General features: G+C 39.4%; 4 protein-coding genes and 1 long non-coding RNA gene across 8 annotated transcripts in view; 3 read left to right on the forward strand and 2 right to left on the reverse strand.

Annotated features, from left to right (window-relative positions):
* The window catches only part of C2CD6 (C2 calcium dependent domain containing 6), a 133,595-nt gene extending 132,780 nt beyond the window's left edge, over nt 1-815 (forward strand). The window contains exon 16 of the mRNA XM_040227921.1: nt 525-815. Coding sequence (XP_040083855.1) covers nt 525-815 — 291 coding nt within the window. The remainder of the gene's footprint in view (nt 1-524) is intronic.
* A 5,050-nt stretch (nt 816-5,865) lies between these two features.
* Nucleotides 5,866-39,469, reverse strand: STRADB (STE20 related adaptor beta). Its single transcript, XM_040228799.1, has 12 exons — nt 39,215-39,469; nt 35,288-35,382; nt 31,872-31,952; nt 15,652-15,751; nt 12,254-12,375; nt 11,212-11,320; nt 10,244-10,367; nt 9,019-9,190; nt 8,615-8,719; nt 8,208-8,452; nt 7,176-7,218; nt 5,866-6,714 (listed from the first exon to the last, which is right to left on the reverse strand). Exons 2-12 carry the CDS (start codon nt 35,297-35,299, stop codon nt 6,571-6,573), a joined length of 1,257 nt encoding a protein of 418 aa, XP_040084733.1. The 5' UTR covers nt 35,300-35,382; nt 39,215-39,469; the 3' UTR covers nt 5,866-6,570.
* A 96-nt stretch (nt 39,470-39,565) lies between these two features.
* TRAK2 (trafficking kinesin protein 2) lies at nt 39,566-117,451 on the forward strand. Its single transcript, XM_040228800.1, has 16 exons — nt 39,566-39,810; nt 68,764-69,051; nt 76,726-76,920; nt 87,362-87,438; nt 88,918-89,034; nt 97,194-97,403; nt 98,035-98,113; nt 99,026-99,156; nt 99,581-99,655; nt 100,922-101,059; nt 102,865-102,944; nt 103,244-103,438; nt 104,791-105,089; nt 106,638-106,904; nt 111,912-112,017; nt 113,578-117,451. The coding sequence occupies exons 2-16, from the start codon at nt 68,961-68,963 to the stop codon at nt 114,254-114,256; spliced, it is 2,739 nt and encodes a 912-aa protein (XP_040084734.1). The 5' UTR covers nt 39,566-39,810; nt 68,764-68,960; the 3' UTR covers nt 114,257-117,451.
* Nucleotides 117,452-118,220: 769 nt separating this feature from the next.
* On the reverse strand, nt 118,221-119,433 carry LOC120854620. Its single transcript, XR_005719027.1, has 2 exons — nt 119,063-119,433; nt 118,221-118,659 (listed from the first exon to the last, which is right to left on the reverse strand). It is a non-coding gene; the product is annotated as an uncharacterized LOC120854620 (long non-coding RNA).
* A 7,961-nt stretch (nt 119,434-127,394) lies between these two features.
* The window catches only part of FLACC1 (flagellum associated containing coiled-coil domains 1), a 39,499-nt gene continuing 22,714 nt past the window's right edge, over nt 127,395-144,179 (forward strand). For 3 of the 4 annotated variants that reach the window (XM_040228806.1, XM_040228808.1, XM_040228809.1), the window contains exons 1-7: nt 127,395-127,756; nt 134,501-134,687; nt 135,140-135,214; nt 137,664-137,712; nt 139,457-139,590; nt 141,074-141,167; nt 143,183-143,244. In XM_040228806.1, coding sequence (XP_040084740.1) covers nt 134,575-134,687; nt 135,140-135,214; nt 137,664-137,712; nt 139,457-139,590; nt 141,074-141,167; nt 143,183-143,244 — 527 coding nt within the window. In that variant the 5' untranslated portion in view covers nt 127,395-127,756; nt 134,501-134,574. Of the gene's footprint in view, nt 127,757-134,127; nt 134,371-134,500; nt 134,688-135,139; nt 135,215-137,663; nt 137,713-139,456; nt 139,591-141,073; nt 141,168-143,182; nt 143,245-144,179 lie in introns of those variants that run through there. The other variant, XM_040228807.1, reaches the window with a different exon arrangement.

Raw genomic sequence — 144,179 nt, forward strand, 5'->3', positions numbered from 1 at the left:
TCATGAGGTTGCAAAGAACCAGACATGACTTAGCCACTGAATAACAACAAAAATCACAATAAACATAACCATATTGATGCTGAGCTCTGCATGTGTGTGTATGGATATATCAAAGAAGGTGTTAATTTTTAAAGAATGTTTAGATGATTTAAAAAGTGAAATGAGTTCATAATTTATATTTGGGGTTGGGGAAGAGCTAATTTAGAGGAGAATTAAAAGAGGGCTGCCTTTGCCTAGGAGTCTGACCCCTGAAGACAGCTCCTTTAAGATTTCTGATTTCCAGCTTCATATCTTGCATCTCTTTTGAAACAACAGATTCTTTGAAACAATAAGATTATTTAAAGTATGGTTTCTATGGTATCTGATGGCAGGTGTTGAATGTAGGGTCTGAATTTAGGGACCATCTATAAAACATTTGAATGCTCTCATTCTCTGTTGATATTATAAACTTTAGTCCTTGTAAATCTAAAATGTACTCTTAAGAAATCTAACTCACCAACTTGATCTTTTATTTTAATGTTTAGGATTGTTCGGATAGATTTGAGGAATTACATGTGACTTCATTTAAGCATCTTGAAAATGCAAAATCAAGAGCAAGGCTTTTAGAAAAGAGCCCAGATGATAGCCATAATCAGTTCAAACGCTTTGCAAGACCATATACTGCTCCAGAGGTTAACAAAAGAGGAGAAAACTACACTGGAAAATTTACAAGTCCTCGAATGGTTTCAGCAGGCTTAGTTCATATAAATGATTCAATCCCAGAGTATGAAATCCATAAAATGCGGCCAAAAAAAAAAATTAAAAGAGAATATTGAAAAATGTTCGCTCATTTGTGATATTATCCAAATGTTAAACAGTTCAGAATGATATGTGAGGCCAAAAGAATAGCATTTCTCCAATTAGCAAAATGGTTTGGAGATCAGTCCTTTTTGTGTGATAGGAATCAGTAACCAAATTTCATCTTGTTAGAACCATTTTGTTTTAATTAAAATGAAAAAGAAACACTTTTGATGTAAATGTGTTTTTGTTTATGAACCTTAGGGAACAAACTCAGAAATATGTATTCATTAGTAAAGTTTTATTTCCCAGCTTTCTCTCTTTCCACTATTCTCTTATTTCCCAAATCTTTGATATGCTCTAAATTATCCCTGATCACCCAGTTTCAGGGTCTCTATTTGCAGTTATGTATGTTTAGCCTTTGGTATGAATATACTTTAACTCTTGAGCTCTAGATTCAATAGTATGCAAATCCCTGGGCCTGTAGAACATCTATTAATTTCAATATCATCTGATACTACAGCTTTTTATACTATAAAGATAATAAAAAACAGAGCATCTAATACACTGGAGTGACTTTCTAACTTTGACTATGAAACAGCCTCTTTGATAACACAGAACTCAGGAAGAAACTGTATAAAACAGAAACTGCATTAAAGTATCTAATCACCATAGGATTTAAACCAAGAGACTGGTTCTATTCTTACCAAATAAAATGTCTGAATATTGTTAAACTTTGGTTTACTCTTGAAAAGTAAGAATTTCAATTTATAGAATTGTCAGTTTCCATTTTCTACCATAAATCATAAAGTCTATGGAGTTCAAATAGAATTAGCTGATAGAAAACATTAATTCCTGATCACTCATTTAATAGCATAATCAAAGTAGTAATTTTGGGAGGGAGACCAAGAATTTCTAACAATTCTCAAAGTTGCCAGCGCATGTATCAATCAGAGTATGACTGGGAAAGCACAAATACCCTTGGATCTTCCAAGTAGAAGGAACATAGGGAATTGGTTTCATGGGTAATGGACAACAAGGCTAAGAAACTAAAAGGGATGATGTGGCAATCCAGAGACTGGCAAGAGGAGAAAATACCACCCCTCAGGACATCAGGAAGAAGTGTTGTGACCCAAGTCCTAAAGCCAGAAGTCAAAGAAGATACAACCAGTGAGAGACACCACAAGAAACAGGGGAGTGGGGCAAGGAGTGAGAACTGTTCTCTCTCTTTCTGCCCTCTGAAAGTGTTAGCTGCTCAGTCATGTTCAACTCTTTGCAACGCCATGGGCTGTAGCCTCATCCATGGAGTTCTCCAGACAAGAATACTGGAGTGGGTTGCCATTCTCTTCTCCAGGGAATCTTTCCAACACAGGGATCGAACCTGGATCTCCTGCGTTGCAGGCAGAGATTCTTTACCATCTGAGCCATCAGGGAAGTCCTGGAAACTGGGAGAGTGAGGGAGCATGGGACGTGTAGTTTCCAGTGAGGCAGAGCAGGGGAAGCATGGAGAAATGTATCTGACAGCTAAGAGGCAACTAACACTTATGGAGAAAACCATTGATCTAGCTTGCAGTAAGGCCTTCCCTGGTAGCTCAGCCAGTAAAGAGTCTGCCTACAGTACAGGAGACCCTGGTTTGACTCTTGGGTTGGGAAGATGCCCTGAAGAAGGGATAGATTACCCACTCCAATATTCTTGGGCTTCCCTGATAGCTCAGACGGTAAAGAATCCATGTGCAATGCAGGAGACCTGGGTTGGGAAGATCCCCTGGAAAAGGGAACGGCTATGCACTCCAGGATTCTTGGCTGCAGAATTCCATGGACGAGGAGCCTGGCAGGTTACAGTCCCTACAGTCATAGAGTTGGGCATGACTGAGTGACTTTCTCTACTATTAGCTTGCAGTAAAGGAGGAAATAACTTACTAGATGGAAATCTCAAATCACTTTGCCTCATTAAAATTTTTATGGCAATACTGTGACATAAATAAAAAAATCTCCTACCATGGAAATAAATTTTTTTCAAGTCTTTTTAAAAAAAAGCAAAAGCAGAAGACCTATGCCCTTTATTCAAAGAATCCCTTAAACATTTATTAAATGTCTAATGCCAAACATTTTGCTAAACACTATATACTCATGAATAAGACAATGTTCTCAAGACATACTCAGTATACTGGGGACATAAACACAGAATTAGAGTCACAAGTGGGGAAAGTACTGTAGAAACTCATGGGGGGACATTTTGGCCAAAGTGGCTGGGCTAGTTTGGATCCTTCAGAAAGCAGATACCAAGATGAGATAAGTCACATATGGTAAACAGAATAATAACTGTCCCCCCTTACCCCCAGTCAACAACAGATCTACAACCTAATCCCAGGAACCTGTGACCATATTACCTTACATGGCAAAAGGTACTCTGCAGCTGTGATTAATGATATGGAGATAGGCTATCCTAGAAGCTGGAAAAGGCAGCAAATTCTTGAGAGCTCGCAGAAGGAATGTAGCCCTGCCAAATCATTTTACAATTCTGACCTCCAGAACTGTAAGATAATAAACTTGTGGTTGTTTGAAGTCACTAAATTTGTGTTAATTTGTTATAACAGTGATGAAAAAAAACTGATACAGCATTCCAGGATCCTCAGGAACAAAATTTAAGGCATTCACTCTCAGGGTTAGGCTGTTAATTACCATATCTACTTCTTTTGTTGTTGTTCAGCTGTGTCTGAGTCTTCGCGACCACATGGACTGCAGCATGCCAGGTTTCCCTGTCCTTCACTATCTCCCAGAGTTTGCTCAGACTCACGTCCATTGAGTCAGCGGTGCCATCCAACCATCTCATCTTCTGTCACCTCCTTCTCCTCCGGCCCTTAATCTTGCCCAGCATCAGGGTCTCTTCTAATGAGTCAGCTCTTCACATCAGGTCAGCAAAGTATTGGAGTTTCAGCTTCAGCATTAGCCCTTCCAATGAATATTCAGGGTTGATTCCCTTTAGGATTGACTGGTTTAATCTCCTTGCAGTCCAAGGAACTCTCCAGAGTCTTCCCCAGCACCACAGTTTGAAAGCATCAGTTTTTTGGTGCTCAGCCTTCTTTGTGGTCCAACTATCACATCCGTATATGACTACTAAAAAACCATAGCTTTAACTGGTTATGGGATGTTTTTTTGTTTTTTAAAAAAGTTAACCTTTTTTTTTTTGTTTTTAAAAATTCTTTTCTTTTTAATGGGTCTACATGTGTTCCCCATCCTGAACCCCCCTCCCACCTCTCTCCCCATCCCATCCCTCAGGGTCATCCCAGTGCACAAGCCCCAAGCAACCTGTCCCATGCATCGAACCTGGACTGGCGATCTGTTCCACATATGATAATATACATGTTTCAATGCTATTCTCCCAAATCATTAACTAAAAAAGTTAACAATTTCTAAAAAATTTATTTTAATTGGGATATAATGGCTTTACAATATTGTGTTAGTTTCTGCTGCACAACAAGGTGAATCAGCTGTAAGTATCCGTATGTCCCCTCCCTCCTGATCCTTCCTCCCACCCCCATGCCCCACCCCACCCTTCTAGGTCATCACAGAGCACTGAGCTGAGCTCCCTGTGTTACATAGCAACTTCCCACTAGCTATCTGTTTTACACGTGGTAGTGTATGTATGTCAGTGATAACTCTTTCAATTTGTCCTACCCTCTCCTTTCCTACCATGTGTCCACAAGTCCATTTTCTATGCCTGCATCTCTTTTTCTGCCCTGCAAATAGGTTCATCGGTACCATTTTTCTAGATTCCATATATATATATATATATATATATATATGCATTAATATACAATATTTTCCTTTTTCTGACTTACTTCACTCAGTATGACAGATTCTAGGGTCATACACATCACTGTAACTGACCCAATCTCATTCAATTTCATTCCTTTTTTGTTCATTTTAAGCTCTGTGATGACCTAGAGGAGTAGGATGGGGAGTTGGGGTGGGAGGGAGGAGATTATATACACACACATATATAGCTGATTCACACTATTGTACAGCAGAAACTAACACTGTAAAGCAATTATCCTCCAATGAAAAAAAATACCTTATAAATACACAGAAAACCTACAGTTACCAAAGGGATAAGTAGGTGGAGGGATAAATCCGAAGTTTGGGATTAATAGATACACACTACTATATATAAGTAAACAATAAGGATCTACTGTATAGCACAGGGAACTATATTCAATATCTTTTAGTCTATACTAGAATCTGAAAAAGAACATGAGAGAGAGAGAGATACATATATCACTTTGCTATACACCTGAAACTAACACATTGTAAGTCAACTATATTTAATACTTAAAAAAAAAATCCACTGGCTTTGTTTCTCTGGAGAACCCTAATACAGTGAAACTGAGAGGCACTGTACCTTGGCCTCCAGTCACCTTTTGCAGTACACATATTGACTCTCCACAGATTTTGGAGAATTTCTTCTATGGTTCCTGTGTCTCTTGCTGAGGGGAATTTAGGTGGTTAGTGGAATGAAATATAGCTCCCCACCCCAACTACAGCCCCACCTCAAGGCCTCAGTTGGTACTTGTCTCCTCTCTCTCCTCCACGTTGGCAAGTCTTGGAGCCTTCTTGATGGAGTAACAACCCAAACATTCTTGAGGGAGACTGGCCAAAAAACATAAAAAGGTTTGTGTTTTTAACTATTAATTTGTATATTATTTATCTCATTAGTGTCAAGTCTTAAAGCAATCATTTAAAAATAATTTTTAATGTAATGTCAAGTGTGTGCAAGTAAAATCTGCTAATTGAGGTAAACCCAACTTATCACAGTCCAAAATACATACTTCCTTTAAGACAGCATATCCCCTTTGGGTAATAAGGTAAAACCTCAAGTTCTCTATGTCCTTATATGTTGTACCCCCTACAGGAGCAAGAATAATCATATAAAGCGCTGGAAGTTCTGCTTCCACTGAATCAAATACCAAGTTGTCCCCAGTTCAAGAGTTATATATCTATTTCTCTGAGTAAGAGCTTTCCTTGGCAAAACAAATTAGAATCTATGTTTTAGCTCTGTCAAACCACACAAAATTATTAAGTATAAACTCAATTCAATAAATCTTTATTGAGCTCCTATGGGGTGCATGAATTTAGGATCTATAATTTACATAAGTAGAAAAATGTTACTTTAGCCCCTTTTAAAAAAAGCAAATTACAACTTCTGTGTGTATTTCAAGTGAATCATTTAATGTGAGTGAGGCTCAGTTTGATATTAACAGAAATATTAACAGAAGAAAGTGGGAAAGTACAAGCATTTTCCCTTCTATCAGAAAAGGGTTTGATGCCAGGATAAAACCCTGTTGTTTTAACAATGGCTGATCAAAAAGGCTAGGGTCTGGAAGTGAAAAATGTACTTAGAAGCACTGTCCTCTGCGGGCTCATTCCCCTGAGGGCAGCAAAATGCTGAAAAATTTAACTGGCTCAAAAATCATACTGAGAGATCAAAAAAGAAGAGTTAGTCACAGCTTGGGGAAGAATATTTTTTTTCATGTCATCTGTCATCCACAGGTGATACTAAATGTAGTTAGAGTAATAATTCCAAAGTTTCCCTGGAGTTGTCAGAGCACTCTGAGCTAACCAAACGGGCTATAAACTCCTGCTCCTTTGAACAGAGTGGTTTCAAATGATAGATTCTCCAGTGCACCAACTGTATTTTCAAGTATAATTCTAGTATTTGTACCTAGCAATACAGAAGAAAAAGCAGCAGGGAGAAAGTGTCAAGTATATAGGACATAAAAGGATCCGGCAGCCCTAGAATTCCCAGTTTGAGTCTTTTTCATCAGGAAAATCACATTCTGGCTCAGTCCAAGGTGATGCTGGAGACAGTGATATTGATGGCTTGTGACAAGGAGGAGGCAACAGTGAAAGTATTGAACTCTGGTTTTCTTCTTTCATCTGTTAAATAAACTCAAAATAAGGTTCAAGGCACATAAATTCAATACTAATTTCTTAAAAAATAATAAATAACTTTTAAAGAACTCATGTTAGAAGTGTTTAAATTGTTTTAGGTATTTTCACTTAAACATGCCTTTGATTCTGATCATCTGAAAACAAGAAGTAGTACTAACCAAATAAACTGATTTTTATCAGAATTATTTTGCCCCTCTATCATTTCTAGCCAATATAGAAAAATACCTCTAAATTAATCAAAATATAAACTTAGAATAAAGTACCACATGATGATATTCCATTTGTTTTATTTTAGAAAGTCTACAAAAATGTTTTGTTTTAATTTTACCTTGTAAGAAAGTTATTATTAAGAATCTCAGTAACCAAACTGTCCTATTAAGCTAACAAAATGATGTGACTTTAATAGTATTAAGAAACATCTAGAAAACAAAGATAAATCAGCTCACCTGTTTGAAGAAAACATGGGACAGCAAGCTGCTTGCTGATGGCCTGAAATTTTTTGAAAAAATTATAAAAAAGAACCTATTAGAATGTAGATATTTTGCTTTAAACTGTTAGAATATAAGTTTAAAGCTATAAAACTCAATATACAAAAATTGAAAGGAAAAAGAATATATATAAGGAGGCCCAATTCTTAGCTTCAACCTTGACTAATTAATTCTAGAGATCGTCTTCAACTACTCCATGATTTCCCTCATAGCTCAGTTGGTAAAGAATCCGCCTGCAATGCAGGAAACCCCAGTTCAATTCCTGGGTTGGGAAGATCCACTAGAGAAGGGATAGGCTGCCCACTCCAGTATTCCTGGGCTTCCCTTGTGGCTCAGCTGGTAAAGAATCCGCCTGCAATGTGGGAGACCTGGGTTCGATCCCTGCGTTGGGAAGATCCCCTGGAGAAGGGAAAGGCTATCCTCTCCAGTATTCTGGTCTGGAGAATTCCATGGACTATACAGCCCATGGTGTCAAAGAGTTGGACACGACTGAGTGACCTTCACTTTCATTCCATGACTTAACATTTATTAGGCACTAAGTAATTATAACAAACTATCCTAGGCATTAAGGAGCTAAAAAAAAAAAAATGACACACACCTTATTTCTAAAATATTAATGCTAATAGTTATCTATGATAATAATTACTTTAATACCAGCAACTAACACTCTTGTACTGCTTGGAAGTTTCTAAAATGGCTTAACATAAGCAAAGTAACTAATGTCCAAAAACATTAACTGATTTTTGTAAGGGGATTCGGTTAGGAAATGGTACAGTGGAGACTGAAGCCCAAGTATTCTGACTTCAAACCTAGTATTCTTCCCATTTCTTCACTGTCTCTACTTGCTTTAGGCACTGTTATTTTCTGGATTAGTCTACAGTTTCTTGAAAAAAAGACTGATAGAAGATTTGAATTTGGCATGAAGCAAATATCACAAAAACTTTTATAAAACACGGATGTTTTATGCTATTTAGAGCTGACCAGTATTACCTTTTCTCAGGATCCTGTTGCAAACAGAGCTGTATCAAACTGAGGAAGGCAGGAGAGAATGTTTTTGAGGAAGGTGTTTGCAATCTGTCACTATTTACTGTGCGAGTTCCACTGGAGACATGTACACTTTCTCCAATCCCAGAGTCTACACCTGACCGCGAATTTTTCATTCTGGATTCTGACTGAGGAAAAATACTGGCATCCAATGGACTGTAGGGAGGACCTTTCAGTTTCTGTAATAACATCTAAAGGAAGAAAATTTTCCTTCAACCTTTTTCAGGCAAAATATTAAAACAATAACAATGACAGTAAGGATCCTAAGAGTTTAAAAGACGTTTAAAAGAAACTATCTAGAATGTAAGGGTCTCATGAAGGGAAAGTAATTCAGGAATTTTGGCAGCACTTACCTGTGTCCTGTGCATGTCTTGGAAAGGAACCTGCCCACTGGCCAATTCACAGGCTGTAATCCCAACGCTGTAAATATCTGACTTTACATTATATCCATGTAAATCCTATAGAACAATTAATTTGAAGTCCTTTAGTGTAAATACCCTTTAAAAAGTTACATACATATGCTCTTTTTTGATAAAGGATGGTGAATAATAATGGAAAAAACTCGTGAGAAATCAAGATACACCTAATATTTGGTATACATTTAAAATTCCTAACAGAATAATTTTGACAAGAAAGAATAAAAAAGTCTTGCAGTAGGCCTTTCATCAGTCTGAATATAAGGGCACAACTGTCCTTTTGTCAAACTCAGAAGACACTCAAGACGCATAGACAACCCAATGCAATGGCCACACCTGACCTGTCTCAGTAGTTCTGGACTCAGCCACGGCTGCACTGATGTGCTGAACTGTGGGAAATCATACACAGCCCTATGCCTCTGTCCGTGCTTAACCAAACTATGCAGGTGGAACAGGCCAGAGAGGGTCACTAGGCCATCACCAGAAATGAGGATATGGCTGGCTTTAATACTCCTAGAACAAAAAGAAACAATCCTAAATACTAAGAAATTGGCCAAGAAAGAAAGAATAGAAATATGGTCAGAATAAATTCATGTATCTCCTTGGAAATTAAATACTATTTATAAAATAATATTTAAGCATGAAGTTATAATTTAAAGTTAAATGCAATATTATCCAATGAAAGATAGCCTCTGATGGTATTAACAAAATTTATAAAGACATGTCTAATATAAAAATTTCCTTTGTCAAATAAATTATAGAAGAGGCTTGTTTTTCATTTGAAACATGGAAAATTGGAAACTAATAGAGCAGGGTGGCCAACAGTCTGGTAAAGTATAATAAAAGCTTGATTAATTAGAATACTGTCTGTTAGAAATTTTCAGTTAACCAGAATGCTGCTAAGAAACAATAAACAGTAAGAAAAAAAGCTTTAAGGAGGTAAAATAAACAATAAGAAAACAAGCTTATTTAAAAGTGACTTAATTAAAAAGGAAAAAAAATTTCCCAAGTATCTCAGAGCAGCACTGTTTTCAACATTCAGCCGATTACTTCAGTACCTACAATTTGGCAACTAGAGAACTGATATTTAGTATGATAATCTCAATGTGCTACATACAAAAACACTTAAGAAATCAAAGGTTTAGTTACAACCTGTATACGATATAAACATGACATAAAGCTGAAAAGCAGGTAAAGAAGCTCTTTATTTGCTTAAGAAAAAAACAAACACAAGAGCTAATTAGGATCCCACTCCCCACAGCTTATAGTTGAAACAGGCAGGTTCTTGTATCTCTCATCACTGAGACCTGAGCTCAACAGAGGGCAGGCATTCCACCCCAGTGCTGAGCAAAGCACTTGGCACAGAGGAGGTGGGCTGAACGTTTCTGGTGAATGAACCATAAAATGTAAGCATCTACTTTAACTACTGGTCCCTTCCTCCCCCAATATTCATTTGCAAATTTCCTATCCTCCATTTTAACACTCAACTGTTTCTTCCTAAAAGCTCCCTTAAATATTTCTTCCTCTCAAATTCTTTCATTTTGTAAAATACAAATAAGTAAATACCTGTGAATACAGCCATTTTGATGCAGATAGTTCAACCCTCTCACTGCTCCAAAGAGAATGTTCCTTATTAAAGTTTCACTCATTCCTTCAGGAAAGTAAGTCCTCAAGAGTTGACTTGCTGAACCTGAAAAAGACCCCTGAAATCCTCAGATGAACACTAAAAGTGACTTTGTTTCTATGTTTTAAATGTTCTTATCAACAATCAACACATACACACATGCTACATTTTAGAGTCTAACCATTTTCCTATGCAAAGGTAATTTCCCTTCAATAATCTTTAAACAGACTTTTCTAATGACATGCTAGAGATTAGGACAGTGAATTAATAATACTCAATATGAGTGAAAAATACATACTGTGTAAGAATATATATATTTTTAAACCCACAGGCAATCCACAAAAGCATTCTAAAAAAAATCAAACCTCTAAAATCCATTTATTTATTCAACACACCTACTGAACACTACTTTATGCTAGGTATTTTATGAGCACCTGGGGACACCAAAATGAAAAATACATACATGATCCTGTCCTTGAGAAGCTCAAATCCAGAGAAGGGAGACAGATACACAGATGTTAACAATGCAGTTAAATAAGTTTACAAATGCTGAGAAACAAAGACAAGGGATGGTGTACACAAGTAGGAAAACTACCTCTGCTTGAAGAAAAATAGCAGCTCTCCATTGAGAGAGAGAAAGGAAACAAGGGAAAAAAGACAGCTTGTTCAAAGGCATGGATTTCTTGGAGAAATCAGTGGTGGTTTCACTGATCATGAGAGCCATTCTATCTTTTTTTCTGAAGACTAAAATTCAACGTGAACCAGATATAGAAATATATCATGAAATCTAGAATTGGCCAGGTTTATAAGTTAAAAGTAGTAAACCATAAATCTAAGATCACATTCATCCTTATAATTACATCATCCAGGCTAACCCATGAGTTATTTTACCTAAAATGAGTTTTCTTACCATAGGCCATAAAAGGAGAAATAACCCAAAGCCAGCTGCCAACAGTGAAAACAGTCCAGTAAGTTGTAATATTGGGATGCCGGAAAAAGTGGGATAGAATCACTGCTTTCTAGTATAGACACACAAGAGACAAGACATTTAAAAACAGTGGTTTTTTCTTCATGATGAAGATAACAGCAGTGGCAGCTTATTAGTACTAATAATGGAGTTTTTTAGTACTAAGCACTGTTCTTGTACTGTCATGTCTTTCAATCTCACAACCACTACACAGAGTATGTGGCATTATAATTCCCATTTTATAGAAGAGAATATATAAAAACAAGATGGAAAATTTGTTCAAGAGCACATAATTAATGAAAGTAGGACAGTCTGACTACAGAGGTCATATTCAATAACTGTTCTGTGTTATGATAGAAACATTTAAAAAATACATTAAAACATGAAGATAAAAGTCCCTTCTAACACTAAATGATAGAACCACTGTTAATATTTCAGTATAATTTCTTCCAATCTTTTACTGTTCAATGTACATGTGCACAAATATGTTAAATACGTTAAAAATTGAGATAATATCAAAATGAAATCCTTTCTCTCTTTATATAAAAAATGATTAGTGACAATGGAAATAGTATTATAATATTCCTGAAATGCAATCTGTTAAAATTTATCAATTCAGAAGCTAATTTAACTTAGCTGTATGAAAAAGAAACTGTTTGCTTTTTTTTATTTTTTTTATTTTCCTATTATTTGTGACTGGACTGATGAGGGATATTTAAATTAATTTCAGACCAGAGTTTCAAATATGACATTCATTTGAAGGAACTTACAGTAGACACCAAAGTTTGAATTTATTTGTTCTTTCATTGATCTGGCTTCCTTTCTTTCCAATTCTGTAATTTTACGTTTATTAAAAGAAAGAAATCTGCCTTTTTCTAACAGAACTACTAATTTGTGAAAAAGAAAAGTTCTTACAAATGTATCCCCTCAAATAGACATTAAATTAGATGTTTTTTTGTTTTTGTTTTTGTTTTTGTATTGTTACCTGTAAAGCTTTTAGGCGTTCTTCAGTGCAGTTTTCCAGATTTGTAATTTTTATAGTGACCAGTGTTCCTGTAGGGGTATGCCGTGCAAGATGGACAGAAGTCAAGTTGTCAAATCCCCTTCCTAAAATCAGAAGTAAAACTCATGTTAAAAACCAAAGAAAGAAACTGATAACCTGGACTTTATCAAAATTAACTTTCGCTCTTCAAGAAAACACTAATAAGAAAATGAGAAGGCAAGCCACTGACTCAAAGTATTAACAATATTTGTATCTGATAGGACTCACATCCAGGGTACCACATAAAGAACTCCTACAGCTGTATAATAAATGACAAACATCCCAATTAAAAATTAGGCAGAAGATTAAACAGGCAAGCCAAAAAAGTAGAAAAGAAATGGCCAATAAGCACATGAAAAAATGCTCAAGATAGAGGAGCACAAATTAAACACAGTATACCATTATATATACCTATTGTAATGGCTAATACTGTGACTTGATAAGTCATGACATACTCCAACAACAGAATGTTACTCAGCAATCTCCTACTCCCAGTCCCCGGCAACCACTGATATAATTTGTTTGTCATGTAAATAGTATCATAAGGAGTACAGTTTCTTAGGGTCTGGATTCTTTCACTTAGCATAATGCTTTTAGGATTCATCCATGTTTCAGTAGTTAATTTCTTTCTATTGCAGAATAATAACAGGACTTCCCTGTAGCTCAAACAGTAAATAATCTGCTTGCAATGCAGGAGACCAGGGTTCAATCCCTGGGTTGGGAAGTTCCTCTGGAGAAAGGAATGGCAATCTACTCCAATATTCAGATGGTAAAAGAATCTGCCTGCAGTGTGGAGACCCAGATTCGATCCCTGGGTCTGGAAGATCCCCTTGAGAAGGAAATGGCAACCCACTCCAGTATTCTTGCCTGGAAAATCCCAGGGACAGAGGAGCCTGGCAGAGTAATAATCCATCAAATGTACATACCACAATTTATTTATCTGTTCATAAGTTGATAAGGTACTTGGGTTTTCACTCTTTGGTGACTATAGAAATAAAATTGCCAAAAACATTCTTTAAGTAGACACATGTTTTCATTTTTCTTTGGCAAATACCTTCAAGCAGGATTGCTAGATCACATATGTTTAGCCTTATAAGAAGTTCCAAAAGTGTTTTTGAAAGTGGCTGAACTACTTTGCATTCCCACAAGCGATGTGTACGAACTGCAGTTGCTTGACATACTTATCACATTTGTTGCTATTAATTTTTAAACTAAAAACATCTAGAATGGTAATCTATTAACAGACATCTAATAAATATTAGTTTTCTCCCTCTCTCCACAGTCACCAAATTCTGCCACTTTTATTGTTGAAGTGAAGTTAATCTGAGGTTCATCCCTTTCTCCCCAGTATCAGCACCACTTGCCCAAGTCCTGTCCTTATTCTCCGGATAGACTGACTTCCTCACCTGCCCTACATTCTGAACCAGCACTGCACCAAAACCACTGATGGAGCTACTTCAAAAGCCTGTGCCAAGGTCCTATTCACCAGAAATGTTGATTCATTAGGTCTGATGGGATTCATACACTGGTGATGGGATTCATACACTGGATTCATATTCAGGTGATGAGGATGATACTTCTGCACTGATCTTCTCTTTCAGGTTATTGCCTGGAACTGCTGCCAGTTGTCCTAAATTTAACATTTTATCAAAAGAAAGGTACTACAGTGCAGCAGCTGAGAGCTTAGACCTTACAAGGACAAAAGTCTGCTTTCAAATTACTTAAATTCTCAGAGTCTCAGTATCTTCATCTATTAAATGGGTGGAGTAAACAAGTGAGATGAAAAAAATTCATACAAAATGTTCAGCCTAATGCCTACTGGATGCTATTATTATCATCATCACCACTATTCCACAATGTCTGTCTAGCACAGAGTGTGAACCTCTATACACCCTATATAAGGTCTTCCACAATATGTTCCAAACCTCCTTTTTCAGATGTATCCATTTATTTTTCAGATTTCTCTCCTACTGCCTACGTTCTCTTTGTTCCTGAATCTAGGCACAGAGCAACCACCTTGATAGTCCTTCCTCAGTCACCTACTGGAGTATTTTTTAAATCTTTTTTTATTGACATCATCTGAAAGTCCTTTCTAATTTGGGAAGCATTTTCTACCAGTGCTATTTTATTGTAGAAAAAGTCAAATCCTTATTCTTTGTCACCTTGACCCTAGCAGGTGAGGGTCAATGATCTAAGCTTAGTCAACTGGAGGATGAAGTGAACGACAAAGGAAGCAGGAGCAGTCAGAATTCACTTAAAACTTACCTAAAATCCCATTTTTAGTAGAAATTTTTTTCAGTTAAGTGTGGAACTCCCCAGTGGGGTCCAGTGTCTGGTGGTAAAAGCACCTACTCATATACATTAGCAAGACTGCTCTTATGCTGTGACCCTTCTTGTGGTTTTAGTCACAGAGCTTCTCTTGGCTTTTTCCAAATATATTTTTCTAGCCAATGATTCTGTGAGTTAGCAAAATTGCTCAAAAAATTCCTTCTTTGATTAAGTAGTCAAGACTTCTTTCTGTTGTTTGAACAAAAACCGTGACTAGAATATTTAGTAAACTTTCCCTCATGCTTCAGGATCCAGCCCTTTTTGCTGTCTTCCCTGACTCCTAGAAGAGTCAAGGTGAACAGCTGGATGCTCCATCTTCTCTGTTCCCATAATGCTTAGCATAGCTCTACTACAGTACTTTCCAGTGCATAAGACAAAGCTGTCTTTCATGTTTATCTTCCCAGAGAGGATGTGAACTCAAGTATTTTATATGGCTTTATATCCCTGGCACCTAACACAGTACCTCTTTGCAGTGCTTAACAGATGTTTCTGAATAGTCAAAAAATTTTTCACATGTATAAGACTATAAACGATAACTCAGCCTGTTCCAAGCCTAACTGAAAAAAGTTTCTACTACAAATGGAATTTTAGGTAAGGTTTTAAGTTAAAAGAAAGTAATTTGGTTAAAGGACTGTGACTGAAAAGATTTACATGATTTGATTTAATTCAGACAAATGATTAGAGGTTTCCTACAATAAAGTAGGAAACCTTTAATAAGTACAAATAAACCTCTAATAATACAAATAAGTATTTGTCCTACAAACAAATACTTATTCAGTGTCCTCCTCCTCTACAAGTACTTCAGTGAAAAGTAAAAATTCTAGAAGGTAATCTTGAAAAAAATCTGGCTACTGTTTTAGGACAAATAAAATTAATAGACCCATTTGACTGACACAATTAATATTTAGTTTTATGCTGTGGGTAACAACAGAAAAAGACTGCTTACAAAATAATCATTTGTCATCAATTTCATTTCTAACGATGAGTCAAATAACGCACTGTAGAATTATTACCTATTTCCACTTGGAGTTCATAGTGAGAAACATTGGTAGAACAGATCACTTCACTGGCTCTAGTGGATGAAGGCAGCAAGGAAAGGGTTGGCTCATCAACCTGCATTGTTTTGAAAATATGAAAACAAAATAGGTATAAACTTTTTTGGTGCCGCAACTGAGTCCCTTACTCCAATATAAAATAGTGATATTGTCTTTTCAAACATACAAGTGCTCATTAGGAAGATACTGCAAGGTGGCTTAAAAGACTATTTTAAGATCCAAAAAGTATTCACAATAGCTAACAAGTTATGCCTATCAGCCTGTGAAGCAGGGTAGGGCTAGAGAAGCAGATTTATAGGTAGTGAAGAACACTTTTCAGCTCAATTTTCAGGAAGCACTGTCAGGAGCTGCTAAGAATGGCTGTTGAGCCCTTGGGGTATCTAACAAATATATCAAGGGAAGAGATGTAAGACCTATGAAAAATATTCTATTCTGCTGTTCTTGCTTCAAGTGGTTGCCAGTTACAATCATTACACATACAGCTATTCTGTTCAACTAGTGGAGATGTTAACAGTCAAGGAACAATTTCTGTACTGTGGCTTATTAAAAGAAGCTGAAGAAGTTTTTCCCAAGATGAGATGAATCAGAAGGGAGGTCAGAAATAAAAATAAACCTCAAGAGATGGGAGAAAAGAATAGAGTATAGAAGTCCTGAGTTAATGACCAAGTACTACTGTGGCCTTTCACAGGGTACTATGGAGTCAAGAGTCCTAAGTCTGCACCAGATCCCAGGGGCAGTAAAATAACATGCATGCAGGAGAAAGAAGCGACCAGCACCACTGGTGTCATATGATAGCCAAGAGGATTTCCAAAAGACACTTAGCCTTTATAGGCACCAGCAGGTGGCAGGAATCTTGTTACTACCTCCAAGGTAAAGAGAATGAAGAAAGCAGTTAGAAATAACATTACTATGTACTAGGAATTCTGCTAACCACTTTTTACATTTGATTCTACATGTTCCCTAAACTTTCAAGAGAGCAGAATATAATTATAAGAGCCTGGCAAAAGATGAATAAAGGTGAATAGTCTTCAAGAGGGATAAAAGGCTGTAAAAAAGAAATTCTACCATATGACTGGAAATAATCCCAACGAAGAAAGAAATCTAAAAAACCAATTCAATTTCTTTCGAATAGTAGTCTTATTAAACTCAGATTTAAAGAACACTATAAGAGAGAGAATGAAGAGCATATAGCAATTAAAAAAAAATTCAAAGTGATAAGTTGTAAGTCTGTCAGGAAGGCTAGAGTACAGAACAAATTGAGACTTACAGTTCACTGCTAGAAAAAATTTGGCATCAGATTATCAGATGATGGGTTGAAATCAGGCTAATAAACCTCTACTTTGCATCCATCAATTCCATTAGGGAACAGTCTTCTTTAAACTAGAAGATGTACTTAATTTGTTATTAAGTAGCTGAAGACCAAAACCGATTGTTTTAAATAGGTTCAAACCTCCAGATCAAATATCCTATTACATCTAGGATATTAAGTCTACAAATACAGTAGAACTCAGGTGAGAAACCAGAATGGAAAGAGTTAAACATTAACTCAATTTTGAAAAAGGGAAAAATTATAAAAGGGAAAGCTTGATGCTGTTGCCCAGTAAGGTCTGGTATCAAATTACTACATACACAGTTATGGACACTTAAGAAAACAACATTAGCAGTCTCAAGAAGACAAAATAGGTTTACTAAGAGTAAATCATTTTTAACCTCACTCTTTTTGATTTGATAACTATTAGAGAATTAAAAGCAAAATTCATAGCAGTGTCCTTGTCCTTCTCAAACTTTTTAAAATAATTTCCTAAAAATTCAAAGACTTGGCTAATGAATAGTCTAGAAAAAAGTGGTGAAAACAATACCATTTATAATAGCATCAACAAGAATAAAGTACTTAGAAATTAACTTAGCCAAGGCAGTGAAAGGCCTGTACAATGGAAACTACAAAATGTTGCCAAAAGAAATTAAAGAAGACATTACTGAATGGAAACATACCTCATGTTCAAAGACTGTAAGATTTAATATTATGAAAATGCAAAGCACCTCAAACAGCAAAAACACCTTGAAAAAGAATTGAAAGACTCACTCTTCCTGATTTCAAAATCTACTACAAAGCTACAGTACTTAAAACAATGCGGTAATGACAGAAAAGACAGACATATAGGGCAACAGAACAGAGACCTCAGAAATCAAACCTCATATACATAGTCAAATGACTTTGAAAACTGTGCCAACACAATTAATAGGGCTAGGTCAGTATTTTCAACAAACAGTACTAAGAACACTGGACATCCAGATGCAAAAGAATGGAGCTGGACCGTACTTACCAAAAACTAACTCAAGATGGATCAAGAATATATGTGCAGGTCATATTTCTGATAAGAGGTTAATCAGAATACAAATTGAACTAAAACTCAAAACAAAATAAAACTCACCAACAACACAATTAAAAAATGGGCAAAGAACCTGAACAGACATTTCTCTAAGAACACATGTATATGGTCAATAAACACATGAAAAGGTGTTCAACAGCACTAATCATTCAGCTCAGTTGCTCAGTCATGTCTGACTCTTTGCAACCCCATGAACCTCAGCACGCCAGGCCTCCCTGTCCCTCGCCAACTCCTGGAGTTCACCAAAACCCATGTCCTTTGAGTTGGTGATGCCATCCAACCATCTCATCCTCAGTTGTCCCCTTCTCCTCCTGTCCTCAATTTTTCCCAGCATCAGGGTCTTTTCAAATGAGTCAGTTCTTTGCATCAAGTGGCCAAAGTATTGGAGTTTCAGCTTCAGCATCAGTCCTTCCAATGAACACCAAGGACTGATCTCCTTTAGGATGGACTGGTTGGATCTTCTTGCAGTGCAAGGGACTCTCAAGAGTCTTCTCCAACACCACAGTTCAAAAGCATCAATTCCGCACTCAGCTTTCTTTATAGTCCAACTCTCACATCCATACATGACCACTAGAAAAACCATAGCCTTGCTAGATGGACCTTTGTTGGCAAAGTAATGTCTCTGCTTTTTAATATGCTGTCTAGGTTGGTCCAGTACTTTGGCCATCTCATGCAAAGAGTTGACTCATTAGAAAAGACTCTGATGCTGGGAGGTATTGGAGGCAGGAGGAAAAGGGGACGACAGAGGATGAGATGGCTGGATGGCATCACTGACTTGATGGATGTGAGTTTGAGTGAACTCCGAGAGTTGGTGATGGACAGGGAGGCCTGGTGTGCTGAGATTCATGGGGTTGCAAAGAGTTGGACACGACTGAAAGACTGAACTGAACTGAACTGAGGTTGGTCATAACTTTCCTTCCAAGGAGTAAGCGTCTTTTAATTTCATGGCTGCAGTCACCATCTGCAGTGATTTTGGAGCCCAGAAAAATAAAGTCTGACACTGTTTCCACTGTTTCCCCATCTATTTCCCATGAAGTGATGGGACCGGATGCCATGATCTTTGTTTTCTGAATGTTGAGCTTTAAGCCAACTTTTTCACTCTCCACTTTCACTTTCATCAAGAGGCTAATTCTTCACTTTCTGCCATAAGGGTGGTGTCATCTGCATATCTGAGGTGATTGATATTTCTCCTGGAAATCTTGATTCCAGCTTGTGCTTCCTCCTGCCCAGCGTTTCTCATGATGTACTCTGCATATAAGTTAAATAAGGAGGGTGACAATATACAGCCTTGACATACTCCTTTTCCTATTTGGAACCAGTCTGTTGTTCCAATCCAGTTATTTTTTTTTTTTTTCCAGAAAAACATCTATTTCTTTGTTGACTATGCCAAAGCCTTTTTTTTTTTTAACTTTACAATATTGTGTTGGTTTTGCCATACACTGACATGAATCTGCCACAGGGGTACATTTGTTCCCCATCCTGAACCCCTCTCCCACCTCCCTCCTGATACCATCCCTCTGGGTCATCCCAGTGCACTAGCCCCGAGCACCCTGTATCATGCATCGAACCTGGACTGGCGATTCGTTTCACATATGATAGTATACATGGTTCAATGCCATTCTCCCAAATCATTCTACCCTCACCCTCTCTCACAGAGTCCAAAAGACTGTTCTGTATCTCTTTTGCTGTCTCACATATAGGGTTATCATTACCATCTTTCTAAATTCCATATATATGCATTAGTACACTGTATTGGTGTTTTTCTTTCTGGCTTACTTCACTCTGTATAACAGGCTCCAGTTTCATCCACCTCATTAAAACTGATTCAAATGTATTCTTTTTAATGGCTAATACTCCATTGTGTAAAGGACAGAAATGGTATGGACCTAACAGAAGCAGAAGATATTAAGAAGAGGTGGCAAAAATACACAGAAGAACTGTACAAAAAAGATCTCCACGACCCAGATAATCATGATGGTGTGATCACTAATCTAGAGCTAGACATCCTGGAATGTGAAGTCAAATGGGCCTTAGAAAGCATCACCACAAACAAAGCTAGTGGAGGTGATGGAATTCCAGTTGAACTGTTTCAAATCCAGAAAGATGATGCTGTGAACGTGCCTGCACTCAATATGCCAACAAATTTGGAAAACTCAGCAGTGGCCACAGGACTGGAAAAGGTCAGTTTTTATTCCAATCCCAAAGAAAGGCAATGCCAAAGAATGCTCAAACTACCACACAATTGCACTCATCTCACATGCTAGTAAAGTAATCCTCAAAACTCTCCAAGCCAGGCTTGAGCAATACATGAACCATGAACTTCCTGATGTTCAAGCTGGTTTTAGAAAAGACAGAGGAACCGGAGATCAAATTGCACTGGATCATGGAAAAAGCAAGAGAGTTCCAGAAAAACATCTATTTCTGCTTTATTGACTATGCCAAAGCCTTTGACTGTGTGGATCACAATAAACTGTGGAAAATTCTGAAAGAGATGGGAATACCAGACCACCTGACCTGCCTCTTGAGAAATCTGTATGCAGGTCAGGAAGCAACAGTTAGAATTGGACATGGAACAACAGACTGGTTCCAATAGGAAAAGGAGTATGTCAAGGCTGTATATTGTCACCCTGCTTATTTAACTTATACACAGAGTACATCATGAGAAACGCTGGACTGGAAGAAACACAAGCTGGAATCAAGATTGCCGGGAGAAATATCAGTAACCTCAGATATGCAGATGACACCACCCTTATGGCAGAAAGTGAAGAGGAACTAAAAAGCCTCTTGATGAAAGTGAAAGAGGAAAGTGAAAAAGTTGGCTTAAAGCTCAACATTGAGAAAACGAAGATCATGGCATCTGGCCCCATCACTTCATGGGAAATAGATGGGGAAACAGTAGAAACAGTGGCTGACTTTATTTTTCTGGGCTCCAAAATCACTGCAGATGGTGACTGCAGCCATGAAATTAAAAGACGCTTACTCCTTGGAAGAAAAGTTATGACCAACCTAGATAGCATATTCAAAAGCAGAGACATTACTTTGCCGAATAAGGTCCATCTAGTCAAGGCTATGGTTTTTCCTGTGGTCATGTATGGATGTGAGAGTTGGACTGTGAAGAAAGCTGAGCGCCGAAGAATTGATGCTTTTGAACTGTGGTGTTGGAGAAGACTCTTGAGGGTCCCTTGGACTACAAGGAGATCCAACCAGTCCATTCTAAAGGAGATCAGCCCTGGGATTTCTTTGGAAGGAATGATGCTAAAGCTGAAACTCCAGTACTTTGGCCACCTCATGCGAAGAGTTGACTCATTGGAAAAGACTGTGATGCTGGGAGGGATTGGGGGCAGGAGGAGAAGGGGACGACAGAGGATGAGATGGCTGGATGTCATCAATGACTCAATGGATGTGCGTCTGAGTGAACTCCAGGAGTTGGTGATGGAGGGAGGCCTCCGGGAGGCCTGCTGTGCTGCGATTCATGGGGTCACAAAGAGTCGGACACGACTGAGCGACTGAACTGAACTGAAGCACAGTTTTCTTATCCATTCGTCTGTTGATGGACATCTAGGTTGCTTCCATGTCCTGGCTATTATAAACAGTGCTGCAATGAACACTGGGGTTTACGTGTCTCTTTCAATTCTGGTTTCCTCGGTGTATACGCCCAGCAGTGGGACTGCTGGGTCATTTGTTGTATTTCCAGGTTTTTAAGGAATCTCCACACTGTTCTCCATAGTGGCTATACTAGTTTGCATTCCCACCAACAGTGTAAGAGGGTTCCCTTTTCACCACACCCTCTCCAGCATCTATTGTTTGTAGACTTTTGCATAGTAGCCATTTTGACTGGCATGAAATGATACTTCATTGTGGTTTTAATTTGGATTTCTCTGATAATGATTGATGTTGAGCATCTTTTCAAGTGTTTGTTAGCCATCTGTATGTCTCCTTTGGAGAAATGTCTGTTTAGTTCTTTGGCCCATTTTTTGATTGGGTCATTTTTCTGGAATTCAGCTGCAGGAGTTGCTTGTATATTTTTGAGATTAATTCTTTGTCAGTTGCTTCATTTGCTATTATTTTCTCCCATTCTGAAGGCTGTCTTTTCACCTTGCTTCCTTTGTCGTGCAGAAGCTTTTGATTTTAATTAAGTCCCATTTGTTTATTTTTCCTTTTATTTCCAATATTCTGGAAGGAGGATCATAGAGGATCCTGCTGTGATTTATGTCAGAGAGTGTTTTGCCTATGTTCTTCTCTAGGAGTCTTATAGTTTCTGGTCTTACGTTTAGATTTTTAATCCATTTGAGTTTATTTTTGTGTATGGTGTTAGACAGTGTTCTAGCTTTATTCTTTTACAAGTGGTTGACCAATTTTCCCAGCACCACTTGTTAAAGAGATTGTCTTTTCTCCATTGTATATTCTTGCCTTCTTTGTCAAAGATAAGGTGGCCATAGGTGCATGGATTTATCTCTGGGCTTTCTATTTTGTTCCATGGATCTATATTTCTGTCTTTGTGCCAGTACCATACTGTCTTGATGATTGTGGCTTTGTAGTAGAGCCTGAAGTCAGGCACGTTGATTCCTCCAGTTCCATTCTTCTTTCTCAAGATTGCTTTGGCTTCGATGTTTTTTGTATTTCCATACAAATTGTGAAATTATTTGTTCTAGCTCTGAAAAATACCGTTGGTAGCTTGATAGGGATTGTATTGAATCTATATATTGCTTTGGGTAGTATACTCATTTTCACTATATTGATTCTTCCGATTCATCAACACAGTATATTTCTCCATCTATTAGTGTCCTCTTTGATTTCTTTCAGCAGTGTTTTATAGTTTTCTATATATAGGTCTTTTGTTTCTTTAGGTAGATATATTCCAAAGTATTTTATTCTTTTCGTCGCAATGGTGAATGGAATTTTTTCCTTAATTTCTCTATTTTCTCATTATTAGTGTATAGGAATGCAAGGTATTTCTGTGTGTTGATATTATATCCTGCTACTTTACTGTATCCATTGATTAGCTCTAGTAATTTTCTGGTGGAGTCTTTAGGGTTTTCTATGTAGAGGATCATGTCATCTGCAAACAGTGAGAGTTTTACTTCTTCTTTTCCAATTTGGATTCATTTGTTTTTCTGCTCTGATTGCTGTGGCCAAAACTTCCAAAACTATGTTGAATAGCAGTGGTGAGAGTGGGCACCCTTGTCCTGTTCCTGACTTTAGGGGAAATGTTTTCAAATTTTCACTGTTGAGGATAATGTTTGCTGTGGGTTTGTCATATGTAGCTTTTATTATGTTGAGGTATGTTCCTTCTATTCCTGTCTTCTGGAGAGTTTTTATCACAAATGGTAGTTGAATTTTGTCAAAGGCTTTCTCTGCATCTACTGAGATAATCATATGGCTTTTATTTTTCAGTTTGTTACTGTGGTGTATTACATTGATTTGTGGATATTGAAGAATCCTTGCATCCCTGGGATAAAGCCCACTTGGTCATGAGGATGAGGATGATCTTTTTAATGTGTTGTTGGATTCTGATTGCTAGAATTTGTTAAGGATTTTTGCATCTATGCTCATCAGTGATATTGGCCTGTAGTTTTCTTTTTTTGTGGCATCTTTGTCAGGTTTTGGTATTAGGGTGATGGTGGCCTCATGAATGACTGTGGAAGTTTACCTTCCTCTGCAATTTTCTGGAAGAGTTTGAGTAGGACAGGTGTTAGCTCTTCTCTAAAGTTTTGGTAGAATTCAGCTGTTAAGCTATCTGGACCTGGGCTTTTGTTTGCTGGAAGATTTTTTATTACAGTTTCAATTTCTGTGCTTGTGATGGGTCTGTTAAGATTTTGTATTTCTTCCTGGTTCAGTTTTGGAAAGTTGTACTTTTCCAAGAATTTGTCCATTTCTTCCACGTTGTTCATTTTATTGGCATATAATTGCTGATAGTAGTCTCTTATGATCCTTTGTATTTCTGTGTTGTCTATTGTGATCTCTCCATTTTCATTTCTAATTTTATTGATTTGATTTTTCTCCCTTTGTTTCTTGATGAGTCTGGCTAATGGTTTAATTTATCCTCTCAAATAACCAGCTTTTGGCTTTGTTGATTTTTGCTATGGTCTCTTTTCTTTCTTTTGCATTTATTTCTGCCCTAATTTTAAAGATTTCTTTCCTTCTACTAACCCTGGAGTTCTTCATTTCTTCCTTTTCTAGTTGCTTTACGTGTAGAGTTAGGTTATTTGACTTTTTTCTTGTTTCTTGAGGTATGCCTGTATTGCTATGAACCTTCCCCTTAGCACTGCTTTTACTGAATCCCATAGGTTTGGGGTTGTTGTGTTTTCATTTTCATTCGTTTCTATGCATGTCTTGATTTCTTCTGTGTGCTGGTTATTCAGCCTCCATATGTTGGAATTTTTAATAGTTTTTCTCCTGTAATTGAGATCTAATCTTACTGCATTGTGGTTAGAAAACATGCTTGGAATGAGTTCAATTTTTTTGAATTTACCAAGGCTAGATTTATGGCCCAGGATGTGATCTATCCTGGAGAAGGTTCCGTGTGCACATGAGAAAAAGGTGAAATTCATTATTTGGGGGTGAAATGTCCTATAGATATCAATTAGGTCTCACTGGTCTATTGTATCCTTTAAAGTTTGTGTTTCCTTGTTAATATTCTGTTTAGTTGATCTATCCATATGTGTGAGTGGGGTATTAAAGTCTCCCACCATTATTGTGTTAATTTCCCCTTTCATACTTGTTAGCATTTGTCTTACATATTGCAGTGCTCCTATGTTGGGTGGATATATAATTGTTATATCTTCTTCTTGAATTGATCCTTTGATCATTATGTAGTGTCCTTCTTTATCTCTTTTCAAGCCTTTGTTTTAAAGTCTATTTTATCAGATATGGTATTGCTACTCCTGCTTTCTATTTGCACGGAATATCATTTTCCAGCCCTTCACTTTCAGTCTGTATGTGTCCCTTGTTTCCAGGTGGGTCTCTCAAAAGACCCCTATATATGGACAACATATATATGGACCCCTATATATGTCCCCTATATATGGACAACATATATAGGGGTCTTGTTTTTGTATCCATTCAGCCAGTCTTTGTCTTTTGGTTGGGGCATTGAACTCATTTACATTTAAGGTAATTATTGACAAGTATGATCCCGTTTCCATTTACTTTGTTGTTTGGGGTTCGAGTTTATACACCCTTTCTGTGTTTCCTGTCGAGAGAAGATCCTTTAGCATTTGTTGGAGAGCTGGTTTGGTGGTGCTGAATTCTCTCAGCTTTTGCTTATCTGTAAAGCTTTTGATTTCTCCTTCATATTTGAATGAGATCCTTGCTGGGTACAGTAATCTGGGCTGTAGGTTATTTTCTTTCATCATTTTAAGTATGTCCTGCCATTCTCTCCTGGCCTGAAGAGTTTTTATTGAAAGATCAGCTGTTATGGGAATCCCCTTCTGTGTTATTTGTTGTTTTCCCCTTGCTGCTCTTAATATTTGTTCTTTGTGTTTGATCTTTGTTAATTTGATTAATATGTGTCTTGGGGTATTTTGCCTTGGGTTTATCCTGTTTGGGACTCTCTGGGTTTCTTGGACTTGGGCGATTATGTCCTTCGCCATTTTAGGAAGTTTTCAACTATTATCTCCTCAAGTATTTTCTCATGATCTTTCTTTTTGTCTTCTTCTTCTGGGACTCCTATGATTCGAATGTTGGGGCATTTAACATTGTCCCAGAGGTCTCTGAGATTGTCCTCATTTCTTTTAATTCATTTTTCTTTTTTCCTCTTTGTTTCATTTATTTCTACCATTCTATCTTCTACCTCCCTTATTCTACTGTTGGTTCCCTCCAGAGTGTTTTTGAACTCATTTATTGCATTATTCATTATATATTCACTCTTTTTTATTTCTTCTTCTGCTGCTGCTAAGTCGCTTCAGTCATGTCCAACTCTGTGCAATCCCATAGACAGCGGCCCACCAGGCTCCCCTGTCCCTGGGATTCTCCAGGCAAGAACACTGGAGTGGGTTGCCATTTTCTTCTCCTAGGTCCTTGTGAAACCTTTCTTGCATCTTCTTAATCCTTGTCTCCAGGCTATTTATCTGTAATTCCATTTTGTTTTCAAGATTTTGGATCATTTTCACTATCATTATTCAGAATTCTTTATCAGGTAGATTCCCTATCTCTTCCCCTTTTCTTTGGTTTGGTGGGCATTTTTTCTGTTCCTTTACCTGCTGGGTATTTCTCTGCCTCTTCATCTTGTTTATATTGCTGTGTTTGGGGTGGCCTTTCCATATTCTGGCAGTTTGTGGAGTTCTCTTTATTGTGGAGTTTCCTCCCTGTGGGTGGGGTTGGACAGGTGGCTTGTCAAGATTTCCTGGTTAGGGAAGCTTGTGTTGGTGTCTGATGGGTGGAGCTGGATTTCTTCTCTCTGGAGTACAATGAAGTGTCCAGTAATCAGTTATGAGATGTTAATGGGTTTACGTCAAGGCTGTATATTGTCACCCTGCTTATTTAACTTATATGCAGAGTACATCATGAGAAACGCTGGACTGGAAGAAACACAAGCTGGAATCAAGATTGCCGGGAGAAATATCAATCACCTCAGATATGCAGATGACACCACCCTTATGGCAGAAAGTGAAGAGGAACTAAAAAGCCTCTTGATGAAAGTGAAAGAGGAGAGTGAAAAAGTTGGCTTAAAGCTCAACATTCAGAAAACGAAGATCATGGCATCTGGCCCCTTCACTTCATGGGAAATAGATGGGGAAACAGTGGAAACAGTGGCTGACTTTATTTTTCTGGGCTCCAAAATCACTGCAGATGGTGATTGCAGCTATGAAATTAAAAGACGCTTATTCCTTGGAAGGAAAGTTATGACCAACCTAGATAGCATATTGAAAAGCAGAGACATTACTTTGCCAACTAAGGTCCGTCTAGTCAAGGCTATGGTTTTTCCTGTGGTCATGTATGGATGTGAGAATTGCACTGTGAAGAAGGCTGAGCGCTGAAGAATTGATGCTTTTGAACTGTGGTGTTGGAGAAGACTCTTGAGGGTCCCTTGGACTGCAAGGAGATCCAACCAGTCCATTCTGAAGGAGATCAGCCCTGGGATTTCTTTGGAAGGAATGATGCTAAAGCTGAAACTCCAGTACTTTGGCCATCTCATGTGAAGAGTTGACTCATTGGAAAAGACTGTGATGCTGGGAGGGATTGGGGGCAGGAGGAGAAGGGGACAACAGAGGATGAAATGGCCGGATAGCATCACTGACTTGATGGATGTGAGTCTGAGTGAACTCCCGGAGTTGGTGATGGACAGCGAGGCCTGGTGTGCTGCGATTCATGGGGTCGCCAAGAGTCGGACACGACTGAGTGACTGAACTGAATGGGTTTGGAGTGACTTTGGGCAGCCTGTATATTGAAGCTCAGAGCTATGTTCCTGTGTTGCTGGGGAATTTATGTGGTATGTCTTGCTCTGGAACTTGTTGGCCCTTTGGTGGTGCCTGGTTTCAGTGTAGGTATGGAGGCGTTTGATGAGCTCCTATCGATTAATGTTCCCTGGAGTCAGGAGTTTTCTGGTGTTCTCAGGATTTGGACTTAAGCCTCTTGTCTCTGGTTTTCAGTCTTATTCTTATAGTAGGCTCAAGACTTATCCATCTGTCACTTCCAAGGCGGTTCCCTCTCTGTTTTGGCTTCTTCTGTTTGCTGGTCTCTTCAATGTCTAATTTCTGCCCTGACACAAGGGGGCAGTGGTGGACACTTTTTAAGGCTCCCTTGTTCAGTCGTGCTGTGGGGAGGGAGGAACACTGCAAACAAATAACACTGGCATGTGCTCGCAGTGTCTCAATCACACTGGGTTTGCCCCTGCTCACGGCGTGTGTGCTTTCCCTGTCTACATTGCTTAGGCTCTAGGTTGCTCTGCTGGGAACTGTCTGAGGCCAGCCCTAGGTTGTATGCATTTCCCAGGTCTAAGCCACTCAGGTTCAGGTATGCAGGTACTCTTCAAAGGTGCAGACTCGGTTGGGCCTGAGTTTTGTGCCCTTCCCAGGTCTGAGCAGCTCAGGTGACCAGGTGTTTGGCGAGCATGGTTGCTGCAACTTATCGCCTCCCCTGTCCCTGCCGCTCGGTTTTCTGGGTGTACAACCGACGCACCTTCTCAGGCGGATGTCGAGGGTCCAGAATCCAAAGAAGTCTTGGTTAGCAACGAAGCCTGCTTGCAGTTTGGTAGATGATGCCTCCTCGGGGCTGCAATTGCCCACTTCCGGCTCTGGCTGCCCTCACCTGCCTGTCTCTCGCGGGGGATGGGCCGGTTCGCAGCCAGCTAGCTCTGCTCAGCCCTTTGTTGTGTGAGAGGGCCTGGCAGCGTCTTAGGTTAGGGCTTTTCGTAGGGTAGCTATCCCACAGTCTGGTTTGCTATCTCAAGTTACTTCCCTCAGATTGCCCTCGGGGCATTCAGGCCCAGTCCTTACTCTAAGCAACGCAGCCCGCACCTCCCTGTCCAGCCCCCCTTGCTAGTGGCAGATACGGGCGTCTGCGCTGCTTCTCTGTTGGGAGTTACTGTTGGGCACAGAATCTATGGGTTTTAATTATTTGTTTATTTTTCCTCCAGGTTATGTTGTCCTCTGAGGTCCCAAGGCTCGCCACAGACTTGCCAGTGAGAGTGTTTCCTGGTGTTTGGAAACTTCTCTCTTTTTTTAAGACTCCCTTCCCGGGACGCATCTCCGTCCCTACCTCTTCTGTCTCTCTCTTTATCTTTTATATTTTTTCCTACCTCTTTTGGCTGCCTTTCTGGGTGCCTGATGTCCTCTGCCAGCATTCAGAAGTTGTTTTGTGGAATTTACTCAGTGTTCAAATGTTCTTTTGATGAATTTGTGGGGGAGAAAGTGGTCTCCCCATCCTATTCCTCCACCATCTTAGGACTGCCCCCTCCCACCCTGCCCCTCGCCATGTCCAGTTCTAACTGTTGCTTCCTGACTTGCATCAGGTTTCTCAAGAGGCAGGTCAGGTGGTCTGGTATTCCCATCTCTTTCAGTATTGTCCACAGTTTCTTGTGATCCACAGTCAAAGGCTTTGGCATAGTCAAAAAAGCAGAAAGAGATGTTTTTCTGGAACTCTCTTGCTTTCCATGATCCAGTGGATGTTGGCAATTTGTTGTCTGGTTCCTCACCTTTTCTAAAACCAGCTTGAACATCTGGAAGTTCACAGTTCACATATTGCTGAAGCCTGGCTTGGAGAATTTTAAACATCACTTTACTAGCATGTGAGATGAGTGCAACGGTATGGTAGTTTGAGCATTCTTTGGCATTGCCTTTCTTATCTAATCACTGAAAACTGAAAGTGAAGTCACTCAGTCGTGTCCGACTCTTTGCGACCCTGTGGACTGCAGCCCACCAGGCTCCTCTGTCCATGGGATTCTCCAGGGCAAGAATACTGGAGTGGGTTGCCATTTCCTTCTCCAGGGGATCTTCCCCACCCAGGGATCGAACCCATGTCTCCTGCATTGCAGGCAGATGCTTTAACCTCTGAGCCACCAGGGAAGCCCTATCTAATCATTAGGGAAATGCAAATCAAAACTACCATGAGATACCAACTCCCATCCTTTACAATGGCTGTTATCAAAAGGCAGAAAATAATGAGTTTTGGAGAGAATGTAGAGAAACTGGAACTCTTATGCACTGCTGGTGGGAAGGTAAAACGGTATAGCTACTATGGAAAACAGTATGGTGGCTCCTCAAAAAATTTAAATAGAATTACCATATGATCCAGCAATTCCACTTCTGGGTATGTACCTAAAAGAACTGAAGTCACAATCTCAAAGAGATTTGTATACCCATCTTCATAGAAGCAGTATTCTTCACAAGAGCGGCAATGTGGAAGCAACCCAAGTTTTCAACAGCAAATAAATGAAGAAGCAAAATGTAGTGTACACATATAATGAAGAATTATTCAACCTTAAAGATTAAGGAAATTCTGCAATATGCTGCAATACAAATGAACCTTGAGGATATTATGCTAACTGAAAATTCTCAGTCAGAAAATAATAAATACAGTACTTATATTGGTACTTAGAGTCAAATATCAGAGACAGAAAGTAGAATTGTGGTTTCCAAGAGGTGGGGAGTTATGGAGATGAAGAGCAGTGATGGTTGTACAATATTATGAATTATTTGATGCCACTGAACTATATACTTAAAAATGGTTAAGATGGTAAATTTTATCCTACCACAATATTTCCCCTACTTCTTGCCCCTGCTGGGGAAAAAAAAAAAAAAAAAGCAGCACTTCTGGAAGTTCCCTGAGTTCTAGGCATCTCTCTTGGTAACAGCAAAGAACCAACAACAGACACTTTACTTTCTAAACTACCTCAGTCTGAAGGGTAATACTTGAATGAAAACTAGGACGGGATACTGTATTCTGTTGTACAAAAGGGTATGGAACTAGAAGACTTAAAAGTATTAGTGAGTAAAAAGTGAAATGACAAAAATGACAACTGAAGATAAGATCAGGATAAATTTATAAACAAAACTAAGTAAGATCACTCTATTTTGTAGGACTAAGGTATTTGCAAGGCAGGTTCTATTTTATAGAAATAATTATATAATAAAGATTTAGAGATTAAAGGTGGAAGATCCCAGAGAAACATTTATTTATTAGCATGTTTCTTTAAATATTATTTAATGTATCAGTTATTACCCAGGGATGATAAAGAAGACAGGATGCCTATTTTGGGGGGTTCATGTGGAGAGACATATATATAAATCATTGTGAGATTAATATAGTAAATGCCTTTTTATGAGGATGTCTAAGATCTGCAGGAGCATAACAATTAAAGATGCAAGAGCAAAGGCTTCAGATGTGATATTTGAGCCAACTCTTTAAGCAAGAGGAAGAATTTTAGAGGCAGAAAATCGAGAAGGGTATTTCAAGCAGAAATAAAAGTATGTGCTAAGACTCAGTAACAATAAATGAAACTCAAAAATCAGACATATTCCATACCATTAAAAGTCCTTATAACACATTAAGAAATTTAGGCTTTATCCCATAGGATTTAGGAAATCAATGGCAATTTTAAAGCTGGAAAGTGGCACAAACAGGCCTGTTCAGGTAACTAAGAAAACTGACCTAAGTGGGAGATCATGAGATTATATGTATGACTAGGAAACTACAAGCAATGAGTTTACCTACAATAGTCCAGGTGAGAGATGACGAGATCTGAGTATTAACAGTGATCAGGTGAAGGAGGGGATGACTCATGGGCATTTCAAAGACTTGGTATATAACTAGGTATGAGGGCAAAGGAAGAGGCAGTGTGAGGATAACTACAAAGTTCCCAGTGAGGGTGATTTAGCAGATGAATTTTCATTTGCCAAAGCTGGAAATTCAATAGGTCAGTGAGGTCTAAGAGAAGATTAAGGTTTTACTCAAATTGCTATAGATAGCTTTCAAAACTCTAGCCAGAGGTATTCTATAGACACATCTGATACCCAGGAAAGAGTCAAAGCTGCAGGTAAAAATTTGAGAATCATCAGTCCTGCCTGATGACCGGGTCCCCTATCAACCTGAAGGATAACCTTAGGTACCTGTAGACAATCTGAAATCTGAGCAACTGAAACCACAGGAGCCTGTGAGACTGCTTAGGGAGAGTCTGTTTAGGCAGAAGAGCAGAGATCAATTATAGACTTCTGGAGAACAGCTTAAGTAGAGGTAGGAAAAAGAGTAGGAAGAAAAGAAAAAGAGGTAAAGGAGAACTAAAAATTATATTCTATAAAATAGGATTACAGGAAGCAGAAGAAGAACATTTGTACTCAACCATTTTCTTACCAAATTTTGATGGGTACTGGTTTCAGACTGTTTTTCAGGTCTGAGTGATTCAACTTGTGTTCGTGAAGTGCAGAAACAATCCTGTAAAGTCAGAAATATATTAAATAAATGAAAAATCAAAAACACTGTATGGGTGGCACATGGATACAAAGTGAGGAACAGAAAGAAGGGGCAACATGCAGGAGCCTGAACTGGAGCCAAGATTCATACTGGGGGAGAAGGGAGAAGCAGCTGGGTATGCAGAAGACAAACTTCATATCTGCTGTAGTGTTACTTGGTGCTACCTCTGACTCTTGCTCTCTACCCTGGAGGAAATATCTATTCATTCTTACTGCAGTTGCTAGTATTTAACTTTTTCATCATCTTTGCAGTTTTCTTCTGAGTGTTTAGCTAGGGATTATTTTGTTGTACTCATATCATTTTATCTTGATCCTCAGATTTTTTTCCCTCAGGTGTAGTAACCATGTTTATCTATATTTAAACCACATATTGAGTATACTTGGAACCAATGCTGTTTTCTAAAGTGATAAAGATCTCTAACCAACTCAAATCAAATTAAGAAACTTAGTTCCATTATCACAATTTACATTTTCCTGCATTTTAACTCGAGATTCTATTATCACATACTGTCAATAAAGAAATGTAACACCTAAACATGTTAGCAATGTGAAGCTGATGTTACATTATTTAGGAAGAAAATGTGCCCCCCAAAAAAGTATAAACAAGCTATATGAAAGAGATTTTTAATTAATGTCAAGCATCTCATTAACATTCATTTTTATATGAACATTAATGTATAACTGGGTCCCAGGTGGCTCAGACAGTAAAGAATATGCCTGTAATACAGGAGACCTGGGTTTGATTCCTGAGTCCTGAAGATCCCTTGGAGTGGGGAAAGGCTACCCACTCCAGGATTCTTCCTTGGAGAATTCCATGGACAGAGGAGCCTGGTGGGCTACAGTCCATGTGGTCACAAAGAGTCAGACACGACTGAGTGACTAACACTTTCACTTTTCACTACTAAAGTATAATATCAACTGAGTCTTTAAGATAAATCCATCCGTGTCTACTTAATGGTTTCAGTCACTTACTTAATCAAACCAAAATCCTTTCTCTAAAAATATGCCATAATTTCTCACTAATCAAACTAATAATTTTCTCAATTAGCCTAAATTACTGATTAAATTGAATTCCTATGTATGTATATTATCGCTCTTACTACAATAATCTTAAATAGATCCCCACCATTTTATGTAAAATGTGCCCTCGAAGAACAGGAGCTAAGAGTGCCTAGATAGCTGTAGAATCATTTCCTTTGCAAAGTTTTATTGGTTTGTGTAGGGTGAATAAAATTTATAATAAAACAGTTTTTGAAGATACTATTGTTGTTCATATAAAAAATAATCACCAGTTAGGTCATTTATATGTTATTTGGTACTTAAATATATTTTCCAACATTTACCCTGAATCTTTCACGATAATCATTAATATTTTGTGTGAAAAAGGGTTAACAAAGCAAGCCTAAAACTGCTATCCTTGGAAAGGCCTACTTGCAAGGCTGACACTTGGCTGGTATCTAGGAACTCGGATTTGGGAGGGTTCCCACCGTTCCTTGATAAGAATGGATCGTGGTGCCTAAACTATTTGTGCAAACAACATGGTTTATGCTGAACGCCTGCTTTTTTTCTAAGAGTGTGGAATTTTGTTACTTGCTGCTCCTTTGAAAACACCATTTCCTACCTGTTAAACAGACAGTAAACTTTGAACAGGGAAGAATCCTTCCTTAACTTTATCTGAGTTGCACAAATATCTCATTGAGGAGAAACATGAAGGTTTTGATTCAAAAGAGTCTAAATATTTCATCATTGCAAGAAGAATATAAACTAAAATTATTAACAAACTGAACAAATATAAATGACCCACTATCAAATTCTATTTTTCCAAAAAAATCCATAATTATGAAATAATAGATTAAGTAAGATGTCTTTCCCCCCAAATTTGGAAACCTAGGCAACCACATAGCCCTTTGAATCTCAGGATCTTCATCTATCAAATGCCCCTTTACATCTCATCCAACCTACAAATTGACATAAAATTGTTAAATCTTAGATAATCCTTTAGAGCAGAAACTATGGTCCATGAATCAAATCTGACCCACCACCTGTTTTAGTGTGTAAAGTTTTACAGAAACACAGATATTTGCATTTAACTCATACTGCCTACGGAGAAGGCAATGGCACCCCACTCCAGCACTCTTGCCTGGAAAATCTCATGGACGGAGGAGTCGGACACAACTGAAGCGACTTAGCAGCAGCATATTGCCTATGGCTGCTTTGGTAACAAAAGAGTAATTTAATGGAGATCATATAGCACACAAATCCTACCTGACCCTCTAAAAAAAAGTCTGCAGATCTTGCTTTAGAAAAATGAGGTAATATTTCACTTCAATGTATTTTCCAGATATATAAAGCTCCCCTTTTAGGTAGATAAACTTTACTTTAAACACAAAGTGAATGCATTCTATATTTTTCAAATAACCAACAATATAGTCTCCTAACTTCATAGTTCTGCCTCTCAGATTTGGCAACTGATGGAGTGAATTGGCAGATATGAGTTTGATCCTTGCCTCTAATTCTTTGCAATCTTAGACCAAACTCTAAATGAGGATTATACAACCTGCCCTGCCAATCACTAACAATTTTGAAGACTAACAGAGATATATTAAAGTATCTGAAAATTACATATGCACCCACCACTTTTTAAAAGATCACTGCTTTAATAATTTAAATATTTAAATAAAATATTATATTCTATATTAAGACACAATGGAAGTCCTAAAACTACTTAATCTAGACTAGATACCATGAACTTCATACAAAACAAAAACCAAGTTAGTATCTATATATCATATTATACATTGATCCAAATGTATCTTGTCTTGCTAAGTCAAGGGGCTTATTTTTCATACTGTTTTGCTTGCTGCTGCTAAGTCACTTCAGTCATGTTCGACTCTGCGACCCCATAGACGGCAGCCCACCAGGCTCCGCCGTCCCTGGGATTCTCCAGGCAAGAACACCTTTAGTCAAATGGTAATTTGTAAAAAGGGATTTCTGAAAGATTTAAAGAATAAGGCTGGATGGAAGAGGAATATCTAAGGATAGTAAATGTATGAGAAAAAGTGTGTATGGGACAAAGGAATAGAGGGAGTATATCAGAAAAGTATAGAAGCTCTTTTTTAAAGAGACAAAAACTCAGTGAGAACTTAACTTATGTTTAAAGACCAGAAGTCATTCAAACCAAAATAACATCTCAGAGCGTAAGAACATTCCATCAGACTGCTCCTTCTCTTATGGCTTTACACTAATATCTAACTACTCTGTTGATACAAAATTAGATCCACACTTATAAAAACTTACCAAAAGAGACATTGAATCGCTTTAGTTCACAGAAAGTAACAAAAATCCATCTACTCCAAAGATTTCTGCTTTAATCTTCAAGACACTGAAATATCCTAGTATGAAAAACAGAAGCAAAATAACATATTTACATTCCAATTCCGTAAAGATCTAGTTGCCAAAACCCACCACTATTTGGGCAGCTGTTCCCTGACACAAGGACTACCGACGTTTCTGAAAGGTATTCTTAAAGAGCGTTTCTGTTTACTGAACGCCATTTCGGACCTGGTATCACAAGAGATATCAGATATTACCCACTCCAGTATTCTTGGGCATCTCTGGTGGCCCAGCTGGTAAAGAATTCACCAGCAATGCAGGAGACCTGGGTTCAATCCCTGGGTTGGGAAGATCCCCTGGAGAAGGGAAAGGCTACCGACTACAGTACTCTGGCCTGGAGAATTCCATGGACTGTATAGTCTATGGGGTTGCAAAGAGCCTGACGTGACTGAGTGACTTTCACAGATTTCCATCACAAAGACAAAGTGCAGTTGAAAGGAGGTTCTGAATATTTCCAAAGCCTTGATTACCTGCATCTATTCTTCCTTATCTGTACTACTTTTTTCAAGAACCCTAAGCAAAATGTAAAAACAATACAAAAAGGCAATTTGGGGCCCACTTTTACTACAAATGATGCCCAAGAATTTCCAATGGTTCTACTTATAAGTAAACTTTGAATATTCCAAAGCTTCCTTATCAATTCATTACCTATTAAATCATTTAGGGTCACTAAATTTCCCAAATTTAGCAAATTTGGGAAAGAATCAGGATTAGTAACAGACTAGGAATTAATAATATTTTCTTCTTGCCATATGTTTACAAATTTCTTTTTCAGTTTTCATGTGAAAATATTTTCTGTAGGCTGAATTTTTTTACCTTATGATTCTTAGTGCTCATTTCCATTCTTCTTGGGAATTATTGACAGATATGAAAAATATGCTGATTATTATACAAATAATTCCTGTCCAGTTTCACTGATGGCATATTAATCTCAATAGTTTATGAAGACTCCAACAGATGCAGAGGTTTAAAATAGTAACTTACTAGATTTACATTCAAGAAGCTACAAAAGCACCACCAAAATTTCCCAGATCTTTCTGCATAGAAAGGGTGGCAATGTTCTAAATTTCCTAGTGGGAGGTATTCCCTTACACCTACCCAATTTCTCTTTCACCTAAATTGTGACTCATTATTTCATTTTAATGAAATTCCCAAGTTTGATCAAGGCATCTGCAAACATCTGAACAAATGGCAAAGAAAAGGATTTTGTAAACCACAGAAGTTATAGACCAGCATCTAATTTTATTGTTAAGGAAAGAAGTCAATTTGTTCATGATATTCACTACAGACCAAAGGTAAAAATGGATGTGTTGGGGGGGCGCCTGACAGGGTTTGATTATTTTTGTCTCCTGCCATTCATTATAAATATAAGGCACTGATATTTACTGTGTTACAAAAGGGATAATGCAACACCTGCCCTGCCCAGTTTCCAGGTGGTTCAGATCAAATGAAATGCTTCATCTGAAAGTGGTTAGAATTACCAAATACCGTATCCATATAAAAGCTTAAGAAGATGCTCTGAAAGGTACACTCAGTTATTACTGTTGGCAGTACCAAATGGTAGGGTTCATTTGGAAAGCAAGTTGGCAATGTTTTGATAACCATAAAAACATTCATACCTTTTGATCCTATAAAATTCTTACTTCTAGTAATCTAAAAAAATATCCAAGTAAATGAAGAAACCATTCACATGCAGAAAGTAATTACACTGCTATCTGAAACAATCAAATATTCTTACCACAGTGTTTAATGAATGGCTGTCATGGGTCAGGTGCTGTGCTGGGCACTGGAGACACTCACTAGTGACCCAGGCAAACAAGGTCCAGACCACTTGCAGCATACATTCCCACAAGCCAAGATTAGAGATGTGGTGATTAACTGAATTTCCTAGTTCTCATGATTGTTTCCTGCTTTTTCCACATAATAATGATAAGTTCTTTCTTAAACAAACAAACAAAAAAATTAACTACATTATCTGCTACTGCTGCTGCTAAGTCACTTCAGTCCTGTCCGACTCTGTGCGACCCCAGAGGAGGCTTCCCCGTCGCTGGGATTCTCCAGGCAAGAACACTGGAGTGGGTTGCCATTTCCTTCTCCAATGCAGGAAAGTGAAAAGTGAAAGTGAAGTCCCTCAGTCGTGTCCGACCCTCAGCGACCCCATGGACTGCAGCCTTCCAGGCTCCTCCGTCCATGGGATTTTCCAGGCAAGAGTACTGGAGTGGGTTGCCATTGCCTTCTCCAACTACATTATCTATTTTTCAGGAAAACTCACAAGAAACACACAATCTGTGAAAACTGTTAGTACTAAAGGGGTTGCCCCTGTACGGGGCTTAATCCCAGAGGATTTTGCTTCAGATGTGACAGACTATTAAGAGATAATAAGACATTTTGAGGTCAAGGCAGCAGTTGCCCCCAGTAAGGGGTGGGGGAAGGGGGCAAATTTGCTGTTATAATTTTCTCCTGCATGCTTTCACTAGGTATGAATATCTTTTTAAAAAAATTCATAGTTGAGACTTGTATTTCTGAATGTATTCACACGTACATCACTGTGATCTCTCATAGTTGTATCTGAAAAGCTAATCAGGAAAAAGCTTTGTAAATAAATTTATGCTAGGTGATTCAGATCAAATAAATGAATTACTTTATCTGAATGAAGAATGAATGAAGAATGGTTCCTCTGAAAACTTTAATCTGAAAGGTTAACACTTTCTGGAACAATCAGAATGTGCAAATTACAGAACTTGAGTTTTGAGTTAATTTAAGCATCCAACAGAGGCCCTTGTTACAGGGAATGTAAAAAAGCCCGATTTCCACTCCAGTACTCTTGCCTGGAAAATCCCATGGACTAAGGAGCCTGGTGGGCTGCCGTCTATGGGGTCGTACAGAGTCGGACACGACTGAGGGACTTCACTTTCACTTTTCACTTTCCTGCATTGGAGAAGGAAATGGCAACCCACTCCAGTGTTCTTGCCTGAAGAATCCCAGGGACGGGGGAGCCTGGTGGGCTGCCGTCTATGGGGTCGTACAGAGTCGGACACGACTGAAGTGACTTAGCAGTAGCAACTCTTTGTGGAGCCTTAAAATTACTGTACTTTTCAAAGCGACGTTGGGAACCCATAAAATCTTAACTATAGCGACGCACAACTCGGTAGAATTTTCCAAACTTAGCATCGTGACTCAAGCTTTCAAAAAATATTTACTAAGCGCCTACTGTGGGCCAGGCTTTTGCTAGGTACGCGCTGTCACAAATTCCAGTCGCGTTTTGAGGGGAAAGGTGCTTGACACAACAAATCCACGAGGGAAAAACACAATCCTGAACTTAACTAACGAGGAGAAAACACAGCTTGCATTCAATTATATAAAAGCTTCCTTGCGAGTCCTGCTTTGGGGGACTTTGTAGCGAACTCGCAGAAAGTGGCACACGGAGCGGGGCCGGAGGGCGTCTCGGGTTTGGAAATGCCACGCGTGGGTGAGTGTGGCCAAAGGTGAGAGCAGGGCTGGGGGTGCTGGGAACCGGGAGAGCACCGCGGGCGGCCGACCCGCGCACCTGGCGCCGCCGACCCAGCAGGCGCAGCCTACCCACACGCAGGTGCTCTCCGCCGCGCGGCCCGGGACGCAGGACAGAACCGGAGCTGCGCGGGGCGCAGGGGCCGCTCTTCAGGCGGAGCCGGACCCCCGCCACGGCTCCGCCAGCCGCCCGGGCTTCGGCTGGAGGTATGACGGCGAGTTCTAGCCTCGAGCTTCCCGAGGCGCGCGCGGACTAAGCCGCGCTCCCTCATTTCGCGACCGGCCCCTAGCCCTTCCCCTCCCTGCCCGGCCTCCCCTCATTACCCTGGCGGCGACCACGGCCAGCGGTTCTCCTCAGGCGGCCAGCGGTGCGGGGCCTGGGCGCCCGGCCCGCACAGGGGGAGAACGAGAGCGCAAGGCCCGCTCCCAGCGCGGGCCGCGGAGCCAAGGGGGCGGTGCGACCCGGACTGGGGTTGTGGGCCTGGAACTCTGCCCCAAACCCCCGCAGCCCGCCGGGACTGGACTCGCCCCACCCCGGCCCCAGGGTCGCTGCCCCGCCTCCCGCCTCCCGCCTCCCGCTTCAGGGCTAGCAGGGAGGGGCGTGGCCTTCGAGTTAAGGGGCGTGGCCGAGATTAAACTACAATTCCCAGCAGGTCGTGCGCTGGCGCCGTGCAGGCTGCTGGGAGAATGGGTTTCCTCCTCTCTTCCCCGATTGTGGGGGGGCTGTCATTGACCTGGCGTCGCTGCAAAACCGAAGTCGCTGAATGATGATGTTGTGAAGTTGCCCGCCCGTCCCTGCCACGCCCAGGTAGTTTTTGGCAGCGGCGGCCGCCCAGGCTGCTGCTCTCCAGCTGCCGCTTCATTGGAGACTTTTCCCTGAGGGAGCTTGGGCGTTGGACGGAGGACGCCGGGTCATTCCTGTGAGTAACCTTTCCGTTTACGACCCGAACTTGTCCTTTCCACCTTCCTTTGAAGGCGGAGGAGCTTCCCCTACCCGCGCTCCTCCTGGTTCTCGGAGGTCACGCGCGGACCCCGGAATTGGGGTATCGGAGGACTGGGTCCTCCCCTTGTCTCAGCCCCGCGATGGGAAGCGGGTGGTTTTCCAAGTGTAAGTGCTAAGTGATGGGCATTAGGCTCTGGCCTCGGGATTCACACCAGCTGCACCTCTCAGGATTGGCAGCATCCCATCCTGTGCCGGACAGCACCCACCTGGTGCCCTATCGTTGAGCGATGAGCCGCTTTAGTGTCTGGATGTTAAATCTCAAACCTTGGTTGCCATCTGTGATGTGAGCGAGACGAGAGGGTGTGGAAAAGAGCTCTTTCTGTTGAATTGGGCTTTTCTTGCAATTAATTTTGAGCCGGACACCGCACGTCTTTTAAAAGAAAGACGCTTGCCTTCAGTTTGAAGCGTAAGTAATGGATATTAGACTACGTCCTTTTAGTACCAGAGTAAAGGTAGTCTCCTAAACACTTAAAAGATTTCTAGGTCATTATAATTGTCGTGAACTCAGTTACTTGCCCAAGGACCATTTATTTAAGCCTGCAGTTTCTGCGGCGAAAACTAACTTTTCACTGGAAATTCATCAAGTGATAATGGACTATAGGGTAAAAAAGGAAATGAATTCTTCCAGTTTTGTTTATCTATTTCAGTGATTTTTTTCCCCTGGCCTTCTAATCTTTGCTATAGAATTGGAAGTCTGAGCTACAGTGATCTCCAAATAGCATGTTACTGTTTGGTGTGGTGATACTTGGGAAGAAATTGTGAAAGACACTGGTGAGGAGAAAGGCCAGGGATGAAGACACTTGTTTATCTCAGCCGTTATCCCAGCTTTCTGTTGTTTTATCTTCTAATCAGGCAGATTTCTTTTTTTGTTGACTTCTGTCTATGTGACAGAGAAGGCCGTGGCACCCAGTACCCTTGGCTGGAAAATCCCATGGACAGAGGAGCCTGGTAGGCTGCAGTCCATGGGGTCGCTAAGAGTCAGACACAACTGAGCAACTTCATTTTCACGCATTGAAGAAAGAAATGGCAACCCACTCCAGTGTTCTTGCCTGGAGAATCCCAGGGACAGGGGAGCTTGGTGGGCTGCCATCTATGGGATCGCACAGAGTCGGACACAACTGAAGCGACTTAGCAGCAGCAGCAGCAGCAGCAGTCTGTGTGAAGCGGAGACCTGTTGACAGCTACTTGGGGAAGATTCCAAGGTGTTTCCAAAACTTGGAAGTCCCACCTACCTTCTTCACCTCACCAAGCTGACCAGAGGAGCCTCTGCCATCCCACACCCCCTACCCCCTGACCTGAGGCTCTGCAGTTTGGGGAGAGTTTTTCCTGATGAGAATATGTCCTTGCAGACTTTCTGTTTGATGTTCCCTCCTCTCCCTGAAAGTCTGGATTTCTTGCAGCAGAGTGAGCAGGATAATCAGGACTCAATTTCTGGAGGAGATGTGGAGGCCTGGGCTCTAGCTGGAAGGCTGCCTGGGTGGCTGGGGGAAGCACTGGCCAGCTTTCTGTTTTTAAAATTAAGTCATTTTCAGTAAGCCTCAGATACTCAGCAAATACATACTATGTGAAAGATGGTTTTAAGTTATTTTGCAGGTGTTCATTCATATGATTACAGGTGTGAGAAAGACAAACATTTGATTACTCTCAATCAGCCAGGCATATCAGTTATAAGCTCTCCGTACATTTGATCAATTAATCACTAATGGGGCTTCCCTGGTGGCTCAGATGGCAAAGAATCTGCCTGCAATGCAGGAGACCTGGGTTTGATTCCTGGATCAGGAAGAATTCCCCTGAAGAAGGGAATGGATACTCACTCCAGTATTCTTGCCTAGAGAGTTCCATGAACAGAGGAGCCTGGCAGGTTACAGTCCCTGGGTTCACTGTGTGGCTAGGTACCTCCCAGTCAGCCAGGCATCTCAGTTATGAGCTCTATGTGCATTTGATCAGTTAACCACTATAATAACCCCCTTGCATAATCTAAGCCTCTAAAACTGTGCTTATGTAACAAATGGAGATTCATACCTAGATCTGCCTTACTTCAAAGTTATAGGTCAGATAACTTTTACCTACTTCAGAAATTGCTGACCTTAAAGGTTGGATGATTAAAAAGCATTTTCCAGCATTATTTTCTAATACTAGTTCCTACTACATACCTTGAATATCAAGAATAATTCATGAACCCTGCTTTAGTACTTTTGAACCAGATGTTCTCTCTGCTTGCAATGCCTGTCCTTCACAGAGCTTTTCATTAAGACCCTAAGAGCCCATTACAAATCCACCTGTTTACTTAGGTAAGCCTTGATAGGATTGGCCTTTCTAGTTCAAAGGTTTAGTGGTTCTGAAATTGAAAATTTGAGCCAGGAAGTAGTATTCTCTATTACAAATGATTAACATCCATAGTCACAGAGAATAGAAAAACTTGTTTAAGATTTTTACTTCAATACCCAAGATGTTTAAACACCAAAATAAGGAATGAGACACATGAAAATTTATTATTTCATGTTTATTTTGATCTTTACTTATATCATCCATACCAGTTTTTGAACCTGTTTAGTTACTATCTTGTGTGGTTGGTAAGAAGTCTGAGGCATTTAAGTAATATTCACATTTAAAATAACTTTATAATTGAAGGAACTAAATTACTCATGATATCCAGCCATATTTTTTTCAGATTTTAAGTGATCATATAATAGCAAACATCCCCACATTAGCAGTGAGAAATGTTTATTTAGATAAGCAACTGAAGCAGAGGGGAAGTTAACATACCCGAGGTCATTCAGCTACTAAGTGGGGAAATTAGGTCTCAAACCCAGGCAATCCCAGAATCTGTACTCTGATGTTTAGTGAGCACCTACTATGTACCACCAGCTTCCCTGGTGGCTCAGACAGTAAAGCGTCTGCCCACAATGCGGGAGACCTGGTTCAATCCCTGGGTCAGGAAGATCTCCTGGAGAAGGAAATGGCAACCCACTCCAGTATTCTTGTCTGGAAAATCCCATGGACAGAAGAGCCTGGTAGGCTACAGTCCATGGAGTTGCAAAGAGCTGGACATGACTGAGCAACTTCACTCACTCACTATCTACCAACCCTAAAAATGGATGCTTTTATTATAATTAAGTCATTTATCTCTATAACTACCTTATGTAGAATGGAAGATCAACATTTAGTGACTTGTTTAAAATCATAGGTGCATATTAGAACCAGGATTTGAACTCATGCCTGCTTTATTCAAAGCTCATATTCTTTCTTCTATGTTCCCTAAATAATCAAATCTTTAGTAAATCTCTTCAATGGGACAGATACTGTGCTAAGTGCTAGAGATTTATTCTCTGCTCTTAAAGAATACAATCTGAAGAAGGAAAGACACAATTGGGATAGTGTGTTTATGAGTGAGCAGCACACAGAAGTACTGTGGGAACACAGAGATAGGGCAATGAAATCTGCCTGGATAGGAAGACTTGGGCCAATCTTGGAAAAATAAATAGGAATTAGCCTGACTAAAGAAAAGAAGAAGGCTTTATTGTGGGCTCAGTTGTGTTTCTCCAAAATTTGTAAATTGAAGCCCTAGCCCCCATAACCTCAGAATATGACTATATTTAGAGAGAGGGCCTTTGAAGAGGTAACTACGTTAAAATGAGACCTTTAGGGTATAATTCATTCTGACCAGTATCTTTATAAAAGAGGAACTTTGGACACAAAAGAGACATTGAGAACATGTGCACATAGAAAAGAGACCACGTGAGGACACTTTGAGAAGGCAGCCATATGCAAGCCTCGGGAGAAGCCAGTCTTGCTGATACTTTGATCTTGGACTTCTAGCCTCCAGAACTGTGAGCAAATAAACTTCTGTTGTTTAAGCTACCTAGCCTGTGCTTGTGCTTAGTTGCTGAGTCATGTCTGACTCTTTGTGACCCTGTGGACTATATCGCCCGCCAGGCCCCTCTGTCATGGGATTTTTCAGGCAAGAATACTAGAGTGGGTTGCCATTTCCTCCACCAAGGAATCTGCCTGATGCAGGGATTAAACTCACGTCTCCTGCTTTGCAGGCGGATTCTTTATTCATCGGTATTTTGTTATGGTGGTCCTAGCAAATGAATGGAGAGATGTTCTAGCAAAGGAATGATATACAAAAGGTCTTTGAGGTGTGGCCAGGTGATTAGATTTCATGGTAAAAAGTGTTGAGAGATGATTCTGAAGACGAGGCAGGGGCCATTTTGGATGAATGTGTATGAGACTCTAAGGGTTTTAAACTTTATCCTAAGGGAGGTAGAATGGAGGGGATTTGCAGCCATGGGAAAACATTAAGTCTACATGTTAGAAAGATACTCTGTGAGCCATGGAAGGATGGATTAAAGAGGGTAAGACTGGAGGCAAGAAGATCAATTGGGTGTCTTATTGTCACAGGAAGCTGAACTAAATATTTTCTCAGAATATTGAAATGTCAAACTAAGTTGTTTGACATAACAAGACCATTGTTAACATGAGGAAGATTTAAAAGGGCACAGCTAACCCTTAGGGCATACATAAGATTTAAGAAGAATCTATATACCTATTTTGTACCTAGAGACTGGCTTTGCTTTTGACATTTTGCTTTCTGTAAATAAAGCTTCACTCACCTATCACAGAATATTTAGTATTTTTCCACTGTATTTAATAGACACTTTTATAGTACTTATTCTATTCTAAGCCAAGTCCTCTGACAGCTTTATGAAATATCTACTCTTGCTATGGTGGTTTAGGCGCTAAGTCGTGTCCGACCCTTGCGACCCTATGGACTATAACCCACCAGACTTCTTGTCCATGGGATTTCCCAGGCAAGAATGCTGGAGTAGGTTGGCATTTCCTTCTCCAGGATCTACTGTTATTATCTCTACATTATGCATAAAGATATTGAAACACAAAGAGACTAAGTAACTTACCCATGGTCACATAGCTAATAAATGGCAGTGTTAAGATTCAAACTCAAACAGGCTGTCTTCAGAGTCTGTGCTTTTAGCCATATATAATTGCCATATATTATTTATCAAGATCATTACTGTTGCCATGTATTATTTATTAAGATCTTCAGTTACGTATGAAAGGAGGAGGAAATAAATTGGGTATGTTTGCCATGGAGAGTACAGTTTGTCAGAAGAAATAAGGAACAAGTGTAAGGTTTTTGAAAAAGGTGTTTTAGAGGAAAATGAAGAGTATTGGGAGGCAATGCTTGCTCTGAGTTGGGGCTTCTGGGAGAGCTAGATAGGAAAAGTAGCATTGACCTCAGATGTGAATAATGTCTAGACTTTGGATACATAGAATGGGGAGAGGACGTTAAAGAAGACATAGCATGAACAAAGTCATTGGTTTGGGAATTTCCTGGTGTGTCTAGGGAACTAGTAAATACAGTCCTTTGTTTTGGCTGGAATATATTATGTGGTTGGAGAGGCCAGTTTGGGGGATGGGAGACAGAAAATAGCAAATGTCTGAGAAAGAGAACTCTTACGGAGTGAGGGGCAAGGAAAATTGTATAAGTTTTTAAACCAAATGATTGAGGTGTATATTAGAAGTAATAATCTTTTAGGAGAGGATAAAGTTCATCTAATCCCTACTTAACAGTTAAGTCCTATTTTACCATTTCACAAATTGCACACATCCTTCTTACTGCTTCTATATACATAGTTTATGCCTTTATTACAATAACTCAGGCATAATAATAAAATTTCTTAATTTTCTGTCTTTAATCTCTCCATTCCTGAAATTTATCCTATATTCTGACTCCAAATTTATTTTTCAAATGTCATTTTCCACTTAGAAACTTGCTCCGCCTCCTGCATTGTTGGTGGGAATATAAATTGGTGCAATCACTCTGGAAAGCAGTATGGAAATTCCTCAGAAAACTAAAAATAGAATTATAATATGATCCAGCAATCTTACTTCTGGGCATACATCTGGACAAAGCTATAATTCAAAAAGATAAAAGCACCCATGTGTTCATAGCAGCACTATTCACAATAGCCAAGGCGTGGAAACAACCATGTCTATTGACAGGTGAATGAGTAAAGAAGATATGATATATACATGCAGTGGAATACTACTCAGCCATAAAAAATAATGAAATAATACTATTTGCAGCAACATGATGAAACTAGAGATTGTCCTATTAAGTCAGAAAGACAAATACCATATGATATCACTTATATCTGGATTCAACACAAATGAAACTATCTATGAAACAAATAGAATCAAGGACATAGAGAATAGACTGCTAGTTGCCAAGGTGGAGGGAGGTTTGGATTGGGAGTTTGGAATTAACAGATGCAAACTGATATATATATAGAATGGATAAACAGCAAAGGTCCTACTGTATAGAATAGGGAATTATATTCAGTATCCTGTGATAAACCATAGCAGAAAAGAATATGAAAAAGAATATACATATATGTATGATTGAGTCACTTTGCTGTATAGCAGTAATTAACATTGTAATTCAACTGTATGTCAATAAAAAATAAGTTTAAAAAAAGAGAACACAAATGTGACCAACTGACCAAACAATATTGTTTCATGGTAGGGGAAAAAAAAAAGTTTTAATAGAAAAAAAAGAAAAAAGAAAGAAACTTGTTCCCTGAGGGATCAAGTTCACACTTCCTAATCTGAACTAGTCTAATTTAAAACTCCAAGTACCTTCTTCATAATCATTCCCACTTCAGTTGGTCTTCACACTGCTGCCAAATTGGCTCTGTCTGCTGTTTGCTTTGGGGCCTCCTTTTCTTTAACCTTTGCCTACCAGATACCCCCATTCTCGGTACTGAAATCTTTCCATCCTTGAGGAACCCTGTGTTCCTTGAGTAGCCCTGTACTAAATGTTACTCCTGTGTGAAGCCAGGCACTTCAGCTAGAAAAGAACTCGCCCCACTCACTATTTATACAACAGTTCTGTTCCAATACTCATTAAATACTTAGTTCTTATCTGGTGGTATTATTTTATATTCTCAGATTTCTTAGATCATCAAATCTTAGATCTAATCTAGATCATGGAGCTCATTAGAACTCTTCCCATTAGAGTTCTTAGATCTTTATCTTCCCTTTAAGACGGAGACTGTTGTATATTACTTTTTATCTCTTTTTAGTACTTGTAGTTTAATTCAAGAAGCATTTATTGAAAGCAGTCCAATAAGCAGCTTGTTGACCAGTTGTTAATAGTGATCCTTTTATTAAAATTTCTTTTATAACTGGCTTCTTAATATGTAATGTTCTGACTTTATTGTAGCTTTATTACTGACTCACATAACCTTGGGGACATTCTGATTAATTACACTCTGTATTATGGCTTCTTCATGCTAGAAAATGAGCATACAAAGTCTACCTGTGGTATAGAAGTGGAACTAATTCATGCTGTAAAGATCACTGAGGTCTTTGAAGCTTATCCATATATCTCTGTCAGCTTGCCAAACTGCGAGTTCTTTTTCTTTAGAAAGCTTCCTGACAAGTCATGAAGAATGAAGGAATAGTTCAGATAAAATAGAGTCTAATTTAAGAGTGTTACACTATGTTGTATAACAATGAAGTTGATAGTTATGCAAGTTAGTGGTGAAAGAATTCACCCACCAGGTTCAGTTAATAGTTCATTTCAACAACAAATATTTATTGAGTTGCTTGAGCTCCTGCTATTATATATCCATCCTGGTCAGCAAGTGAGAGGAAAAGGAGAAGATAGCACCTTTCTCCTTCCTGTCTGGAAGAGGACTTCCAGGATGTAAATTGGAATACATGTTGTGAAAGAAACATTAAATGCAAAGTTAGAAAATAAAGGTGGCAGGGGAGTCTACTTCAGATCAGGTGAACTGGTAAAAGCAGTTAACATAGAAGAGGGAAGAGTATTCTGGGTACCGTGAACAGTTGCAAAGGCCCAAGACAGGAGACAGTGTGATGAGGAAGTGGAAGGAAATGACAGAAGGCCTGTGGCTGAGTAAGAGCAAGGAGGAGAGTGGTGCAAGATGAGGGAAGAGTAGTAGTCAGGGGCCAGGAGGGGCTGGGCCTTGGACATCTGAAGCGTGAATTTTATTCTGTATATTATGGACATCCTTGAATTTTTTTTAAAGGAGTTTAATTTTTAAAGCTTTATTCTTTTGTCTTTTGGAGAATACAGAGGAGATTAAGAATAGAGTCTGTTAGGTTTTTCATATTCTAAGAGATGATGATAGCTTGAATTAGGATGGTGGAAGAGAGGATGAAGAGAAGTGAGTGCACTTGAGATATATATGTGTGTGTGTGTGTGTGTATATAGGTATTATACTACACAGGGATTGATAATGGATTGAATGCAGCAAGGTTAGAGAAAGGAGGTATCTGGTTCCGTGGGTCACTTCATGGATCAGGATCAGCTGTGAGAAATGTGAGTGGCACTCAGGAAGAAGTCTGGTCTGAAGAGCCTGTTTGGGAGTTATTAACATGAAAGAGATGGTTTAATCTGTGGTGGTGAATGGTTTGTACAAAGATACATGGAAAAAAAAAAAATGAGAACGTGGTCAAAACTGGAACTCTGGGGAATACCAACATTTAAGGATCAAAAGAAGGGAGCTCGGTGATCCAGTGGAGGCATTTGAGAAAGAGCATTCATTGTAAAATTGTAGGCTCCAGGAGAGCCACAGGAGGAAAGTTCAGGGAGGGAGTGGTCAGTAATATTGAATCAGAGGTAATCCAAGATAATACCTAAGAAGGTGGATTAGATTGGTTAGCAGAGACTATTGGCAACTGAAGGGAAACTGGTTTCAGGAAAGATCAGATTGTAGTGGGGTTGAGGTAACAATGAGAGATGAGGGGAAGAACATGAGAGTGAATACTCTGTAAAGAAACTTGGCTGAGGACAGAGGGCAGCAGCTAGAAAGGACCTCAGAGTCTTGGGGAAGGGAGATTTTCAAATTTTTATTTTATCTGTTTTTAATGAAATGGAAGACTTGGGGCATGATAGTAGGCCATGGAAGAAGGTGAAGCTAATGGAGTATAGGGATAACCAGTAGAACAGTTTAGGCAGGAGGAGAAACTTGTAATATACGTTTCATTATTTTTTAACGGGTTGAAATGAAGGAAATGATGAAAAATAAGTTTCTTTCCCCCTTTTGTCTTCCAGCCACGCAGTTCCTCTTCTTAGAGGATTGCTAATTTGCACTGCCATCAACAAGTGTGTAAATGTATGATTGGCATTGTGCTTATACTAAATTCTCAGAGTTTGGAGAGACAGCTACTACAGGTTATGTGGGTTTATTGGTGGGAGGAGTGAGAGAGAGATGGAGCACAGATGGGGGTTCAGAGGACTGAGAAAGATATGATATGGAATTGTTATTTAACAGGATAACAGAGGGCATGTTTATGGTGTGATGTCTGTAGCTGAAGAACCTGCAACAGCCTCTCCCCACAAGGTACTGTGATCTTTTCAGAACTTAACTTCTTCTTTACAATCAAAATGTATGTAAGCTTCGAAAATGGATTTCTCAAAAATCCATCACTTGTGGAAAGTAAGTACATGTTTGGGTTCTGAGTGCCAAAACGCTGCCTTCAGCTCTTAATTGCTTTCACTCATAGTCTTCCATTTCAGGTCTTCCATTTCACGCCACATCATGTTGTGTGGTGCTTTGGGGTTATTCAGCTAGTGATATAAATCAAAACAAAGGGAAGCTTGTTGGTTAAGAAAGAACAGTCTCTGTCTAAAGGAAAGGAAGAGGAGACTGGAAACCAACTACAGTGTCTCTGAGATGGCACTACTTACTGTTCCTAAAGCACATAATTTAACAACCTAAAAAAAATAAAATTTCCTTTCAACCATTCTCCTCTTTTTAGCTACAATGGTACCCCACTCCAGTACTCTTGCCTGGAAAATCCCATGGATGGAGGAGCCTGGTAGGCTGCAGTCCATGGGGTTGCGAAGAGTCGGACACAACTGAGTGACTTCACTTTCACTTTTCACTTTCATGCATTGGAGAAGGAAATGGCAACCCACTCCAGTGTTCTTGCCTGGAGAATCCCAGCGATGGGGGAGCCTGGTGGGCTGCCGTCTATGGGGTTGCACAGAGTCGAACATGACTGAAGTGACTTAGCAGCAGGCTAAAGCACTGAGTGTGACTTTGTTTTATTTTTAGTCACAAAATTGAAAGATTACAAATGAGACTTATATTAGTAGCTAAGTTTTTAAAGAAGATACTCAGTATTTCTTGTTTGATACAGAACTTATTTTAAATGTGTTCATAAACAGCTGAAAATGCTATTTGTGGAAAACATGATAAAACTAAGCAATGAGTCAAAGGTTCAGGTTTACCTTTCTGACAAAACTGACAACTCATTCTTTTTAGTTATTACAAGGAAAGTGGGTACTGTGTTATTGCTATGAAGATGATAAATCATCCGTTTACCAGCAAACTTTTATACAGAGTTTTTCATAAAGCAAATATAGTGTTTTCTTTCAAATATTGAATCTTAGCTTGGTTTTGCTTTCCCAAGCAATTCATTTAGTTGATGTTGGATTGAAATGTACCAATAATCAATTTTGTTCATTCAATTACATCTTTAATTCAGTGTGTTGACATTTTTAATCATTAAGTTATAGTTGGGCATGTACTGCAAGAATACTGTGTGTCAGTTTGGTTTGGGGCATACAAAAGTAAAATAGCTTCATTCAAGGAGCTTGTAGTATAGTCAGGAAAGAATTGAGCATGTAGTCTGCTGGGGGTATCCAAGTAGAGTAGTCAGTAAACACTGATTAAATAGCAAAACCACAAGAGATTTTATAAGATTTCCTGAACCATTTTCTCCTTGTTTCCGCTGTATTTCTCTATAGTGATTCATAGTAAACTTCTCACAAGAGACAGACCTATGCTTTTCAGAGGAGACAATAAAGATTAAAGACAGAACATATTCATAGCCAGCCTAGAGAAAAGAGCACCGGGTTGAGAAAACCACTTGGCAACAGTGTCAAAGGAAGAGAACCCAGCCAGCTAAAGCCCTAGTGCTGCAGGGGTGAAAAAAGAGGTGCTTGAAGAGTGAGCCAAGGGTCAAAAAACAGGTCCTAGGGTTCAGTCTCAAGCAGACACCTTCTGGGTTCTCTGATAACCTGGTTATCTGGTTTCTCAGCCAACAGCAGGTTAGAAAGGGAGAGGCACACTGGCAGCAAAGGTTGATAGCCTCCCAGTGAGGGAGAAGACAAAATTAGAAGTGGACTTCATAGCTCAAAAAAATTAGCCACTTGAGACCATTTAGCATAGGGAGAAAGAAGTTTTTAAAAGCTCGTAATCCTGGAGCGTATCAGGTGTGTGTGTGCTAAGTCGCTTCAGTCATATCCAACTCTTTGTGACCCTATGAGCTGTAGCCTGCCGGGCTCCTCTGTCCGTGGGATTCTCCAGGCAAGAATACTGGAGAGGGTTGCCATGCCCTCCTCCAGAGGATCGTCCCAACCCAGGGACAGAACCCGCATCTCTCATGTCTCCTGCATTGGCAAGCGGGTTCTTTACCACCACTGTCACCTGGGAAGCCCACATATCACCATAGTCACCATAAATTGCTGGTCATAGTTATGCCCCTGCATCATCAAATTCTTTTTATTCTATTCTAGTCTAAGGACTTTTCTCCCAGCCCATTGCAGTTTGTTGGACCTTTCTCATTACTATGTATTAACTTTAGGGGGAAAACATCTTATTATCAATATTTCTAAGAGAAGAAAATGAGGGTGCTGTGGGAGAGTTGGATACAAGGGTCCCCTGATATCAGAAAGTAGAGTACTCGTGTGAAACCTTTTAGAAAGCTGGAGTAAAGTGAAGCAGTTACCTTAGGACACATCTTGCTAACAGATGCACATAATAAATCAGGATGAAGCACAGATGGTCACAAACACAGTTCAAAGCCATAATGGCTGGATGATGAGATGCTGAGTGTAGTTCCCTGGGAAGGAGCTGGATGGTGCCCCGCTCACTGCCTGGGACACCCACTCCCTCTGTACTGGTTCTCAGGAAAACAAATGCCTTTTTTCATAAAAGCAAATCCTCTTTGAATTTTTTTTGTTCGTGAAAACAGGTACTTATGTAGGTCTTCATAAAAGCAAAGTGATGTAAAGTCAACTTTCAAGAAGCAGGGGATGCAGGTATTAAAGGTTTTGTGGTTTTTTGCCATACTGCTGTCAAACCCATCTCTAGGAGATGTTTTCAACTTCAGTGTAACTGATGGGTTTAACTGATAAAGCCCTACTTATATGCTCACATTTCTTACGGAAACCCAGGAGAGGCCTATGCAGATCTTTGTAAACTGGGCTAAGAAAGCCTTCCGATTTCAAATGCTCCCCATCCTCTGTTTCTCATGTGGCTCCGTTTTCTCCCTACTGCAGATTGCAGAGATGTAACTTGACTACAGATTGATTCATTCACTTAATAGACGTTTATTGAATGCCTGCCATTTGCAAAATATTAAGATAGAGGTGGACTTAATTTTTTGGAATAAGGATTTATTTTGATCTATTGTCCACTTACTATCTTTAGCAGCTTAGAATAAGAAACAGAAGTATTCCCAATTTATGGTAATATGTTTGTGTTCTTTTCTTGATACTGTATACTAGCCCATTTAAAGGCAAAATCAGTCTCATATTTGGAGTTGTCTTAATAAAAAAATCACAATAGACTTGGAAACACAGGTCATTTTGCTTCATTGTAAATACAGCCAACTTTGGGATCGGATGACTCATTTCTAAAAGCAAATGTAAACCACCACTGTGGTGAATTTATGATGTTGATTATAAGTTGATATTTAGAAGTCCAGTTTAAAGCTAAGAAATGTCAATTTGGGCTGAAAATAGGGCCTTCAGGACCAGTTATTGTATAATTAGAAGGTAAGTCCTAGAAACATGCAATTTCCAAGGAGATAAAGGAGAGGAGGGTTTTTCCATGATAAAATCCTGAAGAACTTGGGATATTAGCTATTAAAGATAGATGGAGGAAGAGAATTCCTGAATTTCCTCAGCCACCTAGTTACTGTAGGCATCAAACTCAGAATCTAATGGTATATCTGTGTTGCAGATAGCCAATAGTCAACCCCCCCAAAAAATGTACTTGTCTTACTTGATTCCTGAATTTCACAGCAAATCAAAATCATCCACCACATGTCAGTTCACCCTCAAAAGGTAATCTTATCTCAAAGTCCTGGAGTTGACCGTAACAACTGATTTGGAAAATAATGAGTGTTATGTCTAAACCATAATATAATTTGAATGTCTCTTGTGCAGTAGAATTATATTATTGAAATTATTACATTTTAGATATGCAGAATTCTAGAATTATATATGTTTATAAATATATTTATGAGAAATATTCTGTCCTGACTGTCACTCACCCCTATTTTAAGTTATACCCTATTCCTGGTCAAGTAAGCTTGCGCGTTCCACTGATTACTTCATTGATCTGAAGAGCTGTCTTGGCTATGGTTTTTCTTGTGGCAGCTTTTGAAAACTTTTTACTTCAAAGGGCTTTAAGTAGTTAAGTTTAAAATAACTGAAGGATTTAGGATCATCTTAAAGCCACCAAAAGCAAATTTATATTTTATTGTAGAGGAGACAGAAATGAGGACACAAAAGAATCTTAAAAAGAGTGGATATGTATGTATATGTATAACTGATTGACTTCACTGTACACCTGAAACTAACACAATATTTTAAATCAACTATACTCCAATAAAAATCTTTAAAAAGGAAATGACAGATTTTTTAACCTCTCCTTGAATTTCCGTGTTTAAAGTTTGAATTTACCTCATTGCTCTATGAAAGTCTGTTTCAAGGTGTCTTCTTGGCTGTTTGATTTGAAGATAAGTCTGGAAGAGCAGATTATACAGGAATATTCTTAAGTTGCCAGCATGATTATATCTGTTTGTTTATTTCTTAACCTTATGTGAAATGTTTATAGATTTTCAGGTGATGGTATCTTTTGATTTAATCTACTACCTAAATTTTGCCAGTCAACCTTGAAAGAAAATGCTTTCTCATTTGTTAGGGAAGGATTTATTTGGTTCTCCAAGTATCATACATCTTTTGGTCCCTGCAGAATCTATTATATAAAATGCCTCTGCTTGAGGTGTTTCCTCTCATTTTTGGTTAAGAGAACAGGAAAACCACAAACTCTATCATGCCATTTACTCTGCATTATCCATCTTTGAAGACCTATAATTGTTTTTTATCTTTTTTAGCCATTACTTTAGTCAAAAGGGCTTCCCTGGTGGCTCAAACGGTAGAGTCTGCCTGCAGTGCAGGAGACCTGGGTTTGATCCGTGGGTTGAAAAGATCCCCTGGAGAAGGGAATGGCTACCCAGTCAAGTATTCTTGCCTCTCCATGGACAGAGGAGCCTGGTGGACTACAGCCCATTCAGTTCAGTTCAGTCGCTCAGTCATGTCCAACTCTTTGCGACCCTGTGAATCGCAGCACGCCAGGCCTCCCTGTTCATCACCATCTCCCGGAGTTCACTCAGACTCACATCCATCAAGCCCATGATGCCATCCAGCCATCTCATCCTCTGTTGTCACCTTCTCCTCCTGCCACCAATCCCTCCCAGCATCAGAGTCTTTTCCAGTGAGTCAACTCTTCTCATGAGGTGGCCAAAGTACTGGAGTTTCAGCTTTAGCATCGTTCCTTCCAAAGAAATCCCAGGGTTGATCTCCTTCAGAATGGACTGGTTGGATCTCCTTGCAGTCCAAGGGACCCTCAAGAGTCTTCTCCAACACCACAGTTCAAAAGCGTCAATTCTTCGGTGCTCAGCCTTCTTCACAGTCCAACTCTCACATCCATACATGACCACAGGAAAAACCATAGCCTTGACTAGACGGACCTTAGTCAGCAAAGTAATGTCTCTGCTTTTGAATATGCTATCTAGGTTGCTCATAACTTTTCTTCCAAGGAGTAAGTGTCTTTTAATTTCATGGCTGCAGTCACCATCTGCAGTGATTTTGGAGCCCAAAAAAAATAAAGTCTGATGCTGTTTCTACTGTTTCCCCATCTATTTGCCATGAAGTGATGGGACCGGATGCCATGCTTCGTTTTCTGAATGTTGAGCTTTAAGCCAACTTTTTCACTCTCTTTCACTTTCATCAAGAGGCTTCTTAGTTCCTCTTCACTTTCTGCCATAAGGGTGGTGTCATCTGCATATCTATAATGTCCTTTTCTGCCATAAGGGTGGTGTCATCTGCATATCTATAATGTCCTTTTCATTACAGGGGACTGGAATGCAAAAGTAGGAAGTCAAGAAACACCTGGAGTACAGGCAAATTTGGCCTTGGAATGCAGAATGAAGCAGGGCAAAGACTAATAGAGTTTTGCCAAGAAAATGCACTGGTCATAGCAAACATCCTCTTCCAACAACACAAGACTCTACACATGGACATCACCTGATGGTCAACAACACCGAAATCAGATTGATTATATTCTTTGCAGCAAAAGATGGAGAAGCTCTATACAGTCAACAAAAACAAGACCAGGAGCTGACTGTGGCTCAGATCATGAACTCCTTATTGCCAAATTCAGACTCAAATTGAAGAAAGTAGGGAAAACCGCTAGACCATTCAGTTATGACCTAAATCAAATCCCTTATGATTATACAGTGGAAGTGAGGAATAGATTTAAGGGCCTAGATCTGATAGATAGAATGCCTAATGAACTATGGAATGAGGTTCATGACATTGTACAGGAGACAGGGATCAAGACCATCCCCATAGAAAAGAAATGCAAAAAAGCAAAATGGCTGTCTGGGGAGGCCTTACAAATAGCTGTGAAAAGAAGAGAGGCGAAAAACAAAGGAGAAAAGGAAAGATACAAGCATCTGAATGCAGAGTTCCAAAGAATAGCAAGGGGAGATAAGAAAGCCTTCTTCAGCGATCAATGCAAAGAAATAGAGGAAAACAAAGAATGGGAAAGACTAGAGATCTCTTCAAGAAAATTAGGGATACCAAGGGAACATTTCATGCAAAGATGGGCTCAATAAAGGACAGAAATGGTATGGACCTAACAGAAGCAGAAGATATTAAGAAGAAGTGGCAAGAACACACGGAAGAACTGTACAAAAAAGATCTTCATGGCCCAGATAATCATGATGATGTGATCACTAATCTAGAGCCAGACATCTTGGAATGTGAAGTCAAGTGGGCCTTAGAAAGCATCACTATGAACAAAGCTAATGGAGGTGATGGAATTCCAGTTGAGCTGTTTCAAATCCTGAAAGATGATGCTGTGAAAGTGCTGCACTCAATATGCCAGCAAATTTGGAAAACTCAGCAGTGGCCACAGGACTGGAAAAGGTCAGTTTTCATTCCAATTCCAAAGAAAGGCAATACCAAAGAATGCTCAAACTACCACGCAATTGCACTCATCTCACATGCTAGTAAAGTAATGCTCAAAATTCTCCAAGCCAGACTTCAGCAATACGTGAACCATGAACTTCCAGATGTTCAAGCTGGTTTTAGAAAAGGCAGAGGAACCAGAGATCAAATTGCCAACATCCGTTGGATCATGAAAAAAGCAAGAGAGTTCCAGAAAAACATCTATTTCTGCTTTATTGACCATGCCAAAGCCTTTGACTGTGTGGATCACAAGAACCTGCCTCTTAAGAAATCTGTATGCAGGTCAGGAAGCAACAGTTAGAACTGGACATGGAACAACAGACTGGTTCCAAATAGGAAAAGGAGTACATCAAGGCTGTATATTGTCACCCTGCTTATTTCACTTCTATGCAGAGTACATCATGAGAAACGCTGGACTGGAAGAAACACAAGCTGGAATCAAGATTGCTGGGAGAAATATCAATAACCTCAGATATGCAGAGGACTACAGCCCATGAAGGCATAGAATTGGAGAGTACTAAGCGACTAATACTTTCACTTAGTCAAAAGGACATAATTTTCTATGTTAAAAAGAAAGGATTTAAAATATGGTAGCTCTGATGACTTTATTAATATCCTAGAATATAAATTCCTGGTGGCAACTGCTCTTGTGAATGAATATTTTAATATATCTATACCCAAATGTCGTCTGAGTGTCCAGACAGACCCTTTAAGAACTAAACAATTGGCTCAAGAGCCTTCAATTTTATGTTATGAAGAAGCCTAAACTTTCCCTAAGATTTCTGCAGATTCTAGTGTTCTGTGACCTCTGAGTTACTGCCATCTGGATGGGACTTCTTTCCCTTCCCTTCTCTCTCCCCTCCAGAGGAGGGAAAAGTATATAGTTGTTTCCCTGGGGTCATGCAGAGCCGCTTTGCCTTCCTTTGATGCTACAAGGCCTTACCTTCCACCGTAACTGCATTTTCCATGTGTTTTCCTGAAGAAAAAAGCATTTCTTTCCTAAGAGGAGCTCTGCTGTTGTATGTTAAAATGATGAAATGTGTGCCTTATTAGGTTTAATTTGATATAACAATCCTTCCAGTAGCTTATTTTCTCCATTTATAAAACCTTACAAAATTTCAGTAATTCATATCAAACTTAGTCTCCACTGTTCACAGAAGTTATAAGAAAACCTATCTTGAAAAGACTTTTGCAGTGTCAGAATTGATTATAGTATGTAACCTTGTGTAGTTCTTTTGCCAGATAGTTCAAAGATGGTGCGCTCTTAAAAAAGAGTTTCAGATAGAGGTTAAGTATCAAGTTGCTCTTTCTCTTACAGAACAAAATCACTAAATTTTGTGAATGTGAGCAGTCTACCCTTTTGAGGTAAGCATTTAGTAATTTTGAGCTATTCATCAGATGGTAAATAGGTTTAAGAGATATAAACTTATTATATGCCACTTTTAAACTCTTGTCATCTTTGAACTTTAAGCATTTTTTCCCTTAAATTTTTTGTTTTACCAGATAACCAAACACCTGAAGATGTCAACATCAAGGCTTAATCTTACTTTGTATTTTTTAACCACTTTTTTAGTTGAAGTCTAATTATACTGCTTTAGAGCAGCTAGGTAGTAATAGAAAAGTAACATGGCCTTTTAAGAAATTGTCAGGAACTGTGCCCCACATAGTTTACATTGCAGAGATTGCTAGTTCTGCATATACTCTCTCCAGCAAGTATTTTCATGTCCAGGTACATGTTCAGACATTAAGGACTGAAGAGATGCAATAGTAATGATACGATAAGTAGTCTGCCTAAACAACAGTAGGATTTCATAGATTTAAAAAAAATTTTCCCTTGTATCTCTGTACCTTGCTCCAAATTCTCCCACTCTCTTCTCATCAAGGCAAGCATTTTAATGTTTATAGTACAGAAAACATTAATTTATGTGAATTGCATTGTGGTATGTCTCATTTTGCTTCCTGCTTTATTCACTCAGCACTGTATTTTTAATGCTGTGTTACTCCATGGTATGTATCCACATTTTACCTGTAAGTCTCCAGGGAGCAGGCCCTCACCTTATTATCACAAATAGCAATGCAGGAAACAATCTCACACCTGTCTCTTTATGTGCTGATATGAGAATCTGTTCGAGATAGATATATCCAGGAGCAGAACTGCTGGATTGAAGGGTATGTATGTACTTAATTTACAGCATGGTTTCTAGGGGTCTTCTGAATGGCTGTACTAGTCTGCGTTCTCACCAAGGGCTTTATATTTGGGTAAATTTTTATAGGATTAGAAGAGTTCCTCTAAGGCCAGTAATTAGTGACAAGAAAGGATTACCTTGGGTAAGAATAATTGATTGTTAATAACTCCTGAATTATTGCTAGGTGGCACTCCCAGATAGATATAGAGAGATATAGAGCGATGAGATATAGAGCCATACTTTCTTTAAAAGCATGTTCTTCTTGAGAGCCAGGGCTGCTGACCATGTGGAGGGGATCTGAGTCCTCTTTCTTTTAAGTCTGTGTGCCATGAAATAGTGTGATTTGTATTTTATAATTCTACCTCCTTATCTACTTAGCTTTTACATTTTGTTAAACACATAACTAATGCTTACTGTATACCAAATACTACTATATATGCTTTATAAATATTAACTCATTTAATCCACATAAAATAGGTCCTATTATTGCTCCCATTTTATAAATGAGAAAACTGAGGCACAGAAAGACTGTTTTAATATTACCAATTGGTGAATGTGGATAATTAATGAAAAGCCTGTAAAAATAAATGGGGTATATAATTTATTTTATTTCATAATCCATTATAAATAGAAAGGTGTTATTTAACTTTTCTGACTTTAACTTTTGAACACCAATGTGTGTAACTCATTGAAATGCCAAATGGAAAAAGGAAGCACATTTACTAATGTGTTTAATGTTATACTTCCAAAAATTGGAAAATAAAATCCAGTGGTAATGATATTCTTTATTAGATGCCATAGTTTTTCAAACTAGGGGGGTGGGGAAGGGGTTCAAGAGAGAGGGGACATACATATCTTTATGGCTGATTCACACTGTTGTATGGCAGAAACCAACACAACATTGTAAAGCAGTTATCCTCCAATTAAAAATAAATTTTTTAAAAAACTTGAAAAAAAAAAGATGCCAGCACACCTAGGTGTATGAATTTTCCAGATAGGTAAAACTTACTTGTTTAAACAGCATAAAATATTATTTCTTAATATTTTCTTTTAAATCTTGCTTTCCTAACTTCTTGAAGAGTAGGCATGAGAGCATGATTTAACATTTTCCTCATGATTGGGGTCATATTTTAATAATTTTCATTGTACTTTGATGAGGATGTAGGTGTCAAACATGAAATAGAAGGCTTCTAATAATGACTAGACCTGGCTTTCTTGAAAAAGTCCCTAATGTTTTTTTCTTTTGGATTATTTGTCTAATTTTATAAAAGGTACTGTATGGAATATACAACTACAGTTGTATAATATGACTGCTGTAAAATTAATCATTGACTCACAGATGGTTCTTTGCCTGGAAAATCTTCTTCAGTATTGCTGTGGTGGTTTTCAGTCAGTTCAGTTGATCAGTCATGTCTGACTCTTTGCAACCCCATGGACTGCAGCACACCAGGCCTCCCTGTCCATCACCAACTCCCAGAGCTTGCTCCAACTCATGTCCATCGAGTTGGTGATGCCATCCAACCATGGTGGTTTTAGCTCTTAGTGATTTGATGACCCTGATGAATTAGATACATATTAGCAGTCACCCATTCTCTTGCTATTTACTGTTTGTTGAGGAAGGATAGAGAAACAGGATCCCTTTCTACTGCCATAGTTCAGACTGGATTATTGAAACATAAATTCATTATCTTTGCAGACAAGACAGCAGACTATTTTTTTCTTCAAACCTTCTTCAATATTTGGCTTGAAACCAAATGTCAAGCATAAGCGACATCTAAAATTACATCTCTCCAATCGCTTCTTGGCCTTTTGGCTAAGATCAAGTGGAAAATTACATCTCTAAATGTATAGGACAGAAAGTCCTGTCCTTGCATGGTAGATTTTCTTTCTTATATATCTTTTGAAACACAAGCTTGTCTGCTTAAAACCTGTAACTTCTGAAAGTTTCTGGATAGGGGCAATGGATGCTACAGATCAAGTTCAGCTCCGCCGATCACCAGTAGATGAAATCATTTCCAACTCAGCCATTGTTATTTATGGAATGTTTATTTTATATGTGTATACTTTTGAGGTATCTTGTAAATATTATAAAGCCCCATTTTGTCTCTGAAAGCAGTACTGGTGATAGATGGATCAACATGAAAATACAAATTGTGTAAAAAACTGAAAGTGAAAAAATTACGCATGTTAAATTTATGACTGGATAGTAAAAATGATTATTAAGGACAGTCCCAGGATGTGCCTGTGCCTTTGACAGGCAGCCAAAGGTGAAGAAATATGAATGTCTAAAATGGGATGCCTGTTTAGTCAAAGTCGAGTTCAAGTTAAAGTTGGAGTTCAAGAACCTGAAGGCTGGGTATGAAGAGTGAAAGTGGCCCTGTGGAAACTTATCAAACACCACAGATGGCACCGTGGGTTCATGGCCATTTCTAATCGGCAGGTGGAACTCTAGTGTGGATTCCTTAGCTGCCAGAGGTTCCCTCCCTTCTGTTGGTGGAGATTGTGGAAGGGAGGGGTTGCCTGCCTCAGTAAATGTTCATTGTAAACAAAACAGGACACTTTGTTTTTTTTAATGCCAAAAATATACCAGCTCAGAGGAAATGTGGACCCCAAAAACCTAAATCTCACTCATAGTTTTGGACTTTTAAGACTAATGGATTTCACAGCCTTTTGGAATTCATCCTGTTTGTAAGTAGAGCTGCCTCTCTATATCTTATACTCTGGAAACCCTACTGGTCATCAAATTGAATGACACACAAAAAAGGGGTCAAAATTTTGCCAGGACCATGAAGCTCCTGGGGTGAACTCAACAGCTGCTGGTAGCGTAGGTGTGCTGGAGGTAGTGTACTGTGGCTCGCCCATGTAGCTGGCCCTGGCATCATGTGGACTCTGCCTTTGTGAGATCTGTTGCTCACTATCCAGGGGGGATTTCAGAGGTACACCCCTCCACTGCCACCCCTTTTTCAGCTTTTAGCACTGAAACCTTCCTATAGACCTTTTTGTAGTTTAGTATCTGACTTTAAAATTATTGTGGGGTTTTTCAGTAAGTTTTTTCTTTTGATGTAGCCAGAAAATTAGCAAGTCTCTTGAAAGTCTGTTGTTTAATGTAGGAACGTGGTACATTTATTTTATGTTTGAAATTGTACACTTTATCTTTTGTCTGGATTAAGGTTCTCACTGCCTACCAGAGCTGCTGCTGGAATTAGTGATTGTCACTGTTCCCATTTCTGCAGGCAGATCAGCAGCCAACGTGTATTTTAAATTAACCCCCAAAGTATAATTTGTACAATAAAAATTTTAAGTATATTTTTTCAATTTAAATATTTGTCACATCATTATAGTTACTGTAATTGTAGGCTCTGCAGTCTTGTCCAAGTGAAGTGTCCCTGAAATGTTTTAGCCTATCCTGTAAGGCTGTTTTGGCCAGAGTATCCTGTTTTAAGGAAGTAGCAAGATTTTTTTTTTTTTTTTTAAGGCACAGGACCTATATTTAGGCCCTCACTGTTGACCATTTAGTTTCCATGGCTAGGCTAAACTAAGTCATCCGCCTGTTGTATCCTGCCAGGCGTATTTATATCAATGACATGTTTTGTTTGTTCTTTTTATGTCTCATTGTTAATAAAATAAGTCACTGGGCCGGTTTAGTTTATTTTCTCCTAAGTGTGCAAGAATTACAAAAGCTGGCTTCTTGTTAAATAATGCATGCTTGGTTGATTGTTTTAGGAAGAAAAGTAGTGAAGTTGTTCCTAAAAAGAATGAATATAGATCCAGCATAGCAAATACATAGAAAATACTCAAGGAAGTGTGTGTGTATGAACTAAGAAAGGCACTGGATATGTACTGTTTGTGCTTGCCAGAGTTTAGTTTCAACTGCATTTAGGACTGTGACACTGCAGGCTTTCTATTTATGCATCACAAAGGTAGAGAGAAAATGATAAAGGGCACTAAACTAGCATCACTCATCAGATGATAGGAAATAAATGTGACTTCTTAGTTGCAAGAAGATATCATAAAGCTATCAACAGTAGACTTTACAGTGTGTACAGCTTTCTGTAGGCTTGAATAATTATAATGATAAAATAGTACTATTTGATAGTGATAGAAATAATAATAACTAATATTTGCATAGCATTTACTTTATTCTGAGGTATTGTTCTAAGAGCTTTACATGTAGTAACTCATGGAATTTCCCAGTGACCATCTGAGGCAGGTTCTTCTATTATCCTCTTGTAACTCACTTAATCTCCATAAAGGAGACCTGTTATTAAGGCCACTTTACAAGTGAAGAAATGAGGTTAAGTAACTTGTCCAAGGTCATGCAACTAGTAGTAGAACTGGGGTTCAGAATCCATGTTCTTAACCTCTGTGATAGGCTCAATAATGGCCCTCCAGGATACCTAGACCTTAGTCTCCTGGAACCTGTGAATATTACCTGATATAGCCAAAGGGATTTTGCAGAAAGGACCACACTGAGGATTTTGAGAGGGGGAGATTATTTTGGCTAATCCAGTTGGGCCTTAAATAAAAGTATGGGTGTCCATAAGAGGGAGATAGCAGAAGATTTGGCAGAAGACGTGATGTGACAGGGGAAGCAGAGAGAGAGAGAGATCCGGAGATGCTTTGAAGATGTAAGAAGGGCCCCTGAGCCAAGGACTGCAGCTCTAGAAGCTGGACAAGACAGGGAGAGGGATTTCCCCCTAGAGCCGAAAGAGGAAGCGTAGCTCTGCCAATACCTTGGTTTTTGGTTTTGATCCACTGAAAGTTTTTCATCCCTTGAGGTGCAGAACTGTAAGATAATAAATTGATGGTGTTTTAAGCCACTGAAATTTGTGGTGATTCATTGGAACAGCAATAGGAAGCTAATGCTGCTACTATGCTAGTTAGTTAAGCTTTTTATGGTCAGCAGCCCTTCCCCAGAATCCATGAAGGAATCAGCTTCTGGAATAATCTCCTTCAGTGGTCTTGCTTTATGGCACTTGTTGCTTTATTGCTTAATCTTTATCTCTTTCTAAATGAAGATTTTTCAGAGGTAATCTTTAGACTACATCTAATACATACTTAAACAAAGTAGCCATTCTGAGCTCAGAGTTGACTGTTGGGTCAGAAACCTTAGAAATATTAAGAAGAAATCATTTTTTCTTCAGGCCCAAATTAAAGGGGGTAGCTGGAGGGGATGAGTGTCATGTTTCAGTGTCCACTGTACGTCTTTACCGAGTTAGGAATTTTTGTTATTCATTTTGGTGCTCATCATACTTGACCCTCCCTATAAAGAATAATTGATTATTACTTCCGCCTCAGCAATTATGAACTGGGAAGTAATGTGCTCAGAATCAGAAAACCAGTAAATGAGATAAAATTCAGGATTGTCTAATGCCAAGGTGCATACATTGTCCTATATTGCTATATATATATATGTCCTATATATCAGGATTGCTGCTGCTGCTGCTGCTAAGTCACTTCAATTGTGTCAGACTCTGCGATCCCACAGACGGCTGCCCACCAGGCTCCACCATCCCTGGGATTCTCCAGGCAAGAAGTGGGTTGCCATTTCCTTCTCCAATGCATGAAAGTGAAAAGTGAAAGTGAAGTCACTCAGTAAGTGTCCAACTCTTCGTGACCCCATGGACTGCAGCCTAACAGGCTCCTCTGTCCATGGCATTTTCTAGGCAAAGTACTGGTGAGGGTTGCCATTGCCTTCTCCGGTCAGAATTGCTACTCTAGACTAATCCTAGGGAGGAGTTCAGATCTAGACCAGGGCACATCCAAAGGGTTTCCTTAGTTCTAAAGAGTCATAAGGAAGAACATACTGCTTCCAGATCACCCCTGACCTGGTGCACAGTGTGTAGGTTGGTCAGGTTCCTGAACTGCCCTGGAGACCTAGATTCTTCCTGCATGACTCTGGAGATGGACTTCGTTCTGTGTTCACCTGGGTTTTCTCTATTCTTGTATATAACAGTTAAGACCAAATCATTAACAAAACCTCTAAAACTAATTTAAAAGCAATTCTCTACACTAAAGATGGATGCTAGCATCAATAGTGAACACCCACATACAGTTTTTTTGTGTTCCTGTGTGCTATAGTAAATATAAAAAACAAAAAATGGGAATCATAATGAAAATATGAGATTAAACCAGCCAGTGTATAACAGAGTAGCAAGCAGAAGATCCCAAAGTTATCAGTAGATTTCCACAGTGGTCTTTGATTACAGTATGATTAAGGACCACAATTTTGTTTAAGAACCCATTTGGACCATATGAGAGGCATTTGCTTTTATTCCTTTTCGTCTTCCTCCTCCTCCTCCTGCCTCTCTTCTTTCTCTTTCTTCCTTCTTTCACCTTCCCTTCCCACTCCACTTCTTCACAAGCAATTTGTAACTTGCTGCTGCTGCTACTAAGTCGCTTCAGTTGTGTCCGACTCTGTGCGATCCCATAGATGGCAGCCCACCAGGCTCCCCTGTCCCTGGGATTCTCCAGGCAAGAACACTGGAGTGGGTTGCCATTTCCTTCTCCAATGCATGAAAGTGAAAAGTGAAAGTGAAGTCGCTCAGTCATGTCTGACCCTTCTCAACCCATGGACTGCAGCCTACCAGGCTCCTCCATCCATGGGATTTTCCAGGCAAGAGTACTGGAGTGGGGTGCCATCACCTTCTCCGAATTTGTAATTTATGACTTTTAAAAAATATTTTCTTAGAACTTGAAAATAACTTTTAAATATACTAGTAGGTATAGAAAATAGAAGTCTGTTCCTTACTGAAATTCTTTAGAGATAGTGATCTAATTACAAGTATACCTAAATGTAGGTGGTTCCCTATTTTAGAAGTTTGAACTAGGAATCTATTGATTTATACAGATGGTTATTTGATGTCTGAATTATTTTACTACTAGATCAGGAGTCTGAAATCTTTTTCTATAAAAGGTCAGATAGTAAATATTTTAGGCTTTGGCTGACTATAAGGTTTTCATCACAGTTACTAAGCCCTGCCATCGGAGCATGAAAGCAACCAGTTGATGACACATAAACAAGGGAGCGTGGCTCTGCTGCAGTAAAACTTCACTCATAGAAACTGAAATTTGAATTTCACATATTTGTTACACATCCATGAAACATTTTAACTTTGATGTTTTTCTTTCCCCCAACCGTTTGAAAATGTGAAACCTGTTCTTGGCTCACAGGTTACAGAGAACAGGTGGCAGGTCAAATTCAGTCAGTACATTTGCTAATCCTGAACTGGATGACCTATTAGACAGTAGCATGTTTATTCTTATATTTTCATTACCATTCTATTTTTTAAAATATAGCACTGTATTTATAATCTATAAATTCAGATCTCTGGAGTATTATAATTTGAAAGAACTTGATAAAAATTATATGTGTCGTAAGGACTTACATAACATGTGATTCTCAGTTGCCAGCTCAACAGTTGTCGATTCTTTATGGACAGAACTCTTAGCTGAGATTGTGTTCAGGTTCCTGGTGGTTGAGTTCTTCAGAGAAGGTGCTTTCTTCCTCCCTTCAACTTCAGGGGGTGGGTGTAGGCAAGTCTTAATTGGTTTGATCCCATTTTAGTTCCATTGCCCTTGCAGTGGTTAATATGGAAATGACAGCTTGGGCAGTAAGATAGCACATGGGGAAGAATTTAATTGCATGCAATAGACTGAGCTTGGAAAGGAAAATGAGTTTTTGACAACTGGAATTAAAATTAAAGTACCTAATAAATACTTGCAGCTTTACATCATGTTGCACTGGCTTGTACAGATTCCTATACTGACAAACATATTTCAAGAATATAATTGTTTATGTAAGAGGGAATTTTTAAAATTTATTAAAGTTTTCTGAATTCAAATATAGGAAATTTTTTCTTATACCAACATAAAATTATAAACTTTTCTGGTAAAGACTGTTGTTTATTATGTTTTTTCCTTATACATTTTTTTCCATTTATGAAGTATAAAAACAGCAACCCTATGCCAATAACCACAGAAGTTTTTTTAAATTTTACTTGTCCATGATAATCAGAAAGCCTGGATATTACAAACCTTGGTGTATGCTCACTATACTCCATTCTTCTTCGTGATTACTTACAGCCTGGCTTTGGGCCTAACCTTTTGGTTGGACTGCTTTCTAGATCGTTACTGTTGATTTTGTGGTCTCTGTACCCCCTTTTAAAAACCAAATATCTTTTTTGACATTTCTATATGTTTAATTCTTTTGCCCATTCTACCTCTGAAATTTTCTTTCCTAGTGTTTGCTGGGATTGTGTCTCTATAGTACCTCAGTGACCACTATCAGTCTCCTGCTGCTGCTGCTAAGTCGCTTCAGTCGTGTCCGACTCTGTGTGACTCCATAGACAGCAGCCCATCAGGCTCCCCTGTCCCTGGGATTCTGCAGGCAAGAACACTGGAGTGGGTTGCCATTTCCTTCCCCGGTGCATGAAAGTGAAAAGTGAAAGTGAAGTCGCTCAGTTGTGTCCGACCCTCAGCGATCCCATGGACTGCAGCCTACCAGGCTCCTCTGTCCATGGGATTTTCCAGGCAGGAGTACTGGAGTGGGGTGCCATTGCCTTCTCCCTTTCAGTCTCCTCTACTGCTTTTATTTTGGTCTTCTCTATTTCTTGGTGGTGACGCTTGTTAAAACACACACACACACACACACACACAGTGTTTATGATGCCTGTAAATAGTAGGCATGAGAACGATTTAGCCATAAATAGAAGCTGCACGTTGCTAAGTAGACACTAGTAGAGACTGTCTTTTGATATAAAGCTAGGCTTAAAATTAATATTAAACAGTTTTTTAATTGACAACGATTGGGTTTTTTTAAGTACACACATGTATTTAATGCATTCTATTGTTTTGTGTTCCTCTATAAACTGGTTCTTTATGAATGTTTTGATTCCAGTTGTGTGCATATTTTTTTTTAAGAAAATACTATATGAGCATCCCTATGCCTACATCTTGGCATGTTCTGTGAGTATATCCATTGTATAAATTCTTACTGGTAAAATTGTTAAATTATGGTGTATATGCATTGAAAAGTGTAGTGGGCATTGCTGAATAGCCTTTCTGAAAGCTTGTATCAGTTTGCACTTTTATCAACAGTATGAATACCACTTTCTCCATATCCTTTCCAACAACAAACATAATGTTTGTTGATCTAATGGATGAAAAATATTTTCTTTACATTTTAATTTATTTTAATTATAAGTAAGGTTGAGCATCTTTTATATCAGTAATTTTCAACTGAGAGCAATTTACCCCTGTGCCCAGGGGACATTTGATCCTATCTGGAATTGGGGGGGCTGTTAAAACTGGAAACAGGTCTGGGGAGAGGATTCTTCTCGCATGCTGCTAAACATCCTACAATGCACACAACGAAGTATTATCCAGCCCTGAATAGCAGTAGCATCAAGGTTGAGAAACTCTGCTTAATATTATTCCATTTCCTCTTCTTTTTTGATTTATTATCTGTAATTCTCGAGTTATTGTTTGCTTTAGAGTTTATAATATACATTTTTTGAGTTCAATTTTAAGTAGTATTTTACTGGTTCCTATATGGTATAAACACCTTGCTATAGTAAATTTCCATTTTTCTCTTCCTGGCCTTTGTGCTATTGTTTTAATACATTTTACTTCTATATATATATATTATAGACCCCACCGTATATTATTATTATTTTACTTTAAACAGTAGATTACATTTTTTAAACAGCTTTAATGAATTATATTTACATTTTATGTTATGTGTGCTCAGTCACATCTGACTCTTGTGACCCCATGGACTGTAGCCTACTAGGCTCTTCTGTCCACAGGATTCTCCAGGCAAGATACTGGAGTGGGTTGCCATTTCCTCCTCCAGGGGATCTTCCCAACCCAGGGACTGAACCCGTGTCTCTTGTGTCTCCTGCATTGGCAGGCAGATTCTTTACCACTGGCACTACCTTGGAAGCCCTATAATTTACATTAGATTGCACATATTTCAAATATACAATTTGGTAAGTTTTGACATGTATATACGTGTGAAACCATCACCATCAAAATAATGAACATATTTATCATCCTCTAAACTTTTCTCCTGTCCCTTGGTAATCCTTCCCCAGCCCCAGGCAACGAGTGATCTGCTTTCTGTCACTGTATGTTAAGTTTATATTTTTTTGATTTTATATAAATGGAATCATAAATTATGTACCTTTTTTGTCTGGCGTCTTTCATCCAGCATAATTATTTTGAGATTTATCCATGTGGTGTGTGTATCATTAGGAAAACATTCTTAATGATATATATTCTAGGTAATTGAATTGCTGTTATTAACAAGCATGCTGAATTCTAAAGTCACTTGATGTGTTCTTTGTTTTAGGTCATGACCATCCAAGGTGTGATACTCACATGAGATCACTCTGCTCCAGATGTCATTTGACTCATCAAACAAAAATCTATTTAAAAGCAAATATCACTTTGACCAGAACCTTTCTTTATTCGATGGCTTGATGGATTTCCTTTACTCTGATTCAGACCAAAGCTATCCTTCTCAACCAAAACAAAAAAGGATCTTGCATGAGTCAATCCCAGGATGCCACTTTTACAGCACTGATGGGTGAAGAAAACCTCATGAATATCAATCACAGAGACTCAGAGAGCATCACTGGTGAGTCCAGTTTAATAAATGAAGTGCTCTTGCCTATATGACAAAATGCATTTAAGACCCACCATGATGAAACTTAGCCTCTCTCTCCAGCCTCGTCTTCGACAGAGACCACTGAATTAATCTCTCCATCCTCAGGTCTCCTATCACAGTGGTCCCCAAACATTTTGGTCCACAACTGGTTTCATGGAAGACAGTTTTTCCATGGATTGAGGCAGGGGTAGGGGGTGGTTTGGGGATGATTCAAGCATGTTAAATTTATTGTGCACTTTATTTCTATTAATATTACATCAGCTCCTCCTCAGATCTTCAGGCATTAGATTCCAGAGGTTAGGGACCCCTCTTACTGCATTATCAAAATCTGCCTTGGGTGTTGTTCCTTGTCTATGTCTGATTCCCTGTATCTGTGAGCCTGATCAGTAGAAACTGCGTCATACTCATCTCCCTTATCTTATTCCCATCTTCCTATCTCCAAAAAGACAGAGTTGCTATCTATACCCTGCAGTCACTTAACAACAGTATCTGCACATAAGGCTCTCAGGACATTATAAGTTTGCAAAACAGGTACAACCCTGTAAGTCCTCATCTGCAAGACTAAATTTTAAAAACTCTGTATACCCAACTTTTTTTCTACACTTTGGTTCTAAAACTCATTGGTCCACAAAACCTGACCTATCCAGTTATTTCTAGATTTATCCCACTTTGTTTGAATGTTTGTTTGCTGAAAAATGTATTAATGTGTTTAAATATGGAATACTGCTACAAAACCAGTTGGAGGTGTTATATAACACACAGTAGATGCACAGGACTACTTTTCTAAAACTCCATAAAATTCTGAAACGCATCTAAATCTGTAGGGTTTTTTCCCTGTTTTTTATTCACAGGACTGAGATATCTGTATTAAGATGCACCCATTTTAAGTGTAGAGTTTGGTTTTGACAAATATGTACACTCATGTAACCACCAGTACAATCAAGTTGTAAGATATTTTTATAATCCCCCCAAAGTTCTCTCATACCCAGATCTCTCCACCCCTCAACTGCCAACTCCAGTCAATCTGCTTTTTGTTACTATGGTAACAGAAAAAATTTGCTTGTTCTGGAAGGTCATATAAATTAATCTGTCTTTTGTGTCTGGATTTTTTATGCAGCAAAGTGCTTTTGAGATTTATCAACATTGTGGTATCTGTCAGCAGTTCGATTTATTGCCGAGTTACAACTACTAAACTCTGCTGTTATAGCAGTAAAGATGTCATAGATGATACATAAAAGAACATATATAATTGTTTCAATAAAACTTAATTTATCAAGCTAAGCAGAGGCAATAGGCTAGAGTTGGCTTCTGGGCTATAGTTCCCTGATCTCTTCACAACAACATAACACTTGGTAACAGCAGTGTTTTTTATTTTAACCATTCTAGTAGGTGTGTATCTGGTATCTCTGTGTGATTTCAGTTTCTTTTTCCTTGAAGACTAATGATTTTTGGTCTCTTCTTGTGCTTATCGGCTATTTCTAGGTACTTGGAATTTTCTATTTAAATCATTTGCTCATTTTTATATTTGCCCTACTATTGAACTATAAATGTTCTTTATATATTCTATGTAAATTCTTTGTTAGGTAAAGGAGTACCAGACTGTGGTTTGCCTTTTCATCTACTTAATGGTGTCCTTTGAAGAGCAAAAGTTTAAAATTTTGGTGGAGCCCAGTTTATCAAGTTTTGCTTTTATAGTTCATATTTTTTGTGTTATTTCTAAGAAATCTTTGCATAGTTCAGAATCACAAAGATATCTCTTCAGTTTACCTTTAAGAGTTTTACAGTTTTTGCTTTTACGTTAAGGTCAACTGCCCATTTTATAATTAATTTTGAATGTATAATCAAGTTACGGTCCAGATTTTTTTCCCCAGTTAAATGTTTAATTATTCCTGCACCATTTGTTGAAAACATTATCTTTTATGCTGTTGAATTACTTTGGTAATTTCATTGAAAAATCATTTGATTTTTATATGTGTGGTCTGTTTCTGAACTCTCCATTCTGTTTCTTTAATCCCCAAGTCTATCTTTACATAAATACTACAATGTTTTGATTACTATAACTCTATAGTAAATCATTTTATTACTATTTTTAATTTGTTTCTTTTCTTTCTTTTTACTTAAACTTTTATACAAATGATCCAGTGCTAATTGTTACTTTTTGGAATTTAAGAAGTTATTAACAAATGGAAAGACAACAGTGTTTGTACAATCTGGATTTTAAAAGCATTAATTTGGGATTGGTCCTGTAACAGAAATCTATAATAAATCTTGAAATCAGGTAGTATACTTTCTCCAACTTTGCTCTTCTTTTTAAAAACTTGTTTTGGCCATTCTTGACCTCTCACATTTCTATATAAATTTTAAAACCCTTTCTATATAAATTTTTAACACTTTTGTCAGTTTCAGCCAAAAAAGAGTGATGGAATTTTGAATGGAATGATACACACTTGATAGAGAATTGACATCTTAAGACTGTTAAGTCATTTAATCCATGAACATGATGTATCCCTCCATTTATTTAGGTCTTCTTTAATTTCTCTAAATAGTACTTGCAATTTTTATTACACAGGTCTTCCACATACTTTGTTAAATTTAATCCTACTTTTTTTTTTCCCTGCTACTATAAATGACATTGTTTATTCAATTTTATTTTCCAGGTGTTATTACTAGTATGTAGAAATGAAATTTATATATTGACTTTGTATTCTGCAACTTTGCTTAACGTAGTTTTATTAACTGTCTACATAAGTCAGTGGTGCTCTGGGTTTTCTCCCTAGTCTGTTTTCATTTGAGATAGTTGCCATTGCTGTGCCTTCAAGTCTACTTTTCTTTTCTTCTGGAGAGTGTCTAATATGTTAATGTTATCCAGTGAATTTTAAATTTCTATATTGTACTCTAGTTCTGGGGGGCTTCCCTGGTGGCTCAGATGGTAAAGCATATGCCTACAATGCAGGAGACCTGGGTTCAATCCCTGGGTTGGGAAGATCTCTTGGAGAAAGAAATGGCAACCCACTCCAGTGGTCTTGCCTGGAAAATCCCATGGATGGAGGAACCTGGTAGGCTACAGTCCATGGGGTCGAAAAGTCAGACACTACTGAGTGAGTTCACTTTCTTTCACTGTAGTTATATTTGAATTTTAGAAGTATACTTTTCATTTCTCTTTTCATCAAATTTAAGTTTTCCTCTTAAATCTTTGAACATATATATAATGGCTTTTTAAAAATTTCTCTGTACTAATTTTATCATTTTTGTCATTACTGGGCTTGTTTCTGTTGATTTATTTTCCAACTGGTAATGGGTTACAAATTGCTTATTCTTTGCATTTCTAGTAACTTGTTATCAAATATTTTCAGTGTTACATTGATGTTTGAACTTTGTTGTCTTATTTGGAAAACTGTTATTTTGGCAGGTCCTTAAATTACTTGCTGATAAGATCAGTTCTTTTGAGTCTTGTTTTTTATCTTTGCTATCTGAGTTTGTAGATCACAAGATCATATTCTATTATGCTTTATTCTAGCATTAATTTAATTCCACTACTAGCAGGTACAACCCTTCTAGGATCTTTTGATTGTCTCAACTTGTCATTTTCTTGGGCTCCAGAATCACTGTGGACAGTGACTGCAGCCATGAAATTAAAAGATGCTTGCTCCTTGGAAGAAAAACTATAGCAAACATAGGCAGCATATTAAAAAAAGCAGAGACATTACTTTGCTGACAAAGGTCCATCTAGTCAAAGCTATGGTTTTTCTAGTAGTCATGTATGGATGTGAGAGTTGGACCATAAAGAAGACTGAGCACCGAAGAATTAATGCTTTTGGACTGTGGTGTTGGAGAAGACTCTGGAGAGTTCCTTGACTACAAGGAGATCAAACCAGTCCATCCTAAAGGAAATCATTCCTGAATATTCATTGGAAGACTGATGGTGAAGCACCAATACTTAGGCCACCTGATGTGAAGAGCTGACTCATTGGAAAAGATCCTGATGCTTGGAAAGACTGAAGGTGAGAGGAGAAGGGGACGACAGAGGATGAGATGGTTGGATGGCATCATCTACTCAAAGGACACGAATTTGAGCAAACTCCAGGAGATGATGAAAGACAGGGAAGCCTGGCATGCTGCAGTCCATGGGGTTGCAAAGAGCTGGACATGATTGAGTGACTGAACAACAACACTGTTCGTTAGGTTTTTACACTCTGTCTAGATGAAACTCAAGCCTTTCTTAGCTTTGCATAGGAGAGTAACATAAGAAAGCTATGAAGATGTGGAGGAAAATATGAATGTAATGAGAACATATCACTTTGAGGCCGAGAAACAAGAAGAGACCTTGAATCTAAATGAGGCAGTGTGGCTAGAAAGAAGTGAACACAAGAAACGAACATTTGGAGGATAAAAATGTTAGGATTGGACAGTTAGGAAATCACTAAATAGTACATTGTCAGAAATACAGAAGCAAATAGGAGGTGCTAGTCTGGAGGATACTATTCAAATCTACTAAACCTTGAGTGTATACTCATTTTGGAAGTAGGCAACTGGTAATCTTGAATTTTCACAGAATTTCATTAATGCTTATTAAAATAAAATGTACACGGAATAGTAGTTATTTTAATGAATATTAATTTTGTTCATCATTTGCATTATACCTTTGAGTGTCTAAGAGTTTGTTTTTAGCTCTGCATGTATTTATAGTCAATTTCTCTTCCTGCATATATGATGATAATAATAATAATAATAATATGTATGTCATATATTCATGGCAGGAAAAAAATTTGAATAGTTGCATAGAATTCATAGTAATATTATTTGGATATATTTTTGGAGTTCTTATTTAAGTGATCTGCTAAGGGTTGAGAGGAGCTTCTTCGTTTAAGGTTTTAAATGTACCTCATATCTGTGATTATGTACCTCATGTTTTGGTTATGAAGCCACTGCTTGTCTTTCTATATGGATAGAATTTTCTAATATGGTCAGCCTCCTCATATTTGATTAATGTCAGCCTCCTCATTTTTTAATTAAAGTCAAGTAGTTGAAATTTACTTTTTTAAGGTACATTTTAAAGTACATTTCTAAGGTACATATTAAGAAGAGGTGGCAAGAATATACGGAAGAACTGTACAAAAAAGATCTTCACGGCCCAGATAATCACAATGATGTGATCACTAATCTAGAGCCAGACATCTTGGAATGTAAAGTCAAGTGGGCCTTAGAAAGCATTACTATGAACAAAGCTAGTGGAGGTGATGGAATTCCAGTTGAGCTGTTTCAGATCCTGAAAGATGATGCTGTGAAAGTGCTGCACTCAATATGCCAGCAAATTTGGAAAACTTAGCAGTGGCCACAGGACTGGAAAAGGTCAGTTTTCATTCCAGTTCCAAAGAAAGGCAATGCCAAAGAATGCTCAAACTACCGCACAATTGCACTCATCTCACATGCTAGTAAAGTAATGCTCAAAATTCTCCAAGCCAGGCTTCAGCAATATGTGAACCGTGAACTTCCTGATGTTCAAGCTGGTTTTAGAAAAGGCAGAAGAACCAGAGATCAAATTGCCAACATCCGCTGGATCATGGAAAAAGCAAGAGAATTCCAGAAAAACATCTATTTCTGCTTTGTTGACTATGCCAAATCCTTTGACTGTGTGGACCACAATAAACTGTGGAAGATTCTGAAAGAGATGGAAATAACAGACCACCTGACCTGCCTCTTGAGAAATCTGTATGCAGGTCAGGAAGCAACAGTTAGAACTGGACATGGAACAACAGACTGGTTCCAAATAAGAAAAGGAGTCCGTCAAGGCCGTATATTGTCACCCTGCTTATTTAACTTATATGCAGAGTACATGATGAGAAATGCTGGACTGTAAGAAACACAAGCTGGAATCAAGATTGCCAGGAGAAATATCAATAATCTCAGATATGCAGATGACACCACCCTTATGGCAGAAAGTGAAGAGGAACTCAAAAGCCTCTTGATGAAAGTGAAAGAGGAGAGTGGAAAAGTTGGCTTAAAGCTCGACATTCAGAAAATGAAGATCATGGCATCTGGTCCCATCACTTTATGGGAAATAGATGGGGAAACAGTAGAAACAGCGTCAGACTTTATTTTGGGGGGCTCCAAAATCACTGCAGATGGTGATTGCAGCCATGAAATTAAAAGACGCTTACTCCCTGGAAGAAAAGTTATGACTAACCTAGATAGTATATTCAAAAGCAGAGACATTACTTTGCTGACTAAGGTCTGTCTAGTCAAGGCTATGGTTTTTCCTGTGGTCATGTATGGATGTGAGAGTTGGACTGTGAAGAAGGCTGAGCACCGAAGAATTGATGCTTTTGAACTGTGGTGTTGGAGAAGACTCTTGAGCGTCCCTTGGACTGCAAGGAGATCCAACCAATCCATTCTGAAGGAGATCAACCCTGGGATTTCTTTGGAAGGAATGATGCTAAAGCTGAAACTCCAGTACTTTGGCCACCTCATGCAAAGAGCTGACTCACTGGAAAAGACTCTGATGCTGGGAGGGATTGGGGGCAGGAGGAGAAGGGGACGACCGAGGATGAGATGGCTGGATGGCATCATGGACTCGATGGACGTGAGTCTGAGTGAACTCCAGGAGATGGTGATGAACAGGGAGGCCTGGCGTGCTGCGATTCATGGGGTTGCAAAGAGTTGGACATGACTGAGTGACTGAACTGAACTGAAGGTACATTTTCTTAAAATAAACTTTGTTCTTTGCCAGAGTTAGAACATGTTTCTCTGTGCCACCCACAAAGGAAATACCTGATGTCTTTAAAAAATGAGAGGGTTGAGATGACATCCTGTATTTTCTGTATTTTAAGCCCTAGTATTTTAAGCATATTAAAAAGGGAAACTTTTTTTTTGTAAACTGCTAAATTTGGAAGGTGTTAAATGATGAGCAGCATTTGGAATAAGAAGCCAGGAGCAAACACATAAAGATAGAGAAGCCCAAGTGTGTTCAGAGAAGTGTATGCAGGGACAGTTAGAGACGTGCAGGTGACAGTAGTGATGTAAAAGATATTCAAGACTTTAAATGTATCACATCTTTAAAGTAAAAGCGATTAAGTACTTATTCTAGTACCAGTGTAGGACACTGTGCTGGAATGTTAACATTACTGTTTAGCATTTAACCAGTAAATATTAATTTTTTTATATCTAGCTTCTGGGAGAATATAGTAAAATGTAACTTTTCCATATTTTGGAGAATCCTCCCACAGAGATCAAATTCTATTATTGAAGAACAAATCGTTTTATTCCTTTTGAATTCACTATTTTCTGCTGGTTGTCTTGTTGCCTTTTTTCCCTCAAACATTATGAGTTATTTGAGATCACATGTCTTTTAAGTGGCACTAAATAGGTTGATAAGGAGGAAATAAATTTTAAACCTAAAGCCATAGTTATATTCCCTAAGCAATATAGAGTATAATTAAAAGTCATGGTATTATTTTTACTGTGGAAGTCCTTATAGAGAAAGACCAACTGGAATTCCAGGATACAGCAATAAAAATCATTGGCGACATCATCTTGACTAATGTCTCTTGATTGCCTTACTTTCACAGAACTAATTTCACTGATTTTTCTCTGTAGCCTAGTAAACTGGAATATATTGGATTCATTTACATGGAATCTTCTCCTCAGATGTCTGCTCCAATGAAGATGTCCCTGAAGTTGAGCTTGTGAGCCTGCTAGAAGAACAACTACCCCAGTATAAGCTCAGAGTGGACTCTCTCTTTCTTTATGAAAATCAAGATTGGACTCAGTCCCCACACCAGCAGCAACATGCATCTGACGCCCTCTCTCCAGTACTTGCTGAAGAGACTTTCCGTTATATGAGTGAGTATTTGAATTTATCCATTGAACTAAAGATCATGAGTGTCTTGTTGACTTTTACAATATTTGACATCCCTGAATGTTGTTTAGTTTGTACCTATTTTAATTCAAACTGCTTTAACAACATGAAGAGATGACTCTAATTGTGTTGTGTCTGAAGGCAGAAAGTTTATCGTTTTTAAGAATCTGAGTGTCCAAGGTTGCGAGCATACCCAGAGGTTTCCATTTCTCGCCTCTTTTCCTTCATACTTTCCTCAGACTGAGTAGAAAAGGAAACTTTTTTTAAAAAGTAGTGAACGTGTTTCAAATTTTAGTATCCCTTTATATTTGTTATCTTAATAGTTTAGTATTTAGTCTGTTAAACTGACATAGTCACAGGAACTTGTCAAGTCATTAAGAAGCATAGTTCCTGAATACATAAGTAGTATTAATGATGCCAAGGAGAAATACATGCACACTATATAATCATCTTCATTATTTACGTAAGGATTCAGAGAGAATATTTCAGTGAGAAACTAAGCCAGATATGTCCTAAATATAGATCTGTTTTATCCCACACTCTTAAAAAATGACAAAATTAAATAGAACACTCTTTAAACTTTAAAATATAGAGATTTTTTTGTTGTGGTTGTTTTTGACCTTATTCCAAAAATCTGCATTCAGGCTGAGCTTACCTTTTTTTAATGCATTCACTATAAAGATGTTGTATGCATAATAGCTATTAGAATACATAGTAAGTCTCTGAGTTCAATATTGATATATTTATAAAGCTATTTTCATTTGAATTATATATGAGATTGCATCAGCTCCTAGATATTTGCCCAGTGAGTCCTTCCATGTTTTTAAAGATTCTAGCTGGAGAATGATTGTTGTGAAATCCTCATTTTCATAGTAATCATTAACGTTTAATGGTACCCTCCTACAACCAAGTTACTTACTGCTCAGAAAAAGAATTTTAAACTTTGTTTACACTTGAATTAAGAACTCAAATAAAACTGTTTCTGTACAGTTTATTCTTTTAAGTAGCTGAATATTAGGGCTCTTAAGGTTTTCTTAACTTTCTAGTTTGAGAAATTACTTACTTGAGATTTCTGGAAAATGCTTTTTAAAAGGAACATTTTTAGATTCCATTTTCCTTTGTGCCATGGGTTTTTCGATTTGTGAGAAAATTTCAAACTGAAATTTCGTCAGGGTAAATTTAGTTTGTCATTATTTTCATAAAGTGGTACAGAAAGTGCCCTTAGTTTACATGTTCTTTGTTCTATACCTCACTGGAGGGGAGACTAGCTAGAAAGATGTTTTAGGTTATGATTTAATGGAGTTGGTGTTAGGATGAATTTTACATAAAAAGACTAGAAAATAAAAGGTAAACAGATTCTAAAATACTTGCTTTATAGGTAAACAAGAGTGTAATTAAAACTAGAGGTTAATAGGATGTTACAAGAGCCGTACTTCCAGGATCTGGAAAACTGTCCTATTCCTTTCATCTCACAGTACTATTTTCACTTCAACAGTTTGAAAATTAAACTACATATGATTTACTAAGATCATGAAGCAAATAATTAGAATTATCATTGGTTCACTAATACTTTTTCTGTGTACGTGCATGTTTAGTTGCTAAGTCAAATCCGACTCTCTGCAATCCCATGGACTGTAGCCTCCAGGCTTCTGTGTCCGTGGGCTTTTCCAGAGCAGGTTGCCGTTTTCCCCTTCAGGGCATCTTCCCAACCCAGGAACTGAACGTGTGTCTCCTGCCTGTCCTGCATTGGAGGCAGATTCTCTTTAATCACTGAACCACCTGGGAAGCCCACTTTTTCTCTATATTGTACTTTAATTTCACTGTTATTTTAAAGTTATCAATGCTTTGGGTTAACAGTTCACAAAAATATAAATATACTTCATTATGAATTTGTATCTTATGAATGTAGAAGATAAGTGAATAAGTGATTTACTTTATTTAGCAAATTGACCAAGGTCTTAAAAAGCATGTTACAAACCATCCTCTCACCCTTTTCCACTGTTTTCTGTCCCCCCTGAGGTGTCAATATTTTTTTGGTTTTGAATATTTACTATGGACACTGGCAAGTGATCCTAGGATTCAGCTCCCTGGTTCTGTTTCAGCCCCTTCGTGTTCCTAGTTCCCTCACGTGGCAATAGACACGTGCTCATTAAAATGAATTATGACAACTAGTAAAAAGAGGTGCCAAGCAGAGGCACTTTCTTTCTTAGTTCACACGAAGAAGCTGAAGGTACCACAAGAAGAAAATAATGAAATTTGGAAGGAAACAGGCAAAAGTTTTGTGATAGGAGCCTGTCTCACATGAATAAAAGGATACTGGTTGTTCTCTGAAGCCCCTTCCAAACCAGAAAGAGATTGCTTTCGCGTGTTTTAAAAGTAAACAATGGATAGGTCCAGAAAAATAATTCCCTCCTAGACCCTCCCATGGGCTTCCCTGGTGGCTGAGTGGTAAAGAATCCACGTGCAATGCAGGAGACACAGGAGATGTAGGTTGGATCCCTTGGTTGGGAAGATCCCCTGGAGGAGGACATGGCAACTCACTCCAGTATTCATGCCTGAAGAACCCATGGACAGAGAAGCCCGGTGGGCTACAGTCCATGGGGTAACAAACAGTCAGATACGACTGAAGCAACTGAGCACACGTGCAGTCCCTGCCATACACACACAGTTTAAGATACTCAAAGAACGTTTTGCTTGCAGGGTTTTCTAATTTTATTAAGAGAGTCCCACAGTGACATGTGGGACAAGCAGTGCAATCAGATCACACCATGACAAAAAGAACCATTTGTTCATGTGAAGGCTCAAAGTAGAAACCTAATCTGCTTTTCAGGGTATTTTTTATTTGGGAATAAAAGATCACCTTAGATTAAAGGTTAATCTAATAAAAGGTTAATCTCCAGAGTAGGTTAAAGGTTTAAAGGTTAATTAATTAATTAAAGGTTAATCTAATAAAAGATCACTTCCTAATGCATAAGGAAAGGGGGGTGGTTATATAAGTTTATTTAAGGCATCGGAGGAGAAGGGGACGACAGAGGATTAGATGGCTGGATGGCATCACCAACTCGATGGACGTGTGTTTGAGTGAACTCCGGGAGTTGGTGATGGACAGGGAGGCCTGGTGTGCTGCAATTCATGGGGTCGCAAAGAGTCAGACATGACTGAGCGACTGAACTGAACTGAACTAAGGCATCAGCGTCACTTGGTACTTGTTAAAAACACAGATCCTGTGTCCCCATCCCAGATCTACTGATTCAGAAACTCTGGGGGCAGGGCCTAGTCTGTTTAAATTAAGTAAGTCCTCCTGCTGGTGCTGATGCACACAGATTTGAGAACCAGTGATCTGAAGCATTGTCACCAAAATGGGCCACTTCACAGTGACGTTAATTGGAGAAGTTGAGAAACAAGGGAGGGTGCAGAATTTTGCAGAGAAGTACAGTTTTAGAGATTATTACTTCTGGCTGGTAGTTATACTTTTCCTCTGCCCTTGAAACTCATTAACCTTTACCTGCAGGAAGGAAATACAACAAGTAATTCTCAGGAAGCAATAACCATAAGTCTAGTCGTAGAGGTAAGCGGATTTATAATTCCTTTTGACCAGTTCCATGTAAGAATTAAGTCATTTGCCCTAAGACATCTATTGTAGAATGAGTTACCTTATCACTTATATCTAGTTACCTTATCACGTCCTATCTAGGTATTATTAGTGAGAAAATTGTCTCTCAAATCATTATCTATGGGGCTTACTTCTCTCTTGGAACCCCATTGAGAAAGGCTGTCCTAGATGGAACATATGATCAGCCTCCTTTTTGGTCCATCTCAGTTCTTTTGAAGGCAGATTTTTGTATTGCAGAAATGTTCTCTGTATTATAGTAGCAAAAAACACTTCTCTGGAGTTAAAACCTCAAAACCTGTCTGTAGTTACCAGGAGCTATTCCAGCTTTTACTCTGTCATGCAGGAAATGTCTGTGTTTCATTTTTGTTTTTGTTTTTTCATGTGGAAGAATTGGAGAGTGATAAAAGATCAGAAATCTTTTAAAAATTAAATAATTATGGTAAAAACTCTAACCTTGAAAAAGGATATTTGAGAGAACTGTTCAGGCACCATCTCATGTAAATAACAGGGATGTCAAAATGGGTCAACACTGGCATTTTCCATCCTGAAAATGACTGGGGGGAGTTGGTGTAAAACTATGTATTATAAAGTAAGAATTAGTGAAAAAAAAAAGAATTAGTGAAGAAAAAACATCTCCCCCATATTTTTTTAGGAACATTAGATTCTCCGAATATTCAACAAAAACACTGGACATTAATTAACAACCTTCATAAACCAAAGCTGTTCTGTAAAAATGTTTATCATCTCTCTGATGAATAATTCTTTCTTAGACTGGAAACAAGCACAGAACATTGGTAATTTCTGTACCATTTTGCATTTTTATTTTAACCTCTGAGAACTGAAGGGAAAGTAGAATTTGATAGGATTAATTATAATAAAGTTAATCTGTTTGGCCCTGCATTCATGGTTACAGAATTAAAGTGAAGAATTAGTCTATTGCTTTGAAAACATTTAATCATCATGCCTAAATGCCAAGAGAACACTTAAGAACCTTGCCCTGAGTGCTTTTGGAATCATTCCAAGCAGCCTATCTTTATCAGGAGTATTGTGTTACCGAAAAGAAGACAGAACTGATTAGGCTGCAGAGAAGAATCCTTTGTGTTCCTTTATCAATTGAGCAACTCTGTGCAGTTGAGGTAGCCCAGCCATTGGCCTTGGTGGTCTACAGACTAAACAAACTGGAGAATTCTGATTTCTTTATCTAACTTTTTTGTCATAATAAATACTTAAGCATTTGAAAATTCATTTTTCCCTTTTGGAGCCTTTTAAGAAGAGCTGATGATTTCAGTGTTGACCACTGGTGATGTCCATGTGTAGAGTCTTCCTTGTGTTGTTAAAAGAGGGTGTTTGCTATGACCAGTGCGTTCTCTTGGCAGAATTCTATTAGCCTTTGCCCTGCTTCATTCTGTACTCCAAAGCCAAATTTGCCTGTTACTCCAGGTGTTTCTTGACTTCCTAGTTTTGCATTCCAGTCCCCTATAATGAAAAGGACATCTTTGGGGGTGTTAGTTCTAGAAGGTCTTATAGGTCTTCATAGAACTGTTCAGCTTCTTCAGTGTTACTGGTCAGGGCATAGACTTGGATTACTGTGATATTGAATGGTTTGCCTTGGAAACGAACAGAGATCATTATGTCATTTTTGAGATTGTATCCAAGTACTGCATTTCAGACTCTTTTGTTGACTATGATGGCTACTCCATTTCTTCCAAGGGATTCCTGCCCACAGTAGTAGATATAATGGTCATCTGAGTTTAATTTACCCATTCCAGTCCACTTTAGTTTGCTGATTCCTAGAATGTTGATGTTCACTCTTGCCATCTCCTATTTGACCACTTCTAGTTTGCCTTGATTCATGGACCTAACATTCCAGATTCCTATGCAATATTGCTCTTTATAGCATCAGACTTTGCTTCTATCACCAATTCCATCCACAGCTGGGTATTGGTTTTCCTTTGGCTCCATCCCTTCATTCTTTCTGGAGTTATTTCTCCACTGATCTCCAGTAGCATATTGGACACCTACCTACCTGGGGAGTTCATCTTTCAGTGTCCTATCTTTTTGCCTTTTCATACTGTCCATGGGGTTCTCAAGGCAAGAATACTGAAGTGGTTTGCCATTCCCTTCTCCAGTGGACCACATTCTGTCAAAAACAGTGGCTGAGTTTATTTTGGCGGGCTCTAAAATCACTGCAGATGGTGATTGCAGCCGTGAAATTAAAAGACACTTACTCCGTGGAAGGAAAGTTATGATCAACCTAGACAGCATATTAAAAAGCAGAGACATTACTTTGTCCATAAAGATCTGTCTAGTCAAGGCTATGGTTTTTCCAGTAGTCACATATGGATGTGAGAGTTGGACTGTAAAGAAACCTGAGCACTGAAGAACTGATGCTTTGAACTGTGGTGTTAGAGAAAACTCTTTAGAGTCCCTTGAACTGCAAGGAGATCCAACCAGTCCACCGTAAAGGAGATGAGTCCTGGGTGTTCATTGGAAGAACTGATGTTGAAGCTGAAACTCCAATACTTTGGCCACCTGATGCGAAGTGCTGACTCATTTGAAAGGATCCTGATGCTGGGAAAGATTGAGGGCAGGAGGAGAAGGGGATGACAGAGGATGAGATGGTTGGATGGCATCACCAACTCAAAGAACATGGGTTTGGGTAGACTCCAACAGTTGGTGATGGACAGGGAGGCCTGGTGTGCTGCGGTTCATGGGCTCACAAAGAGTCGGACATGACTGAGTGACTGAACTGAACTGAAGAAGAGCTGCTACTTTTTATTGCAAAGATAACATTTGTTCTTCATTGAAAATTAGCAAAAAGCTGAATAGAGAACAACAAATCAACTATAATCCATACTCAGAGATCATCACTATTAACATTTTAATGTATATTATTTCAGCCTCTCTTTTATATAGATATGTATAGATATGAGTACCCACTCCAGTGTTCTTGCCTAGAGAATCCCAGTAATGGGGGAGCCTGGTGAGCTGTCATCTGTGGGGTTGCACAGAGTCGGACACGACTGAAGCGACTTAGCAGCAGCAGCAGCAGCAGCATAGATATGAGTGCATGCTAAAATCACTTCAGTCATGTCCGACTCTTTGTGACCCCATGGACTGTAACCCACCAGGCTCCTCTGTCCATGGGATTCTCCAGGCAAGAATACTGGAGTGGGTTGCCATGCCTTCCTCCAAGGAATCTTCCCAATCCAGGGATCAAACCCACCTCTCTTAGGTCTCCTGCATTGGCAGGCAAATTCTTTCCCACTAACACTACCTGGGAAGCCCATGTATAGATATACCCACACCTTAAAAACAAAATCAGGACCTATGTTGTTTTATAACTTGTGTTCACAGATAAGTACTCTATTTCATCAGATAAGAGCCTTTTGATCTTGGTGGTACTATGGTAGAAAAAGCAACATGGTGTAAAGAGCCCATCATTGAGAATGAGCAGACCCAAGTTTTTTCTTAGGACCTTGTGAGGTGCCAGCTGCTATCACCTCCTTATTATATCTTGGCTTTGCCACTAATAGTTTGCTTTGCCATCTTGGATGTGTCACATAATTCCTCTCAGTCAGGTTTCCTCCTATAAGAAAATGAGAACATTAAACGAGATATCTTCTTAAGGTTCAGCTTGAAATTATCAGACTATGACAGATGGTTAGCATTTATAGGAAATATATTTTAGTTTCTCCTCACTAAAACATATGTTATTCCAGACATTTCTGTAATTACTGGGTCCTTCATTTTCAATTCCCCTTTTATCATGTGTGATTTGTATCTCACAGTGTTATTACATTCTTAATTTCCAGGTTTTACTTCAAATTAAATTTTCCACTTCATCAACTCTTGTCAGTCATATAATATAAGCCATGTCCTGCAGTTTTTAAATTAGTTGTATAAAAACTGTCTTTAACTGAGTTTCCAGGATTCCTGGTTCTTGCTTTGAGTGTTAATCCTGGCTCAGTGGTTTTCATCCCTAGCTTCGCATCAGAACATCTGGCGTGTTTTCCTTACTACTTGTGCTCTGGGGTCCCTCGAAATGAACTCAGAATCTGCAGTTGAGACTCACTGCACTGTGTTACATTTGTCTTTGCAAACATTGGCTAGTTTTTTGTAGTTTGGAGTATAGTTATATTGACTTGATTTTTCTCCCCCCTCTATTATTGAGACCAGAAGTAGAAGAGACCACACACTGTATGTATCTGCCTTAATTTTTAATCTTTGTTCCTGAGCTATGCTACCAAGTTAAACTGTGAAGATTCCTTAGGCCCAAAGCCTATTTCTTTTATCCCTGTGTGGTTAAAGTACAGAGCCATTTTATCTACTTGTAAATAAAAATTCTTTTGTAAAAAAATGTTTCTTTCTAGTTTTTTTGTTTTTGTTGCTGCTGTTGTTAGTTTTCTTTTCAGTTTAAAACTTTTCCAGCAATCTCAATACTGACAACCCAGCACTTTGTTTTACTTTTAACTAGAAGTAAGACTATCATTAATACTTTTCTCTGGGTAATGGCTATTTTCATTTTGAGCAGTGAAGCTGGGAAGAAAAATTAAAGGCTCAGATTAAAGTAAAACCTGTCTACTGGTGTCTTTTGAGCAATCTTAAGTGTTAAGATGGGTCCAAGGAACTAAAGATAACTCATAGTTTCTGCTGCCTAGTCAGTGTATTGTTTACAGAGAATTTTAAATCGGGGCTGTTTCATACATACCAGTTGTGTTTAAAGAGTATAGCTATGAATAGTTACATGATACCTAGCAGTTTATTAAATAATACTTAGTAAATTATCATATTTGAACCTCCTAATGGCCTTGTGAGATGCTGTCACCTCCATATTATAAATATGAATCTGAATCTCAGAAGGGGTAAGTGACTTGTTCAAGATCACTCAAATACATGAATTCAGCTTCTCTGCTTCAAATCTCTGCTTTTTCACATTTCATGGCAAACAAATTATAAAATCAATCTAAATCAAACCCAAGTCTGTTTCATTAATGGTCTCCAAAGTCAAAAGTTCCTATTAGGTAAAAGACCAGGACACCAAAAGAGTGTCTAACAGGCTTTTTAATGGCGAAGCGCTCCCAGGCGGGGTTCCCTGACCCGAAGGAGGCCGACCGTGTTGGGGGTGGTTTTTATATGTTCCTTTCAAGGGATGGTCAGGCTAGATGGACGGGGGTTCGGATAGTTCGCCAGGCCGAGGCTTCGCGGGCTGACATGTCCTTCTACGTGGCTGATGGGGCGGCTTTAGCTGGTGAAGTGTGCTGTCACTGGTCCCTGGGATCTGGGAGGCTCCTTCCATTAGAGACCTCCCCCGCCGGCGGAGGAGAGAAAGGGGCAGCCCATCATGGCCCCGGGGTCCTACCTTACAGTTCCCTCTCTTATTATGCTTCATTGGCTTTAAAAAGGTATTGCTTATTGTGTTTTTGGAATCATTAGGGTCCTATCTGTTCTTTTCTTTGGAGCTAAATTAGTCAAGTGCAGTTCCTGAATTTATGGAGTGTCAGAAATAATGGATTTGAGTAATACAAGGAATGTAATAGTATACAGTTCATTTTATAGCAAGGGCCTACCTATGATGAAGTTTATTATAAAAAAAAAAGAATTTTAAAGCTAAAAAGGGTTATGATTCACAATAAAACTACAAAAAGTCCTGCAAGTCCTGTTCCTTATTTGTTGATATTAACTCACATGATAGCTGATCACAGATGTTCAAAATAATCACAACAGAATTCTAATTAATTTCCTTTTACATTCAGTTCAGTTCAGTCACTCAGTCGTGTCTGACTTTGCAACCTCATGGACAGCAGCATGCCAGGTTTCCCTGTCCATCACCAACTATTGGAGCTTACTCAAACTCATCCATCAAGTCAGTGATGCCATCCAACCATCACATCCTCTGTCCCCTTCTCCACCTGCCTTGAATCTTTCCCAGCATCAGGGTCTTTCCCAAGAAGTCAGTTCTTTACATCAGATGGCCAGAGTATTGAAGTTTCAACTTCAACATCAGTCCTTCCAATGAATATTAAGGACTGATTTCCTTTAGGATTGACTGGTTTGATTTCCTTGCAGTCCAAGGGACTCTCTCAAGAGTCTTCTCCAATACCACAGTTCAAAAGCATCAATTCTTTGGCACTCAGCTTTCTTTATGGTCCAACTTGCACATTCATACATGAGTACTGGAAAAACCATAACTTTTAACTAGATGGACCTTTGTCAGCAAAGTAATGTCTCTGCTTTTAAATATTCTGTCTAGGTTGGTCACAGCTTTTCTTCCAAGGAGCAAGTGTCTTTTAATTTCATGGCTGCCATCACCATCTGCAGTGATCTTGGAGCCCAAGAAAATAGTCTGTCACTGTTTCCATTGTTTCCCCATCTATTTGCTGAAGAGATGGGGCCAGATGCCATGATCTTAGTTTTTTGAATAACTCCTCACAAACTCATCCCTCAATAACTTTAGATTAGGGTATAAAATGATTGGTAGTTCAGTTAATTCTCTGGCCTACATCTTCTAAAATGAGTGAGGCAAAATTCCAGTCTTACCACAGAAAGAGAAGATAGTCAGGAGGTGACTACCCTGTGACCAGTTGATACTTTCTTAATTCATTGTATGATATGCATTTTGTTTGTAGTAATTGGTCTGTCCTGACTGTCTAACGTGTGAACTATTTCTTTTTCTTTTTTCACCTGTATTTTTATTCTAAATAACTTTTTGTAAAAGCCTGAGTTGTTTGTTGTGTTGTTTCAATTCTTATGAATATTTAAAACTTTGTGTTAATTCTATATCCTATAAACAGTTGTTTTAACTATCTTAGTTCTAGGCACAGACAGAGTGGAGCAGATGACCAAAACTTACAATGACATCGACATGGTTACACATCTCCTGGCAGAGGTAGGAATGTGTCCTTTTTCTCCAATATAAAAAGTAAACCTTGAAGATCATTTAGGAGCTATTAAATTTGCACATCAATGAAGAATGATGATGTCTTTGCCCTAGGTTGTTCTGTATAAGGTTACAGCTAGAACAACTCAAACCAACTGGCATTCCAAAGTAGAATGGCTCCTGAAGTTTATTTTTATAAAGTTGCACAGCACTTAATTTTTTATTGTTGTGTTATAATGATGCTAGCTGGCTTCACTGTCTTAGAAAAGCAATCTTTAAAAAAACATGCTTTTTTAAATAAATCCTTGCTGTCACTTACCCTGAAACAGAGCTCCCATTCAAGAAACAGCTCGTTTGCAAATAAATACCAACAGTTTGGAGCACCTTCCCTTTTCTACTTTCTTTCAAGCTATTATCTGAGCCTTCTTTGTCCATGACATTTTTAGTATATAGAGTGTATCTCTTCTGAGTGGTGGTCTTAGAGAGCTCTCCCTATGCTTAAAGTTCAGTTGATCTTATGGGAATTATCTTTCTCTTTGAAGTACCCTTCTCCTCACATGTCCCCCTCACCCTAGGCAGCTCCCCAGAATGATTTTGATATGCCACTTAGCCTATATTGAAAATGAAATAAGTGGGCCTTGAAATTTAGAGATAACCCATCTACCAGTTTTCATGTTACTGTGGAACAAAAAGAAGCTTAATTTTATTTGCAGTGATTAATGTGAGCATAACCATATACCGTAAGGCACTTAGGTGTTTTAATATATTGATAGTTTTCCATCCTACAGAATACAAGCCTCACCCCCACCATATAGAGGGAATCCCTATGCCCTTGCTAAGTTATTACCATCTACTCAGATAGAGTAACTCTTGGCTTGGGCCTCCCTTCATTATTGCCACCGATTTCTTTAGACTCCTTTCTTCTCTATACTGTAAGAAGAACCCTATAGCCTTGAAATGTCCAATCTGTTATATCCCCTATTTTATTTCATATCATGATCAGTTGACAATAGGGTTCTTGATTATGCTTTCTTCTGAGCCTCTGGCTCTGAATGCATACAGAATGCCTTGGTTTTCAACATGCCTACTGTATCATTACCCTGCTCAAAGACAAATGCATTCTACAAATATTTTTTGGGCTTTTACTGTGGGTCAGGCCCTGTCCTCATTTTTAGACTATATTAGTTTTCTAAGTTTCCAAAGTCATAAGTTTAAAGATAGAGTTGCTGTATCCTAATTAATAGGATGATCAATAAATCTCACTTAATATTAAGAAATACTCTCTTGCATTTATAACTATGGTGGTCATCCATTTGACCACATATTCTAAACACCATTTGTGTGTGTCAGGCCCTGTATTCGTTTGTATATCTGGGCATTAAAATGGACATTGATGCTTTCTAGGACATTGCTTTTAATGACTGCAGGATTTCTAAACTACTACTTAATTTTGTCTGTACTCAAGAGATGTATTTGGTGTTTTAACAGAGGGATCGTGATCTGGAGCTAGCTGCTCGAATTGGACAAGCTCTCTTAAAGAGGAACCATGCCTTGTCTGAGCAGAATGAAACCCTGGAGGAGCAACTGGGACAAGCCTTTGATCAAGTATGTCTTGGATCAAGTATTTGCAGCATGAAACAGTTAGATTTGGGAAATGGAGAATTTATTTTCCTGGTGTCCCTGAAATAATGACAATAGGTAGACAGATAATACCAGCACATGTTAACTGTTGGTATCCATTGAACTAACCAGTAGAGAAATTAAATGTTAATGTACAGAGGAGTACTCATGTGACTCTACCTTAGTCAATATAAAGTCTGTATTGAGTACCTACAGTACTTGTGGCACCCTATTTAGATTCTAATGGCTTCCCTGATAGCTCAGTTGGTAAAGAATCTGCCTGCAATGCAGGACACCTTGGTTCAATTCCTGGGTCAGGAAGACCAACTGGACAAGGGATAAGCTACCTATTCCAATATTTTGGGGCTTCCCTTGTGGCTTAACTGGTAAAGAATCCACCTGCAATGCAAGAGACCTGGGTTGAGAAGATCCCCTGTAGAAGGGAAAGGCTACCAACTCCAGTATTCTGCCCTGGAGAATTCCATGGACTATATAGACCATTGGGTTGCAAATTCTAACACTTTATCCTTACTCCTTCATGTAGACTTTTTGTATTATCTTATCTTAATATTTTAAAATACACCCCAAAGTAATAGAACCCAAAGAAAGTATCTTTATTCAAAAACCCAAACAAGAAAAGGAAAAAAATTTTAATTTGTTATCTAGTTTCATTTACATTTTATATAAACACATCATGTTTAGTAACAGTCAAGCCTTTGAGTTTAAGTACTAATTCCCTAGAATTAAAGTTGGTAAGTCATATAGAGTTACACAGCATAAAAATACAAACCTTTAGAGGCGGTTGGAAGATGGTGGAGGAATAGGACGGAGAGACAACTTTCTCCCCCACAAATTCATCAAAAGAACATTTGAACGCTAAGTAAATTCCACAAAACAACTTCTGAATGCTGGCAGAGGACATCAGGCACCCAAAAAAGCAGCCCATTGCCTTTGAAAGGAGGTAGGAAAAAATATAAAAGATAAAAAGAGAGACAAAAGAGGTAGGTTCGGAGATCCGTCCCGGGAAGGGAGTCTTAAAAAAGAGAGTTTCCAAACACCAGGAAACTCTCTCTGGCGAGTCTGTGGCGAGCCTTGGAACCTCAGAGGGCAACATAACCTGGAGGAAAAATAAACAAATAATTAAACCCACAGATTCTGTGCCCAACGGTAACTCCCAGCAGAGAAGCAGCACAGATTCCCACATCCACCACTAGCAAGCGGGGGCTGGGGAGGGGGGTGTGGCCTGCATTGCTTAGAGTAAGGACCAGGCCTGAATGCCCCAAGGGCAATCTGAGGGAACTAATATGAGATTGCAAACCAGACTGTGGGATAGCTAACTCGCGAAAAGCCCTAAGACACCGCCAGACCTGCTTACAGAACAAAGGACTGACTAGAGCTATGCAAAAAGCCCTAACCTAAGACACTGCCAGGCCCGCTCACAGAACAAAGGACTGAGCAGAGCTAGCCAGCTGTGGACTGGCCCATACCCCGCTGGAGACAGGCAGGTGAGGGCAGCCAGAGCCGGAAGTGGGCAGTTGCGGACACAGAGAGGCATCCTATACCAAACTGCAAGCAGGCTTCGTTGCTAACCAAGACTTCTTGGGATTCTGGACCCTCGACATCTGCCTGAGAAGGTGTGTCGGTTGTACACCCAGAAAACCGAGTGTCAGGGATGGGGGAGGTGATAAGTTGCAGCAACCGCGCTCACCAAACACCTGGTCATCTGAGCTGCTTGGACGTGGGAAGGGCACAAAACGCAGGCCCAACCGAGTCTGTGCTTTTGTGGAGTACCTGAGTACCTAAACCTGCGCAGCTTAGACCTGGGAAGTGCATACAACCCAGCACCGGCCTCAGACAGTTCCCGGCAGAGCAACCTAGAGCCTAAGAGGTGAAGTCAGGGAAAGCACACATGCCGTGAGCAGGGGCAAACCCAGTGTGGCTGAGACACTGCGAGCACATGCCAGTGTTATTTGTTTGCGGTGTTCCTCCCTCCCCACAGCACAACTGAACAAGGGAGCCTAAAAAGTGTCCACCACCGCCCCTTTGTGTCAGGGCGGAAATTAGACATTGAAGAGACCAGCAAACAGAAGAAGCTAAAACAGAGGGAACCACCTTGGAAGTGACAGATGGAGAAGTCTTGAGGCTACTGTAAGAATAAGACTGAAAAACAGAAGCAGGAGGCTTAAGTCCAAATCCTGAGAATACCAGAGAACTCCTGACTCCAGGGAACATTGATCGATAGGAGCTCATCAAACACCTCCATACCTACGCTGAAACCAAGCACCAGCCAAGGGCCAACAAGTTCCAGAGCAAGACATACCACACAAGTTCTCCAGCAACACAGGAACATAGCCCTGAGCTTCAATATACAGATTGCCCAGTCACTCCAAACCCATTGACATCTCATAACTCATTACTGGACACTTCATTACACTCCAGAGAGAAGAAATCCAGCTCCACCCACCAGAATACCTACACAAGCTTCCCTAACCAGGAAACCTTGACAAGCCACCCATTGAACCCCACCCACAGCAAGGAAACTCCACAATAAAGAGAACTCCGTAACTGCCAGAATTCAGAAAGGCCACCCCAAACACAGGAATATAAACAAGATGAAGAAGCAGAGAAATACCCAGCAGGTAAAGGAACGGGATAAATGCCCACCAAACCGAACAAAAGAGGAAGAGATAGGGGATCTACCTGATAAAGAATTCCAAATAATGATAGTGAAAATGATCCAAAATCTTGAAAACAAAATAGAGTTACAGATAAATAGCCTGGAGACAAGGATTGAGAAGATGCAAGAAAGGTTTAACAAGGACCTAGAAGAAATAAAAAAGAGTCAATATATAATGAATAATGCAATACATGAGATCAAAAACACTGTGGAGGGAACCAACAGTAGAATAACGGAGGCAGAAGATAGGATAAGTGAGATAGAAGATAGAATGGTAGAAATAAATGAAACAGAGAGGAAAAAAGAAAAACAAAAGAAATGAGGACAATCTCACAAACCTCTGGGACAATGTTAAATGCCCCAACATTCGAATCATAGGAGTCCCAGAAGAAGAAGACAAAAAGAAAGACCATAAGAAAATACTTGAGGAGATAATAGTTGAAAACTTCCTAAAATGGGGAAGGACATAATCACCCAAGTCCAAGAAACCCAGAGAGTCCCCAACAGGATAAACCCAAGGCAAAACACCCCAAGACATATTATTAATCAAATGAACAAAGATCAAAGCCAAAGAAGAAATATTAAAAGCAGCAAGGGGAAAACAACAAATGACACACAAGGGGATTCCCATAAGGATAACAGCTGATCTTTCAATAGAAACTCTTCAGGCCAGGAGAGAATGGCAGGACATACTTGAAGTGATGAAAGAAAATAACCTACAGCCCAGATTACTGTACCCAGGCAAGGATCTCATTCAAATATGAAGGAGAAATCAAAAGCTTTACAGACAAGCAAAAGCTCAGAGAATTCAGCACCACCAAACCAGCTTTCCAACAATTGCTAAAGGATCTTCTCTAGACAGGAAACACAGAAAGGGTGTATAAACTCAAACCAAAAACAATAAATCAACAGGATCATACTTATCAATAATTACCTTAAATGTAAATGGGTTGAATGCCCCAACCAAAAGAAAAAGACTGGCTGAATGGATACAAAAACAAGACCCCTATATATGTTGTCTAGAAGAGACCCACCTGGAAACAAGGGACACATACAGACTGAAAGTGAAGGGCTGGAAAGAGATATTCCATGCAAATAAGAGACCAAAAGAAAGCAGGAGTAGCAATACTCATATCAGATTAAATAGACTTTAAAACAAAGACTGTGAAAAGAGACAAAGAAGGACAATACATAATGATCAAAGGATCAATCCAAGAAGAAGATATAATAATTATAAATATATATGCTCCCAACATAGGAGCAGCGCAATATGTAAGACAAATGCTAACAAGTATGAAGGGGGAAATAAACAATAACACAATAAAAGTGGGAGACTTTAATACCCCACTCACACATATGGATAGATCAACTAAACAGAAAATTAACAAGGAAACAGAAACTTTAAAGGACAATAGACTAGTTAGACCTAATTGATATCTATAGGACATTTCACCCCAAACAGTGAATTTCACCTTTTTCTCAAGTGCACATGGAACCTTCTCCAGGATAGATCACATCCTGGGCCATAAATCTAGCATTGGTAAATTGAAAAAAATTGAAATCATTCAGGCATCTTTTCTGACCACAATGCAGTAAGATTAGATCTCAATTACAGGAGAAAAACTATTAAAAATTCCAACATATGGAGGCTGAACAACATGCTGCTGAATAACCAACAAATCACAGAAGAATCAAGAAAGAAATCAAAATATGCATTGAAATGAATGAAAATGAAAACACGACAACCCCAAAACTGTGGCACACTGTAAAAGCAGTGCTAAGGGGAAGGTTCCTAGCAATACAGGCATACCTCAAGAAACAAGAAAAAAGTCAAATAAATAACCTAACTCTACACCTAAAGCAACTAGAAAAGGAAGAAATGAAGAACCTCAGGGTTAGTAGAAGAAAAGAAATCTTTAAAATTAAGGCAGAAATAATGCCAAAGAAAGAAAAGAGACCATAGCAAAAATCAACAAAGCCAAAAGCTGGTTATTTGAGAGGATAAATAAAATTGACAAACCATTAGCCAGACTCATCAAAAAACAAAGGGAGAAAAATCAGATCAATAAAATTAGAAATGAAAATGGAGAGATCACAACAGGCAACACAGAAATACAAAGGATCATGAGAGACTACTATCAGCAATTATATGCCAATAAAATGGACAACTTGGATGAAATGGACAAAATCTTAGAAAAGTACAACTTTCCAAAACTGAACCAGGAAGAAATACAAAATCTTAACAGACCCATCCCAAGCACGGAAATAAAACTGTAATCAGAAATCTTCCAGCAAAGAAAAGCCCAGGTCCAGATGGCTTCACAGCTGAATTCTACCAAAAATTTAGAGAAGAGCAAACACCTATCCTACTCAAACTCTTCCAGAAAATTGCAGAGGAAGGTAAACTTGCAAACGCATTCTATGAGGCCACCATCACCCTAATACCAAAACCTGACAAAGATGCCACAAAAAAAGAAAACTACAGGCCAATATCACTGATGAGCATAGATGCAAAAATCCTTAACAAAATTCTAGCAATCAGAATCCAACAACACATTATAAAGATCATACCTCATGACCAAGTGAGCTTTATCCCAGGGATGCAAGGATTCTTCAATATCCACAAATCAATCAATGTAATACACCACATTAACAAACTGAAAAATAAAAGCCATATGATTATCTCAATAGATGCAGAGAAAGCCTTTGACAAAATTCAATACCCATTTATGATAAAAAAAAAAACCCTCCAGAAAGCAGGAATAGAAGGAACATACCTCAACATAATAAAAGCTACATATGACAAACCCACAGCAAACATTATCCTCAGTGGTGAAAAACTGAAAACATTTCCCCTAAAGTCAGGAACAAGACAAGGGTGCCCACTTTCACCGCTGCTATTCAACATAGTTCTGGAAGTTTTGGCCACAGCAGTCAGAGCAGAAAAAGAAATAAAAGGAATCTAAATTGGAAAAGAAGAAGTAAAACTCTCACTGTTTGCAGATGACAAGATTCTCTACATAGAAAACCCTAAAGACTGCATCAGAAAATTACTAGAGCTAATCAATGAATATAGTAAAGTTGCAGGATATAAAATCAGCACACAGAAATACCTTGCATTCCTATACACTAATAATGAGAAAATAGAGAAAATAAGGAAACAATTCCATTCACCATTGTGATGAAAAGAATAAAATACTTTGGAATATATCTACCTAAAGAAACAAAAGACCTCTATATAGAAAACTGTAAAACACTGGTGAAAGAAATCAGAGAGGACACTAATAGATGGAGAAATATACTGTTGATGGATCAGAAGAATCAATATAGTGAAAATGAGTATACTACCCAAAGCAATCTATAGATTCAGTGCAATCCCTATCAAGCTACCAATGGTATTTTTTACAGAGCTAGAACAAATAATTTCACAATTTGTATGGAAATACAAAAAACCTCGAATAGCCAAAGCAATCTTGAGAAAGAAGAATGGAACTGCAGGAAACGACCTGCCTGACTTCAGGCTCTACTACAAAGCCACAATCATCAAGACAGTATGGTACTGGCACAAAGACAGAAATATGGATCTATGGAACAAAATAGAAAGCCCAGAGATAAATCCACGCACCTATGGACACCTTACCTTTGACAAAGGAGGCAAGAATATACAATAGAGAAAAGACAGTCTCTTTAACAAGTGGTGCTGGGAAAACTGGTCAACCACTTGTAAAAGAATGAAGCTAGAACACTTTCTAACACCACACACAAAAAATAAACTCAAAATGGATTAAAGATCTAAACGTAAGACCAGAAACTATAAAGCTCCTAGAGGAGAACATAGGCAAAACACTCTTTGACATAAATCACAGCAGGATCCTCTATGACCCACCTCCCAGAATACTGGAAATAAAAGCAAAAATAAACAAATGGGACCTAATTAAAATTAAAAGCTTCTGCACAACAAAGAAAACTATAAGCAAATTGAAAAGACAGCCTTCAGAATGGGAGAAAATAATAGCAAATGAAGCAACTGACAAAGAATTAATCTCAAAAATATACAAGCAACTCCTGCAGCTCAATTCCAGAAAAATAAATGACCCAATCAAAAACTGGGGCAAAGAACTAAACAGATATTTCTCCAAAGAAGACATACAGATGGCTAACAAACACATGAAAAGATGCTCAATCAATATCATTCATTATCAGAGAAATGCAAATCAAAACCACAACGAGGTACCGTATCATGCCAGTCAGAATGGCTGCTATCCAAAAGTCTACAAACAATAAATGCTGGAGAGGGTGTGGAGAAAAGGGAACCCTCTTACACTGTTGGTTGGAATGCAAACTAGTACAGCCACTATGGAGAACAGTGTGGAGATTCCTTAAAAACCTGGAAACAGAACTGCCATATGACCCAGCAATCCCACTGCTGGGCATACACACCTGGGAAACCAGAATTGAAAGAGACGTGTACCCCAGTGTTCATAGCAGCACTGTTTATAATAGCCAGGACATGGAAGCAACCTAGATGTCCATCAGCAGATGAATGGATAAGAAAGCTGTGGTACATATACACAATGGAGTATTATTCAGCCATTAAAAAGAATACATTTGAATCAGTTCTAATGAGGTGGATGAAACTGGAGCCTATTATACAGAGTGAAGTAAGCCAGAAAGAAAAACACCAATACAGTATACTAACGCATATATATGGAATTTAGAAAGATGGTAATGATAACCCTGTATGTGAGACAGCAAAAGAGACACAGATGTATAGAACAGTCTTTTGGACTCAGAGGGAGAGGGCGAGGGTGGGATGATTTGGGAGAATGGCATTGAAACACGTATATTATCATATGTGAAAGAAATCGCCAGTCCAGGTTCGATGCATGATACAGGATGCTCGGGGGTGGTACACTGGGATGACCCAGAGGAATGGGATGGGGAGGGAGGTGGGAGGGGGGTTCAGGATGGGGAACACATGTAACCCCAAGGCAGATTCATGTCAATGTATGGCAAAACCAATACAATATTTTAAAGTAATAAGTAAATAAATAAATGGAAATTATGGGAAAAATAATGCAAACCTTTAGAATGAGAATTTGAAGTAAGGCTCTATTCTGATATTTTGAGGTTTCTTCTGTTTTGTTTTGAACCCTGAATATGTCACCTTATGTGAAATTTCCTCCTATATTCCTATTATATTGAATATGGAAATTGGCTTTTCTTTTCACCTACTATAGAAAAAACTATGTTCATTGAGTTAGTGCTCTGAAATTATAGCTCAGGAAATATATGAGGTTTTTGACTCTCTTTTTAGCTCTTATTACTTTAATCAATAGAACCTAGAAGCTGATTTTATGATTTTGTTTTATGGTGAGAAACAGTTGCCCCAGAATTAGAAGGTGTATTACTTGTAAATAATGTAAAATAAAGACTGTCTTGTAAATCAAGCCCTTTTGATGTGCAGGTTAATCAGCTGCAGCATGAGCTGTCCAAGAAAGATGAGTTGCTTCGAATTGTCTCCATTGCTTCTGAAGAGAGTGAAACTGATTCCAGCTGCTCTACACCTCTTCGCTTCAATGAGTCCTTTAGCTTATCTCAAGGTTTGCTGCAATTGGACATGCTGCAGGAAAAGCTCAAGGAACTGGAAGAAGAGAATATGCTTCTTCGATCCAAGGCACAGTCAAATTATTTCTCACTCTCCTTTACCTTAAAGGCTATAAAGTTTAGGTCTAGGTAGTATTGGGGTAAAATATGGCATAACTAAGGACTTGCTGTTGACATTCCAGTGGGGGTGGGGTGGGTGGCAGCTAAGACACAGGTGATACTTAGAGCCCCCTGAAAAATGAATAGCAAGCTGACAGGTGAAAGAGGGGAAACCACAGCATACAATATATATGTTGTGGAGTTTACACAAATAGCTAAATCATTACACCCAAGGTAAGAACTGTATTGGAAAATGTTTCATGAGCTTATATAATGGGGGAGCGTCAGAGAATGGATCAAAGCAGTGCTACTTAAACAAGTGAAATTTTAGTTGAGGCTGAGGATTAGCCTATCAGAGATATATGATGGAGAGCAGGGGCTGGGGGTGGAGATATGCAAAGGCCCTGTAAGGAATAAGGGGGAAATGTTTGTCATGTCCTATTCCATAGTCTTTATTTTGTGATAGATAAAGCTTTATGAGTTTTTGTTTTCCTTTGCAAGTGGTGAACTTTTATCTTAAATTAGTATTAAAAGTTTTCTTCAGTTAATACTAGAAAATCATTAGAAGATATTATCACATACTGATTTTTTTTCCCTTGAAGGCTTGTCACATAAAGACAGAAACTATTACCTATGAAGAAAAAGAACAACAGCTTGTCAGTGATTGTGTTAAAGAACTTCGTAAGTATTAATGTCCTCTGGGTTATTCTTTGGTAGGGTATCACTAACTCAGAAATTAGATCAATGATTTCAATAAAAGCATGTCAAGAAACAATTTAAATAGTTACTGAAAATCTTAGAATATAACATTGAGCCCACAACTCTAAATAAAGTTCTGTTTGTATTTTTAAGAAATATCTTTGTCATCATTAAATAAAGACCTATATTTCTGCCTGTTACAGCATATTAAAATGAAAGGAACCAAAACTCTTATGTTGTTGGTACAGAAATAGTCCTGTAGAGAATATGATTGCCAAAGTCAGGAAACCTATTAGTAGCACAACTAAAGCTTAAATGATGGTGTAAAATATAACATTCAGTGAGTATTTGTTAAATGCGAACTGTGTTTCTATAAAGGAATATATTTTGCTTTCATGTATTATTACCTGAAAAAAGTAAATCAGTTGGAAAAAGATCAGCTTTACTAGAGAAAAAGTTTGAATCTCTCTATAAATGTATATAGCCTTTGTTATATTTGTTAAGTTTGATTTTCATTTCTTTGGGGATCTTATTTATATCCCTGACGATTACTCAAAAACATAGTGTCTCAGCACTTGCAAACATATATAATTCACTTATCTTTTTTCAGCTTTATCCTTCGTAAAGAAAAAGACAGAGGCAAAATCTTTAGCTTGTTTGCCTTTGCAAGTTATCTCTTTTTGGCTTCAGTGCCTCTTATTAAATTCCCAGCATTTGTCTATTTCAGAAGAACCTTCAATTTTCTCTGTTGAGTTATTCAGGTTTATTACTTTAAATTTATGTTAAAGAAAAATCAATTCATGATAGCCCAATGCTTGTTACAAAACAGGATTTGGCCCACAGGCCATAGTTTAATGTTTTGTTTATATTAATTTTTAAATTTTTGTTTTCCAGGGGAAACCAATGCTCAGATGTCCAGAATGACTGAAGAATTGTCTGGGAAGAGTGATGAACTGATTCGATACCAAGAAGAGATTTCCTCTCTCTTGTCTCAGATTGTAGATCTTCAGCACAAACTTAAAGAAGTAGGTTCATTCATTCAACAGATGTTTGTTAAGCACTGACCTAGTACTTATGCACTCTGTTAAGTGCTAAGCAAAATAAACATAGTCCCTGCCCTTTTACAGTGCTGTAGTCTTTCTGACTGCTGTTTTAGTCTTCTGTCATGAGATAACTACTTTCAAATCATTTATTTCTTTCCATTAAATGGAATTCTCTTTTCCTCAGAAAGTTGTGATATGAACTACTGACTCATGCTCTTTGTCCTTTAAACACCTTGATAGATTTTGTACTCTGCCCATTTTATTGCTATTGTTTGGCTTTTGAAAGGTTAGCTTTTGCTATTCTTCTAGACTGTCCCCTGGAAAACATTCTCCAGATGTCTTAAAAAGAGAGTAACCTCTGTTTTACGTGGGAAGGCTTCATATGTCTCTTTTAATATGTTGTTAGCATGTGATTGAGAAGGAAGAACTGAGACTTCACCTCCAAGCTTCCAAAGATGCCCAAAGACAATTGACGATGGAGGTAATGAGATCTTCCTTTATCTTGTGTAATATGGGAGAGAGGAAGGAGTAGTTTCTTTCTTCTTTGTGAATAAGAATGATTAAAGATGATTACCAGGTTTGAAATAACCACAGAAGATTAAAATGCTATTATGAGATCTACAAAATAAAGCTTTTTAAAAATTCTGTCTCTAAAACTAATAATAACGTGACAACATCTTTCTTAGCCAGGAAACCTTGAGATTATAAGATTTTTTAGGAATGTATTACCCCTTTATAGGTCTCTGTTAACTAACCCAACAGTTTTTAAAATAAGGCAATCTCCATTTTTAATAAGCACCTCTAGCCCTAGTGATGCTGATCATCTAGTCCACATAATACATACACTTGAAGAAATTTTTGAAGTTAAAATGTACTCTGAAAATTATGTACTGTTTTAACATGCTTATGTATTCTAACTATAAAAGAAAGTTTCTGAAACAAGGGAGAAGAAACTACCTGTTTTATGTCGATTGAGTACCCTGACATCTGTTTTTTTTTTTTTTTAAGATTTTATTTATTTATTTATTTTGGCTGTGGTGAGTCTTCATTGCTGTTTATGGGCTTTTCTCTAGTTTCAGTGAGCAGGACCTACTTTCTAATTGCTGTTGCGTGCTTCTCATTGTGATTGGCTTCTCTTGTTATGGAGCATGGGCTTCAGTAGTTGCAACTCATGGGCTCTAGAGCTTGGGCTCAGTAGTTGTGGCACATGGGCTTAGTTGCTCCATGGCATGTGGGATCTTTTTGGACCAGGGATTGAACCCACTGTCCCAGCATTGGCAGGTGAATTCTTAACTGCTGGACTACCAGGGAAGCCTGCACCCTAACATCTTATAGACTTGATAGACTTGATCTTGTCATTTGCAAACTTCAGAGAGATGTTTAAAAATATACATATCTAATATTGTGCTAAACTAACTTGACCATAGCTATTATACTTCCTCTACAAGTTTTTTTTTTTTTTTTTTAATAAGAAGCATTAAATACTGAATTGACAGCTATGGTTGTCTCAGTTACTTTTCACATTTTTAGGAAATCATGTTTGTATATACTTCTGGCCAAGACACCTCTAAATCTGGCAGCTGGGAATATATATACTTTCCTTGCTTAGGCTGTTTCAGAGTCTTTGTAGAAAATTTAAATTCATAAAGTTAGTTCTCTGGATAAAATTTAAACTTATCTCCATTTTTTTTTCCTGTTGTCACTTTGGAATATAATAAGGTACATTAATCGCCCTCCAATCTTTCAGCTGCATGAGTTACAAGACAGGAATATGGAGTGTCTGGGAATGCTACATGAATCTCAAGAAGAAATAAAGGAACTTCGCAGTAGATCTAGCCCTGCAGCTCATCTCTACTTCTCTCAGCCATATGGAGTTTTCTCTGGGGTAAGGGACTGAGATGTATTTAAGGAAACTTGCGTAAGATTTGATGGTCCTTGAGAGTAACAGGGTTGTAGGTAACCCCATTACCCCTTAATACTTCAGTGTGTATGTATTAAAAAAAAAGGACCCTCTCAAGGACATTCTCCTACCTAACCACATACAACCATCAACTCCATGATATTGACATTGATACAATACTATCACTATCTCATCCACAGAGCCCATTTAAATTTCGTCAATTGTCCCAACAATGTCCTTTGAAGAATACATTGCATTGGGTTGTTACAGTCTGGGACAGTTCTTCTGTCTTTGTTTTGTCATTTGTGACCTTTGTAGAATGTCTTCAGTTTTGATTTGTCTGTTGTTACCCCACAATTAGATTTAGGTAATGCATTTTCAGCAGAAATAATGCCATGTTCTCCTCAGTGCGTTGTATTGGGAGGCACACATTGTCTTTTTTTCCCATTACTGATGATGTTAATTAACTTTGATCCCTTGGTTAAGGTAATATCTGCCAGTTTTTTTCACTGTAAAGTTAGTCATTGTTAATTAATTACTAGTTAATTAAATTAACATTACTAATTAACTTTGCAGTGATGAAAATTGTCAGGTGCTGCCTAAACCAAGTGATCAAAATAACTATTTTGGGGTGATACTTTGATACTGTTTAAATATTATGTTCTCCCATCAAGCTTTACCTACTAGTTTTAGCACCCATTAATGGGGATGTATCTGACTCAGGTATTACTATGATGGTTGCCAAATGGTGACTTTTTTGTTCCATCATTTTTTTTTTCAGCTTTTTAAAATTGGCATTCTTTTGTCAGTTAGAACTTTTCTGTCTCATTTATTTATTCATTTGTTCATTTAGGTTATGCAGTATAGACCCATGAATTCCTATTTTAATCAATGGATTATAAGCCATTATTACTCTTTTTTATTTTGATACTTAAATTGTCCCAGATGTGGTCGGTAGGATCTCCTTCAGGCTCTTCTTGCCCTCTCCCTGGCCCAGCCCTGAGATCAGCCATTCTCCAAGGAGCTCTGGTTATTTTTAGTGAGGAATGATACTTAGAATCCAAAATCTGGGTGCTAGGTATGCCTTGCCACTAGAGTTATTATTGCTTTCAGTCCCTCTCAACAGATAGAGCTAGGAAATATGTGTATGTTCATATGCACCCATATAAACACATGTATATCTATCTTTCTATTCATATCTTATGTTTATATGCATATTTAACATCATGAGTTCACACCAGTACATCCAATTCTAGTCATTGTCAGCCCCATTGAGTCTACCATCCATGCTAATTGAATCTGCACCTTTGACCAGGAGAAGGAGAGGATTGCTGATTTTTATTTTAAACAATTTTTATATTGTAAAAGCTTTACATGTTCATTATAGAAAAGTTAGAAACTACAGAGGACCAAAAAGAAATTGTTAAATACTGTCAAATCCTGACCTCCACAGAATCACTATTAACATCTTGGTTTATAGCCTTTCAAACCTTTTGTTTTTGTGTGTCTGTATATGTAATACTTTTATGTATCATACTTGGCTTTTCCCATTGCTTCCTGTAAAAATACATGATGAAAAAGTAGTCATTTCTTGTATAAAAGCTACATTTCCAGAATGTCTCTTTTCTTCCCCTGCATTTTAGCCTATAACTGTTTTCTTGTGTTTTCTTTTACTATAACACTGAAAGTATTGAATTCTGGGAATTCTATTAAATAATTGAAAGGTCGTTTATTTCTCCTAACAGACTTCTTAGTTAATCACTGTTAGTACCCTCAAACTCTTTTCTTAGGAATCTCTGGCAGCTGAGATTGAGGGGACCATGCGTAAGAAGTTGAGTTTGGATGAGGAATCTTCTCTCTTTAAACAAAAGTAAGTACAGATCGCATGTGTTGTTACTGGACCATTGGGATGGAAATTGAAGCTACAATCCAAAGTGACCAGTACTATGAGATTCAGTAGTATATCTTCTTACTATTCAGTTCTTTCCTGATAGTGCTCCCATCTGTGAGAGCATTCTCTTGTTCTGAAATTTATTTTCTAATAATTTCCCCCAAACTTCAGAGGCTCTTCAGGGTGGCTTTGTTTTTAATGAGCTGCATTTACATGCCTCTTTTCTAGAGTGCTCCAGTGGTAGGCAGTGGCAATAATAAACACTTCTTTTTTGACAGAGCCCAACAGAAACGGGTATTTGACACTGTCAAGGTTGCCAATGACACCCGGGGTCGCTCTGTCCCATTCCCAATTCTGCCCATCCCAGGCTCCAACCGCTCAAGTGTCATCATGACAGCAAAACCATTTGAATCTGGCTTAGAACCAACAGAGGGCAAAACAACCCAGAAGAATAACTTGGAAGAAGATCCAGGGTAAGAAACATGGATTCACACACAAATTCCAGCATTGTTCTGTGCTGTCTGAAGACAACACTGAAAGGAACTATCAGTTCTCATTCAGTAATGATGCCTTGTATCATTATTTGTTAGATGGATCACTGGAGTGTAAAGGTTTAATTAATTATATTTAAAATGGAGTTTGCATTGAACTATAAAATCCTTTACTTCTTTCTTTGGTTTGGCAAAATTTGAGTCTATATCTTTGTGTTCAGAATCAAATTTGTTTGAATCTGTTTGGTCATTGGCAGTTATGCATAGCATTAGATGATAGTTTCTCATAACCCATGCTCATAATTTCAGCTTCTTTGGTGCCTTTACGATAAACAATAATCTTTAATACCTATTAAGGAAAACTAGATTGCTCTTAATTTCCTATTTGTTTAAATTGAGATTTCTGTTTCTGTTTTTTTATTAACTCAGTTCATTGAATTTTGTTTAACTAGAAATTAAAGAGAATTACTGGAAAGTCAGCTGAAAGTTTTTGAAAATTAGATGTTCGGCACCTGAGAGAAGTCTTTCCTAATGCAGAAATCCATTACCCTGGGTTTTTGATTGTATTGTCTGGTCTTAGGGGTAGATTCTGTACCCATGGTAGCCTTATGTGTTGATACTACCTCATTGTACACAGTTACCTTAGGAAAAGATCTAACAAGAACATCTATGTGAATTCACACATGGAATGCCTAAAACTTGGCTTACTACTCTTTCCTTTGGTATCAGTTGTAAGATATCTCTGAATATCTTAGTCTTGAGAAGTGAAAAACTGTGTTGCAGAGCTATGAAAATGCAGTATTTATGAATCTTGTTTTCTTTTAAATGTCTGCAGTATTCATAGAGGATTCTATGGCCTAAAGTAAATTTTTTCACATTTTAATATTTTTGAAAGTATTTATCTTTTGCAGCTAATGATGTGTTATAGTATAATGAGTAGCATTTTTAATTTCTTAGTAATACATAAAATAATGATACCTCTTTTCCTCAATGGTATTATAGATTCAGTGAAATAAGATAATATTTAGTTTTTTGACTACCTAAACTGAATTTATAAATGGTCATTATCTATAGCTTCATAAATGAAGTGAAACAGAAATTTTAATAAACACAACATAATATAGCCTATCTGAAGTCATCTGAAATGATCTATAAAAATGTTACAATGTAGTATTGGAGATCTGGGTTTGTTACTACTTCTGTATTCCAGCTATCTAAGAAAAATATGTGTTTTTAAGATCAGTCTCTTGAACATTCACCATTGTGGAAAGGAGAGCTCTTTGCTGTGCTTCTAATCCTCACAGATGTAGTCAGTGAATATGATTTTCCCATAGGAACATCCAGAAGGCGGATCAACCAGGACCCTCTACAGAGAGTGATTTGGCAACAGCACTTCATCGCCTAAGTCTGCGGCGACAGAACTACTTAAGTGAGAAGCAGTTCTTTGCAGAAGAATGGCAGCGGAAGATCCAAGTTCTGGCTGACCAGAAAGAAGAGGGTAGTGGCTGTGGCACGCCCACAGAGAGCCTGGCCTCCCTCTATACCGACCAATCAGAGATCACAGACCTAAGCAGTGCCAGTTGCCTTCGAGGTTTTATGCCTGAAAAATTACAAATTGTCAAACCCCTTGAAGGTAATAAGTGAGGGCCATTTCTAAGTGATGTTGCTTATCATTTTGCCTTCCCCTGGAAATGACATGTCTCTTGTAATTATAAAAGCTCTATGTGCAGGAGCTATCTTTATTATCCCTAAATCTTCACTGTTCATGTGACCATGCACTGCAGAACTTTGTGGAAAATTAATGAAGAGATTTGCATTCTCCATACCATCAGCTGTCAGTTCTCTTCTACAGATGTTGTTTTTATACAAATGTGGGGGAGGAGAAGTAATCTTTTCTTGTCCTTTGCTGAGGAATATCCTTGATAGTGGAGCTTTCCAGGTAGCACTAGTGGAAAAGAACCCACCTGCCAGTACAGGAGATGTAAGAGATGTGGGTTCAGTCCCTGGGTTGGGAAGGTCCCCTGAAGGAGGGCACAGCAGCCCACTCCAGTATTCTTGCCTGGAGAATCCCATGGACAGAGGAGCCTAGCAAGCTACAGTTTATAGGGTTGCACAGAGTTGGGCATGATTGAAGCGACTTAGTATGCATGCACACATCCTTGATAGCAGTTTTCATGATAAGATAGATGAGATATGACAGATGAATAAAAATAATCTAGATGGAATATTTCATCTCTACCTTTTGTTTCAAGAAAGAGTTCTTTACTCAGAGTGTCTTTTACTTAGAGGTATGTATGCCTGTATTTTTCTTTTGTTCAGTTAGAAAATGTTGTTAATTTCAGATCAGTTTCTAGTCTCTCTTAAAATGGGACTTGAATTTAAAATAGATTTCTTTGTTTTATGGAATATTGACAATCTTCAAATGATCCTCTGCTGTTACCATAAAAGAGTCTGCATTAGACAGAATTTTGAGTTGATAACCTAGAAGGACCTCTCAAACTCAAAGGTGTTATGTTAGTTTTCTTAATGGTCACTGCAGATATTTGCAGCTATTTTTAGGATTAAATGACTCTCAGTGACAAGTAGCAACTGCATTTGGTGCAGGCACTTGGGATGATCATTAACCTGCATTTGCAGACAGAAACAGTGGGGATATGTCCTCCTTTTATCATTTCCTTAGCTTTCCTACTTTCCCTGAGATCCTGGTGAAAGGACATTAACACAGAAGAGAAGTATACAAAAAAAATCACTGTAATTCAAGATGCCTTCCAACCTAGGAGCCTAGCTTTTGAGTTCAAAGTTCATAAGCATAGTTCCAAAACAAAGGAATATTGATTTTTGTCACCTGAAAAAACACAACCCCACATTGTACATATCTTTCTTCTCATCACTGCCTCAGCATCCTAGTTCCTATTAAGCATGTTGACTTGGTTTTTTCACCCCTGCTTTAGATGTCCTTTTTGAAGTTAACTTTTCAAATAAAAAGATGATTATCATACCTTTAGCATCTTGTTAGTTTTCCACAGAGAACTTCAATGTACAAATTTTACCAAAATATTAAGACCGAAAAAGCAGTTTTATTATTATCATTACTTTTTTACACACGTAATTTTAGCTTCTTTCAAGATTTAATATTTGTGGGAAATTTAAAACATGTTCCTCTTTTTGTTTGTATACTCAGGATCACAAACTCTGCATCAGTGGCAGCAACTTGCTCAACCAAATTTAGGAACCATTCTTGACCCACGACCAGGTGTCATCACTAAAGGCTTTACCCAGTTGCCCAAGGATGCCATCTATCACCTCTCAGATTTAGAAGAAGATGAAGAGGAGGGTATCACTTTTCAGGTTCAGCAACCTCTTCAAGTGGAACAGAAAACATCAATATCCCAGCCAGTAACAGGAATCTTCCTGCCACCCATGACTTCAGCTGGTGGTCCAGTTACAGGTGAGAAGAACATAGCTTGTAACCAGTAGTACTTTGCTTTCCGCATCACTGTGTGGTCAACTGACTGCCTCTACTTAAGTCTTACTGGAATGTACTCATCTTGAACATAGGGTAGTAGAAATGTATAGCATAAGTGCCTCTTCAGATTCTCTCCATGTCTTAGCCAACCTGCATAAATAGATCAGGCAGAGAGGAGAGAGCAATTCAGTCAATGGTTCACAAACCTTTAGGACTCAGCATCTCTTTAGAGTCTTTTTTTTTTCAATTGAAGGATAATTGCTTTATAGTATTATGTTGGTTTCTACCAAAAATCAACATGTATCAGACATAGGTTAACCCATGTCTCCTCTCACTTGAACATCCCCCCTACCTCGCTCCCCATCCCATCTTTACATTCTTAAAAATCATGAAGAATTCCAGAGAGCATGTCTGTATGGGTTGTATCTACTTATAATTTACCATATTAGAAATAAAAACTGAGAAATTATTAAAATATTTACTAACTCATTATTTTAAAATAGTTACATATTAACACAAATAATATATTTTATGAAAAACAGCTGTATTTTTTCAAGTAGTGAGAAAAATGGTTTAGTTTTATAATTTTGCAAGTCCCTAATTTACAGATTAATAGAAGATAGCAGGATTCTTGTGTCAGCATCTACATTCAGTCTATTACAATATGTTGTTTTGATTGAGAGTATGAAGAAAATACAGGCTTCCCAGTTGGCTCAGGGGGTAAAGAATCCACCTGCAATGCAGGAGACACAGGAAATATGGGCTTGATCCATGAGTTGGGAAAATCCTCTAAAGGAGGGCATGGCAACCTACTCCAGTATTCTTGCCTGAAGAATCCCATGGACAGATGAGCCTGGTGGGCTGCAGTCCATAGGATTGCAGAGAGTTGGATGTGACTGAAGTGACTGAGCATGCACACTTGAAGAAAATACAGCCTTGCTATCATCAAAAAATCTGCAAATAATAAATGCTGGAGAAGGTGCAGAGAAGAAGGAACCCTACACTGTTGGAAATGTAAATTGGTACAGCCACTGTGGACAGCAGTATGAAAGTTCCTTAAAAAACTAAAAGCTACCATATGATCCTGCAGTCCCATTCCTGGGTATATATTTAGAGAAAATGTTAATTTGAAAAGCTACATGCACCCCAGTATCCATTGCATCACTGTTTACAATAACCAAGACATGGAAGCAACCTAAATATCCATCAACAGATGAATGGATAAAGAAGATGTGATACATATATATTACATAATACAACAGAATTATTCAGCCATAAAAAGAATGAAATAATGGTGTTTGCAGCAATATGGATGGACCTAGATATTATCATATTAAGGGAAGTATGCGAGACAGAGAAAGAAAATATTATATGATATTGCTTATATGTGGAATTTTTAAAAAACTGATATAAATGAACTTATATACAAAACAGAAATAGATCCACAGATGTAGGAAACAAATTTATGTCTACCAAAAAAGAAAGGAGGGAGGGAGGGAGGGATAAATTTGAAGTTTGAAATTAACAGATACACACACTAATATTATATAAAATCAATAACCGACAAGGACCTAAGGACCAAATTTACAACACAGGGCACTCAATATTTTGTAATAATTGATAAGGGAAAAGAATATAAAATAATGTATGTTTATATATATAACTGAATCATTTTGCTATATACCTGAAACACAACACTGTAAATCAACTATACCTCAATAAAATAAAAAGAACTTAAAGTTTAAAAAAAGAAAGAAAGTACAGCCTCACACAGATATCTGTTTGGAAAAGGAAAGTGTGTTTTAATAGCCTCTTCAGATATTTGTGAATATTACACCAAAACTTGATAAGTGGTAGTTTCTTTAAGGTTTCAGTTCAGTTCAGTTCAGTCGCTCAGTCGTGTCCGACTCTTTGTGACCCCATGAATCGCAGCACGCCAGGCCTCCCTGTTCATCACCATCTCCCGGAGTTCACTCAGACTCACGTCCATCGAGCTGGTGATGCCATCCACCCATCTCATCCTTGGTCGTCCCTTTCTCCTCCTGCCCCCAATCCCTCCCAGCATCAAAGTCTTTTCCAATGAGTCAACTCTTCTCATAAGGTGGCCAAAGCTTCAGCTTTACCATCATTCCTTCCAATGAACACCCAGGACTGATCTCCTTCAGAATGGACTGGTTGGATCTCCTTGCAGTCCAAGGGACTCTCAAGAGTCTTCTCCAACACCACAGTTCAAAAGCATCAATTCTTTGGTGCTCAGCCTTCTTCACAGTCCAACTCTCACATCCATACACGACCACAGGAAAAACCATAGCCTTGACTAGATGGACCTTAGTCGGCAAAGTAATGTCTCTGCTTTTGAATATGCTATCTAGGTTGGTCATAACTTTTCTTCCAAGGAGTAAGCGTCTTTTAATTTCATGTCTGCAGTCACCATCTGCAGTGATTTTGGAGCCCAAAAAAACAAAGTCTGACACTGTTTCCACTGTTGCCCCGTCTATTTCCCATGAAGTGATGGGACTGGATGCCATGATCTTCGTTTTCTTAATGTTGAGCTTTAAGCCAACTTTTTCACTCTCCTCATTCACTTTCATCAAGAGGCTTTTTAGCTCCTCTTCACTTTCTGCCATAAGGGTGGTGTCATCTGCATATCTGAGGTTATTGATATTTCTCCCAGCAATCTTGATTCCAGCTTGTGTTTCTTCCAGCCCAGCGTTTCTTATGATGCACTCTACATATAAGTTAAATAAGCCGGGTGACAATATACAGCCTTGACGTACTCCTTTTCCTATTTGGAACCAGTCTGTTGTTCCATGTCAAGTTCAAACTGTTGCTACATACTTTGTTACATTAAAATCTATTAGTCTGTTCTATACTCTGAATACATCTTTTACCCATGCATGATTTTATAACATCATGCACTGGTCATTTGGAAAATATTGATTCACTAAGTTATGCAGATCTTCCAAATGTTGACACATTTCATTATATAATACAATAAAATCATGTAATATTACCCACCTATCTAATTGGGTAAGTCTTTTAGTGCTAGGAAGCTTTCAAGCTCTCAGTGATGGGTTTAAGTCTACCAAAACAGTCATTTTCACTTCAAAGCTCAAATTTTGTCACCGGCAGCAAATCCTTTTAGCTATTTTCTTGAAGAGACAGGCAAACTACTTTTTTTTTTTTTTTTTTTTTGAAGAAAACATTGCCATACTGTATAACACAGGGAATTCTGCTCAGTGTTATATGGTCTGAATGAGAGGGGAATTTGGGGGAGAATGGATACATGTATATGTTTGGCTGAGTCCCTTTGCTGTCCACCTGAAACTCCCACATTATTAGTCAGCTATTCCTCAATATAAAATAAAAAGTTAAAAAAAAATGTTGTCACATATTCAAATCTGAATAACTATAGTTTTTGTATTAATTGTTCTTTTAAGTAAAAATGGTGTTCTGTCAAAAAATATAAAACTTAATTGCACTTGTGCTTTTCCTTCATGTAAGCATTGTATCTCTGTATGCTGCAAAGAAGTACTTAATACTTACTTCCCATTTCATCACATAGAATATTAAAAAAATTCAAGGGCCAAGATTTAATAATTTATACTGCTTCATCAAGGACATTTTAATGTGAATTTGGCCTTTTTTTTTTTGCTACCATAATTGGACAGCAGTGAGAAATGCTAGTACCACTTGGTGCTTTTGCCCTGTTTTGTGCTCGAGAGCCAATAGCTTTACCCAGTGTCACCTTTGTAACAGCAGTGCAAATGCCAGCCCAATCGGAAAGACAGCATCTTAATGTTGCTGTGAAAGTAGTTCTGACCTGTAGATCCCATCAGTTCAGTACAGTTCAGTCACTCAGTCATGTCCGACCCTTTGAGACCCCATGAATCATAGCACGCTAGGCCTCCCTGTCCATCACCAATTCCCGGAGTTTACCCAAACTCATGTCCGTCGAGTGAGGATGCCATCCAGCCATCTCATCCTCTGTCGTCCCCTTCTCCTCCTGCCCCCAATCCCTCCCAGCATCAGAGTCTTCCAATGAGTCAACTCTTCACACGAGGTGGCTAAAGTATTGGAGTTTCAGCTTTAGCATCAGTCCTTCCAATGAACACCCAGGACTGATCTCCTTTAGGATGGACTGGTGGAATCTCCTTGCAGTCCAGGGGACTCTCAAGAGTCTTCTCCAACACCACAGTTCAAAAGCATCAATTCTTCGGTGCTCAGCTTTCTTCACAGTACAACTCTCACATCCATACATGACCACTGGAAAAACCTTAGCCTTGACTAGACGGACCTTAGTCGGCAAAGTAATGTCTCTGCTTTTGAATTATGCTATCTAAGTTGGTCATAACTTTTCTTCCAAGGAGTAAGCGTCTTTTAATTTCACGGCTGCAATCACCATCTTCAGTGATTTTGGAGCCCTGAAAAATAAAGTCTGACACTGTTTCCAGTGTTTCCCCATCTATTTCTCATGAAGTGATGGGACCGGATGCCATGATCTTCGTTTTCTGAATGTTGAGCTTTAAGCCAACTTTTTCACTCTCCTCTTTCACTTTCATCAAGAGGCTTTTTAGTTCCTCTTCAGTTTTTGCTATAAGGGTGGTGTCACTGCATATCTGAGGTTATTGATATTTCTCCCGGCAATACATGGTGCAAATCACACATTGAGAACCACTGGAGTAGTTTGACTAGAAAGTTGGATGACTAGTTCTTAGTTTGGTTTGATTTTAATATTTTTTTTTTCAGAATGTGTTTTTCTCTTGTTTCTAAGCTGTTTTAAATCCATTTAAATACAATTTCAAATTATTGAAGGATTCAGCTATGTACTGATCAGTGGATACTATTACAGTGTATATTTCATTCTAGATTGTGGAATTTTTGTATAAAAGATACTTGATAAATGTCATATTATTAATAATGAACTTTCTACATTATTAACCTAGTCTTTCAATTTTGTGTTTGATTCTCTAAAATTCTCCACTTCAGTTGCAACCTCAAACCCAGGCAAGTGTCTGTCCTGCACAAACTCGACATTTACCTTCACCACCTGTAGGATATTACATCCCTGTGATATCACTCAGGTTACCCCCAGGTAAGAGGGGCTGAGCAGTTGGAATCTTTACTTCTTTCTTCAAATATGTTTTACTAAATTTCTTTTTTTAATTACTGTCTTTTTAATTCCTAGAATTTTAATGTTCTGTGATAATTTGCTTTTAGAATATTTTCACATTGTATTTTCTCATTTGGTGATTATAACTCTTTCAAGGAGACAAAGAGGGAGTATGTAGTGTCTAAATGAAGAAAGTGAGGCATAGAACATTTGGGTGACTGGTCCAAGGATAGAGAGGTAGTAAGTGACCCAACTGAGCCTATACAGAGAATTATCCAGACTGAACAACTGGAGGAACTGGTTCTCTGCACAAGACTGCCCTCGATTCTGATACCACCTGCAGGTTCAGGAGATCCCCAAAGCCATGCTCTCGTTTGATTGATATTCTAGGAGGACTCACAGAACTCTCTGAAAGCTATCATGCACATGGTTACTATTTATTACAGGGAAAGGTTACAGGATAAAATTAGCTGAAGGAAGAGACTCTGACAGGTCAGAGTCTGGGAAGACTCTACACATGAAGCTTCCTTAGGATTCATTACTTTCCTGGAATTGATGTTTGACAGTGCAGTGCACACAGAGTACTGCCAACCAGGGAAGTTCACTTAAGCTTCAGGGTCCAGATTTTTTACTGAGGTTTCACTGTGTAAGGCATGATTGACTACCCATATGGTTATAACTCACTATAAATATAATAACTCATCTCCAGGTCCACTGACCCAAAGCTTCGACCCTGAATCACAGGGTTAGTTTTTCTGGCATGGCCAGTCCCCACTCTACAACTATAGGCTATGGCCAAGTCCACCCCAAGATCTAGCTAGTGTGGCCAGCCTCCTTCCTGAACAAACATACTGCTAGCAAACATGGCATAGATTACCTCCCAGAAGCTGAGGGCAAAGGCAGAAACCTCTGGGCAGTCCAAATCATGTACTACACAGGCTAGAACAATAAGCAGTATTGCTGCAGTTTCTATCCTGCGAATTCCCGAAAGAATCTACGGTAGTTTCCAGAGATACCTAGAACATTGCAGGGGTAATGTTAACTAGAAGTAGAGAAGAATAATTATTAAATAATTTTAAAATATTTAATTATTTAGAATAATTAAAATATTATGAAGAATGAAGTTTCTCCTTCAAAGAGCATCTTAGATTTAATTTTGAAAAATTGTATTTTCTAAAGGATTGAAGAATTGTTAAACTGTGTGCTATCATCTTTTGGTATATTTTGCTTTACAGAATGGATATATTAATAAAAATTTCTAAAATTTATTTTCTTCAGTCTTTAAATTTCTTTGATTTTTTAATCATAAATTTTAGTTGTTTCCTGAAAATAAATATGTTTCAGTAAGTTAATGACTAAATTACAAATAACTAATCTTTGAAGTAACACATCAGAATTTTCATTCCTCAGATACTGATGTGTTACCTGTTCCTGTACATTTGCTATGGATAACTACTGTAATTACCTTAAATGCTCACTTCTGATTACTTTTTATTCTTAAACACTCCCTCCTGCCTTTTTTTTTTTTTTTCCTTTCTAAAGCTCTGGCTTCCCTTCCTTATCCTGTGCAAGCAGTGGTAGCAATTCATCAAACACGGAGGTGAATTCTCCTGCCGTGTCCTACAGGCTGAGCATTGGTGAATCTATCACTAACCGAAGAGATTCCACCATAACCTTCAGCAGCACCATGAGCTTGGCCAAACTTTTACAGGAGCGAGGCATCTCTGCTAAAGTGTACCACAGCCCAATTTCAGAGAACCCTCTCCTCCAGCCTCACCTGCGAGGCCTGCCTACCCCTTCCACGCCACCAAATTCACCATCTCATTCACCTTGCCCTTCTCCTTTGCCCGTGGAGCCTCAAGTGCATCTCTCTGAAAATTTTTTGGCCTCCCGACCAGCGGAAACATTCCTCCAAGAGATGTATGGCCTGAGACCATCCCGAAACCCTCCTGATGTTGGCCAGTTGAAGATGAACTTGGTGGACAGGCTGAAGAGACTGGGGATAGCCAGAGTGATCAAGGCCCCCCAGGCCCAGGCAAATGGAAGAATCCAAAAAGCAGAAAATGGTCTTCAAAGACCAAACTCTGCTGTCTATTTAAATTCAGGGAGCAATTTACTGAGTGGACTGAGGAGGAATCAGAGTCTTCCAGTCATGTTGGGTAGCTTCAGTACCCCAGTTTGCACATCATCCCCCAAAATGGATATCCTGAAGGAGGATTGAAGTTCAGCAGTTGACTGACCTCTTATCAAGTTAGCACATGAAGGAAAGATTTGCACTGTTTACATGTAGTCTTGTCTGAGAGAAAAGGAATGTCGCAGAAGGGTTGTGAATGTAGAAAGGGGCGGGGGGTGAAAGAATGGAAACAGGATTAGCCTGAGGTCTGTCTGATAACTTGAAAGTATAAGTGAATGGGTCATGAGTATTTGGAGGCAAGGGAAAGAAGAAAGGTTGAATGTAGTCCTTCAGTTGGTTTTTTTTGTCTTGAAAATAAAGTGACTAGAAAATAAATCCAGTAATATTGAAACACACCAGAAATACTGAACTTCCTAGTACACTTCTGGTGAGCATAAACAGGAAGGACCTAGATTAGGAGATGGGATAGAAGAAGGAGCAGTTTGGACCACTGCCTTTAGAAAGCTGTTCCAGAAGGTTGCTGGGGTAAACTCGGTCTGTTACTGAGACGACAGTGATGTGGCTTTTATGTTGGCCCCTGTTAACGTCTGGTTAAATTACACATCCATCAGAAAGTAAGCTCACTGCATTATCAATGCAAAGCTTTTGCATTATCAAAAGAAATTTCACCTTTTTCATAAGATCAGAGTAGTGGAGACTCCCTTTTTGCTTTCTGTTTTCAGGCCTTTGAACCCCTGGGAGCCCAAACATCATCCACATTCCTTTTGCATTTGTGATTTATAAGTGTTCAGTTTTTTAATTTGTATTTTTATACAGTATCCCCCTCAAACAGTGTAAGTTGGGGATGGGGGTAGGAAGGATTTATTTTAAGAAGGGAAGTGTGGGTACATTGGAACCAAGGAATCTCGTCTTCAGAATATTTCTTCTGAATAAATGCAATGACCAAGGTGTGTGAACATAGTTACATGTCTTTGAAATTTCCTTGGAGGCTGGAAGGGTTAAGCCAGAAGTGCAATCAATAGGAATTTGAGAATGTTATGTATTTATGTCTGTAAGGTTTTTTGTAAGGAAAGCTGATTGCAAGTAAACTTTTCCCAAAATATGCTATGCATGTTTTTAATGAAGAATGACATGTATTTGCACAAAAATTCTCAGGCACAGTCTATTATTATAAACTGAAGTAAAACCCAGGTGCTTGCTTTGAGATTGTTTTTTTAATATAAAATTTGCCTTTTTCTTGATTTCTGTAGAATTAGAGAATGAACTTTTTAATGGTAAAGTCAAAGCTTTTGTTTTTTCTCTGGGATTCTGTTTTTGTTTTTAACTATGTGAAATGGCAAAGTGAAACTTGGGGATTAGGTTTCAGCTTCCAGCAGTGTGATGCAAAGCTGTGAATTAGGAAGAAACAGACCCGTTTTTTGAGTATTGCTTGCCAAGATCTTTATCTCGGCTGTGAAGTTCAGAAAGAAATGCCATCACATAAAAGGCATAATGGAGAGAAGCTAGAAGGGGGCTATTTTTGAAAAGGGGAGGCATGTTACTTAATCTTTTCAGTGTTTCATTAGCAGATGTTTTGCCCCTTTGTTCTGACTTAAAGTGAAAGGCCATTTTCTGAAGAATTCTTGATGCGAGTGTTGCTCCCATCTGTACACCTGTTACAGACCAGAGGAGGGCCTTCTCTCTTCTAGAGCTGCTTCATGGGCTCAAAACGCACATGCAGTAGTAAAATGTGTGGGTTTTATGTACTTTTTAAAGATCTTTTAATAAGACTTTTCTAAATAAATTTCTCAGAATTAAAAGTGAGAGTGTCCTCTCCCTATTCTCTCCCCCTTGCTCAGTCCTTCTGAAGTCAGAAGACTGTATACGTACATGTTCAGAAAGGATTCCAGCTGGTATGTAAGTGAATGTCAGTGTCCTGAATGTGAACCAGAAGAATTCCTGATGTTTCAATTTCTAAAATATTCCCATTTTAAATGATAATATTTGAGTTTCTAATTCATAAAGTAACTCTGGGGTGCTTATTTTAGACAATTCTGTAAGCTTTTTATTTATTCTCTAAGAAAGTAATCTTCCTATTGCCAGTTGCCAAGAAACATCAGGATCTAGGAAAATGTAGGGCCAGAGAGTAGTACAAAGTGTTAAATTATCAGAGTTTATGTATATTATATAAACAGCTATAAATTAAGCAAGATTTGGGCATGTTGTGTATAATTAGTATATTTGTAAAATAACTGATGCTAAAATGATCGCTTTAGAGGCAGGGCAAGAGTGTATTCACAGCCAAATAAGCCTGTCTGATTAAAGAAAAGCATACTTTGGTTTTGAAAATTAAACTGATGTTGCTGTTCCACCAGAAACACAAGGATTATAAACTGTTGCTTGCTTGTCTCTAGAAATGAATCCTGTTTTGAAATTGGGTTTTGTTGTTTTCAAAATTTCCATCTAAAATCATTTTTGAATACTGCCTGAGACTCTCTATTATAATTAAATAGTGTGTAGAGGATAGTAAGAACTGGAGCCTTGTAGCAAGTTCTTTCTTATCTGTTATGCTTTAGGACAGTTCACATTTTAATTTTCTTGTATCCACTGTGTAGGTACTTTAATGCCAGTTTGGAAAACGCCAATCTTTCTTTTTTCTTTTGAAAGTTCTCAGTGATTATACCTCAGGTATTTCTGAGTATCCTGTTGCCTACTAGGAGGGATACCTTCCCTGTGAACTCAGAATTAAAAGTTCTCCAGAATTATCATGATCCCAAATCTTATGTAAATAGCTTTACCCATGGGTCTTGAAAAAAAGTTACTGACCATTGTTAAAGTAGTTTTTAAAAAAAATTTTGTACTCTATGTCCTTGATTTGACCTGAATAAACAGACTTTGACAAAGGGAGGCATGTTATCGGCAGCTCATAAGAGCCTGTCCTCTAGAAAAGGTGTATTTTTATACAGTATTCAAAGCCTGTTATTTTTTTCTGGTACTTAATTAGTACTTGTTGTTCAAACATTGACTCTTGACATCTGGAACCAGAGCTCTCGGTGTTCAGTGGCTCATTCCTCTGATGTCGGATGCCTGCAAGCCTGTACCCTGAGCGCAGCACAGCAGAGTCGACACTGAGTGGCCGCTTTGCCTCCACAGCTATCAGAGAGTGGCGTGGGGCCCTCTGTGGCTGCCAGCGAGACACTGTAGTATGATATCTGGGGCTTGACTTTGTCAGACAGCTCTTTGTGCACCTACCTTTGCTTTGTCGAATGTAAATCAGATAATAAACATGAGTATCTTCTTAAATTTTCCTTTGTCTTTCTGTGGTTTTGTCCCAGTTCTTTTCACAGATAATCCTGCATTAAGTCTTTCCTTTCTGTTCTGTTGTTTTGGGTACACAGAACAAGCTCTATTTGCCAACAATAGTCATGAGTAGTAAACAGATATTACTGTATTTTCTTCGATGTTTTAAATAGAGTAACCATACTGTTTCCTCAGCAAAGCATCAACAACAACAAAATAAAACCTAAGGTTGTTGATATGCAGATCCTTAAGACTCAGGAAGTATGAGGCAATTCATTTCTGATGGTCCACAACTGACTATTGATACTTAACTGTTTAGAAACTGTTTCCAAGAAATTAAATTTGAAAATTGTTGGATTTTAATAGAAAAAATTCTTTGATCTTTTTTCTCTGTCACATTTTAACTGCTATATTTTTTTAAAGCTCTTATGAGCATTTTGTGAGAAATGAGTGAAATTTTGTGAGAAATGAGTCTCCACTTCTTTGATATATAATTTAGTAATGTTCCAAGCATCTTTGATTGTGTTTTCTTTCACAAAAGATTATCAGTGGATGTGTCTGAAGTTCAAAAACCTAATGAAATAAGGCTAAAGATTTGAGGCTTTCAGCATTCTGTTGCCTTTTGTTTCTGTTTTTGTCGTATGTTTGAGTTATGCTAGTATTGGTTTTTCTTTTTTTCATTAGTTTTTATGAAGTAAGGCTAAAATGCCAAAAAAAATTTTTTTTAATGAAAAAATGCTGGGCAGGTTTGCCAAAGATACCAAAACACAACTGTCAGGCATGAAGTGCTTTATTCTTCAGCGTAAGAAAATGTGAGTGAAGCACATCAAAGGTAATGTGAGAAGTTAGAGAAAAAAGTATAAATGTCAAATATGTTAAAAAGTTTAATTTCGTTAAATTTTTTTTTACCTTCTCAGCAGAATTGTTTAAAAGCAAGAATTTCACATCATATTCAAACAGTACAATGGGCCAGAAAATTACAAAGTATTTTGATTTCATTTAATTCACTACCACTTTTACAGCTATTTCACCATCTCTCAAAGCAACCACAAAATTCATACAATAATGTGAACAATTCGCACCATGATTCATTTGCATTCCATCTAGACCTTTATACATAAATATATTTACAGATAATCAGGACCCATACCGCAAAATGCTCTTCAGCCACAATATGTAGTTCCTGCCAAGTACCACTCCGATATGAGCACCTGTGGAATTACCAATGAAAACATGAAGCAAAAATGAATGCTCAGTGTCACTGGGAAACAGTATCTCATTATGGGTAAATCCAAGCATTCAAGCTTTCTAAGAGTTTTTGAACAAGTTCCCTTTCCTCTCACCTCACTGCTCTTGCCCCAGTCCTTTCTGCATTCCAAAGCAGGGTCTCTGACAGAGAGCAGCAGAACAACCCAGAAACATTGATAGCATGTGGTCACGGGCATCTTTTGTTCTGAAGATAAAGGGCAAGAGATGGCTAGAAGCGTTGCCCTGGGTCCTGATGATGTTTATGATGAGAATGGATGTTTAGGGTTGCAGGTCCCGCTATCCCAAAACCGAGTTCAAGATCGAGTGCCCATGTGCTCTTTAACAAAGTTAGGTGTTTGAGCATACCTGTGATATACAGAGCCCTCTAAAGTCCAGGGCTCAGGACAGCGGCCTCCCTGTCTAGGTGTGAGGGTGGCGTGCAGGCTTGTGCATGATTCCTGTGGCTCCCTGGTTAGGGGCCATTCAGAAACTATTGAACGAGTCTCTGGGATTTAGCTTGGCACCCTTAATTCACCTGGAAAGACAAGAAATGATCAAAGAGAAATGAAAATAATGACGAGCTCCTTAAGAGTAACACTGATTTTTCCACACTGGGAGTATTCTCTTACAGCCACCAAACAGAGCTACATGAATGGGAAGGAAGCTTGTAAATGATCACCAGCTGATCACATTTGCCACTTCATGAGGTCTGCAGTGTTACAGAAGATGGTGCCCATTTCCCCAACCAATGTGCAAACTACTTTTGATGATGTGTGAATTGTTAAGTCACTGTTTCTCTCATTCATTTATTCAGCTTATTCTTGTTTATACTGTTGGTATTCTAGCCTCTTTCACCTCCATTCCAAGTACTAAGACAGATTGCTTTGGGGAAAGTTGCTGAGAACTTTAGTAGCTTCAATCCCCTTACAGGTCTTTTGGAAAGAGCCTTTTATGCAATGCCAAAGTTTCCCTAAATTCAACCAAAAAGAGAGCAGTTAACTCTTAGCTCCTAGAAGTTCTAGTTAACACTTAGCTCCTAGAAGCTTTCATTTCTGTCCCTTCTGCTGTTTTAGAGCTGTTAAATTTGTCCTCGTGTCTAAAAAGAGGAAAGGAGGGAAAAAAACACAAAGTTATCAGTGCTGAACCTCAAACAAATGGCTGGGGTTTTCCTTACTCACTTCATTTGTGTCTTTGTTTTTAGCCACTCTCCACACAAGACCTAAATCCTGTATTTAAAGGCATAAGACAGCCTTTAAATATAAACTTTCACCCAATAAACAGACTCAAAGTAACTTTCCAATCCCCTAAATCCAATCCCCTTTTTCTCTTGGTAATTTTTCTCCCTCCCTTTTAGCTTTTGAAGTCATCCCCACCCTATCTTGGGACTTCCTTGGTGGCTCAGATGGTAAAGAATCTACAGGCAATGCGGGAGTCCCAGGTTCAATCCCTGGGTTGGGATTATCCCCTGGAGAAGGAAATGGCAACCCACCCCAGTATTCTTGCCTGGAGAATCCCCATGGACTGAGGAGCCTGGCGGGCTACAGTCCATAGGGTCACAAAGAGTCGGACATGAATGAGCATCTAACACACACACACACACCACCCAGCCTGCTCATGGTACTTGGAGTCATGTCCAAGGGCAAAGGAGAAGCCTCAGCAAGATGATAGGAGGGGCAAAATTGCATTTAGAATCAAACCCCATACCCTCCAGAGACACTCAGAGGGCTTAAACAAAACCTTGTGTGCACCGGGGGCTTCCCCAGTGGCTCAGAGGTTAAAGCGTTTGCCTCCAATGCGGGAGACCCAGGTTCGATCCCTGGGTTGGGAAGATACCCTGGAGAAGGAAATGGTAACCCACTCCAGTATTCTTGCCTGGAGAATCCCATGGACAGAGAAGCCTAGTAGGCTACAGTCCACGGGGTCACAAAGAGTCGGACATGACTGAGCAACTTCACCTTCACCTTCACCTTGTGTGCACCAGGAGACCCCACGGAAACTGAGCCAGACCTGCCTTTGAGTGTTTGAGTGTCTCCTGCAGAGAGATGGGTCAGCAGTGCTCTGCCACAAGGGCAGGGGCTCTGGGTGCAGCAGACCTGGGAATGGAATAAGCCCCCTTGGAGGAGGCCGCCATTAACTCCACCATAGAGCTGACAGAACTTAGACAGTACTGGAGAAATAGACTCTTGGAGGGCACAAACAAAACCTAGTGCACACCAGGATCCAGGAGAAAAGAACAGTGACCCCACAAGAGACTGACCCAGATTTGTCCAGGAGGGTCCAGGGGTCTCCGGCAGAGGCGTGGGTCGGCAGTGGCCAGCTGCAGGGTTGGGGCACGGAGTGCAGCAGTGCATGCATGGGACCTTTTGAAGGAGGTCGACATTATCTTCATTACCTCCACCATAGTTTGGCCTCAGGTCAAACAACAGCACTGCCCATCAACAGAAAACTGGATTAAAGATTTACTGAGCATGTCCTCACCCATCAGTTCAGTTCACTTCAGTTCAGCCACTCAGTCCTGTTCAATTCTTTGCTATCCCATGAACTGCAGCACGCCAGGCCTCCCTGTACATTACCAACTCCCAGAGTTTACTCAAACTCATGCCCATTGAGTCAGTGATGCCATCCAACCATCTCATCCTCTCTTGTCCCTTTCTCCATCTGCCTTCAATCTTTCCCACCATTGAGATCTTTTCCAATTAGTCAGCTCTTTGCATCAGGTGGCCAAAGTACTGGAGTTTCAGCTTCAACATCAGTCCTTCCAATGAATATTCAGGATTGATTTTCTTTAGGATGGACTGTTTGGACCTCCTTTCTGTCCAAGGGACTCTCAAGAGTCTTCTCCAACACCCCAGTTCAAAAACATCAATTCTTAGGCACTCAGCTTTCTTTATAGTCCACCTCTCACATCCATACATGACTACTGGAAAAACCATAGCCTTGACTAGATGGACCGTTCTTGGCAAAGTAATGTCTCTGCTTTTTAATATGCTCTCTAGTTTGGTCATAACTTTCCTTCCAATCAGTAAGTGTGTTTTAATTTCATGGCTACAGTCACCATCTGCAGTGATTTTGGAGCCCCAAAAAATAGTCAGCCACTGTTTCCCCATCTATTTGCCATGAAGTGATGGGACTAGATGCCATGATCTTACTTTTCTGAATGTTGAGTTTTAAGCCAACTTTTTCACTTTCATCAAAAGGCTCTTTAGTTTTTCCTCGATTTCTGCCATAAGGGTAGTGTCATCTACATATCTGAGGTTATTGATATTTCTCCCAGCAATCTTGATTCCAGCTTGTGCTTCTTCCAGCCCAGCGTTTCTCATGATGTACTCTGCATAGAAGTTAAATAAGCAGGGTGACAATATACAGCCTTGACGTACTCCTTTTCCTATTTAGAATCAGTCTGTTGTTCCATGTCCAGTTCTAACTGTTGCTTCCTGACCTGCATATAGGTTTCTCAAGAGGCAGGTCAGGTGGTCTGGTATTCCCATCTCTTTCAGAATTTTCCACAGTTTCTTGTGATCCACACAGTCTAAGGCTTTGGCATAGTCAATAAAGCAAAAACAGATGTTTTTCTGGAACTCTCTTGCTTTTTCGATGATCCAGTGAATGTTGGCAATTTGATCTCTGGTTCCTCTGCCTTTTCTGAAACCAGCTTGAACATCTGGAACTTCATTGTTCACGTATTGCTGAAGCCTGGCTTGGAGAATTTTGAGCCTTACTTTGCTAGCATGTGAGATGAGTGCAACTGTGCGGTAGTTTGAGCATTCTTTAGCATTGCCTTTCTTTGGGATTGGAATGAAAACTGAACTTCTCCAGTCCTGTGGCCACTGCTGAGTGTTCCAAATTTGCTGGCATATTGAGTGCAGCACTTTCACAGCATCATCTTTTAGAATTTGAAATAGATCAACTGGAATTCCATCACCTCCACTAGCTTTTGTTCTGCCCATCAGAACAAGACCCAGTTTTCCCGTCAGTCAGTTTCTCCCATCAGGAAACTTCCATAAGCCTCATATCCTTATCCATCAGAGGGCAGACAGAATAAAAACCACAATCAAAGAAAACTAATCAAACTGCTCACATGGACCACAGCCTTGTCTAACCCACTGAAACTATGATCCATGTCATGTAGGGCCACCCAAGATGGACAGGTCACAGTGGAGAGTTCTGACAAGACATGGTCCACTAGAGAAAGAAATGGCAAGTATTCTTGCCTTGAGAACCCCATGAATAGTACAAAAGGCAAAACAATAGAACACTGAAGGATGACCTCCCCAGGTGGGTGCCCAATATGCTACTGGAGAAGAGTGGAGAAATAACTCAAGAAAGAATGAAGAGATGGAGCCAAAGCAAAAACAACAGCCAGTTGTGGATCTGACTAGTGATGGAAGTAAAGTCTGATGCTGTAAAGAAAAATATTGCACTGGAACCTGGATGTTAGGTCCATGAATCAAGGTAAATTGGAAGTGGTTAACAGGAGAGGGCAAGAGTGAACATCAACATTTTAGGAATCAGTGAACTAAAATGGACTGAAATGAGTGAATTTAACTCAGATGACCATTATATATGCTACTGTGGGCAAGAATCCCTTAGAAGCAATGGAGTAACCCTCATAGGCACAAAAGAGTCTGAAATGCAGTACTTGAATGCAGTCTCAAAAATGACAGAATGATCTCTGTTCATTTCCAAGGCAAACCATTCAATATCACAGTAATCCAAGTCTATACCCCAAACAGTAATGCTGAAGAAGCTGAAGTTGAACAGTTCTATGAAAACACACAAGACCTTCTAGAACTAACACCCAAAAGAGATGTCCTTTACATGATAAGGGGCTGAAATGCAAAAGTAGGAAGTCAAGAGATACCTGGAGTAACAAGCAAATTGATCTTGGAGTACTAAATGAAACAGGGCAAAAGCTATCACAGTTTTGCCAAAATAACACACTGGTCAGAGCAAACACCCTCTTCTAACAACACAAGAGAAGACTCTACACATGCACACCACCAGATGGTCAACACCGAAATCAGATTGATTATATCCTTTGTAGCCAAAGATGGAGAAGTTCTATAAAGTCAGCAAAAACAAGACCAGGAGTTGACTGTAGCTGAGATCATGCACTCGTTATTGCCAAATTCAGAATTAAATTGAAGAAAGTAGGGAAAACCACTAGAGCATGCAGGTACGACCTAAATCAAATCCCTTATGATTATACAGTAGAAGCAAGAAATAGATTCAAGGGCTTAGATCTGATAGACAGAGTGCCTGAAGAACTATGGACAGAGGTTCATGATATTGTACAGGAGGCAGTAATCAAGACCATCCCGAAGAAAAAGAAATGCAAAAAAGCAAAATAGTTTTCTGAAGAGGCCTTACAAATAGCTGAGAAAAGCTGCTGCTGCTGCTGCTGCTGCTGCTGCTGCTGCTGTTAAGTCGCTTCAGTCGTATCCAACTCTGTGCGACCCCATAGATGGCAGCCCACCAGGCTCCCCCGTCCCTGGGATTCTCCAGGCAAGAACACTGGAGTGGGTTGCCATTTCCTTCTCCCATGCATGAAAGTGAAAAGTGAAAGTGAAGTCACTCAGTCCTGTCCGACTCTTAGCGACCCCATGGACTGCAGCCCACCAGGCTCCTCTGTCCATGGGATTCTCCAGGCAAGAGTACTGGAGTGGGGCGCCATTGCCTAGCTGAGAAAAGAAGAGAAGTTAAATGCAAAGGAGAAAAGGAAAGATATACCCATTTGAATACAGAGTTCCAAAGAATAGCAAGGAGAGATAAGAAAGCCTTCCTCAGTGATCAATGCAAAGAAATAGAGGGAAACAACAGAATGGGAAAGACTAGAGATCTCTTCAAGAAAATGAGAGATACCAAGGGAACATTTCATGCAAAGATGGGCACAATAAAGGTCAGAAATGGTATTGGCCTAACAGAAGCAGAAGATATTAAAAAGAAGTGGTAAGAATACATAGAATAACTACAAAAAAGCTCTTCATGACCCAGATAACCACTATGGTGTGATCACTCACCTACAGCCAGACATCCTGGAGTGCGAAGTCAAGTGGGCCTTAGGAAGCATTACTACAAACAAAGCTAGTGGAGGTGATGGAATTCCAGGTGAGCTATTTCAAATCCTGAAAGATGATGCTATGAAAGTGCCACACTCAATATGCTAGCAAATTTGAAAAACTCATCTGTGCCCACAGGACTGGAAAAGTTCAGTTTTCACTCCAATTCCAAAGAAAAGGCAATGCCAAGGTATGTTCAAACTACTGCATAATTGCACTCATCTCACAGGCTAGCAAAGTAATGCTCAAAATTCTCCAAGCCAGGCTTCAACACTACGTGAACCATGAACTTCCAAATGTTCAAGCTGGTTTTAGAAAAGGCAGAGGAACCAGAGATCAAATTGCCAACATCTGCTGGATCATCAAAAAAAGCAAGAGAGTTCCAGAAAAATATCTATTTCTCCTTTATTGACTATGCCAAAGCCTTTGACTGTGTGGATCGCAACAAACTGTGAAAATTCTGAAAGAGATGGGAATACCAGACCACCTAACCTGCCTCTTGAGAAATCTGTATGCAGGTCAGGAAGCAACAGTTAGAACCGGATGTGAAACAACAGACTGGTTCCAAATGTGGAAATCAGTATGTCAAGGCTCTATGTCATCACTCTGCTTATTTAACTTATATGCAGAGTACATCGTGAGAAATGCCAGGCTGGATGAAGCACAAGCTGGAATCAAGATTGCTGGGAGAAATATCAATAACCTCAGATATGCAGATGACACCACCCTTATGGCAGAAAGTGAAGAAAAACTAAAGAGCCTCTTGATGAAAGTGAAAGAAGTGAGTGAAAAACCAGGCTTAAAACTCAACATTCAGAAAACTAAGATCATGGCATCTGGTCTCATCATTGCACGCCAAATAGATGGCAAAACAGTGGAAACAGTGAAAGACTTTATTTTCTGGTGCTTCAAAATCTCTGCAGATGGTGACAGCAGGCATGAAATTAAAAGACACTTGCTCCTTGAAAGAAAAGCTATGACCAACCTAGACAGCATATTATAGAGCAGAGACATTATTTTGCCGACAGAGTTCCTTCTAGTCAAAGCTATGATTTTTCCAGTAGTCACGTATGGCTGTGAGTTTGGACTATAAAGAAAGCTGAGCGCCAAAGAATTGATGCTTTTGAACTGTGGTGTTGGAGAAGACTCTTGAGAGTCCCTTGGACTGCAAGGAGATCCAACCAGTCCATCCTAAAGGTAATCCGTCCTGAATATTCATTGGAAGGACTGATGTTGAAGCTGAAACTCCAATACTTTGGCCACCTGATGCAAAGAACTGACTCATTGGAAAAGGCCCCGATGCTGGGGAAGATTGAAGGCAGGAGAAAAAGGGGACGACAGAGGACAAGATGGTTGGATGGCATCACCGACTCAATGGACATGAATATGAGCAAGCTCCAGGTGTTGGTAATGGACAGGCAAGCCTGGTGTGCTGTAGTCCATGGGGTTGCAAAGAGTTGAACACAACTGAGTGACTGACCTGAACTGAACTGATGGAGTAGAATGAATGGATGAACTTATACCAATGTTTTAAAAGCTCTAGCTTATGACAAATCATGAAATCAATAAGGTGGACTTATAATCAGCTTTCATTTTAATTAGAAGAATTGTTAAAAATAGTTAAAAGAAGGAACAGATTGGGAGTTTGGTCTTAACATATACACACTACTGCATTTAAAATAGATAATCAACAAGGACCTACTGTATAGCACAAGGAACTCTGCTCAATATTCTGTAGTAACATAAATAAGAAAAGAATTTGAAAAAGAATAGGCATACGTATATGTATAACTGAATTACTTTGCTGTACACCTGAAACTAACACAACATTGTTAATCAACTCTGCTCCAATATAAAATAAATTTTTAAAATAATTTTTAAACATAAATGAAAATTTTAAATTATTTTAAAAAGAAAGATAAAATAGTATGTAATAAGGGAATTATTTCATGCAATTTTTTTTTATAAAATGTGTACCATACTGAGCGACTTCCCTTTCACTTTTCACTTTCATGCATTGGAGAAGGAAATGGCAACCCACTCCAGTGTTCTTGCCTGGAGAATCCCAGGGACGGGGGAGCCTGGTGGACTACCGTCTATGGGGTCGCACAGAGTCGGACACTACTAAAGCGACTTAGCAGTAGCAGTAGCAGCAGCAGTACAATACAGTGAGGTGCAGGAGAATTAAAAGCTACTGGTCTTTGATAAACAAGCTTCTTTTTTTCTGTAATGAGTAAAAGCAGTTTTCTTTCTGGCAAAAAATCTGAGCTTCTTGGTAATTGAAAAGGACTCCTGCCCCAGGGTACTGGCACTTTAACAGATTTCAAAGCCTGAAATTCAAGGAAGAAAGTGCCTGCTTTAGAGTTTTAGGTTTCTGTGAGCAAATGACAAGAATTTAAAAGCCACCACAGATCCTGCCACAGCCTACTAAGCCTAGGAGTGCTACTTAATTCTGTTTCCTCTGGTAGTATGTCTTAAACATATCTTGTGTCACATCTTGGAGAATTTCTTAATGGCTCCTTCTCCAGACTTCTCTCTTAAGAGCTGAGGGCCTGAGCCAATGAGATGCTGCCGTTCTGTTTCCATAGCAATAAAAGAAACAAACCTTCCCCCACCATCTGCTAAGGAAAAATCTCACAGCTCCAACTTTCACAAGAGAGTCTGAGTGAAGGAGTGACTTTCTCCTCTAGTTTGACTTACATTGCAATACTAAAAGACTCAAACTGGATTGTCTTCAGAAGGGAAATTCATGCTCATGCCAGGTCAGCCTTGTGAAAGACTTTGACTGGATTCCCTGGAAAACTGTGGATTTTCTGCTCTGGCATTCCAATCACCTGGAATGACCACTAAAGTCTCGCATCCTGGAACCCTCCGGATTTGACCTAAAATTAATTCTGATTTTGCACTGATGAAAAAGAGTTTCTCTAACCTTATGGTGACTTTAAGACTCTTGAATTGAAAAGAAATTACATGGGGAAAACAAATCTTTGGGCAGTCCAAGGTAAGCTCTTTGGAAAGATGTTTCATAAAAATTTTTTTCTTCTGATCATTAATGTGAACCAGTGACCTTTCTGGAGTCTCAGCTGCGCACTGGTGACTACAGGGTCACCAGTTGGCACATTCAGTCCACTAAGTCTTGGGTAAAATCATCAGAAAGAGATATAGGAAAGGAAAAGAATGAGGAGCAAGATTCTAAAACATACACACACACCGCTATAGTCTTAGGGCCATAAAATGCACATCTAGCCACTGTGTATGCATTAGATCTATCCATGCTGATATGGAAATATCTATTAGATATCCTGTTGTTGTTTAGTTGCCAAGTTGTGTCCAACTGTTTTGTGACCCCCTGGATTTGTAGCTTGCCAAGCTCGTCTGTCTATGGGATTTCCCAGGCAAGAATACTAGAGTGGGTTGCCATTTCCTTCTCCAGGGGATCTTCCTAACCCAGGGATCAAACTTGAGTTTCCTGCCTGGCAGACAGATTCTTTACCACTGAGCTACCTGGAAAGTCCAGATATACATATACCAAAAAAGGCAAGGCATGGTGTAGTGTGTAAAGTGTGTTCTTGTTTATGTAAAAACTTTTTAAATATTATGGAATACTTCTGGAAAGATACCCAAAAAGCTAACAGTGATTCTCTCTTTGGGGAATATGAAGGCAGAGGGCTAACATTTAGCTTGTATGCACAGTTATTGAAATATAAAATACTACCATACTGGCTGTTCATATACATTGTTCAAGCCCCTCAAATGTCATGCCTGCCTCCTTGGTTACCTCCACAATTCTCCTGGCACCCCCAGACCTCCTCAGGATTCAGCGAGTGGTTACTACCTGGTGTGGGGGTGGGAGTGGGGTCCTCTGTCACCCTGTTATACCCCATAACCCTCAACTATTCTGCTTGTTCCATAGCCTTGTCTTACTGGTTGTTAATAATTTTGAGTATCATTCCCATGGGTATTTGGAGGCCTTTACTTTTTAAGAGCAAAAGAATATGCACCAAGGCATTGCTCATAATCGGGAAAAAAAGAAACAAGCAAATGTTTATTAATACAAAACTAGCTAAAAATATAAATGGGTACATTCATAAAAGAGAAATTTACAAAGTCATGATAATATAGAAACAAATTTCAGGCTTTTTTATTTATTTTTTTATTTGTTTACTTTTTGTTCACTTGGGTCTTTGTTGCTGCACGTGGGCTTTCTCTAGTTGCAGTGAGCAGGGCTACTCTCTTGTTGTGGAGCATGGGTTCCAGGGTGTGAGGGCTCAGTACTTGCGGCACGGGAGCTTAGTTTCCCTGCAGCACGTGGAATCTTCCTGGGCCAGGGTTGAAACCTGTGTCCCCTGCTTTGGCAGGCAGATTCTTAACCATTGAACGACCAAGGAAGTCTTCAGTCTTGTTTAAAAGGTTTGTTTTAAATAATTAAAATTATAGATTTGCTTTAAATTTTCTTTAAAATAATCTAGTATTAGAAAAGTGGGTTAACTCAGTTCACTGCTCTGTGATGACCTAGAGGGGTGGGGTGGGGGACGGGGAGGGAGTCTCAAGAGGGAGGGTGTATATGTAAACTTACAGTTGATTCACATTGTTGTACAGCAGAAACAAGCACAACATTGTAAAGCAATTATTCTCCAATTTTTAAAAAGGTGAGCTAAGATGGAAGAGACTAGCCATAAACTGCTAAATTATTGTAGCTAGGTGACAATATGTGTGAGTTCACTGTACTCTTTTCTCTACTTCTGTACATTTTAGGAATTTCTCCACGGTAAACTTAAGTTTAAAAATAATTCTATGATTATATATGTATATAGTTACTGACTATATGTTTAAAAAGACATATCTAGGATGTAAGTAGAATTTGCTTTCATTTATGGAAAATTACGCATCTGTTTCTCTAGACTAGAGAGAATTCTAGAGGGCACTCACCAAAATATTTTCAGTGGTCACCTCTAGATGCTTAGTATTTTGGATTATTTTTACTTAGGTTTTTCTGTGTTATTTTCTTTACAACAAACATAATTCAATTTAACACATTTTTTTAAGCCTATTCTCCTACAAATTTAGAAATAAAAGCTTCTGTAAACAAAATACCTTTTTCATAATGTTCCTAAACTCAATTGCCAGTTTTTGAAACCCTAATGTATGCAAGGCAGTGTGCTGAGAACTTTCGTGACATGGTCTCATTTCATGTGCCTGAGAGCCCAGTGAGGAGGCATGAATTTTTTCCCCATTCTGCAGATGAGGAAGCTGAGACTCATAAAAATGAAAGTACATTTATTGGTGTCCCACAGATGATAAGCAGATTTCCTGTGCAAAATCAGACCCAACTGATTCCAAAACCCAAGGGAAATTTTAGTAAAGAATGTTGTGAAGAGGGATATAATGGAATATTACTAAGTCACAAAAAAGAATGAAATCTTGCCATTTGCAATAATATAAATGGACCTAGAGACTATCACGCCAAGTGAAACAAGTCAGAGAAAGACAAACAGTATGATTTCACTTATATGTGGAATCTAAAAAACAAATCATCCTTTTTCATTTTTGAAAACATTCCAGTATATTCTATATCTTTGGAATAAAATTTCTAATTTTAATATAACATTTTAAAACATTTTAATTATTTACACTCTCTTAAAACTCAGTTTCCTTTCAACTTTTCCATATGACTTTTTAACCAGCCAATCAACTCTGATTTACTCTATTCTGATAACACACCATATTGGCCTTTCCTTTTGAATGTGAGTTATTTTCAACAAAAAACCTTAATAATGACTTTTAAATTTTTTTTAAAAAGCAAATGAACAAACAAGACAAAACAGAAACAGACTCAGATACAGAGAACAAAGTGGTTGCCAGAAAGAAGAGGGGTAAAAACTTGGGCAAAATAGGTGAAGAGGATCAAGAGGTACAAATTTCCAGTTATAAAATAACTATCATAGAGATATAATGTATAGCATAGGGAATATTCTCAATATCATTATAATAACTTTGCATGTGACAAATGGTTACTAGACTTTTATTAGCTTATAATGTATATAAATGTCAAATCACTGTGTTGTATCCTGGAAACTAATATATTGTATCCCTTAGAAGCAATGGAGTAGCCATCATAGTGAACAATAGAGTCTGAAATGCAGTACTTGGATCCAATCTCAAAAACGACAGAATGATCTCTGTTCGTTTCCAAGGCAAACCATTCAATATCACATTAATCCATGTCTATGCCCCAACCAGTAATGCTGAAGAAGCTGAAGTTGAACAGTTCTATGAAGACCTACAAGACCTTCTAGAACTAACACACCAAAAAGATGTCCTCATCATTATAAGGAATGCAAAAGTAGGAAGTCAAGAAATGCTGGAGTAAAAGGCAAATTTGGCCTTGGAGTACAGAATGAAGCAGGACAAAGGCTAACAGAGTTTTGCCAAAAGAATGCACTGGTCATACCAAACACCTTCATCCAACAACACAAGAGAAGACTACACACGCACTTCACCAGATGGTCAACACCAATCGGATTGATTATATTCTTTACAGCCAAAGAGGGAGAAGCTCTATACAGTCAGCAAAAACAAGACCAGGAGCTGACTCTGGCTCAGATCATGAACTCCTTATTGCCAAATTCACAATTAAATTGAAGAAAGTAGGGAAAAACTACTAGACCATGCAGGTATGACCTAAATCAAATCCCTTACAGTTATACAGTGGAAGTGAGAAATAGATTCAAGGGATTAGATTGGACAGACAGAGTGCCCGAGGAACTATGGACAGGGGTTCATGATAGTGTACAGGAGGCAGGGATCAAGACCATCCCCAAGGAAAAGAACTGCAGAGAGCAAAATAGGTGTCTCAGGAGGCCTTGCAAATAGCTGAGAAAAGAAGAGAAGCTAAAGTCAAAGGAGGAAAGGAAAGAAATAAACACCTGAATGCAGAGTTCCAAAGAATAGCAAGGAGAGATAAGAAAGCCTTCCTCAGTGATCAATGCAAATAGAGGAAAACAACAGAATGGGAAAGACTAGCGATCTCTTCAAGAAAATGAGAGATACCAAAGGAAAATTTCATGCAAAGATGGGCACAATAAACACAGAAATGGTATGGACCTAACAGAAGCAGAATATATTAAGAAGAGGCAGCAAGACTGCACAGAAGAACAACACAAAAAAGATCTTCATGACCCACATAATCACGATGGGGTTATCACTCACCTACAGCCAGACGTCCTGGTGTGCGAAGTCAAGTGGGCCTTAGGAAGCATCACTACAAACAAAGCTAGTGGAGGTGATGGAATTCCAGGTGAGCTATTTCAAATCCTAAAAGATGATGCTGTGAAAGTGCTGCACTCAATATGCCAGCAAATTTGGAACACTCAGCAGTGGCCACAGGACTGGAAAAGGTCAGTGTTCGTTCCAATCCCAAAGAAAGGCAATCCCAAAAAATGCTCAAACTACCACACAATTGCACTCATCTCACACGCTAGTAAAGTAATGCTCAAAATTCTCCAAGCCAGGGTTCAACAATATGTGAACCATGTACTTCGAGATGTTCAAGGTGGTTTTAGAAAAGTCAGAGGAACCAGAGATCAAATTGCCAACATCTGTTGGATCATTGAAAAAGCAAGAGAGTTCCAGAAAAACACCTATTTCTGCTTTTTGACTATGCCAAAGCCTTTGACTGTGTGGATATCAGCAAACTGTGGAAAATTCTGAAAGAGATAGGAATACCAGACCACCTGACCTGGCTCTTGAGAATTCTGTACGTAGGTCAGGAAGCAACAGTTAGAACTGGAAATGGAACAACAGACTGGTTCCAAATAGGAAAAGGAGTACGTCAAAGCTGTATATTGTCACCCTGCTTATTTAACTTCTATGCAGAGTACATCATGAGAAACGCTGGACTGGAAGAAGCACAAGCTGCAATCAAGATTGCTGGGAGAATATCAATAACCTCAGATATGCAGATGACACCACCCTTATGGCAGATATTGAGGAAGAACTAAAGAGCCTCTTGATGAAAGTGAAAGAGGAGAGTGAAAAGGCTGACTTAAAGCTCAACATTCAGAAAACTAAGATCATGATATCTGGTCCTATCACTTCATGGCAAATAGACAGTGGAAACAGTGAGAGACTTTATTTTTTTGGACTCCAAAATCTCTGCAGATGGTGACTGCAGCCATGAAATTAAAAGACGCTTGCTCCTTGGAAGAAAAGCTATCACCAATCTAGACAGCATGTTAAAAAACAGAGAGATATCTTTGCCAACAAAAGTCCGTCTTGTCAAAGCTATGGTTTTTCTAGTAGTCATGTATAGGTGTGAGCGTTGGACTATAAAGAAAGCTGAGCACTAAAGAATCGATGCTTTTGAACTGTGGTGTTGGAGAAGACTTGGACTCCCTTGGACTTGGACTTGGATGTGCTGCAGTCCATGGGGTCACAAAGAGTCAGACACGACTGAGCAACTGAACTGAACTGAACTGAACATATTGTATGTCAAATATACTTTAATAAAAAATAAAAACTAGAAGGAAAAAAACTATGGTTGAGGTGAATCCTTGATCACAGCTACAGAGCCCCTTTTGGCATGTAAGGCAACATATTTACTCAGAACATGGGGCAGGGGAGGAAGGGGAAGGAATACCATTTGCCCTACCATGTGCTCCAACAGATGTCGAATACCCATCCGAAACATCGGATAATCTACCAGTTCCAAGCCTGCATCTTGGGGGGCTTTCTCCTGGAAATTGACTTCTGCTGGTTTGTATGTCCTTTGCAGGCTCACGAGCTGTAGTTTCCTATGGTGCACTAAGTGAGGGAGCCCATATGGACATCGCTTGTGCAATATTGTCTCCTCTCTCCCACTCTCTGTTCTTGTGGAATTAAGTATCTCTTAATCTGTACTCTCATTTTAGCGGAGTTCTGGAAAAGAAATAAGATAAACAAGTATGATCAAGCCTCCATGTTTACCTGACAGTTGTTTTTCATGCAGACCTTTGTTATGGAGTTTTTATTTTTATGAAGCCAAGAAGGAAGAGTTTTGGTTGTGCAATTCAGGCCGGTGACCAGGAAAGAGAGCCTGAAAGGTTCCCTTGCACTGTAATTTGAGTAACAGAGCTGCTTTTCTAGGAAGGCCTATGCATGACCTACCTGTTACAGGCATTTCTCTGCACTTCAGAGATAGCTAGTGTGGCCTGATGGAAGAGCAAGTGCTCAGGAGTCAGATAGACTTGTGTTTGTTTCCAGCTTTGTGACTTGCTACCTCCCTTACCTTTCTGAGCCTCACTATCCTCATCTGTAAAGTTGGCATAACAATAACTGATCCTTTATTGTGGATCTGGCTCATAGTAAGCACTCAGCGACTCCTTCCCAGGTGGCTCAGTGGTAAAGAACTTGCCTGCCAATGCAGGAGATGCGGGTTTGATCCTGGGTCAGGAAGATCCCCTGGAGAAGAAAATGGCACCCCACTCCAGTATTCTTGTCTGGGAAATCCCATGGACAGAGGAGCCTGGTAGGCTGCAGTCCATGGGGTTGCAAAGAGTCGGACACGACTGAGCGACTAAATAACAACAACGTCAAATGTTAAACAGCTTTCAAGTCAGATCTCCTGGGTGGCCAGAGGTGAGGTGTTGCGCTATGTTCGAGACCCTGTACCACACTGACAGCTTCCAGAATCTGTCATCTGTGCTTTGGGCTTTCCCTGGGTTCTTCCCAATTCATCTCTAAGCATTGTTGCTCTGACTCTCAACAGTGTAACTCTGCTGCTGTTTTCCCACTTCAGTGAGGGCCTCCTGACCAAGCAGCCAAGACAGCCCCTGACCTGCCATGTACCCCAACCCCCTCGTCTACTGCACCTGCTGGGATCCCTGGAACTTGGGGCCACGAAAGCTAATCAAGACCCCTCAGCCACCAAGCAAGACCTCTTCGGTGAAGCCCAAGTAAGGATTATCCAGGATGGAGTGTGGCCTCAGGGCTTGGGCTCCGTGGAGTGGATTTCCAAAACAGTCAGCTTGGCAGCAAAATCCCAAAGCAGCTTATTCACCTGTTGGCTGCACAGCACTCTGGACAGGGCAGCAGGGGTGGAGTGTGGCTTCAACGAGGAGTCTGCAGAGTAAGCACAGGAGGGGAAAAGGCCATGGCAGGGCACCCCCTATGCGAGTCAAAGAGCTTCTGGAACTAGAGGGCTTCAGCCCAGGAACTCCCGGTCAGTGAACAAGTGCCAGGGTCATCAGCCTGAGGTTCCCCAGACCATCCTGATTATAGATTCCCATTGGCAGACCATGTCTTCCAATTTGGGGTCACTGTGGGGGTCTCCCTTACCTGAGAGTGCTAAAGCAGGTGCCTGAATTTCCAATTTTCTCTTTCTCATGATTTCCTTTTTCACTGTCAGGCTCTCTCCTCTTCCTCCAGCTGGAAAAAAACAAAATTATGCCCAACCGATAACAAAACCTGCTGTCTCCCCAAAGTAAGTATTTTCACGTCCATGGGACAGGAATGGTTTGAAGTATGTGAATAAAATATTCTCCCTTCTAGGCCTTTACAACGTTTCCTGACTTCAGGTAACTGCTCCCAAGTGTGTCAGAGAAATGCCAGAGCGCCCTGGGATTTCCCCCAAACCTCAGCTCCTAAGGTGGATTCTGTGGCCCTTTGCCCTCACTGCTTTCAAAGTCACTTCCAAGGAATTCTCAGCAGGGTGCCCCAGAGAGCCCCTCCCTGCCCTAAAAGCGTTGAATGCCCACGCACATCCTTGACCAAAAGCCTCCCATGGATTTATGGCGTGCACTCATCCTTTTCTTGATTACTTTGCTATGTCTAAGGATTTCTGTAGATTGCAGCTCTGTTTTTATTCATCAATTAAAATTTTCACTCACATTTATAAGCTTATCTAGTGTAATTTAGGTTTAGGCCTTTGCGTGAAACTTTGTATTCTATTTACTTAGATATTTGGAATCCATTTAGTGAGCACCTACTATTTGCTAGACTTTGATTTAGGTGCAGGGGGACAGCAATGAACACGGCCAAAGTCTCTGCTCTCCTGGACTTGCATTCTAGTGGGGAGGGCTGGGGAGATGACCGTGAACATGTAAATCCATCCAAAGCCTGCAAGCACTATGTGAAAAAACAGCGCAGGCATAGGGAGGAGGGGATGGTGAGGGTGGGGTTGTAATTTTGCACAGAGAGATCAGGGCAATCCCTGGGTAAGAGGTCAGTAGGAACTGTGCTGACCACTGGGGTCAAGCACTCCTGGCAAAGGGAACAGTGAATATAGAGGCCCTGGGTGGGAATTTGCTTGGCACATCTGATGTTTTCCTGGAAAGCAAAAGGCCCACGTGGGGCCAGTGGAGGAAGGGAGGAGAGAGGGCAGGGAAATGAGCTCAAAGAAGTTGCAGGGATGCTGAATGCAGTCAGTAGAGTAACAACCACCCCCTACCTCCCCGCAGAAGTCCACGTCCTAATCCCTGGAAACCGTCACTTTGTTCTGTTACTTGCTGAGGGGAAATGAAGGTGGCGGGTGGAATTAGGTGGCTCAGCAGCTGATAGATCATGCTGGATTGTCCAGGATGTAATGTAAAGGTGGACTTATGTAAAAGTAAAGGTCCTCACCTGTGAAAGAGGAAGTCAGTATGTCAGAGAAGGAGACGTGGCAACAGAAGCACAGGCTGCAGTGATGACCTTGTTGGCTTTGAAGACAGAGGATGAGGCTACTAAGAGTAGGGGCAGCTTCTAGGAGCTGGAAACGGCAAGGAAATAGATTCTCCCCCAGAGCCTCCAGGAAGAAGACATCGATTTTAGCCCAGGAAGACCCATTTCAGACTTTGACTTCAGAACTAAACATAACAAGGTGCTGTTCTAAGCCACTAAATTCATAGTAATTTGTTACAATAACAGTAGGAAATTCACAGGGAAGTATGCTGGCCACTATAAGGACTTTGATTTTCACTCCAAAAGGGATGGTGTATTCACTGCTGGGGCCACCATAACAAAAACCACAGACTTAGGTGGCTTAAGCAGCAGAAATGTATTGTCCCATAGTTCTGGAAGCTGGGAGTCCAGGATCAAGATGCTGGCAGGGTTGATCTCTGGTGAGGACTCTCTCCTTGGCTTGCAGATGGCTGCCCGCCTGCCACTCCCTCACCGGGTCTCTCCTTTGTGCGTACACATCCAGGGTTCTCTCTGTGTGTCCTAATCTCTCTTGCAAGAACACCAGGAAAATGGTATTAGTACCCACCTTAATGGCCTCATTTTAACTCAGTCACTTCTTTAAAGTTCGTAAATCCAAATACAGGCACATTTGGGGATGGCAGGTGTTAGGATTTCAGTGTGGTGAATTATGGGAGGGACACAGTTTAGTCCATAACACATAGGAAGCCATGTGAGGATTCTGAGTAGTGACACAATCCAATTTGCATTGCTTGCCACCATAGCAGAAGGTAGTTACTCTTATTCGACTCTTCCAACATCCCAGGTAAGCTCCCCTGCAAATACTCTTACGACATTTGAGTACCTGACCCTATGCTCATGTTTCTGTATCTGGAAAAAATATATTAATTATAATCAGGGTTAATACCAGGTCTCAGAACAGTAACACTTTGCTTACCCTGAATTTATTTAACCCTGGGCACTTTCAGGTTCCCAGAACACCAATTTCCAGTGCAAACAGGAAGAAAGGCAGTTGTGCAGACACAGCAAGGATGTCACTAAAAATCATGTGCATTGAAGTTTAAGCACCGGCTCCTAGGAGAGTGCTTGGATATTCATATCAAGTTTCTAGCCCTTGTTTTAGGAATGGTTCTACTATTAGGCTAGTGATGGGTTGCTTTCCTACTTTTTTACTACCTATCATTTCATCACAATCTGTGTACCAACCTTCCTTTTCTCCCCGACTGCTTTCTAAGCATGCCCTTCTCTTTCAGAATGAAAGTCCATTTAGGAAAACAAGAGGAGAGCAATAAATTACCTCATGTGAGTAAAACTGGGAAGAGAGCAGTGGGGCTAACATTTATTGAGACCCGCGATGTGAAGACATAGATCTTTTACACACACTTACCCCCTCGAATCTGTGCAATGATCCCCTGAGGAGCGTCTGTCAAGATCACATTTAATGTGTCGCTGGTGAGGGGTAGAACCAGGACTTGAACTCAGCTCAGCCGGATCCTAGAGAAGGCATTTTATTACCACTTTCTGCTGCCTTGTAGGGTGTAGGGTGTAGTGTGAGGCGAGTCTCCCACAGAAACCAGATGGTGGCAATCAGGCCGGGCCAGGGAACAGCTTAAGCCCAGATGCAGGAAACCCTCTGCTGCACTTGGGAACCCACAAAGACAAGGGGACAGACCACCAGGGCATCTGACAGGAGCCGGGATGGGAGGGCGGGAGGAAAGGAGCAGGGACAGGAGGGTGCTGGAGTAAGAGATGGGACCGAACCCAGAAGGACATGACACCTGCCTGGGAGTTTAGACCTAGTTCTCTTGGTGTCTGGAAGCCTTTAGGGGTCTGCCACAGGTCCGGTTGACATTTTTAGAAAATGCCCTCCAGTGAGGTATGATTGGCCCTTTTTACACTCTTTGCTTATATCTATTTTCCTTGTCTCTCTTCCCCTCCTCTGCCTGTCTTATATGAAGATCACACAGTCTCTTAATGGTCAGGAAAAAAAATAAACAAAAATACAATTGCCCTCTAGGTGGAGAGGATGATGAACTTTAGGGGAGCCAGACTAAAGGCAGGGAGGCCAACTGAGAAGAGATCACCAGAGCCGAGGAGCAAGGCGACAGCGGCCTCGGACCCCATGAGGGGCAGGGGTGTGGTGAAGAGAGGATGAGGCTGAGGTAGAGTTAGGAGATAACAGGTGCTACAGGGTGTCCTGCACAACTCCAGACAGTACATCTGGGACTAGCCCTGCAGTCCAGTGCTTGAGAATTCGCCTTGCAATGCAGGGGGGTGCGGGTTCAATCCCTGGTCAGAGAGCTAAGATCCCACATGCCTTGGGGCAAAAAACCAAAACCTAAAACAGAAACAATATTGTAACACACTCAATAACTACTTTTTTTATTTAAAAAAATAGCCACATCAAAAATCTTTTTAAAAAAGACCGTACATCTTATCCTGGTCCACACTGGTTGGTAGCTGTGCCCAGATGAATGATTTGGTGGAACTGACTAGAATTTTGAGGGTTTTGTTTTGTTTTGCTCACAATTGTGCTAGGTATTTTCTCATGTGTTATTTTGTTTATTTATCAAAAAAGCCCTAAAAAAATTAAAAAAAAAAAAAGCCCTTTGATGAAGAGTTATTATCTTCATTTTCTGATAAGCAAACTGAAGCTCAGAGATGCTGAATAACTGTGGCTATTGGCAGAGTCAGGATTTAAACTCAGGCCCATCTAATTCCAAAACCTGAGCAGAGTCCCCAACACCCAGCCACCTCCTGGCATCTGGAAGGAGAATGCAGAAGAGGAGCAGGGCTCAGAGGCAGAGCGGGGAGCAGGGGTCAGCGTTTGGGTTCTGCACATGTTGGGTTTGAAAAAGCCTATGAGGACACTCAGGGACCAGCTGAGTCTTGCAATTTGGTTTCAGGAGAGAGGGAACTGGGGGAGGCTACAGGGGAACACCCCACCTCGTGGGTCTAAGATGTGAGTAAGGCCCTAGAAGAATACTGGAGCAATCCCAACACTCCAAGTCTGCAATATGACCTCACATTCTACCTTGATGCCCAGGAAGTGATAAATGTGTCACCTGGCTACCGCCTCGTTCGGAACAAGGAGCAGATTTCTGTCACCTTGGGAGATGAGATGTTTGATAGGAAAAAACATTCAGAATCGGAGGACATGGGCAAAGTCAAAATTTCCAGGTAATGCCCTTCAACTCCCTCCAGCTCCCCAGACTTCTCCCCTCCTGTCCCAAGGACAAACCCTCACTTGCCACCCAGTCCACAGTGTCCCTTCACTCAGCCCTGTGCTGGCACCTCTCTGCACCCACCTCTCTGCTCAGAGCCCACTGGAGTCAGGAGGATGGACGGACGAGTCAGGCAGCTGATCTGGAAAGTGACTGGGTTGGTGTCACTCATCCTAAAGGAGAGTAGTTGTTCCTGAAGGTAATGAGTGGATGAAATAGTCATACAATGGTCTGAATTTGAAGAATGAGAACTGAGAGTAAAGTCGGGACTTCTGGGAGGCCCGAATTTGCATCTTTTTCCTCATGTCCAAAGATAACACTCAGTGATGCCTCTGAGAGACACGGTGTGTAAGACTCTGGCCTGATTCCATTCCAGTTGAGCCTACGCCACCCCCTCTGTCATTCAAGGCTCACCCACTCCCCATCCTCCAGGACCATATAAAGTCAGTCCCCACATCCTTTTCATTCTTCCTCCTGAATCTCTAACTCATATCTCCTCTTTCCCCATCTCCTCCTACATCCTCTTTCTTCTTTTCTCGACCTGTTGAGTTAAGGACCTCATGTCTGCTGCACTGCCTGCCACCCTGTTAACTCCAGCTCAAACAAAGAGCGCCGAATAATCTTACAGCAGATTTCATGGAGGCCCAAGAAACACAAACATCCATAATCTATTCTGAAAGCCTCACTCTAAAATCCCTTCTTTGTCCTGTTTCCAGCCCATTCCTGTCTGTGGAGACCATTCAGGTCTTCCCTTAGTCAGTAAAGAGTCTGCCAGCAATGCAGAAAACCTGGGTTCAGTCCCTGAGTCAGGAAGATCCCCTGGAGAAGGGTATGGCAACCCACTCCAGTATCCTTACCTGGAGAATTCTGTGGATAGAGGAGCCTGGTGGGCTACAATCCATGGGGTCACAAAGAGTTGGACAAAGCTGAGTGACTATCACTTTCACTTTCACTTTCTTCCAGAAACACAAAAATCCATAATCTATTCTGAAAGCCACACTCTTAAATCCCTTCTTTGTCCTGTTTCCAGCCCATTCCTTGTCTATGAGTCACTGTCAGCATCAATTTATTCCCCCCAACTCATTTCCTAATCCTCTGATCTTTTCCCTCCTCCATTTCAATGATCTTTACTGAGTCAAGGTCAAACCCTAATAGATTTCTGACATCCTCCTCTTTCTCTTCTAATCTAGTGAGTCACCAAATTATCCCTACTCGCTTCTGGCCAGTCTACCCAAAAGGGCTGTGTCTGAGCTCAACAACCCTACTGCCAAATTTCCTTCTCCCAGCCCACCCTCTGCCTCTGCACCCCTACCCCATGATGATGGAGAAAGTGCAGAACACAGCCTGGCTCTCACCGGGCCAGAGCCGGCCATGCTCAGGGAGAGCCCTGGCCGGCACAGCCTGGAAGCTCTGTGGGTGATGGGTTACTTGTCCCGCAGGACTGATATCATTGCTGACCTCAAAGAACAGATCTCAGAGCTGACAGTGATCATAGAGCAAATGAACAGAGACCATCGTTCTGCCCAAAAATTGGTGAGTGGTCCTTGAGTGAGCTATGGGAAGGGGAAAGACCAATAGCTTCAGATCACCTGCTATGTTCCAGGCAAGGGGCCAAGTTCTTGACTCATGGGAGCCAGGTTGCCCAAGCAACAGCTCTGCAGATAAGACTGTGGTCACCTGTTGTATTTCTCTGACTCCATCCTCATCCGTAATTACCAAGAACTGAAGTGCTTCCTCTAACTGTTGTTCAGTCGCTCAGTCATGTCCAACTCTTTGCAATCCCGTTTATCTGCAGCATGTCCATCACTATCTCCCGGAACTTGCTCAAACTCATGTCCATTGAGTCGATGATGCCACCCAACCATCTCATCCTCTGTCGTCCCCTTCTCATCCTGCTTTCTATCTTTCCCAGCATCAGGGTCTTTTTCAATGAGTTGGCTCTTCACATCAGGTGGCCAAATTATTGGAGCTTCAGCTTCAGCGTCAGTCCTTACAATAAATATTCAGGGTTGATTTCCTTTCAAGACTGATTGGTTTGATCTTCAGGCCTAAGTCAATTTCCAGGAGCTCCCTGGGCATCTCTGGCATGCTCAATGCTATTATCTTTTCCACTAGGAAAGAAAGAAAGTAAAGTCACTCAGTCATGTCCAACTCTTTGCGACCCCATGGACTGTAGCCTACCACCCTCCTCCATCCTTGGGATTTTCCAGCCAAGAGTACTGGAGTGGGTTGCTCCACTAGGGGGAACCAGCAATTTCCACCAGAGCCCGCTACGCCCTGTGTGGTGAGTTTAATTTCAGACCTTGCTGAAACTCTTGCTAATGGCACCAGCATGACCACTACTTTAGTTTCGCTCAAAAACTGCCCAGAAGCCTCCAGTCCCACTTCCTGTTGCTGTTGAAACTGTTGAAGCCCACTCTCCTGAATCTGTTGATTTCAGTTTGCACTCTTTGTGTCTCCTGGGGATTGTGGTGACACTCCTTTAGATTTTACCATCTGCTTTATCACGGACTCTTCTTCCCCACCCGAAGCAGGGGTGCCTGGTGTCCTGAGCTGGAGTGATAAACCAGAGCGACACTTCCCATCCACTCATTCCTCCCTCCACCCCCAACCTGCGCCATGCTTGCTGTTACTGGAACCCATGTGTGAACGGTGACTTCCCAGCAGGCAGCCCCTCACCTTCTGACACACCCCAGGTGTGTCTGAATCCTATAGTGACCCAGCCTAGGACTCAGGCTGAGACCTTCCCTTCTGGTGATTCATCCCTGTATTTCTCTGAAAACCCTGTTTTTATGGTCACCTTCTACAGAGAGGAAATTGAGACTCAGGAAGTTTAATAATTTGCATGAGATCACTCAACTCATCCTTGGTGGGTTATTGGGCAAAACACACGCTTTCAAAACACCAGCCCTACTGAAGACATATTTAGAGATTATTTCGATGGAGAGACTTCACACTGTGATTCTCACATTCCTTCCATCACACCCGACATTGTGTGACTGCACAGAGGGGAGAAGTGCCGGCCCCCCAACCCTTATCCCAGCTGGCAGTGTCCATTCCTCCTGAGACACCAGCCAGAGGACCCAATGTTTTAGAACAGAGGGTCACCTGCAACTGAGCACTCCCTGTCTCTGGAAACACAGTCATTCTGCCAAGGATTTATTAACATGGTCTTTAAGTTAATCGAAGACAGGGCCTAAGTCTTAGGCCTGTTTGATGTTTCCAGGTCAAGTCTTTTGCACAATAAATGGTTGCTCAATTGAGTTACATATCCCCAAATCCAAAGGCCATGACCTTATAGAGATTACATCCAGCCAAAGGGAAAAAAAAACAGTGAAAGGAATGATTTCCATGCACCAACATCATGAACTGGTTTCATACCAAATGACAGAGGCAAGACTTGTTTCATTCCTTCAGTAACTGTGTGGGAGAAGTGAGGGGAGTGGGGGGTACCCCATGAATGGGAAGGCTTCTCAGAAGTTGCAAGTTGAAGTGGAAGTGGGGTCCTCATTCCTGTCTTGTTAATACTGGCCTGGCCTCATTTCCAGCTCTCTGATGAAATGGATCTCCGCTGTGCCGAGATGCAGAAGAAGTTTGAAAGCAAGACGAGGTATGCTTTCTGGCCCAAGTTCCTATATACTGCAGGTCCTAAGGTTCCTGCATCCTTGCAGGATTTCAGTTCACTGGGATTTCAGACAATGGGGTGGCAAGGGGTGGGGGAGATGAGAGACATATCTTTGGAGAGCAGGATGGTTTGATCTGAGGCCACTGAAACATGGCACAGAGGTTATTCCTGACTTTGTGCTTTATCATCCAGTTATTTCGATTATAATCTCCCTTCAGTTGATTGCTAAGAAGAAACAATTTTCAGTTCTCTATGAGATTTCCGTGGTAAACTACTATTGCTCTCAGCCCAGTCTCTCCCTGCCTCCCTCTTCTTCCTCTCCTCTCCTCAAACCATCTTGGCTGCTAGCTCAAGGCTGGGCAAAATGGGAAGAAAGTATGGGAGGGCAGGAGCCAGAGCTGCAGAAACAAACCAAGGGGAAGAAAAAGGAAATGTGTTGTCTGTGTGAATGAGAAGACCCACAAAGTCCCTTTCTTAGTCCTGTTGGAGAGAAGTCCTCATAGGTGTTGCAAACTTGCTTTTAATTTTTTAATTAATTAATTTATTTATATATTTTATTAATAGACTATTTTTTAGATTCACAGTAAAACATAAAGTACAGAGAATTTCCACATACCCCCTGGCCCCACACCTGCACAGCCTTCGTCATCATTGACATCCTGCCCCACCACCATGGGGCATTTGTTACAATCAATGAGCCTCTCCCAAAGTCTTCGTTTAGGTTAGGGTTCACTCTTTCTATTTTCTTTTGGCTGTGCTGGGTTTTCATTGCTGCATGCGAGCTTTCTCCAGTTGCAGTGAAAGAGCCTCTCTAATTGTGGTACTCGGCCTTGATTTCCCCAAAACATGGGGGATCTTAGTTCCTGACCAAGGATTGAACCCGGGTCCCCTGCTTTGGAGGCAGATTCCCAACCATCGGA

This window comes from Oryx dammah, unplaced genomic scaffold (assembly GCF_014754425.2).
Source record: "Oryx dammah isolate SB20612 unplaced genomic scaffold, SCBI_Odam_1.1 HiC_scaffold_27, whole genome shotgun sequence".
In the NCBI taxonomy this organism is placed as follows: domain Eukaryota; kingdom Metazoa; phylum Chordata; class Mammalia; order Artiodactyla; family Bovidae; genus Oryx; species Oryx dammah.

What these genes read in the sequence shown, in the direction of transcription:
- TRAK2 (XM_040228800.1), top strand. Translation starts at nt 68,961, where the DNA reads ATGAGTCAATCCCAGGATGCCACTTTTACAGCACTGATGGGTGAAGAA. An exon ending in CATATGGAGTTTTCTCTGGG is followed by an intron (nt 101,060 to 102,864) that starts GTAAGGGACTGA and finishes CTCTTTTCTTAG; the next exon opens with GAATCTCTGGCAGCTGAGAT. An exon ending in TCTTCTCTCTTTAAACAAAA is followed by an intron (nt 102,945 to 103,243) that starts GTAAGTACAGAT and finishes CTTTTTTGACAG; the next exon opens with AGCCCAACAGAAACGGGTAT.
- STRADB (XM_040228799.1), bottom strand. An exon ending in CAAAATGGCTGTATTCACAG is followed by an intron (nt 9,191 to 10,243) that starts GTATTTACTTAT and finishes TTTTTGTTCTAG; the next exon opens with GAGTATTAAAGCCAGCCATA. An exon ending in CCCATGTTTTCTTCAAACAG is followed by an intron (nt 6,715 to 7,175) that starts GTGAGCTGATTT and finishes TTTATTTAACAG; the next exon opens with ATGAAAGAAGAAAACCAGAG.